At 54.4% G+C, this 110,996-nt stretch overlaps 2 protein-coding genes and 1 long non-coding RNA gene across 7 annotated transcripts; 2 read left to right on the top strand and 1 right to left on the bottom strand.

The window, feature by feature from the left end:
• Nucleotides 1-2,614: 2,614 nt before the first annotated feature.
• On the top strand, nucleotides 2,615-11,902 carry LOC113882027. 2 transcript variants are annotated; one of them, XR_003508259.1, is made up of 4 exons: nucleotides 2,615-3,593; nucleotides 3,733-5,341; nucleotides 7,415-7,604; nucleotides 11,427-11,902. It is a non-coding gene; the product is annotated as an uncharacterized LOC113882027 (long non-coding RNA). The 2 variants fall into 2 exon arrangements; XR_003508257.1 differs by having other exon boundaries at nucleotides 2,615-5,341.
• Nucleotides 11,903-25,317: 13,415 nt separating this feature from the next.
• On the top strand, nucleotides 25,318-42,695 carry SPDEF (SAM pointed domain containing ETS transcription factor). Of its 2 annotated transcripts, XM_027524974.1 has the most exons (6): nucleotides 25,318-25,754; nucleotides 35,287-35,745; nucleotides 37,992-38,189; nucleotides 39,860-39,907; nucleotides 40,023-40,169; nucleotides 42,026-42,695. In XM_027524974.1, the coding sequence occupies exons 2-6, from the start codon at nucleotides 35,310-35,312 to the stop codon at nucleotides 42,202-42,204; spliced, it is 1,008 nt and encodes a 335-aa protein (XP_027380775.1). In that variant the 5' UTR covers nucleotides 25,318-25,754; nucleotides 35,287-35,309; the 3' UTR covers nucleotides 42,205-42,695. The 2 variants fall into 2 exon arrangements, with proteins under 2 accessions (XP_027380775.1, XP_027380776.1); XM_027524975.1 differs by lacking the exon at nucleotides 39,860-39,907.
• A 2,890-nt stretch (nucleotides 42,696-45,585) lies between these two features.
• Nucleotides 45,586-110,781, bottom strand: PACSIN1 (protein kinase C and casein kinase substrate in neurons 1). 3 transcript variants are annotated; one of them, XM_027524462.1, is made up of 10 exons: nucleotides 110,526-110,781; nucleotides 54,070-54,193; nucleotides 52,988-53,144; nucleotides 51,614-51,849; nucleotides 51,061-51,216; nucleotides 50,790-50,965; nucleotides 50,332-50,452; nucleotides 50,101-50,228; nucleotides 48,804-48,991; nucleotides 45,586-48,290 (listed from the first exon to the last, which is right to left on the bottom strand). In XM_027524462.1, the coding sequence occupies exons 2-10, from the start codon at nucleotides 54,175-54,177 to the stop codon at nucleotides 48,181-48,183; spliced, it is 1,380 nt and encodes a 459-aa protein (XP_027380263.1). In that variant the 5' UTR covers nucleotides 54,178-54,193; nucleotides 110,526-110,781; the 3' UTR covers nucleotides 45,586-48,180. The 3 variants fall into 3 exon arrangements, with proteins under 3 accessions (XP_027380263.1, XP_027380265.1, XP_027380264.1); XM_027524464.1 differs by lacking the exon at nucleotides 110,526-110,781 and adding an exon at nucleotides 75,111-75,180; XM_027524463.1 differs by lacking the exon at nucleotides 110,526-110,781 and adding an exon at nucleotides 74,819-75,063.
• Nucleotides 110,782-110,996: the final 215 nt, after the last annotated feature.

Here is a 110,996-nt window from a genome sequence, read left to right as displayed (position 1 = left end):
GGAGCAGGGCCCTGTGGTGCCACCCTCACCTACCCCGGGCCCACCAGCCCCGGCCAACAGCCAAGACGCTTAAGATCCCTGAGAGGCTGGACCGTGATTGCTTGAGGCCTCTGAGCAGCCAAGGCCCCCCACACACACAGCGGTGGAGAGAGGGGACTCCGGCTGAGCTGTGTAGGGATGTCTTCCCAGCCCTGAGCTGAGAGATAGACAGAAAGGGGGAGTGTGGAGGGCGGGAGCAGCCCTCCGGGGTGCTGGGAGTGCGGCCACTTGGGAGCTGGTGCGGGTGGGCCCGTGGCCAGCAGAGGGCACCACGTGGCCGAGGCCTTGTCTGGAAAAGATAGACACCAGCCTGGCCTGGCTCCCGCGCCAATAGCTTTTCCAAATCCTCACACCTCCAGGGCAAGTGTCAGCTCTGCCCACCGAGCCTGGCTTTGAACCCGGGCTCTGCTGCTGCTCTGCTCTGTGATCGCTCAAGTGTATGTCAGCCCTCGGAACCTCCATGTCCTAACCTGTGAACGAGGACAGTTCTTTTTCTCCAGAGAGATCATGAAAATCAAAACCCTTCGTAAAAGTTTAGCATTGCATACCTGGCGCAGGTGAGTGTCCAGTATGTGGTGGCCACTGTTATTTTTGTGACCCTCCAGATGGAGGTCTAGCTCCCAAGGAGAAGGGGACTGGGACCCTGGGCATTTGGGAGGCGGAGTCCAAGAAATCCACAGCCTGCTCAGGAGTCTCTCCCAGGACCACAGCAAGTCCTTGCCCTGAGGGTATTCCTTGGTCGGGGTGGGAGTTGGGAAGCAAGAAAGGACTGTTCTGGAAGAAGGTCCAGCTCCCTCTAAGAACAGACTCGAGGGGGAGGAGGCGGTCCTCAGGGGCTCTCAGCACGCTTGTTGAGTGAGGAAACGACCGCATGTGTAGGAGACACAGCCTCGTGTGGGACTGGCCTGACTTCTGCAGGCATACACTGCTTAGTCCAGCGCAGACCTCAGACTGTGGGGGCTCCTAGAGAGGGGTCAGCGACTCACAGGTGTGCTCAAGGTTGAGAACGACAGCCCAGAAGCCTGTGGGAACTGGTTCGGCCGCTGCGGTTTACCACTTCCAAGGGCGGAGCGCTGGGGCTCACACGTTTGCTTCCAGGTGCCTGCAAGGACTGTATCAGGGCCAGGGACGCAGGCCCGGCCACAGGTGGGCACCAAGATAGACTGGCATCCCACCCTCGTGGCATTTCCTGCTTCCAAAGGCACCCGGACCCCCTGAGCATCTCCAGCTCTTGCACGCTTCTGTCTTCACTTACCTCTCTCCCCACATCCTGGCTTCCTGGCAGTTGAGCATGCTTTAACCAGGAGGGCCGGGGCAGTGGTTACCAAGATAGGTCAAGAGGGCTGTCCGTGTGTGTGCGTGTGTTGAGCCTCTGCCAGGACCCTGGATATGAGTCCTCCAGGGCTGATGAAGACACGTCCCTGAGAGGGAGACGGGCAAAGTGGGCATGGTGGGGAGTGGGGTAGGCTGAGTGTCCTGTGAGAGGAGCCCACGCAGGAGGGTCTCAGAGAGCCAGCCCTCCCTTGAGCGCCTTGGGTTGGGAACAGTGACCATTCAGTGTATCCCCAAAGGTGAGACCGGAAAGGGCCCAGCGAGAAGGGGCCTTCTCTCCCCAGGGCCCCCCGGCCAGTGTCAGCTGCACCCCAACCCGGCTGCCTCCAGGACACCTGAGCCAGTGGGGGAGCCAAGGTCCCCCAGGGAAGAGAGAGAGGTTGGGAAGCAGGAAGTGACTCTGGCTGGCTCCGATCCCCAAGCCAGGCATCCAGGCTGGGGGCATCCAGTGAGGCCAGCCGTGGTGGTGGTTGGGCCCCAGGGGAGGCAGCCTTGGCTCTGGGGATTCGTTTGCATGGACCTAAGTGGAATTTGCATCTTTGAGAAGTTCTAGCTGTGGGAAGGGAGTGGGCGCCAGGAGCTCTTAGTCAGGCCTTCCGTCTCCCGCCTCCCTCTGGATGGGGTGGGCGTGGGGGAGCAGGCCCTGTGCCAGCCAGCCACCACCTCACCCAGGGTGACGAGCTCAGCTGAGTCCCAGTGCCCTCGGCTCAGCATTCAAGCTCTGTCCTGTGTGGAATACAGGGGCTCAGAGAAGCAGAGCCGTCTGCACAGCTGCACACGCATGCCCACACTCGCAGCATGTGATCCAACATACATGTGCAGTTCTGTGCACCACTCACACGCAGGAACGTGTCTTCACACAACATCTGTGCCCTCCATGTACTGACACGCGTGCAGGGACACGACCTTAGTTCACACACAGACACGCCCTTGGGGTCACGTCCTCTCACACCAGCATGTGCCCACACCAAAGTTCACACCTGTTTCCCACATTCATCCTCAATAATAGTTGATGGTTTTTACATTTTCGCTCCGAGTCAGGCATGTTTGAAGTTCTGTTCGATCCTCACAACAAAATTCTGAAGCACGGTTTTTCCTTTGTCATTGGTGTGTACTGTACACACAGTAAAAGAACATAAAACTCGATGGATTTGGCTTGATGAACTTTTTTTTTTTCACTTTAATTTTTTGGCTGCACCAGATCTTTGTTGCTGTGCGAAGGCTTTTCTCTAGTTGCAGCGCACGGGCTTCTCCTTGCGGTGGCCTCTCGTTGCAGAGCACAGGTTTTCAGGCACTTGGGCTTCAGCAGTTCTGGCACATGGGCACAGTAGTTGCAGTTCTTGGGCTCCAAGGGCTCAGCAGTTGTGATGCACGGGCTTAGTTCCCCCAAAGCACATAGGATCTTCCCGGACCAGGGATCGTAAACCCGTGTGCCCTGTATTGAAGACGGTTCTGTACCACTGGACCACCAGGGGAAGTCCAATGAACTCTTTCTTAAGTGCACGAATCATAACTGTCATTTCACTCAAGATCTAGAACATGTCCACTCCCCCAGGAGGCTCACCTGTGTGCCTTGTCAATCAACAGCCACACAAGAGAAGCCAGTGTCCTGTTACAATAAGTATCATTATTATTCCCATTTAAGAGATGAGAAGACTGAGGCTCAGGCTCCTGGTCGCATACTCAGCAGTGGCCAGACTGGAGGCTCTGACTTCAGACCACCACACCACATAGATGGCTCTTCTTACACAGTGCCCACCTCACACTGATAGAGGGCCATGGTCATAGGGGGGTGGACGAACCTATTTTGTTTTTTCCATGAGGAAAGCAGCAGAGACAATTTAAGCTTTGTTTTCAATCTGCCCTTAAAAGGGCACAACTTGGCTCAGGAAGGATCAAAGGATCGGTGAACTCTGTGAGCTCAGGGCTGCTGCTCCTGCCCTGGGGCACCGTGTATCCATGGGGCGAGAGATGCATTTGAAAACACTTCTGCCCCAAAAGAAGCCACCTGAACACTTTCTTCGTGCCTTCCATCAAAGGAGCACTCATGGCAAAGCTTGATATGCATTCATTCATCCATTCATTCTGTGAATAGGTATGTAGTAAGTACTTACCTACCTGGTACCCAGCCCTGTCCTAGGTACTGAGGATGCAACAGTGAAACCAACACAGAATACGCCTGCATCACGGAGCTGACAGACAGTGAAATACATGGCATTTAGGTAGGAGAAAGGGAGAAGCAGGAAAGGATGGGGTGAGAGGGGGGAATACAACTTTTTTTTTTTTTTTTTTTGGCTATAACATGCAGCACACGGCATCTTAAGTTTGCTGACCAGGGATTGAACCTGTGTCCCCCTGCAGTGGAAGGGCAGCCCTAAACCACTGGACCACCAGGGAAATCCTGAAGTGCAGCTTTAAACAGGTGGTCCCCATGGAGAAGGTGAGGGTTAAGGAAGGATACGAAGCAGCTTTGCAGCTATCTGGAAGAGCATTCCAGGTAAGGAGAATGGCCAAAACAAAATAATGGCACCCTTTTAGATGCCAGTTGTGGGTCCTGTGAAGTGCAGACTGGCATCTGAACCCTTCGCCCATCGGGGCAGTGTGACTTTGGTGGGCCAACTCTTCCTCTCTGGGCTCCATCTCGTCACCCGTAGGAGGTGAGGCTTCGACAATGAGCTGCCCTGTCCACCTGCGCACTCGGTCCTCATGGACCTGCCCTAACCAGCAGAGGGGCATCTCTGCCCACCCAAGTTCTGGCCCTGGGACCTGGCCACCCGACTCCAGGGCTGGCCACATACTCCGGTCTGGGACCAGACCGCTCTAGATGCAGGGGCCAGGGTGGCAGTCGGGGAGGCGCTGGCACAGTTCCGGATATTACAGCATTTCCAAACAAAGCTGTGTGTGTTTGGGTGAATGGGGTGGAGCTACTTGGGATTTGTGTGCGCCCTGGGTGTCATGTCCCAAACATACGCTGTAGGCTTATTTGCATATTTATTGTTGAATGCAACAGTGGACAGTAGGGTCCCTCCAGACGCCACCCTCCCTGGACACTCCCAGGCCTGGCTTGTCTCTGGAGGATCTCTCTCCTAGGGACCCCCTGACCACCTCCCAAGGTTGGCTTCATGTCTTGGCCCTGTTCTCCCTTCCTTTAACACCTTTAGTTTCTCGAAGTCCTCCTTAAGGGAAATGCTTACCCAAGACCATCTAGACAAAGAAGGAAATGGCAAAGAAGGAGATACTGACAGGCCCTATTGAGTTATTTAGGAGTTGCAACTAGCTGTAAGTAACAGACGTGAACAGCAGTGGCTTGAACAAGATGGGGATTTACTTCCGTCTCCTTAAGTGGAGAAGTCTGGAGCTAACGTCAGGGCTGGCTTCTGGCCTCAAGGCCATCTTTCTGGCAGAGTGTAGCCACCACAGCTCCAGCTATCACATTCCCATTCCAGGCAGAAAGGAGGAAAGATGGACTCAGTCCCCTTTTAAAGGAACTGTCCTGGAATCCCTACCCAAGAACTTATTTATATCCCCCTGGCCAGAATTTGGTTAACTTCCTTCCGTCTCCAAGAAATGCTGGCGTGATTTCATCCAAGGTAATTGGGATTCCATTAGTAAGAAAGAAGAGAATGGATACTGGGGAGACAGTTAACACTTTCTTCTCTGTATATGCCCTGAACTTGTCCATCTCTACCTTGAAAAACCTTGTGCTGGGACTTCCCTGGTTCAGCAGCTAAGACTCCGCACTCCCAAGGCAGGGGGCCTGGGTTCAATCTCTGATCAGAGAACGACATCCCGCATGCCAACTAACAGCATCCTGCAAGTGAAGATCCTGCGTACTGCGACAATGATCGAAGCTCCCGAGTGGCGCGACTAAGACCCAGCACAGCGCACACACACGTGCACACGGACAAACTGTGCTCCTGCCTCTTCCTGCGGAGTCCTCCGCCCTCACCCCACAGTCATCTAGTCTCTGGTAAGGAGCACACGGTACATTTTCTGAACTTACTGGGGTTGCCACAACAGAATGCTCCTGGGGGTCACTCAAGTGAAAGGGGGAGGGTGGAGTTAATTCTCAGAACACAGAATACCAGCCCTGGGATCCATCAAGAGGCAGTGGTAAGGCCTCTCCACCCCCTGCTTGGCAGGGATCAGAGCAGTGGATAAGCCAGGCCAGTCCCTGCCTCCAAAGAGCTGACATTCTGAGGGAGAGAGACAGCCATCATACAGACCAAAACCTAATGAAGCTGGTTCAGGGACTTCCCTGGTGGTCCAGTGGGTAAGACTCCACGCTTCCAATGCAGGGGGCCTGGGTTCAACCCCTGATTGGGGAACTAGATCCCACATACCGCGCAGCTAAGAGTCTGCATGCCGCAACTAAGACCCAGCGCAGTCAAAATAAATCAATCAATTAAACACTTAAAAAAAAGATCAGTTCAGACTGCCCTAAGTACTGAGAAGATAAATCAGAGAAAGGGCGTAGATAGAGATTAAGCAGGTGGTCGGGGAGCACCAGGCACGCACTTACTGAGTGTGCTGAAGGGAGCCCTCAGGAAAGTGGCCCCGATTCCAAAGGCTGTAGACCCTTGAGGGGCAGGGGATGAACACGGCTCCAGATGAAAAGCCCCGGGGCAGGTGTCAGGTGCTGGGACTCTCAGCCCAGGGGGCCTGGCCCAAGCCTGGAGATGAGACCAAGAAATCTCACAGGGGAGTGTGTGTGGAGGGGAGGTGTCCTGCGCAGTACCAGAGCTGTTTAGAAAAGCTAGTGGAGGGCTTCCCTGGTGCCCAGTGATTGAGATTCCTCCTGCCAGTGCAGGGGACGCAGGTTCCATCCCTGGTCTGGGAAGTTTCTGCATGCCTGGGAGCAGCTACTGAATGAAGCCCATGAGCTCTGAGCCTGTGCTCTGCAACAAGAGAGGCCGCCACGATGAGAAGCCCTCGTGCCACAACTAGAGAAAGCCCGTGCTCAGCAACGAAGACCCAGGGCAGCCCCAAAATTAAATAAGTAAAATTAAAAAAAAAAAAGAAACGCTGCTGGGTCCAGACACCTAGTGAATGTCGAAGGCCCAAGGCTGTGGACCCCGTGGGTTCCTCTGAGTGGCCCTCCCTAGCAGACCAGGTCTTAGATGTGTGGCTGAATGGACTCCAGGAGGCCCCAGACCCTCACATACCAGGCAGACCTCCTGGCAGCCCAGTGAGCTTGGATGGAGCCAGCCTACCCCCAAACCAGCCATGTAAGAGAAGTGGCTTTCAGCACTGCAGGCAGAGATGCTGGGCCCTGAGTGCTCTTGTCCCTAGAAAGAGCGACTTCAGGGTGCTGGGGGAGGAGAGAGACCCGGCTGGCTCCCCAAGTCCCTTTCTGAAAACCCTGCTGTCCCCGACCTTGTGTCTCACATTATATCTCTGAGGCCCTTCAGATCAGATCAGATCAGTTGCTCAGTCGTGTCCGACTCTTTGCGACCCCATGAACCGCAGCACGCCAGGCCTCCCTGTCCATCACCAACTCCCGGAGTTCACTCAAACTCATGTCCATCGAGTTAGTGATGCCATCCAACCATCTCATCTTCTGTCATCCCCTTCTCCTCCTGCCCTCAGTCTTTCCCAGCATCAGGGTCTTTTCCAGTGAGTCAGCTCTTCGCATCACTTGACCAGAGTATTGGAGTTTCAGCCTCAGCATCAGTCCTTCCAATGAACACCCACGACTGGTCTCCTTTAGGATGCACTGGTTGGATCTCCTTGCAGTCCAAGGGACTCTCAAGAGTCTTCTCCAGCACCACAGTTCAAAAGCATCAGTTCTTTGGCACTCAGCTTTCTTTATAGTCCAACTCTCACATCCATACATGACCACTGGGAAAACCATAGCCTTGACTAGACAGACCTTTGTTGTCAAAGTAATGTCTCTGCTTTTTAATATGCTATCTAGGTTGGTCATAACTTCCCTTCCAAGGAGTAAGCATCTTTTAATTTCATGGCTGCAGTCACCATCTGCAGTGATTTTGGAGCCCCCAAAAATAAAGACACTATGTCTATAATGTCTTTTCTCCCACAGGGGCTCCTTGGAGCCTTCATGGACCCCCTACGAGAACGTTATCTACCCCCTCCAACTCCATCTGATGCAGGAGAAACACTGAGGCTCAGAGAGGAGATGGACTTACCCAGACTCCCCAGAGGGAAAGGGGCAAGGATGGAGGTGGAAAGGCCTGAGCTACATTCTGCTGTCAAGGGTCTTAGATGCCGAGGTAGGGCTTTACCCTGTGGGGTCAGCCACTGGAAACCCATGTTCATCCCGGGGACTGCTGTCCTCACGCACAAATACTGTCACCCGTTTCTCCCATCGATTGGCCCAGAAGGTGTATCGTATCTCCATTTGACGGTACAGGAAAGGGAACGCTGAGGAGGTGGAGATTCTGGCCCAAGGCTTCAGGGCATCTGGGCCACGTCCTCTGGTTCCAGGCCTGCCATTGGTGCCCAGCACTCCTGTGACGGTGCTGAGAGGCGGGTGGATGGGTGAGACGTGGGCTCCGCGTCACTTACACCCGGCCAGGTGTGATTTGGGGCAGTTCACTGATCCGCTGGGCCTCAGTGTCCCCCGCCCGTGAAATGCGGCTAGTTCCTGCTTCACAAGATCTTCTGCAGACAGTGCCCGGCTCATGCCACCTGAGGCCCCCACCCTCCTCGTGGGGCCAGGCAACAGCTGGGGGGCAGCTCCTCAGCGTGCCCTGGTGCCCCCTCCCCGCCCTGGCCCACGGCCAGCGAGGCCCGCCCGAGCCACATCGTCCAGATGGTACCATAAAGCCATCCCGAACCTGGGCTGCCCAGGAACAAACAGCCCTTCCCGGCCCCTCCCAAGAGGCCACACCCCACTGGAGCCTCACCAGGAAGACACCTCGTCCCTGCCTGGGGTGAGGGCAGCCACTCAGGGCCAGCTGCCCGCTGTTTTTTTTTTTTTTTTTTTTTTCCGAGAAAGGGGAGGGAAAGCCAACCTGGAAGGCTGAGGCCAGGGCAGGGAAGTGTAAGGAGGAGGACCCCTGAGCCCGCCCCCTCCCCATCTCCTCCGCACCTTCCTTCCTCCTGTTCTCAGGTCCTTCTCCCCCTTCTCAAGAGAGACCCACTTCCCCTCTGCTGTGTGACCTCGGGCACCTCACTGACACTCTCTGAGCTCTAGTTCCTCCATTGGTGAAGTGGCCCCCTCCCTGGGCAGGTTCTGGAGGCTGAAGCATGCTTCAGGAGGTCTCTAGCGAAGGGCAGCCCTGGCCCCTCGTGTTGCCCATGGCGGTTTGGAGTGGGGGAAGGGTAAGCCTTCCCTGGATCGGCAGAGACTGGAAGCTTGGAGAGCTAAAGGTCCCAGGCCAGGCAAGGAGGGCCCATGTCCCCTCCATCTGGCCCCCCAGGAACTCTTCCCTTCAGCTTGATACCCCCAGAGGGTCCTGCTGGACAGAGCTCAGGCCTCAGTTTTCCCATCTGTGCAATGGGAGGGGCAAGGTTGGTGTGGGAGTAGGGAGGTGGGCTAGGGTGGGGCCCCCGGTGTCTCAAATGGATCAGGCACCTATATGGGAAGACCAGTGTCTCAACCCCGACCCGCCCTTCCCAACCCCTTGGTCCCCAGGACTCAGGCTTTCTTCTCTGAAACCTTGATCACCTCCGTGCTCAGCTTCCCTCGGGCACAGAGAGTTTGTCCTGTACAGTGAAATCCTCAATTACGGGCCGCCTGGCCGCTATTGTTTTCCTGTTTCCTGTGTGCTGGAGGGCTGGAGCACAGTGGCTCTCGGGCCAGGATGCCAGGGTGCAGCCCCCACTCCACACTTGCTGCTCTGTTACCAGGAGGTAGCGTGGCCTCCCCTCTCTCAGTTACCTTATCTGTAGAATGGGCTTGATGGTAGAAGGCCCATTTCATAGGGTCCACGTTCAGCTTGAACATTAAACACATAAACTGCTGGGAACCTACGGGGTCTTGCCTGGTCTCAGGAGTAATATTCCCCTCCACCTGGTTGCAGAGGGCTCACTCTGATGCCTGCCACCAGCCCCTACGTGTGGAAAGGCTGAGCCATGGGAAGTCGGCCCCAGGCGTGCATGGCCAGCATGCAGGTCAGTGAAGGCCTGGTGGTCAGAGGACAAGTCAGTGGTGGACTCTGCCGGGCCAGGTGGCCACCTACTCTGGGAGGCGTGGAGATCAGGGGCCCTCATTCAACCCACTTACCTCCCCTTGGTGGGGCCTTGGCTGCCCCCTTGCCTTCTCTGGGTCTCAGACTCCTCATCTGTAAACAGGAAATAAGAACTTCCTCTCGGGGCGGGGGGACTGTATGGAGATGAAACGAGAGGGCGTGCGTGAAGTGCCTGCCGGTCACCGTGAGTGTTGCTCAGGATGCTGACGGGGAGTAAACTCAGGGACGGGGCCCGGGGGTCCCCTCCCACAATACTGGGGGATTGCGGGCAGGTACAAGGAGGACCCCCAGGTGGCTCTGGTGGTAAAGAACCCATCTGCCAAGGCAGGAGATTGTTAGAGACTTGGGTTGGATCCCTGGGTTGGGATCCCCTGGAGGAGGGCATGGCTGCCCACTCCAGTATTTTTACCTGGAGAATCCCCACGGACAGAGGAGCCTGGCGGGCTACGGTCCAAGGGGTGCCAAAGAGCCAGACACGACCGAAGCGACTTAGCACAGCACAGCGCTAAGGGCCCACAGGGACCTAGTCAGCTTTCAGAAGACCAGGCTGGGGCCCAGACAGGGAAAGGAACTTGTGGCGGTGGCACAGCAAGTCAGACAGAGGTGGGGCTACAGCCGGATCCCGAGCCCCTGCCCCAGGCCCTTGACCCGCCCACCCTGAGGAGGAGGAAGAGGGCGTCTCCAGCCTCTGCTCCCCTCGGACCCCCATGCTTCCCACCCACTCCTACCTCAAATGCTCTAAGACGCCTGGTTAGGTAAATCCTTGCTCTAAACAGCTCTGCTACTGCCCAGCTATGGGCAGGTCGTCTCTGTTTTTCTCTAAAATGGGGGTAAGACGACGACTGCGCGCAAGATAGTTGTGGGTGCCCATCAGGTGACCACCTACACACACACACACACACACACACACGCACGCACGCACACACACACACACCCTACACACACACACACGGTACACACACGGCACACACACACCCTACACACACACACACGGCACACACGCACAGAGTACACGCGCACACGCGTGCACAGTACACACATGGTACACGCACACGCACGCACGCGCGCACACACACACACACACACACACACGGTACTCGCCACCCTCCATGCGCCAGCGAGGTGGGCAGACTCGCCGGAGATCACAACGCTCGTCTGCCCTCCCGGGCACTCACGCATCTGCTCATGCAGGAGAGCCGAGCTCAGGGGCCCCTGCGCATCTGCTCATGCAGGAGAGCCGAGCTCAGGGGCCCCTGGGAAAGTTCCGCACCTTCCCCCCTCTCCTCTCCAAGTTCTCGCCTGTCCCCGCGGCCTGAGTCCCAGCCCCGTCCTCCCACCCCGGAATCCTTCCTGTCTGCCCGTCATGGCGGCCAGCCTGGGTTCCCCAAGGCCACGGCGCTCAGCTGGGCACACAGTTAGGGCTGAGTAAGAAGCGGTGAGGGAGCATGGTGGGGGGGCCGGGGGTGCGGGGAGCAAGGGGGGAGCCTGGACTCAGGGTGAAGGTTCCTGTGTGACACCTGAGATGCTGGGCGAGTCCGCTTCCTGCAGCTGCTGCCAATTGCGTCCAAGGCTGGGTGCGGGGATCCTAGCTTCCCCGACGTGACGCAGAAGCAATGTCTGGTGGCCAGAGGGGGCAAGGGTCACCGGTTGGGGGTAGGGCGGCTTCTAGGGGCCCCGAAGCTGCCAAGCCCAGCAAAGGCTGCACGTGGCAAGATGCCCACTAAGGTGGAGGGAGGGTCTGGACAGAACGCCCTCCTGGGAACTGACTGACTCTGGGACCCCTTGAATATCCCAGCCCATGTACCGGCCGGATTGGTTGGCTTTGCATGCTGGCTGTTTCTTACTAGATGCGTGTCCCTGAGTTAATTAACCTCTCTGCCTCGGCTTTCTCATCTTCAGATGGAGGTGTCATACATACCCCATCGGGTGATGATGAAAATTACATGACACTATGCAGAAAGGGCATCGGTTCCCATCGCCTGCACCACCGAAAAGCTTCTGCAAGTGCAAAAAGTCACATTATTTGTTAGTCACAGGAACAGAGACTACAAGAGACTGAACTGAAGCCACACGGCAGGCAGAGCTGAGGAGGGACCAAGACTCCCGCTTGGTAACTTTAGCAAGAGGTGGCAAAGCGCAGGGCTGTGCGCGAGGCCCTGGAGTCAGGCTAATGGCCTGCCACTCACAAGCTCGGTGACCTGAGGCAGCTTCCTAAGCTTCTCTGTGCCTCCTGTTCTCCATCTGTAAAATGAAGATTATAATAGCACACCGGTCCCCGTAGGGTTGCTGGAAGCAGTTAATTTGTGTCAAGTGCTTGGAGGAGTGCCTTCGTGGAGTACCAAGAAAACAGTTCAGATAGTGCTGTGTGACCTTCAGCAAGTCCCTTCCCTCTCTGGGCCTCTGCTTCACCCCTGGAAAACGAATCGTTAGACTAGTTCAGCCAGAGGTTCCCTCCTTCTGGCTTTGACGTCTGTCATTCTGGGGAGTGGAGGCGCGATCCCCACTGTTTCGGTCCTCACACCCCTGAGGGCAGGGTCCCTCTTCAGCCCCTGTCTACCCTTCTCCTCTCCCCTGTTCCAGGAGAGACACAGGCACCAGAGGAGGGGGTGGTGCTGGTGGTGAAGGAGCAGGGAGGCAGCCCAGGCTGGGGCAGTGGGAGGGGATAGACGCCTCCGACCAGCTCTCTTTCCGGTTCCCACTGCTCTCTGTGCCCCGGGGGTGGGCAGGCCCCTGCTCCCCTCTGACCCGGGAGGGTGCCTACCAAGGCAGGGCTGGCTTGCCCCCTCCATCAGGACGGAGGAACCCCCAGGGGAGTCCCCTCCTTGGCTCGGCAGAGTCAGGCAGACTTTGCCCAAGAATGAAGACAGCAGAGACCAGGAACCGAGCCCTGACAGCTGGGGAGCCTCAGGCCGGGGGACCCCCCATTCTCTGAGCCTGTCTTGGGGTCAGCGCAGACTAGGCCATGTCTTGGGCCCTCCTGGACCTGGTGACACAGATGTCACAACCCAGGGAGGTAAGAGCTCAAAGTTCCCGACTGGAAACCCCGGACCAGGAAGCAAATGCTACTCTCCTTCAGCCCTCCCCTGACCCTCCCCGCACCTGCGGCCATTGTTTCCAAGGAAATCAGGCCTCAACCAGGAGGAGGGAGCCTCCCTTCCACCCTCCCCACACCCTCTGCCCTCCCCAGGGACGTTCCCAGGCCTCCCTCAGCCCCACCCCATTTCCTTCCCACTCCCTGGCTGGGGCCCCCAGCTGCCCATCAGTCCATCTTTCCATCCATCCATCCATCCCTTTACTCCACGCATAGCTTTTTGCTAGACACTGCACTCGAGGCCACGGATGCCTATAAAATCTGACAAAGCTTCTGTCTCTATGGACTCCCTGCTCAGGGCAGGAGACGGAGAAGCAGAAAGACTGTTTGATAAGGTGAGATCTGTGTCCAGATCCCAGGGCCCCCGACATTGGCAGGATCGGGGAAGGCTTCTCAGGGGAGCTGATGCCCATGCTGGACTCAGTGATTAAGTATGAGGGCACATGGAGAAGTCTGGAAGCGAGTCTGTCAGTGAGGGCCTGCTGCACTCACTGTTGGTCACCAGTGTCTGGAACAGCGTAACGTGCAACTGGTGCTCAGTGTGTGTGTGTGTGTGTGTGTGTGTGCGCGCGTGCGTGCGCACTTAGTCATGTCCGACTCTGTGCGACCCCATAGACCGCAGCCCACCAGGCCCCTCCGTCCATGGGATTCTCCAGGCAAGAACACTGGAGTGGGTTGCCATTTCCTTCTCCAAAAGGAATTACAGAAAGAAAGAAACTGATGTCACTCAGTCCTGTCCTACTCCTTGCGACCCCATGGACTGTAGCCCACCAGGCCCCTCTGTCCACGGGATTCTCCAGGCAAGAGCACTGGAGTGGGCTGCCACTTCCTGCTCTGGTGCTCAGCAGGTGTTGGAACAAGTCACAGTGTTTGGGGACAACGTCCCACAGCTCTTGGAGCTGAAGCGGCCGCTGTGCCTGTGAGCTGAAGCATCGTGGGTGCTAGTGGATAGGACCACGTGGCGCCTCTGGGGCCCCAGAGACCCCACACACTTGCTCTGAGGGCAGTAGGAGGCCACGGGGGCCATAAGCGGCCCAGGGACACCCGCCTCACCCTCCGTTCCCTTCCCCGATCTAATCTTCTGATCAGCCCTGTAGCAGCTGCCCTTTCTCTCAGCGAAGTCCATATCATCTGGTGGTTTGTGGAAATAAGCACATGTTAAGCACCTACTGCATGCCAGATGTTTTGTTGGGAGATGGAAATGAATTGAACAGTCCTGCCCACACATTACCCACAGTCCAGGACTGAGACTCATTATGAGTATAGTTGATGTACAAGGTTGTGTTCAGATCAGATCAGTCACTCAGTCGTGTCCGACTCTTTGCAACCCCATGAATCGCAGCACGCTGGGCCTCCCTGTCCATCACCAACTCCTGGAGTTCACTTAGACTCACGTCCATCGAGTTAGTGATGCCATCCAGCCATCTCATCCTCTGTCGTCCCCTTCTCCTCTTGCCCCCAATCCATCCCAGCATCACAGTCTTTTCCAATGAGTCAACTCTTCGCATGAGGTGGCCAAAGTACTGGAGTTTCAGCTTTAGCATCATTCCTTCCAAAGAAATCCCAGGGCTGATCTCCTTCAGAATGGACTGGTGGGATCTCCTTGCAGTCCAAGGGACTCTCAAGAGTCTTCTCCAACACCACAGTTCCAAAGCGTCAATTCTTCGGTGCTCAGCCTTCTTCACAGTCCAACTCTCACATCCATACATGACCACTGGAAAAACCATCATAGCCTTGACTAGACGAACCTTTGTTGGCAAAGTAATGTCTCTGCTTTTGAATATGCTATCTAGGTTGGTCATAACTTTCCTTCCAAGGAGTAAGCATCTTTTAATTTCATGGCTGCAGTCACCATCTGTAGTGATTTTGGAGCCCAGAAAAATAAAGTCTGACACTGTTTCCACTGTTTCCCCATCTATTTCCCATGAAGTGATGGAACCGGATGCCATGATCTTCATTTTCTGAATGTTGAGCTTTAAGCCAACTTTTTCACTCTCCTCTTTCACGCTCATCAAGAGGCTTTTTAGTTCCTCTTCACTTTCTGCCATAAGGGTGGTGTCATCTGCATATCTGAGGTTATTGAGATTTCTCCCGGCAATCTTGATTCCAGCTTGTGCTTCTTCCAGCCCAGCGTTTCTCATGATGTACTCTGCATATAAGTTAAATAAACAGGGTGACAATATACAGCCTTGACGAACTCCTTTTCCTATTTGGAACCAGTCTGTTGTTCCATGTTCAGTTCTAACTGTTGCTTCCTGATCTGCATACAGATTTCTCAAGAGGCAGGTCAGGTGGTCTGGTATTCCCATCTCTTTCAGAATTTTCCACATTTGATTGTGATCCACACAGTCAAAGGCTTTGGCATAGTCAATAAAGCAGAAATAGATGCCTTTCTGGAAGTCTCTTGCTTTTTCCATGATCCAGCGGATGTTGGCAATTTGATCTCTGGTTCCTCTGCCTTTTCTAAAACCAGCTTGAACATCAGGAATTTCACGGTTCACATATTGCTGAAGCCTGGCTTGGAGAATTTTGAGCATTACTTTACTAGCGTGTGAGATGAGTGCCATTGTGCGGTAGTTTGAGCATTCTTTGGCATCGCCTTTCTTTGGGATTGGAATGAAAACTGACCTTTTCCAGTCCTGTGGCCACTGCTGAGTTTTCCAAATGTTGTGTTAGTTTCTGGTATATAGCAGAATGATTCAGTTTTACATATATATATATATATATATATATATTCTTTGCATATTCTTTTCCATTATGGCTTATTACAGGATCCTGGCTACAGTGCCCTGTGCTATGCAGTCGGGCCTTGCTGTGTATCTGTTTTATATGTACTAGTTTAGATCTTCTAATCCAAAACTCCTACTTTGTCCCTCCCATACCCCCTTTCCTCTTTGGTTACTGGAAATTACCATAGAACTCACAGTTCCATGTCTGTGAGGCTGCTTCTGTTCCATAAATAAGGTCATTTGTTACATATTTTAGATTCTACATACAAGTGATATTATATATTTGTCTTTCTCTTTCTGATTTACTTCACTCAGTATGATCATCTCTAGGCCCAGCCATGTTGCTGCAAATGGCATTATTTCATTCTTTCTATGGTGAGTAAATGGGAAAGAAAATGGCAACCCACTCCAGTATTCTTGCCTGGTGGATTCCACAGACAGAGGAGCCTGGCAGGCTCGATGGGTTGCAAAGAGTCAGCCATGACTGAGCTCATAGGACAGGACATGGTGAGTAATATTCCACTGTGTATACACATCTTCTTTATCCATTCATCTGTCAATGCATATTTGGGTTGCTTCCATGTCTTGGCTGCAGGTATCTTTTTGAATGAGAGTTTTCTTGGCATATATACCCAGGAGTGGGATTGTTGGGTCATATGGCAACTCTGTTCCTAGGAGGATGGGGCCTTTTAATCTGGGGTTCATGGAGGGGCTGCAGGGGGTCTGTGAGCCCCTGGAATTGTGTGTGTATTCTCAAATAGATTCTCAAGAGTGACCAGCTTCCCTCACAGGTCAAGACCCATGTGTGTATGGAAGAAGGTTGCTTCCTCAGCATTGCGTCTGGACTCGGCTGAGATAGGTCAGGCCTCAGGACCTTCCAATCGTAACCTGACTCTGACTCTGCCCAGGACCCTAGACCCTCCCAACCCTACGTCAAGGAGCTGGCCATTCCTGGCAGCAGGCAAGGGCTCCGAGCACTTCCTGCCTGGTGGTGCGGCTGCCCGGCAGGGGTGTGCCACCCACAGTCCTGGCCCCTAGAGCGGCTTCAGCTGTATCAGCTTAGGATGGTTCTGGGAACTCTGCAGCTGCCACTGTATCTGGGAAGTCACCATGGGGGAGGGGCAGGACTCAGGGTCAAGGCCTGGGCAGCAGGATCTGAGGATCAGATCCACACTTAGAGGCTCCCTGAGTGCAGCAGCTGGCAAAGGGGCATCTTTCAATGCCAAGTCCTGCCTCAGGCTCCTCCCACCCCTCCCCCTCAGCTCTTAGAAATGCTGTGTTTTTCTCTCCATATCCCTTTCCCCCTTTCAGCATCTTCATTCATTCATTCACTTGTTCATTTCCTTCATTTATTCTTGGGCGCCCAGAAGGAGGATCAGAGAATGCCTGGGGAGCACCAGGCTCTTGTGTCACCAAGCTGGGCTGGAGGGGACTCGTGGGGGGCGGGGGGCGGGGAGAGGAGGCCTGCAGAGAGCATGGGGCTCCCCCAGACGCCAGAGGTGGGGCCCTGCAGGGAGCCGGGGCCTGAGCCCATGGCTGTGACCCCCTGAGCTGAACTACAGAACGTGGCAGGGCCCCGAGCACATCGTGGGGTGTCATGTGGAGAGTCCTCATCAGGGGCTCTGGAGCCCAGAACAGGAAGTCAACTGGAAAAATGAATCTCTAGCATCAGTGGACAGGATGTACTGAATCTTCAGTTGTGCCTCAATTTCCTCAGCTGTAAAATGGGGACACGTTGGGGTCAAACATCTAGGAGAGGGACTTCCCTGGTGGTCCAGAGGTTAAGATCCACCTTCAATGCAGGGGACATGGATTCAGTCCCTGGTCTAGGAAGATCCCACATGACCTGGGGCAACTGAACTGGTGCAGCACAGCTATGGTGCCCACACTCCAGAGCCCACGAGCCACAGACACTGAAGCCCACGTGCCCCAGAGTCCACGCTCCACAAGAGAAGCCACCACAGTGAGAAGCCCGAGCGTCCCAACTGGACAATAGCCCCCGCTCACCACAGCTAGAGAAAGCCTTCACTGCGCAGCAGTGAAGACGCAGAGCAGCCAAAAATAAAATATAAAAATAAATACATAAAATTGAAAAAAAAATCAGTACAGGAGGATTAATGTGAGAAATACGTGAATAATTCAGTAGCATGGCTGGTAAAAACCTTGACCCTGGGTTAGCAGTTGGGTCCCTGTGTTCACTACATGATTAATAACCGAGAGGGTCTCTGGGTCATAAACTCAGGATTATGGTCAATCCAATTAACAAGGGTCCTAAAAACAGCCTCTGAAGTGCTTGACACCTACTCAATGCTCCCTAACCCTGGCCACCATCTAGGTGAGAGAGACTGAGGTCCCCACTGGGAGAACCACTGTCGACAGGTCCTGGCTGTGTGCCAGGCACTCGCATGTTCTCTCGCTCTCTCCTTACAACATCCCTTTGAAGAAGAAATTCTTGCTCCCCTTTCAGTAAGAAGAGAAAGCGAGGCTGGGCGGGGAAACTGACCTGCCCAAGGTCACACAGCCAGAAGCAGCAGAGCTGGGACTTGAACTTAGTCTCCAGGCTCTGCTCCTCCCAGATGCTTCTGCAGCTCCATAAAAACAGTGCCCGAGGGTCTCTGGATGCTTCCTCCACCACCCCAGGGCCCTGAGCCCCCTCAGCTCCGTTTTCTCAACTGTTTCCTTAGAGCCTGTCGGGCCTCAGCCAGGCCCCGGGGTCCGCCCCTCCTGGACTCCACGGCCACTGTGTGGGTGGTCTGCGTGCCGCCCCTTCTTCCCTCCAGGCCACTCACCCTTCACTGCAGGAGTGCGAGAGTGTGTCTGGAGGGAGTGCTGAGGCTAGAGGGGCTCCTCCTGGAAGGACTCACCCTCCAGGCTGGGCCATTGTGGACCTGGACATCCAGGGTCAGTGGAGAGCAGGGCTGGCGAGGGAGCCAGAGGACCCGGGCACTGGGTCCCCACCACGACGGCATCCACATACACCAGCAATGGGCCGAGCCCTGACCCTCAGCCTCAAACTCCACCAGCGGGCCCCTGGTCTACAAAAGGCAGAGACAGACGGCGTCGACACTGCACTTCCAGGCTCAGCCCCCCTGTCTGGCAGGGGCCTACTGTCCTGCCCAGGGCCCTGGCACGGCCCCAGGCCGGGGGCCACGGGAATTCGGAGAAAGGTGCTGGCTGGGCTCGAGCTCCGCCTGGCTCTGCTGCCATGGTGCTCTGTGACCTTCGGCATTTCATCGCCCTCTCTGAGCCTCAGTGAAAAGGGATCTCTGAGGACTGGCTGATCTTGCTCCTCCTGGCTCTGCCCTCCTGTGGGATTCTAACCCCAGGGAGAGAGTTGGAAGCCTTCTGGTCTTGACTCAAACATCACCTTCTCAGACTCTCCCCGACCTCTCACCCCCTTCACCACACACTTAAAATTGCCCAACACTCCCCATCCTACACCCTCGCTTCCTTTCTGCCCCACCGCAGGGGTCATCACCTGTGGACACACTCTCTTACCTACTTATTTGTGTTTATTTACTGTCTCCCCAGCTCCAGTGTCAGCTCCGTGGGGGAGAGAGGTTGGTGTGTTCCTTCCGCTAGCAGCAGGTGCTCAGCAAACAAACATTTGCCGAGGGTGTGATGGGGGTCGTCGTGTAACAGGCGCCCCCGGCTGGGGAGGGGGTGAGGGAGTGGGTGCTGCAGGCGTGGGGTGCGGGGTCAGGGCAGGACGGGAGGCGCCGGGGGTCTGAGTCCTTGGTGGGGGGCGGCCCTTCCCAGGGCGTGCCCCCATACCCTCCTCTGGGCAGAGCGAGCCGAGGAAGGAAGGCAGCCTCCCGGTTCCCCTCTCTGCCCCGCTCGGAAAGCGCGGCCCTGATAAGGTGGGTAAATTTCAAAGGGGCTGATAGCAGGCCCGGGGCGCTGCCAGGGCCTCCCCGACTTCCCACCCAGCCCCCAGGACGGCCTGCGAGCAAAACAGGTTCGATTGTGCTCTTATCTGGGTTTGCGGTTTGGTCTGCCTGCGGCCCGCACTAATGGGGGAAAGGCAGCGGCTCGAGGGCAAGGGAGTGACGCGGGCCGCCGCCCTCAGCCCCCACGACGGCGGGCCGGGCCGGGGCTGCCCCTGGCGCCCCCGCGGAGCGGGCCGGGAGGGGCGACCGATGCCCGGAGGTGGAGGCGGGGGTGGCCGCCGTCGCGGGGCCGGGCCTGGCTTGGGCTCCTGGCTCCCGGCCTCCGCGCCCTCCGCCTGCCTCAGTTTCCTCCCTGCGGTTTAACCTGGGCCGAGGAGGGAGACGTGATGCCTCCCAGGGCCGTGGGGACACTGCCGTGAGTTAAGCGCGCAGGGAGCCAGGGTAAGTGCTGGGCAGGAAAGCCTGGGAAGCGAGGAGCCGAGGCTCTCAGGCTGCCGCCTAGTCCCCCTGCGCCCCGGGCCTCATCCCCCTCCTGTCCCTGTCCTCTGCTCCAGCCTCACCAGCCTCCAGCTTTGCCTCCGCCTCGAATACCTCGGGGCTCAGGGCTCACATCTTCACCTCCTTCACGGTTTTGCTCAGATCTCACCTCTCCAAGGAGGCCTGCCCTGACCACCCTGTTTCACGTTGCCCCCTGCGTCCCACCCAGCACCCAGGAGAGCTGTTTTTCATGGCCCTCATCAGCCCCGAGCTGCTATGTAATTCACTCCTTTGTTACTTTTCCTGTTGACCGGCTATCTTTCTCCTCTAGAATGTAAACCAACCAAAGTTGGCTGCTGTATCCCGGGGAGCCCTGCCTGGCCCACAGTAGGCCTGCAGCCCACATGTGTGCAGTGACTAGTTTTGGATGGCCCGGGGCCAGGTTGTATCTTGGGTCGTCACCATGCTCTACCATCGCAGGGGCCTGGTAGGGGAGAAGCGGATATTTCACGTGTATATGTGTGTCTGTGTATCCTCTCTGACCCCCAGGGAGGCCTGCAAGTTTCCCCAGGGTTGGAGCCCATCTTTGGCAGGAGCCCTGTGTGACTCGGTTCCCAGAGAAGCTCTTGAGAGCTATGCAGGGTCCTGGGGTGGAGTGAGGCTTCCTCAGCTGCGTCCCAGGTGTGAATCGGCGATGGTGTGGATGGATGAGGCTGTAGACAGGAGTGTGTCGGGGGGTGAGCACCAAAGACCTTAGACACAGGGAAGACTGGTCCATCTGCTCAGCCTCCGTTCGGTGGGGAATGTCTGGGGAGGAGGAGGGATGGCATTGGTGAGGAAAAGCCTTTGGCATCTCCTGTCGGTTTTTCCCAGAGTGGAGAGCGTCACGCATACCGTAGGTGTTCATGAAACCAGTGACCATAGATGGCTAGCCTTGGGAGAGACGCTGGAGGTCACCTGGGCCCTCGGAGGCCACCAGGCCTTGAACTCCTCCAGGACAGACTGTGCCCGGCCACCCTGCCCCTCGCGCACGTACAGGGCCTGGCACAGAGTAGGTGCTCAGTGAATGCCTGCTGGCCTGCCCGGAGTACCATGTCACGGCCCGGGGGCCTTGCGTGCTCCAGGCGGTGGGAATCCTTGGATTCATGGGCCTGAGGACACGGCACCCCCGCAGCTGACCCCAGTCTGTCTCTAGTCCCCTGGCCCCCCATCCAGCTGCAGCACATGTCCTGGGAAGAGAATGCCGGCAGACGCGGCCCAAATTCTGCCTCTGCCACTTGCCAGCCTTGACTTTGGAGCTTGTGAGAAGGTCAGAGAAGCCCCCAGGTGCTTCTTGGTGAGATGAAATAGCGCATAAGCACGCTTGGGGTCTGGACTCAGATGCCGTGCTGGTATGTGTCCTTAAACCTGTTCCCTAGCCTCTCTGGTCTCGGGGGCTTCCTCTGGACAGCACAGGCTCCTGGTCTCTGGGTCCCACAGACCAGGCTTCCTGCCCTCACTGAGTGACCCCATCTGGGTGACCAACCCCAGACTCTTCAGCAAGCGAGCCCCTCCCCAAGCCATTTCCCTTCTCATAGCGGGAGCCTGGGTCAGGGCAGGGCCTGGTGTCAGCCAGGGGGGCAGGGCAAGGACCGACTGGCAACACTGTCTTTCTGTGGCTGACACGGGTCCCCGCTTTCTCCTCACTGTCACTCCCAGGCTACAGCTCCTAGGAGAGCGGGACCCAAGGACATGGGAGCAGCGGTCTATTGACCAACAGACCAACAGACAGAGACAGACCAACAGACCAACCGCCCTTTCCAAAGTATGTCCACTTCCTTTGTCAACTTTTCATCACTCGTCACAAGGCCCCGCCAGCAGGATCAGCAGGGCAGGTGTTGTTTCTATCTCACAGGGGAGGTGATGGAGGTCCAGAGGGGGCCAGGCGCTGGCAGCGCCAAGCCAAGCCCTGGCCCTGCCTCCCATCCACGCTTTTGACTCTCTGATGGGCTTGGATGCAGGCAGGAAAGCTCTGAAGCCAGCTGCTCCAGAAATCACGGTCTGTGTTGAGTCTGAGGCTGCTCGAGCTGAGCGAAGTCCCTGCCCTCAAGGAGTTAGAGTCCTGGGAAGGAAAGAAACACTGGAAAACGGAGCACAAAGAATTGGGACATGTGGGGGCTGGAGGGGACATGAGAAAACTCTCTGGAGTAGAGAGCGCTTGAGTTGGGGCTCAAAAGATGAGGGTTCTTTCAATTGAAGTAGAAGAAACTCAACTCCATTTGAACAACAGGAAAAGGACTTTTCCTGGTTCATCCGGGTGTTCAAGGGGTGATGGCTCCACCAGGCACCTTCTCTGGCTGTCAGAGCTCACAGCCCGAGGGGGTGACAGCTCCCAGTGTACACGCTGAAGCCTGAGAAACCCCAGTGGCTGCAGAGAATGTTATCTCAGTAGGTCAGAGAAAAGTTCCAGGATGGAGTGGGTGTGTGTGGACCCCAGGTCGGCAGTGGGTGGACGTGGGAAAGGCTTTGCCCGTAATGGATAAGGTGAGGGGAACAGGAGGGGGCAGATTTCACCCCCTGAGGGGCTTGCCTGAGGGGGACTGAAGGGGAGACCAGCCTTGGGGACCTGTGAGCAGGAGAAGGAAACTAGTAGACCCGGTGAGCTGTGCCAAGGACCTGGGACTTGACCCCAAGGGAATAAGGTGGCTAGTAAGAGGGACTATCAGGCATAAGGTGATCAAGGAAACTTCAGATATGAGCTTATATCTGATTCCCTTCTATGACCGTAGGCAAGGCATTTTAACATCTGGGCCTCAGTTTCTTCACCTGGAAAATGGGCACAGTAAGTTACCTGAAAGGGCTGCTATGGGGAATAAGATGACATGGCTTTATGTTGGCCATCAGCAAGGCCCTGGGACAGGGCGTTGAGGTTTGCAGAGCATTTTCACAACCTTATCTCACCCCTCACCAGAACTCTAGGCTTCTCTGTTGGCTCAGACAGTAAAGAAACCGCCTGCAGTGCAGAAGACCTCGGTTCGATTCCTGCGTTGGGAAGATTCCCTGGAGAAGGAAACTTTTAGCTTCCTTGTCCACTCTGGTTTTCTTGCCTGGAGAATTCCATGGACAAAGGAGCCTGGTGGGCTACAGTGCAAAGGGTTGCAAAGAGTTGGACACGACTGAGTGAGTAACACTAATACCACAGCTCTGAGAATTCCTCAGAGACGGGGAGGGGGAGTTCGGCAGGTTCCAGCCAAAGTTGCAAAGGTGGAAGGTGACAGAACGAGGGTGTGTATTTGGCTCAAACCCTGAGCTGGTGTCAGAACACCGTGCTGGATGGATCAAGGTGCTGGTGGGGTACGTGTTAGCCAGAGCCCCTTATTTGGCCCTCCCTCCCCCCGGAGCCCACAGGCAGGTTTGCCCCAGGTGAGCACCAAACCTGCCTTGAACCCACCACTGACATCCCCCCAAGCAGCCTCTTAGTACTGCAGTCCATGTAAACCCCAGCTGATGGATGGAGGGCCCTCTCCTTGCTACCTCTTAGGTCTTTCCAGCCTCCAAAGGCAGCTTTGTTTCCTTATTCCAGGCCTGGGTGGGTATAATTTGTCCATTCTCAGCACAGCTTAACCTGGTCCATCCACTCAGGCCCACCATTCCTGGGAACACCTATGAAATGCTCCTTTGGGCCCAAGGCAAAGCTGTATCAGCATTCAAGGAGCAGCCTTCCCAAGGTCAAGGTTTTCTATGGTATGACCAGTTCCCTTCTCAATGCCACCCAGCAGTGAAATGCCCTCTCTGGCTGCAAGAGTATTCTGTCTTCCTCTATCTACCCATCTTCTGTTCTGTCTCATATAGAATCAGGCTTGGCTTTGAGTAATAAAGATACCACTTAACAAAAACCAAAAGTCTGCTTCTCTTATAAAAGTCCTGAGGCATGCAATCCAAAGCTAGTATGAAGGTTTTATGCAGTCCTCAAAGACCTAAGCTCCTTCCAGCTCACTGCTCCACCATTTTGTTTTCATGGTCCAAAATGGCAGCCAAGATTCCAGCCATCACAGCTGCATCCCAGGCAGTAACACAGAGGAAGGATAAAGAAGAAGGAGGTAAATCATACATGTTAGTTTACTTTTTTTCTTGATAGTTTACTTTTAAGAAAGAGTCATAGCAGATGACACATGACACTGCTGCTTGGTCACACAGTCACATTTAGCTGCAAGGGAGCCTGAAGTAGTCTTAATTCCAGGTAGCCAAGTTCCCAGGTAAAGTAGGGGGTTGTTTATTGAGGAAAAGAGAATGGACATTGGGGGTAACTATCTTTGACACCCCATCCATTCAATGAGCATTTATTGGATGCTCCCTGTACTTACCCATGTTACAGTACTTATAATGTGATCAATACCTTAGCGTCTTGCGAGCAATAAACTGTGCCTGGCACTTAGTAAGTGCTCGGTGGCCATTACTATTAGTGCTGATATAAGCACAAGCTTCTGGGAGAACGGAGAGAAGGTCCCGCCTGGGAATGTTGGAGGTCTTCCTTTTTTTCTTGGTTCTGGAAGGCTGGGATGGTTGACGGTAGTCATCTTAGGAACTCGTGTTACCTCCCCGATTTCCATTCCATCCTACCTGTACCTTCTCAGGGAAATGACTCTTATAATTCCTGCTTACCAAGGCACCTGTGATAGCTAACAGCCAAGCACAGGCTCTCCAGGGTGAAAAGTACAACCATATGGAAGAGAATTTTGGCAACAGTTATGGTGAGGGGGCTAGTTCTGAAGACCTTGGAATCTTCCTGAAGCCCTAGAAAAGTCATACTGTAGATTGTCACACAATTACCTCTGAAATGGGAAAATAACAATATGTACTCTCTAAAATGCCTCCATCTGACAGCATGGGGGTTGCAGATGCCAGGTGCCCTTCCAAGGTGATTCAGAACAAGAGTCCCTGGAGGGCAGGGCAGCCCTCAACCCACCTGGCAGGTTGAGGAAGAAGCTGAGAGCTCGGCTACGTGGCCTTGCTTGGTCTCTCAGAGGTGGAGGAGCCCGGGTGGGTGCTGGGGCTGGAGATTCTGTGCTTCTCCCGACGAGGACTGTGGAGAGCAAGCTGCTGCTGGCTGACCACCACTAAGGGCCTGGGAAAGCGAGCTACCGGTCCTTCCTGAGCACCAGGGTATGACAGGCCTGCGCCAGGCCCTGTGGGGCACACAGAACTTAGGGTGGGTGGGCCTATGAGCCTTGGGTCTCTTTCCCCAAAGCTGTCTCCATTCCTGACCTGGGGAGCCAGACAGCGAGCGCCTCCTCCAGGAAGTCCTTGCTGACTTCCTTTGCCAGATGCCCACCGTCACTGTTCTCCCACGTCCCTCCACTGGGCCTTTTCCAGTGCTGCCTGCTCATCTGTTCCCTGCCCTCAGCTGACCCCTGTACCTTGCACGTAAGATGAACTAGGTAACGATATATCAACTATTGAATGAGTGAGTGAGTGAATGCATGAATGAGTGACTGAATGAGTTCCCAGGCTGCCAGGGGGTGGTTCCCCCAGCGAGGAGGGGGAGGCCTGCAAGGGTTAACCAGGAGTCCGTCTGTGGTCTGAGGTAAGCAGGGAGCGTATTTGTTCAGGTAAATACGGAAGGATTACTTATAATGGGAAATCAGGCCCCGGCCAACTCTTCATCTCATGCCGCCTAACTTCCTCCCAGCACATTCCTGCACTCCGCCCGCGTCCACACTGCCCCGCAGACCCGGTCCCCTGAGCCCACTGCAGCCTCTCTTGTAAGCCCCCCGGCTGGGTCTTGCCACAGTGCCAGCAAGTGGCCCTGAGCTGGGGGCAGGGGGGCTCCCTACGGGGTGCGCAGCCCTGAGACCTCAGAGAGCTGCCCGTCGAGGGTGGCTAGGCCCCCGGCGGCCCACCCGAGTGCCACCTTTGCCCTCAGTCCTGCCGGCCCCTGGTACCGCCGGCACCCCAGATGCCTGGCTGAGACCCAGCAGTGGTCCCAGCTGCCTGCGCCTCCCCCTGGCCCCCAAGGTTGGCGCCGCTGCGGACGACACCTTGGGCACCAGGCAGCTAACGGGTAAGTCTGGTGGGGGGCAGTGCCCGGCCATGGGGGCTTTCCCCTGCCAGCTCTGAGGAGGTGGGTGGTGGAGGGAACTTTCAACGCCGGGTTCCCAAGTGTTGATGACCCTGATCTGGGTCCTTTACCCTCAGAAGCCCCGATCCCTGTGCATGCTGCCTGCCTGGTCTGCCCCCAACCCCAGGCTGACCATAGAGCCCGGTTGAGCCCCCCGGCCTGGGGAGGGCGGCCTGTGATGCCCCACCTCTGTGATGACCCCGTCTGGGCTCCACACTGAGCCCACCCTGCGCAGCCTGAGGGGAGGCGGCTTTGCAGGTGCGGAGCCTCGGCCCCGAGACCAGGCCGGTTCTGCTTGGCTAGTGAAACACAAGCAGCCTTTCTGTGGCTGCCAGCACGGCCGCTGTGCCAGGGGCAGGGTCTCTCAGAGCCTGGTCACGAGTGGGCAGGGCCCTGCTGGAACCTGGAGGCTCTGGGTCAGGGCCAGGGTCTGGGGTTGGAGCAGGGGCTACGGTCCCAGAGCCCAGGGGCTTGGAGGGGTGGGGCGGGCGTGGTGAGCACGGGAACCAGGGGATCTGAGTGATCGCCTTGGGTCCCCGGGGAGGCACAGTGCCTCTGGGCACGTGGGGAGAACAGTGCGGGTGAGGGCAGGGGGACCTGGAGGTGCCCCTTTCTAGGACTTGCCAGGTGCCTCCTGTGGGGAGGGAAGGAACTGCGTGGTGGGGTTGACAATGTGGAGGGCTGAAGGGTTTCAGTGGCTGGAACCTCCCCTGGAGCTGGACAAGGTGTGTGTGCACGCGTGCATGCAGGGTGGGGGCAGTGACCTGAACTAGCCCGGGGCCCCTCTCTTCTGCAGCTGGGCCCACCCAGCAGCCTGCAGCCAGGCCTCAAGCCGGCTATCCCCTGCCTGACAGCCATGGCCTTTCTGCTCCTCTTTAGCCAGGGCTGGGACTTGGCCTCACTTCCTGCCCCTACCTCCCTGATAAACAGCTTCACAGCCACCCCCCAGTAAAGCAACCATCTTCCCAGCTGCTCGGCTGAGTAACAGAGCAAACAGGCGCTGGGGCTGCCCCAGGCCCCAGGTGGCAGGCAGGAGATTACCCATCAGACGGGGTGCCCAGGCCAGGGCTCAGCTCAGCCAGCCAGTCCCTTCACCCCTGATCACTGGGGAGAGGGCCAGAGCCAGGGACTCCCCCCACCCAGCTGCTCAGAGCTCCCCCAAAATTCAGAATTCAGAGTTCCCGGGAGATTGGGGTGTGGAGGAGGTGGTCTCTCATGGGGTCAGGGACCACCTGCCCCTTTGAGAGCCTAATAGGCAGCATGAGGGGCCCAGAGCTGAAAACTCAGCCCCTGCCAGACTCGGTTATTGTGTTACTGATTATAAAACACTTTGGCAGGTGCTGTGTCACTTGGTTGCCATAAGCTTCTGGATTACACAAAACTTCTCTTGTCAACCGAGCCTGAGGAAATAGGGTAGAACTCCGTAGGTGCTCAATCAATGCTCAGAAAGTGTGACCCTGGCAGTGAGTGGAAGAACCAGGAGAGCCCACTTCCTGCTACGGAGGTGGTTGCAGCCATAAAGGGAATAACCCCGGAACAAACCAGAGCACAACTGTGTGCCGACCGACTTGGTGCAGCTTGAATGGAACTGGGCTCAAGGCCCTCTGGCGGAGGGCAAGAAGGGGCCGGTCAGAACCCGCAAGGTGTGACCTCAGGCAAGCCACTCTGACTCCCTGCGCTTGCAGCAGGTTAGATAAGGTGGCCTCCTCTGTGAAAGGAAGCTTCTTGGAAGGAGCAACCTGGAGAGGGGTTTTGAAGGCTGTGTAGGAGTTGGTGGAGGCAGGCTGGCTGGCGGGATTTGCTGCTTTGTGAAGCTTGTGTGCTTTCTCAGTCTGGTCTCCTAGGCTGAGGTCAGGGGAAGTGGGGGCCTCTGGCTTGGGCTCCTCCTAGAGGCCGTGGAGAAGTGAGTGAAGCCAGCAGCTGCCCTGGACCAGGCTAGAGAGCAGGCTGACCTTGGGGCAAGCTCCAGGCCTCTCCCATCACCATTTTCAACTCTCCCCCAGACTCCACCCTTCGGGCCTGCCCCTCCGTCCAGCATCACCACCTGCTTCTTCCTTGGTTCCCCTCACTCTTCACCCTGTTACCTTTCCCTCCCTCTCCTCCAGCCCCATCCCCTCACCTGCCACCTTCCTGAAAGCTCAGCCCATTGTAATTCGCCAGGAATTTCCATCCACCGTCCCCCTCAATCTCCACAACCCCTTTAAGACCTGCTATTAACAGCCCATTCAACAGACATTCAACTGAGTTTCTTGCCCAACTGCTGGAGCTAGGGTTAGGGCTCAAAATAGTGTGGGACCCTCCCCTGCCCCCACCCTGTTCCATGCCCCACCCTGCACCCCCAGCCAAGAGAGTGGCCTGTCAGGTGGAACAACTCTTCCCAAAGCAAACTTTGCACAAGCTGAGTTGCCCTGGGCCCTTCCTGACATTTAATGCCAGGCTCCTTCCCCTGCCTCGTTTGCATGTTCCCAGTACAGGAGATGCCCCCTGCCAGATTCTCCTCTCCCGCTTTTCAGGGCCTCCAGACTCCTCCAGGTCACTCCTCCTAGGCCAGGGCCCGGAGGGGGACTCTGAGGGAGTCACATGGGCCAGAGCCCTTCCTGGGCTGTAGGAAGGGCTGATGAGGTCCTTATGGTCCCGCCAGAATCCAAGGGGCCCTTCCTTTTCGCTCCAGCTCTGGGGTTGAGGAGAGGGTCTGGGGGTGACCGCCTGGGTTAGGGTCCCAGCACCTGGACCTGGTAACAGGGTGGGGCCCAGGTCTCTGCTCTTGCAGCAGCGAGTTGGCCTGAAGGCTGCTGGGACCAGTTCTTCCTGCCTCTGATGTCCAACCCAAGACAGCCTGGCGGGCACGATGGAGGTCATGGGGGTCACAGACTCCAATCAGTGTCTGGACCAGAAGAGCTCTGGGAGCTGACTTACCTCCTGGGAGAACAGAGGAGGAGACTGAGGCCACGGAGACCAGGGGCTGCCCAGGGCCTCAGATATGGTGGAAACAGAGCAGATTATGAATCCCCGTCTCCAGATGCTGGGGCCTCAAGTTCTTTCCAGGCCTCCCACCCCTTTGGAGCAAACTCGAATACAGGGCTGAGCTTGGGGCTGAGGGGGATCCCTGTACCTGCAGGCTTCAGGCATCCATGCCACCCAGACCCCCCCCAATGCAACTTTTGTGGGGCTTGCTCCGCAGGTAGCCTGGGCAAGGCAACAGGGGTGACCCTAGAAGTTGGAAGGTGCCAAGACTTCAGCAGGAAAGAGGGCGGAGCTCAGCCTTGACTCCCAGTCCCTGCCCGGTCACCATGGACACATGCCCCCAGGCACTCACCGCCCCTGCCTGTCAGGTGGGAACAATCCTGGCTGCCCCAGGAGACCGTGGGGGAGCCCAAGCAGTTTATTTATTTGGCCTTCACCTTGTCCCTGGAAGGGCTGGAAGTGGTGTCGGTGAGGCGGGATGGGGGAGGACAGGAAGTGGATGCCTGTGATCCCCCCATGCGGGAACAAATGGGAGGTAGTGCTGGTACATACTCCCGCCTCGGGCTCCTGGCTGCCCACGGGAACGGTGGGCAACACAGAAAGCAAAGTCGCTCTGTGCGACCCCATGGACTGCAACCCACCAGGCTCCTCTCTGTCCACGGGATTCTCCAGGCAAGAACACTGGAGTGGGTGGCCATCTCCTTCTCCAGGGGACCTTCCTGACCCGGGGATTGAACCCAGGTCTCCCGCATTGCAAGCAGACACTTTTACCCTCTGAGCTGACCACAGCTCCTTGATGTCCCTTGACTCTTTTTGTTCCCCGCCCCCATCCTCCTGCTGCTTGGCCCGACCCTGCTCCCAGGCCTCCCTAGGCCTGTGGGCTGGCTCCCCAAGTTAGATCTCCCCAGGTCGACCTTTTGCTCCTGCTGGTTGTTTCCGGCTCATTCCTCTCTTTTATGTTGGCTGCGCTGTGCGGTGTGCGGTATCTTAGTTCCCTGACCAGGGATTGAACCTGTGCCCTCAGCAGTGAAAGCCTGGAACCCTAGCCACTGGATCACCAGAGAAGTCCCTGGATCTAGCTAGTTTGAAGAGCAGTCTTGGAAGGCAGGGGAGCTGCCTTTTCCTGGAAGTGTAGCAGCTGTCCCAGGAGCAGTGAGGGGGGCTGGACGGGGGCAGTGGGCAGGGCGGGAAGGGCCTGTCTAGGGCAGCAGGAAGGCCGAGGCCAGAGGCAGGGAGGCTTCAGACTGCAGCAGGCGGGCCCTGGGCACTGGCCTGGGCAGGCCCGGCTTCTCTCCAAGGTGCTGACCGACTGCCTCGGGTTGAGGGGACAGGCCCACGTGGTCCCTGCCCACTCTGCAGGGCTCCCAGGAGGCGCACTCCTGAAGCCCCCTGATTCAGACCCATTTATGTGGACCCAGAGGCTGGGATGGAGGGAGGGAAGGGCCGATAGTGGGGAAACCAGAGGCGGTCTGCCCCCAGGTGCTGGAGCAAGGAGCCTCTGGGCGGAGTGGCAGGCCTGTCACACCTTGCCCCAGCCCCTCCCCTCTCCTCCCAGGGCCTGCAATCCTGGGCCCTGGGCAGACTAAGGTTGTGTCTCAGGATTGAGGTGAGGGCTCGAGGCATATTTCTGCCCTCCCCCGAACAAGCCCACTGGGTGTAAGATCTGAGCAGGATGAGAGACAGGCTCCACCCTCATGACCTCCCGGGCCTCAGTAAAGACCTCCTGGTGACTCCCCGGGGCTGTCTGAGCATCTTTCTAATGTCCAGGTGGTCCCGAGGGGCAGGAAACAGCTGCTGTAAATCTCTGACTTTGGGTCCCCCTGCCCCCTCTCCCTTCTCTGTCTTCCTGGGGGACCACGAGGTGCGGAGAGAAGGGGCCAAGGTGGTAATCCCTCCGGCTGCAGCCACGTGAGTCTGCCCTGTCTCTGGGTCTTGGCCTCTACCAGCTGTTACCAAACTTCTTTGTCTGGAGTCAGAGCCAGTGCCTCTTGGGCAGGAGGGAACCAGGACATGCTGAGCCCTAATCCAGAAAAGATCAGCTCGAGGTTTTGGGAGCTGGAGGCATCGCTCAGGAGACGGGCAGCCCCTTGAGCCTGGGCTGTTGGGAGGGACCAGGACCTGACAGAGCCCGGATTTGTCGCAGGACCCTAGGGCACAGTGATCCAGGCTGTGCTGTGTGACTACAGATACCTCCCGGCCATTCTCCAAGCCTATTTTCCCAGTGTCCCCGTGTGGAGACCATCACCCACGAATGTACTCACGGCTGAACTGCACAGATGGGGAGAACTGAGAAGTCAGAGGAGGGAGTGGCTGGGGAGGACTTTGGGCTGAACTGTGATGAGAAGGAAGGGGCATTGTGGGCAGAGGACCAGCGAAAACAAGAGAAAATAGAGAAGAAAAGCCGAGTCAGGCCCACAGCTCAGGGTCCAAGGGAGAAACACAGTTCCCATCAGAGCCGGGATATGTGCTTTGCTCTGGACCCTGCCCCTAACCAGTGAATAAATCTGTTTCCCGCTCTGGGCTCTGAGCTCCAATGTTCAGAGGTGGGCACCAGCCCCTGGGATCAGGCAGGGCAGGCGGTGGGGAGCCATGGGAGGTTCTAGAGCCCAGGGCTGCCCAATGAAAGGATGTTGGAGGGAAGCAAGCTTGACTGTGCAGTGGAGTGAGCGGATAGGAGGTGCGAATGGACTTTGGAGGACCAAGCTGGCCAATCAGGAGGTGGGTAGGGCCCTGGGGAGATGGGACCAGCCAGAGCAGGAGACTCCGAGGGCACGTGGTACAAGAGCAGAGGCCACCCATGGCCAGCTGGGGCCCTCGGGCAAGCTGCATGGCCTCTCTGAGCTCTACTGTCCACATCCACAAAACAGGGCTCCTGAGTCCCTGTAGGTAGTAAAAGGGTAACATGTACACATGCCCTGGGCATAGGAGGTACTTGACATGCGTTCTCTGCCCTCCCGGGTTCAGCCCTAGAGCCTGGAGAAGATGCAAGAGTTGCAGGCTGGGCACACCAGCTCCCAGCTCGTTGACCAGAAAACCCAGGTCCCCTGGGCTGGGCTCAGCCTTCCATACTGCGTCCCACCTGCAGGCCATGGGCTCTTTCCTCCCGCCACACAGTTAATCATTAACTTCTTTTTCACCAGGGAGGTGTTGGAGCTGGGACCAAGCCTTGGCTGAGAGCAGGTTCCTTGGCATTTAGGGGCAAGGTGACGGGGGGCTGGAATGTGGGGTGTGGAGGAGAAGGCGGGAGGTCTCTGCTGGTGAAGGATCCTCTGGCCAGGAGCCAGAAGACCTGCCTCTGAGTGGTTCAGTTCCCCACCGCAGTGCAGGGATGAGTGCTCAGGCCCTCTCGGGAAGGGGGCGAAGGCGAGGACTTCCGAAGTTGCTTGACCAATGTGTCAGGGATGTGTCGTCATGTCTTCGCCTGGCCAATGCTGCCCCCTGCCCTAGCCATTCATCCTCACTGACCCCTCGCGCCACTGTGCCCCCGTCCTACCTGTGACCGAGGCCAAGCAAACAGGAGGGCCATGAGGGAGGCAATTTCTCCTGCCTGTTGGAAAAGATTCCGTCTCCCTGGCACACGGCCCAAGGTGTTGGCAGGGACTGTCCTAACGTGGCAGGTCAGGGAGTTCTGGGGACGTGGATGGGGCAGGAGGCAGGCAGGGGGGTGATGAGGGAAGGGTGGGGTTGAGGGGGCTCTCCAGGGGTGGGGCTCCCCGGGGGGTAGGGTGTGGGCACAGGCCGGGGTGGGGACTCAGGGCAGAGCGGGCTGTTGGCTCTGCCTGGGTAAATAATATGGGCCCACAGCACACATGTGTGTTTGCACAGAAGGACTTGAAATGATTCCAGGCCTGCCCTCTGTCCCCCGCAATCCTGGCCCCCCCAACCCTGCCCACCCCACCCCACCCCGACCTTTCCTTCCTTGTCACTTAAAGGAACTTGAAAGGGAGACTTGAAATGAAAGGGAACACCTTTCTTTCTTGCTGGCATTCTCTGTGCCACAGGAAGAGCAGAGCTGCCAAGTCAGGTTGGGCAGGTTGGGTACTGCACGAGGGTGAGGGACAAGGGGGAGCTGAGTTCCACTTGGGCTCCACTCGCCAAGCCACACTACCCAGAGAGGAAAGGGCATTATTTTCTGAGTTGCATGCAGAAGCTGCAGCCCTAGGTATAGCAGCCAGAACCTTCCAGACGGGCCTCTTTCTCTACCCCACCTGCACATTGCAGCTGAGCAGGTCTACAGAGCTTCTAGTGAAACCTCCCCTCATCCTGGCCAGGTGCCTTCAAAGCAGCGGTTCTCAAACTTGAACCCCCATCACAATCAAAGGGCCTGTTGAAACACATTGCTGGGAATTCCCTGGCAATCCAGTGATGAGGACTCTCAACTTCCACTGTAGGGAGTACAGGTTCAATCCCTGGTCAAGGAACTGAGTTTCCACAAGTGTAGAGTGTGTGAAAGCCGCTCAGTCGTGTCCGACTCTTTGCAACCCCATACACTATACAGTCCATGGAATTCTCCAGGCCAGAATATTGGCGTGGGTAGCCTTTCCCTTCTCCAGGGCATCTTCCCAACCCAGGGATTGAACCCAGGTCTCCCTCATTGCAGGAGGATTCTTTACCAGCTGAGCCACAAGGGAAGCCCAAGCTCACGCAAGCGTGAGATGTGGCCAGAAAAAAAAAAAAAGAAAAGAAATGCCTTGCTGGGCCTTCCTCCCTACCCCTGAGCTTCTGATTCAGTAGCTCTGCTGTGGGCCTGAAAATTCGAGTTCCTCATAAGCTCCTAGGTGCTGCTGCTGCTGCTGATCCAGGCACATTTTGAGAACACTGTTCAAAGTATAAATACCCCCAAGAAAGGACACATATGAACTTGCCCTTATCAGGTTTATCTGTGTTACGGGGAGCATGTATTTGTTGGTCATTTCCCACATCTGTCCTGATGTATTCTTGACTCTTAAGCCACGGAAGTATCCCAGGGACCCCCAGTTCTTTGATATACGTACACCTTGCAAGTCCCCTGCTTTACCCAAACCTCCAATATGGAGTCCCAGTGCTGTGCTCCAACGTGGGGCTAGAGAAAAGGGTCTGGGTGGAGGGCAGCAGAGCCTGGAGACCGATGGGAGGGAGGCCTCTAGTTCTTCGTGTGGAGGCCAAGCGGTGCCCCCTGGGTGGCCTTGGTGGGGCCAGGAGGAGTGGGGGTGACTTGCCGAAGGCCTCATTTGTCCCCTTGGGTCTCGGCCTTCTCTCCAGCCCCTGTAGCTGTGGGGAAAGTGGGCTGTTGTAAACTTACACGTGGGCACCTCCCAGCTGGGAGCTGCAAGTTCCTCCAAGGTGTGAGGGGAGAGGAGAGGTCCCCGGGGGCTGGGAGAGGCTGTGGCAGCACCCTTCAGGGCAGGACGAGGCGGGGCAGGTGCCGGGAGCCTGGCCCTGAGTGGGGGTGGCGCCGCGCACACACGTACCTGTGTTGCTGGGGGGCTCCCTCAGCAGCGTTGGGCTGGGAGTTTATCCATACTCCCCACGTGACCCTGTGGGGCTCCCCTGGTGGCCCAGTGGTAAAGAGTCCACCTGCAATGCAGGAGACCCGGGATCAATCTCTGGGTCAAGAATACTCCAGTATTCCTGCCTAGGGAATCCCATGGACAGAGGAGCCTGGCGGGATACAGTCCATGGGGTCACAAAGAGTCAGACACGACTGAGCAACAGAGCTCACAAAACCGGCCTGTGGGAGGGGCAGGGGGCCGCCTACCCGATCTGGGGGGGCTTCGCCCTGCCACGCCCTCACTTGCTCCTTGCTGTCTTCACCTGGCCCCCTGGGAGAGTATGGTGACCTTTTCCCTTCCCTACCCTCCTCAAGGGCAGAATAATCGGAAACAAGCTCTGCTCCAGCAGAAAAGATTAGGAATCTGCCTGCAGCGCAGGAGACCTAAGTTCTATCCCTGGGTCAGGAAGATCCCTGGAGAAGGAAATGGCAACCCACTCCAGTATTCTTGCCTGGAGAATCCCATGGACGGAGGAGCCTGGGGGGCTATAGTCCATGGGGTCACAGGAGGCAGACACGACTTAGCAATCAAACCACCACCAGCACCACAGAAGGAGCTTCCTCGACCGGACAGCAGACTGGGATCTGGGTCGGGGGCCAGCCGCCTTGTCCAGGCCTCAGTTTGCTCATCTGCCAAATGGAACTAATTGTGCCTTCCTTTGTGAGGACCGAATGAGATCAAGCACCTCAGGAGATTGTTTTAAACAGGTTACTTGCGTAAAAATACACTGCTCCCAGCACCCCGGCTTCCCTGGGGAGTGAGGGAGCCGTCTGTTTGCAGCTCTGCACCTCCCCCCGTCTCAGCCACAAGGCCCGTCTGCCCAGCCCCGTCTCAGCTGCCCAGTGACCCGGAAGCCCCGGCTTTCTCCCAGGCCCGGCCGCTGCCCACTGGGCTCCTCATCTCCATAACCAGCTTAGCGGCCCCCACAGGGACAGGGAAGCAACCGGGGCCTGACTCTTTCTCCTCTTCTGTTTCTGTAGACACAGCCGCCAGCCCGAGCAGCATGGGCAGCGCCAGCCCGGGCCTGAGCCCCGGGCCACCCGGCCGCCTCCTACTGCCCCCGGACAGTGCGCTGCGGACAGGCCTGGAGAAGGCGGCTGCGGCGGGGACGGGGCCCGAGCGGCGGGACTGGAGCCCCAGCCCGCCTGCCACCCCTGAGCAGGGCCTGCCCACCTTCTACCTCTCCTACTTTGACATGCTGTACCCCGAGGACAGCAGCTGGGTGGCCAAGGGCCCCGGGGCCAGCACGCGGGTGGAGCCGCCTGACGAGCCCGAGCAGTGCCCGGTCATCGACAGCCAAGCCCCAGGGGGCAGCCTGGACCTGGCCCCGGGCGGGCTGACCCTGGAGGAGCACTCGCTGGAGCAGGTGCAGTCCATGGTGGTGGGCGAGGTGCTCAAGGACATCGAGACGGCCTGCAAGCTGCTCAACATCACGGCAGGTGAGCCCCTCTGCCAGCGGAGGCCACTGGGAGGGGCAAGGGTGCCGCCTGGCGCACCATGGTCACCCCCAGAGATGCTGGTGCTTCTCCACGTGCAGCCAGCCCCTAACACAGCAGCGGCAAGCCTGGGAGCCCAGGTTCTCAGCCTCTCTGCGCCCCGGCCACGCCAGCCTGGTGTCCCCACGTGGCAGGCACCTGGTGAATTAATATGAGCTCTGCACCATCTGGCCTACCTCCTCTCACACATCAGTCCACAGTCCCCCGGCCTGTTCTACTTCAGACTCTCCTGCCTCTTTGCCATCCCCACAACGCTCATGCCTCAGGACCTTTGTACTCGCTAGTTCCTCAACCCAGAGTGCTCTTCCCTCAAATATCTACTTGGCTCACCCCTCACCTCCTTCAGGCCTTGATTCAAATGGCATCATCTCGATGAGGCCTTTCCTGACCCTTCTACTGAAACTGCTGCCCAGACCCCCACCTCTCAGTCCTCCAACCTGCTCTATTTCTCTCGAGGTTCCTACCGTCTGATTTGCAGCATGTTTATCTTGTTCCCCGCCTGTCTCCCTCAATGGAATGTACATGCCCCGAGGACAGGGATTTTCACTAACTCCTGCCTCCCCTGTGGCTCAGCTAAAGAATCTGCCTACCAATTCAGGAGATGCCAGTTCAATCCCTGGGTCGGGAAGATCCCCCAGAGGGCAAGGCAACCCACTCCAGTATGCTTGCTTGGAGAATCCCATCAGAGGAGCCTGGGAAGTTACAGTCCATGGGGTTACAAAGAATTGGACACGAGTGAAGCAACTGAGCACGCACACACACCCCCGGTTCCTGGGATGGTACCTTGGACTTGATAGATGCTCAACACACAATCACTTAATATGCCCTTATCCCTTATATGGGGGATTCAGTGTGGACACAGCAGAAAGGCTCCTCTGTTCATGAAGCTGACGTTACAGTGACGAAACAGATCATAGATAAATGGATCAATGTGTCTCTGGTCCAGTGGGGGTGCAGGCTTGAGGAGGTGAGGCGTGTGTGTGTGTGTGTGTGTGTGTGTGTGTGTGTGTGTCTGCAGGGTCTGGGAGGGTATGGTTGCAGAGCTGATGCTGCCGGTTGAGGGGCTGCTGGGGCCCCGTCCCGACCCGCTTTGCCTCTCCAGCTTTGGGTGTGTCTGAAGTATCTCCTTGGCCTTCGTGCCCTGGCGTCTGAGCCTCCCACACAGGAAAGGTCCTCAGGCCCGACTCCTCCTCCCCAAAGTCATCTGGGCCCAGCCCCTGCCCCACAATAGTCTCAGCAGGGGCCCCCCTTGAGGCAGCCCGTGCTCAGGGCCCCCGCCCCCAGTGGCCCAACGCCGCAGCCAGCCCCCACCTCGGAGGTTTTCCCACGGTGCCTCCGCTCCCGCCCAGGGCTGGGGAGGGCCCTGCCCTGTGAACAATAGGGACAGAAACAAATGGCTTTGACCCTGGGGAGGAAAATGGGTTTATTAGGTGGGGGCAGGTCGGTCTGCAGGTCACCCGCTCAGAGCGTGGCATTCACTTGGAGGCCCCATTGTGTCTGATCCGCAGCTGGGTCCCCGCCCAAGCGCCCTGCTGGGTTCACCCCAGGGCGGCTCCCCAGGAAGACGACTGGAGCTCAGCCAGGGACGCCCCTCTGGGCCTCGGTCCCACGAGCACCCTGCGTTCTGCCCTTCGCCCACTCGTCCGCGGCTGAGCAGCGCCCTGACAGCCAGCCCTTTGTTAGGTGCTGGACGAGGGGAGGGAGCCCCTCAGTGTCTTGGCTTCCTCCTCGTTGGAACACGGTGTGAGGCGGCGGTGGGGCCCATCCCTGGGTGGGTTTTTCTCTGGTCCTTTGAGGGTTTCGGGAGGGCAAGAGGAATCTGGGAAAGAAGCTGGGGTGTCTCTGGTATAGTGTCACTGTCCCCTCCAGGGCTGGGGCTCCCCAAAGGGCCCTTTGGAGGGACTGGGGGGGTCTGGAAGGAGCTGAGGTCCAGGTGAGATGGAGGTGCAGAAGCTCCAGCCCCCCGCCCTTGCCCTGAGCCATGTTTGCTTTTGGGGCCCTGGATCCTTCCCCTTATCCCCTCTCTTCTTGGGTACCCCCCTCCACAGAACCCCTCAAGCCTCTGTCTGGCCTGGAGGCCATTCCAGGAGAGCATAGGTTCCCACGGGGGGCTCCATCAGGGCAGAGGGGGCCCCCGGGGGCAGAGCCTTCAAGCAGACTCCGGGGCTGAAAGAGTGTCTCTTGCTCAGACCCTGTGGACTGGAGCCCTGGCAACGTGCAGAAGTGGCTGCTGTGGACGGAGCACCAGTACCGGCTGCCCCCCGTGGGCAAGGCCTTCCAGGAGCTGGGGGGCAAGGAGCTGTGTGCCATGTCCGAGGAGCAGTTCCGCCAGCGCTCGCCCCTGGGCGGGGACGTGCTGCACGCCCATCTGGACATCTGGAAATCAGGTGGGTGGAGCACCCCCCACCCCACCCCCAGGCTCCAAGCCGGGGACAACAGGGGAGAAGTTAGGCCAGGATGCCTGCCTGTGGGTTATGGGGGAAGCAGCCCCTTGTGCCAACCTGGGTTCCGTTCTGAATCCCTGGCCCCAGTGACCGCTGCCTCCCTGGACCCTGGGTGAGCCCTCCAGCCCCAACCCTCTGCCTACCCTGATCAAGGCCACAGAACCCAGGACAGAACACGCAGCAAGTTAAAAGTATAACTTAGACTGTGAGGACGCAGGACATTGGATACTCCGAAGTCCTCCTTCCCTGTCCTTGTAAAAATGTCGTGTTTGTGTTGTAGTTCATTAAAGCAGAAATAAGGCATAAATGTACAGAATTTTTTTAAAAACAGACTGTTGTGAACCACAGTATACCTTGGGGGTACCCCTCGCTCGTCCCTCCCCTGGCCCCCCCAGTCCCCCTCACTGTGGCCCGTTTCTCGGATGCCTTGCTAAGGGAAGTCTATGCGTATACAAGCAAGAGTAAGTGTGACTTCCACCCTTTCCTAACACAAATAGTGTGAGTATCACGCTGCTCTGTACTGGACAGTGTATCTTGGACCTTGTTCCCCTTCATTGTTTGTACAGCAGACCTATTTTTAATTTTTGTGTGTGTGTGTGTGTGTGTGACTACATGGCTTTCGGGATCTCAGTTCCCCAACCAGGGATTGAACCCAGGCCCTTGGCAGCAAAAGCACAGGGCTCTAACCGCTGGACTGCCAGAGAATTCCCTTTTTTTTTTATTTATTTGTTTTTATTAATTGTTGTTGTTGTTGCCCTGGGTTGTCATTGCTGCCAGTGGGCTTTCTCTAGTCGTGGCGAGTGGGGCTACTCTTCGTTGCAGGGCACGGACTTCTCACTGCTGCAGCTTTTCTTGTTGCAGAGCACGAGCTCGAAGGCACACAGGCTTAGCAGCCCTGATACATGAGCTTAGTTGCCCTGTGGCAAGTGGGAGCTTCCCAAACCAGGGATCAAACCTGTGTCCCGTGCTCCCTGAGTCACGGCCCTGCCCCTTGGGGCCCAGGATGAATGAAGGGACAGGTCCCACTCTCATGGCCCGATCAGAGACCAGTGTCCAGCCCCCAGCCCAGGCCACCTGCCAGGGGCTGGCAAGAACAGTGTGCAGTGCCAGGCTGAGAGCCAGGTGGTAGCGTGGGCAGAAGGCGGCTGCCTCCGCCTCCCACTGCCTTTTCTAGGGAGGGAGGCAGGTAAGAAGCCGGAGAGGTGGAGGGGTACAGGGAGCTGGCAGCTGGAGGGCAGGGAGTATTTTTGTTATGCTGGGTTCTGAGTGGGACACCGTGCAGACCTCATCACCACGCATCCGTGCAAGACCTGTGAGGGGGTGTCCCAGGCCCGTTTCACAGTTGACCAGCAGGGCTCAACATGCACTCTCCTCTCTGAACCAGGGGCCGCACGCAGAAGGCCCCTCTCAGCTGCCAAATCCTAAACTTTCTTCCAGGAAGCAGCTCTGTAAGCAGCTTGTCTCTCAGATTGGCAGGAGGGAGAGAGCCACCGGGCGGGGGTGGGGTGGGGTGGGGTGGGGCTTCTATAACCCCACAGTTCCACCCAAACGCCCTCCTCCTCCCTTGGGGGGGCGTCTCTCTGGGGTTCCAACTTCCCCTCCTTGCCCCGCAGCTGCCTGGATGAAAGAGAGGACGTCCCCGGGGGCAATTCACTTCTGCGGTGAGTTGGGCAGGGCAAGGAGGCAGGCGGCCAGAGCTCCAGGTCTGGGGGGCGACGGGGTGGCGGCCACTGAGGACTGGGGCTCCCCTCTCACCACCACCCCCTGACCGCCCAGCCTCGACCAGCGAGGAGAGCTGGACGGACAGCGAGGTGGACTCGTCCTGCTCCGGGCAGCCCATCCACCTCTGGCAGTTTCTCAAGGAGCTGCTGCTGAAGCCACACAGCTACGGCCGCTTCATCCGGTGGCTCAACAAGGAGAAGGGTGAGTGGTGTTGGGGGCAGGACAGGGAGGCTGTGAGATGGGGGGGAGCTGTGGTCCTGCCAGGCGCTGGGCAGGGGGCTGCAGCCGCCCCCACCTTCGCCTTGAATATCACACACGCACTCTCACTGGACCCTGAACCAGCCCAGGGTCTGTGCAATCTGTGTCCACACCTGGCCCCTGCCAGGCTCTGCCTGCTGAGGGTCCCCAGCGGCCGCATGCCCAGGACACAGCAGGGCCTACAACTCTGCTGAGCATGGGACACAGTCTCCACCCTCAAAACCTCAGAGCTGCACTGAGGAAGCTGGTGGTGTCCCGTGAGAAATACAGAGCAAACCATACAGGCAGTGTTAGATTTTCAAGTAGCCACAGTTTAAAATGCTTAAAAACAGGTACAGTTAATTTTAATAATACGTCTATCTAATCCAATATTATACATTCTTCTAATCTCAACATATAGTTGCTATAAAATTATTAATGAGATGTTTTATTAAGTCTTTCAAATCTGGTGTGTATTTCATGCTTACACTGCATCTCAATTCAGACTGGCTACTTTTCAAGGACTCACAGCCACATGTGGCTAGTGGTGACTGCTCTGGACAGCACAGGGCTGGATGGTGTGCGGGTGTGTGTTTTGGAAAAGGCCCAGAGCCGAGAAACCTGGGTTCTAGTTCCCATTCTGCCGTTAGTAGCTATGAGTACCCCGGACTCCAATCTTCGTATTTGTGAAACAGATTAGATTCAGTCATCCAACAAGCCTTCATTGAGCACTTCCTCTGGTTCCACACTTGCTCAGCCAACATTTATGGAGGATTATAGGGTCCTGGAGCTGTGGGGAGGATTCAGTGACACCCCATCCTCTAGGGACCTACAGTCTTATAGGAAAACCAGCAGTGAAATGAGCTGGTGTGCAGAACGCATCTGGCTGTGATGGGACCAGCTGTACCTGGGTTGAGGAGGACCTCAGAGAGGAGCGACCCTGGGACTGAGTGCAGAGCTCGGGAAGGGAAAGGGCTTAGGAGGGCTGGGGAAGTTCCTACACGAGGTGTGGTGATCCCGTGTGTGTATTTGAGACAGAGTGAGCCGGTCCCCCAGGGAGACCATCCCACGATAGAAGACAGGGAGATCAGGGAACGGAGGGGTGATCTGGGAAGCCTGCCTGGAGAGGGTGTGCTTACCTGGGTTTTGCCAGGTGCTTTAGATGGAGAACTGGGGATATTAGTAATAGCCCCTTCCTCCTGGCTCTGCTCCAAGGACTTTCTATAACCACTCACCAAGACAGTGGTCACCACAAACCCCTCTAACTGACTGGAAAAAGGGGGTCTCAGCTTCTAAAGCTGGAAAACGGCTGAGCCAGGATTCCAACCCAGGTGGGCTTGGTTCCCAATCCACTCTTTCAACCATCTCTTACCAATTCATCCTGCCAGAAATGGCTGTGTGGGCCGAAGCGGCTGAGAATCCCACAGAGGTCTTGCAGGCTGGGAAACTGCGCAGGTGACCTTGTGAAATGAGCCATGTCCACAGCCTGGAGCCCCACAGGGCTTCAGTGTGGGGTGTTTAGGAGCCGGCGCTGGCAAGGGCCAGGCCTTCAAGGCCCCGAGTCACCCACTGCAGGCTCACCCTGAACCCAGGAGGTCTGTGAGTCCACAGTAGCATCCCCCACTTCCAGGGCCCTGTGCTACACCTCCCCACACGTTGATTTAACCCTCAGCACACCCAGGGGAGACAGTCTGTGGCCCCACAGCCTGGCCCGGCCCCGGGGCGACCCCGGCTTCCCTGACTCTGCAAGGCTGATCTGCTGGTCTTGGTCTCTCTCCCTCTTGCTCTGCTGGCTCTCCCTGGGCCCCCCGCTACCCCAGGCATCTTCAAAATCGAGGACTCCGCGCAGGTGGCCCGGCTGTGGGGCATCCGGAAGAACCGCCCCGCCATGAACTACGACAAGCTGAGCCGCTCCATCCGCCAGTATTACAAGAAGGGCATCATCCGCAAGCCCGACATCTCCCAGCGCCTGGTCTACCAGTTCGTGCACCCCATCTGAGCGCCGGGTCCCGGGCCTGAAACATGCCCTTGCCAGACCTCCCTCCTGCCTGCCCTGCTTCGGCCAGACCCAGAGCTGGGAAAGAGGGCAGTCTGTGGCACCCAGAGTTCAAGGTCAGGGAGGGGATGCCCCACTGCTCCCAGAGATGTCAGTGAGCTCTCTGGGAAGAGAGCCCCAGGGTCGGAGGGTGCTTCCCCCTTGGGCCTGACTGCTCCACGGCCAGTCCACTGGAGGATGGAGGGAGGTAGGGCTGTCCTCGGTGTTCATGGCTCCCCAGGGAAGGGCCCCCGCTCCGTTGCAGCCTCTGACCCCAGATGTTCCGGAGCAGAGCCGACAGAATGGCAGTGACTTGGCCAAGGCCACTTGCCCTCCAGTGCCCTCTGTTGCCCGTCCAGCACTGCGCCTGGCATGGTGCCAGGAGACATCTGGACCCCCGAGTTGGGAAGCCAGGGGTGCCCTGGGGACGGATAATAAAGAACCTAGGGAACTGATGTGGTCCCAGTGTCTGCAGTGAGTGTGAAGCACAGCCCGGAGGCCATCCATACTCAAGTTGTTGTGGTCACAGGGACCTGGGGTGGTCAAGGGAGGCTTCCTGGAGGAGACGGCATTGAGCTGAGCCTAACAGGAAAGGGACAGCTGATGGGTAGAAGCAGTGGGAGAAAGGCAGTGAGTCCTCAAGGCCCACGAGGGGCTGGAGGGGCCCTCGTCTCCCCTGGCCTGGTGTGGGCTGGAAGGGGGTGCTGGAAAGGGGAGCTGGAAGCGGGGTGGGCTGGAGCTGAGGAGGGTCTCCCACAGGACTGGAGAGGTGGTGGCATCCTTCTGTCCTCATGCTCTGTCGGGGGTCAGGACTTCCCCCCGGAGGGGCTGAGGGCTGCCCTTCCTGCGAGGGGACCCACAGCCTGGCTGCTGCTGGGCCAACCTGGGGGCTCTGGGATGGGCAGCCGTGCTGTGGGAGAGCGGGGCCTTCAGCCCTCCTCTTGGGACGCCGGCCCTGCAGTGAACAGGGGAAGAGAGACTGGCTTGTGGGCAGTTCCTCTCTCGAGGCCTCAGTGGTACTGAAGCTGTGAGCCCTGTGAGTGGGGTGTCAGAGGCCAGAGCCCATGATGGGAGGGGGCGGGTCTGAGTGTTTGTTTGTGAGCTGGGGGGGAGATGGGACCCTTTCTCCTGGGCAAAGGCACTCAGCTTCCTCACACCCCGCCTCACGTTTATTCATCCAGCTCAGGTGTCCTGAGGGCTGACCAGGTGCTTCGACGGCTTTTTTGCCATTTGTTGTCATTCAGCTGCTCAGTTGTGTCTGACTCTTTGCCACCCCATGGAATGCAGCACGCCAGGCTTCTCTGACCTCCACCATCTCCCAGAATTGGTTCAAACTCATGTCCATTGAGTTGGTGATGCCATCTAGCCATCTCATCCTCTGTCATCCCCTTCTCCTCCTGCCTTCAATCTTTCCCAGCATCAGGGTCTTTTCCAATGAGTCAGCTTTTCACATCAAGTGGCCAAAGTAGTGGAGCTTCGACTTCAGCATCAGTCCTTTCAGTGAATGTTCAGGGCTGATTTCCTTTAGGATGGACTGGTTGGATCTCCTTGCAATCCAAGGGACGCTCAACAGAAACTGTGAGGTTACCCCCACCCGCAACTTTGCAGCTGAGGAACTGAGGCTCAGAGCAGTTAAGCGCTCGCTCCCAGTCACACGGCTGATCAGCGGCAGAACCCGGACCGAGCCCACAAGGACAGGGCTCTCTCCACCCCTCCTTGCCTCCCGCTCCTGCCCTCGCCTCTGTAAGGCTCAGCTTCCCGGGAGTCGGGATGGGGAGCCAGCCAGCGGCGCCTCTACCACTGAGGGTTAAACGCTGCCTGTGCTGCACCTTGTGCCCTCAGCAATTTTATTGTCTCCAGAAGAACGTTTACTCCTGGCAGTGAGCAAACAGCACCTTGGCATGTCAGCTGGGACTGCACCTGAGGAGGCGGGGTAGGGGGCCTGCCCCAGGCCGGTGCCTCGCTGGGCCCCTGCTGTCTGCCCACCCCTGGGGAGGGGGCGGGCTGGGACCCCAGCCAGAACCCAGCTCAGCTTTGCTGAACTGGTTTTGTCTCCAGCCTTCCCCCGCCCCCCACCCCCACCGGAGTCCCTCGAGCCACCTGCTCTCAGGTCCCTAGCAGGCACTGGAGCGCCTCCGATCGCAGGCTGGGGCTGGAGGGAAGGGGGGAAGGGGATCAGGGCGAGGAGTGGGGAGCTGGAGCTGCTCTAGAATGGCACCCGCGCCGCGGGGGGGCAGGGGGCCACTCCCTGCTGGGTGGATCTGCCACGAGGCACAGAGGCACACAGGTCCCTGGCGGGCACACACCCATCCGGTGACACCCCGTGTGCTGGCAGCAAACTCCAGAAGCCTCTTCCTCCTGCATGCACACTGCCCGTCAGAGCCCCATCTAGCCTAGGACCTCCTCCCTGACCTTCAGGGCAGCCCGCCTCCAGGGCTCTGTACGGAACAGCCTGTCCAGATACTTCGAGGTCAACTCGTGCCTTTATCTGAAGAGTTCTCTGTTCGACTCAGACCAGGGGCGTGTCCCTGGAGGTGGATCTGGGGATGAAGAATATGGGAGAGAAGCAGACAGTGTCCCCAGGTCAAATGAGCATGCCCTGAGGCTGGGGCAAAGCAGTGAGGGTGGGGGGTGACGGGACTCTAGTGTATTTGCCTTGAACGATGGTTTTGTGTCGGGACCCTGCCAGGCTGTCGGGGCCAGAAGGGCCTCAGAGAGACATCTAACCAACGGGGGTAAGGCCCAGGCTGGTGACTGGGACACCGTGAACCGACGGCCGGACTGGGACTAGACCTGGGACTCCTGCCTGCCCCGGAGGGGGTCTGGCTGGAGTGGGGGAGGCTGGAGCAGGAACTGGGCCTGGAGCTGAGGCTGGGATGGAGCCAGGGGCTCAGAGCCCCAGTCTGGCCCCTGGAGGGGTCCCACACAGAAACGCAGTCCGAGGTCAGGCAAAAGTGCAGCGTGACTGATATTACAGCACAGGGAGCCTGGGACTGTGGACAGCCATGAGCCACAGACCTCCGTAGTCACTTTTAGAATTTCGCTTCAAAAATTGAACCTACTTGGGAGTCAAATTCACCCTTGAACCATAAGTTTGGGACCCCAGATGCCCCAGCTCTCCTGGCCAGTGCTCATCACCAGGTGCCCAGGACCCTAAAGGCCACAGTCTTGGCGCCTCAGAGAGCATCTAGGGTGAGCTTCCCTGCATAGACAGGCCCTGGGGCCCCCCACCCTTGGTGCTCCCCCAGGATAGTACCCTGGGGCACCACCTCCCCAATGGACTCCAGCTGTAGAGAACTCACAAGAGCCTGAGACACGCAAGACTCAAAAGGACACATGTCCAGCCAGGTTGACACAGTTCTGGACTTTATCCACAGTTGTACAATCACAACTTATATATATATATATCTGTATTTATACACCTTTAAATTACACAATCGTGTACAAAACAGGTGCGTTGCTGAGACCACAGCACTTCTCGGAGTTTCACAAGTGTTGGACTAACGGAGTCAGGAAGCCTGGGGTGGCGGGCGGCGGGGCAGCCCTGGCTCCTTGCAGAGCCGGACCACAGAAATGGGGCTTCACTGGGGACAGAACACAGTACTCGCCGCTGAGCCCCGAGCCCCGCGGGGCGGTCCACGCAGCATCAAGGGGGTTGGTGGGGGGGGCGGCTACAAGAGGCGGTGGGTGTGGGCGCCCACGCTCGGTGTTGAGTGCCCGATGCCAGCACTGACAGGTGGGGCTCAGGGGGATTTCGGGTGGGAGACCCTCCTTCCCTGGGGTCCTGAGGAGCCTGGGGATGAGAGAAAGGGGTCCCCAGTGGGCCCGTGGAGGTGGTTGCTCAGAAGGAAAGGGGTTTCGAGTCCCCGCCCTGGAGCCGGCAGCTGGAGTGTGGAGGGGGATGGGCCTGGGGTCCAGCCAGGGCCACAGCCCCACCTGGGTGCCCGGAGGCCGCGGGCCAGGATAGGGGAGCCCAGGCCCCAGGGTGCAAATGGGCGGGCCTCCTGCTTTGCGAGGACAGAGGCCCCCTACCCCAATTCCTGCCTGGGGGAGAAGCTGAAGAGGCTTCAACTGGGGAGTTTGGAGGCCTGAGGGCTTCTGAAATCTTGCTTCAGGCTCTCAGGGGCCTGGGTCACAGCTCAGGCTGCAGCAGAGGCGCAGAGAGCAGACAGGGACAAGAACAGGGGTGCTGAAGTGGGGGGGTCCTCACAGCCCCAAAGTCCCCTGGCCCCGAGGGAGGCCTGCCCCAGCGCCTCTGCCAGGGTCCTCTGGGCCCACAGGACTAGGCACAGGGCCTGGAGGCTGGGGTCTGGGACCTCCTGAGTGGGCTCTGGGCAAACGCAGCAGGGAGCAAAAGAAGACCGAGGGTGGCAGAGGGGCCGGGGGTCGTGCTGTCGTTACCTGGAGACCAAGCGCCACCAGGGCAGAGTGCGTGGGGTGTCCGCAGCCCCAAGGCTCGGCGCCCTGAGCAGCGGCCTCCCCTGCTGCTGCAGGAAGTCCCAGGGCCTCAGAGATGCCGCTTCCCGTCCTTCCCCGGCCTGGGGGTCCTGGTCTGCCCGGGCGGCTCCCCACTCTATGGGCCAGGCTGGCTGCGCCCTGGTGCGAACACCTGCTAGGCCGGCACGGCCTCCGTCCACCTGCCTCAGCAGACACTGCTGCTCTCGGGAGGCCCTTGGCCCCCTCCCGCCCACGGGAGTCCTTTCCCTGAGACCCAGGCGTGCAGAGATGGGGGCCACCAGCGGGAGGGGCTGCGAGGGGCCAGGGCTGGAGTTGGCGGGGGTGGGGGACAAGAAGAAAGACCCGGTGACGGTGCTGCTCCGGAGGCCAGGGCACCTGCAGACCCAGGCCCTCCCTGCCGGCCGCAGGCGTTCCCCTGCCTGATCCTCTGCGGAGCCTCCTTGGGCAGACCAGAGCAGGGGCGTGGAGGAGGGAGGAGGGAGGCGAGGCCGGTTTAGCCTGGTGGATCTACAGTTTTCGGTGGACTTGGAGAGATGGGAGAGAGAGAGAGAGGGAGGGAGGGCGGGCAAGATGCCCTCCTCCCCAGGAAACGGGAGGAGGCTGCTACTGTTGCTGGCTTTGCCCTGGGCTTTGGGGCCCCCTCCCTGCTGCCTGAGAGCGGGATGGGGCCTCTGCTAGTGACTGGGAGGCGGTGTCTGGCTCTGGGGAAGAGACTGGGCCCAACCTGCCGACAGCTGGAAAAAAGAGCCCCAGTGGGGTCTTATCCCCTCCCCGACCCCATCCCTGTTCACCCCTCCTCCTACACCAGTGGCACTGTCTGCAACTCCAGCTAACGCCTCTGCTTGTCTTGAGGAGTCTAGGGACCCCGGAAACCTCTGTCGGAGAAGAGGGGGTGACCATCCCTCCTCCAGCCCCACCAGTCCTCAGGGACGAGGCTAGGAGAAGGGCACTCCCCCAGGCAGAGTGGAAGACTAAAGGGGTGGCCCCCTTCTCGGGGGTCTTCAGAGGAGGCCTCTAAGAGTAGGTGGTGGGAGGGGAGCAGGGTGGGGCATGAGGCAGAGGGCAAGAAAACCAGGCCTGGAGACTAGGGGCAGGCGCTGGCAGCCAGGGGTGGGGATGAGCGTGGCGGGGAGGAAAGGCTGGGGGCACCGAGGATGGAAGGGTCCAGGAGACACCCCTTCGGGTGCAGGAGACTCTTTGGTGGGATCTGAAGAGCAGATGTGATGATGTCGCTGTCGGGCTAAGTTCTAAACCCTCACCTGCCCTGGGGCCATCACCCCAAGTCCCACCACCCTGGCCTCCAGGCAGCCCTGCAAATGCTCCGTCTCTTTATATTTTTTGTTTTGTTCTGTTTTGACTTTTAAAAAAATAAAAGCTTGATCGGAAAATATGTCTGGAACTCTATGGCAGGGGGTGGGGGGGCGGGAGGCGGCAGGGAGGGGGGCGGCGGGTGAGGAGCTTGGGCTGGGGGGGGCGGGGCCGCTAGACGACCTCCACGTAGTTGGCGGGGTAGAGTCCCAGCTGCCCGCTGTCCAGCCGCCCGCGGCACCAACCCTGCTCATCCTCCTCGCCCAGCTTGGTGAGCTCGTCTCCTAGGGAGGGAAAGGACACGGAGGAGCTGACTGACCTGAGCCTGAGTGGGACCTCCACCCCAACCTTCCCCGGAAGCCCTCTGATTAGGCTGGGCCCACCCCAACACCCTCCTCCCCGCATTAGTGCCCGCCCCGGGGACCAGCTCCACCCACACCTCGACATGCAGGTGCGGCCCAGCCACCAGCTAATCTGGGTCTCAGCTCCACCTGGGAAGCCCAGGCCACACCTCCAGCTTCATTTCCCCGCTCCGATCCCTCCCCCGGCCCCCCCTTGCCTTCAGGCTCCCCCACAGTCGGCCTTCCGGCCCTCCCTCACCCTATTCTCAGGTCCAGATCCCACCCCTGGCACCCCGCTGCCATCCTTAGAGTCCGCCCCGGCTCTCCAGCCCAGGTCTTGCCCCTGGGGCATGGGTCACCCCAGGTCTTGCCCTCAGGGCACGGGTCACCCCCAGATCTTGCCCCCCGGGGCACGGGTCACATCCCTGGTCTCGCCCACCGGGCCCGCCCCCTCACCCGCCTTGAAGCTGAGCTCGTCCTGCTCTTGGCCGTCGTAGTCGTAGAGCGCCCGCACGCGCACTCCCTTGGCGTCCTCGTCAAAGGGGTTGGAGCCTCCGTTGGCCTCACTGCCCCCAAACGGATTCCCGCTCTCATCGTCCGACCACTCGGTGGCGTAAGTCTGGCCCCTGTCGTAGCTGCTAACACTGAGGCGCAGGGACAGGACCTGGCCTGAGCGGCCCCTCACCTGGTCCCTAGGGCTGCCCCCTCCCAACCAGGGTGCTGACCCCAAATCCCACAGAAGCCGGAGCAGGCCTTGTAAGAGGGAGCCCTCACTGACGGCTCTTTAAACACACGGGAAGCAGGACTATTAGCATCACTCAGCCCTGGAGTGAGTGGGTGCTGAAGGAGACCCCAGAGAACATCTGACCCCCCATCTGAGAGGGGCAGTACAACCCAGTGACTAAGAGTGAGCATTCCAGTAGGAGGAGCATCATGTTAATTAATGTGCAACACGATAAATCAACACTGCTGCGTGTTATCTATGAACATTAAGACAGTAAATCCTGAGCTCTCACCGCCAGGAAAACAACTCTTTCCTAATTCCTTAATAACCTTGAATTTATAGGAGATGATGGATGTTTTACTCAATTTATGGTGATAATCATTCCTGTCTATAAGTCATGATGTCTGTAAGTCACATCATTATTTTGTACACCTTAAACTTAGTGCTGTATGTCAATCATATCGCATTAAAACTGGAAGAAAAAAAAAGAGATGAGCCAAGCTCATTTTTAGTCACTAAGTCATGCCCAGCTCTTTTGTGACACCATGTACTATAGCCCGTCAGCTTCCTCTGTCCAGGGGATTTCCCAGGCAAGAATACTGGACTAGGATCTTCCCAACCCAGAGATTGAACCTGAGGCTCCTGCACTGGCAGGTGGACTCCTCACCACTGAGCCACCAGGGAAGCTATATATATAAGTGAGTGAGGATTCTGGGGCCAGACCTCTTGGACAACGTATCTTGGCTCTGAGGCTTACGAAACGAGCTGTGTGACCTTGGGCAAGTCACTTACCCTCTCTGGGTATCGGTTTCTCTATCTGTAAAATGGGAATATTCAACGAGATAATTTACGGAAAACAGCACAGCGCCTCGCATTTTGTAGGAGCTCTCACAGACTGGCTACCTCTGTCTCTGAGAGGAGCACAAGGTTGTCCTGATTTAAACCATTTCTTATCTTCTAAGGTAAAACTCAGTGGCCCCAGTGTGGGGGCTCCCCAGGCCCCCAGGAGGCTCCAGAGGAGGCACTCACCTGCCACGGTCCCCAGCCTGAGATGTGGACTCCACCACGCCAGCAGCATTGGTCAGCGCTGCCCCCTCTGCCTTCTTGGGCTGTTTCTCCTTCTTGGCAGCGGTGTGAGGGAGGTCTGGGTTCCACTCCTGGAGGGCACCAGGGGAGGGGAGCAGTTAGGCTGGGGGGCTGCCCCCAGAGGCTCCTTCCAGCAGTTTGGGATCCCTCTACCCCATCCCCACACATCCTCACCTCAAACTGGGGCCAGTTCATGGGCATGCCAGGGCCACTGGTGCTGCGGAACCATCTGAGGTCGTCCTGGGCATCGGCCCCCCGGATGGCCTGCTCCAGCTCCCGGTACACTTGAACGTAGCTATGCGTGGAGGGGACGGGCGGTTCAGGGCAAGATGCACCCAAGCTTCAGTGAGGGCCCGTCCAGAGGAGCAGGGTGCCGGAAGCCAGGAATCAGGTGGCTTTCTAAGTGCAATCTCTGAGTGGGCAGCTCCAGGCATGTCCTTCTCCATCCCCATTTTAGCCGCTTGCCCATCCATCCAAGCACCTTTCCTGAGGGCCTGGCTTGCCTCAGCGCTCACCCAGGCAACCACCGGCCCCTGCAGCCCTGCCCTCCCTTCCTGCTACTGGAATGAGGGCCCAGGAAACCCTGCTGCCCACCTCCCCCACCCCGCCCCTGCGCCGCCATCCCCAGCTACCTGCTGCTCTCAGCCAGGTTGAGATGACGTTTGATGTCCAGCAGCACCTCCTTGAGGAAGACCAGCCGCTTTTCCTCAAACTGCTGGCACTGCTCAAACACCTGCTCCATGCCCTCCATGTACTGGGGCGTGGTCTTGCCCACGTCGTCCAGCACCTTCTCATACTTCTCCTGCGTCTACGGGCACCAGGGCAAAGGGGAGTAAGACCCAGGCCTGCAGCTCCCAGCTGCCACCCACTCCAAGGGGCCCCAGACCCCAGCCCAGCCGGAACCTTCTGCACGTCCTGCTTGCACTTGTCCACTTTGTCCTGCAGCTTCTTCTGCTGCTCGGGTGTGACCGACTGCTCCGTCTTGCTGTTCATCTCCCGGGTCACGGCCAGCTTCTCCTCTTTGCAAGCCAGATGGTAGGCCTTCTTGGCTGCCTCTAGCTGTGGGGAGGGAGGCGAGGGGGCAGGGCGCCTACTCGTATGTAGGAGCCGAGATCACTGTCCACCCGTCCCTCCTGTCCGTTCCGCTGGGAGCTGCAAGCATACATTCTCAAAAGGAAGAAGCGGTGCAGGCCCCGGCTCCAGACATTCGGGGGCAGTGCCCACCCACCTGAGTACTGCCGGCCCCCACAGACACCCTCCTGTTAGGCCCTGCAGGGCCGGCCCTCTCTGTGGATGCTTCCTCCTGGCAGGCAGTGCTGCTCCCTGTGGGCACAATCCCAGGGGGCAGCGCACTGCCTACAGCGTCTGTAGACGCCTTTTCTTGGCTCAGTCTGTCCCCCTGAGCCCTGCCGCCTGGCCTCGCCCCTTCCGTGGCAGCCGCCCGCCCACCAGGCACCTCCTTCATCTTCTTGGCCCAGGGCTTCTGGGCCTTGCGGAAGCCGTCCTCAGCCTCCTTGGTCTCCTTGAAGCCGCCCATGATCTGCTTGTGGTAGGCGTCCTTCTGCCAGTTCTTGACCTTCTCCAGGTCCTCGTTCAGCAGGCTGTTCTTCATCTCCTGGTGCAGCTCGCTCACCTTGTCGGCCTCCGTCATTATGGCGCCCCAGGCCCGCTCCAAGCTGCCATACTGTGGGCCTGAGGAAACGGCCGGGGGGTCACCAGGTCCTTGTCACCCCCTGCCCAGAGGCCTCCTTCACGCCTCCTTTCTCTGAGGCTTTCCCCATACTTCCCATGGCAGCAGAAACGCCCTCCTCTGCTCTCCCTATAGCTTTATCCATCCTCCAGAACAGCCCAAGAATAGCCACCGCCTCCAGGAAGCCTTCTCTGAACACTCTATCCTCACAGAGCTCTGCCAGCAGCCCTCATAATTCTTCTTATATGTAGCATCTGCCTCTGGGCCTGCTCCCTGTCGCCTCCATTAGCTTGTGAGCCCCATGGGGGACAGCCTGGACCCCATGAGTTCTCACAGGCCAGCTCCTGGTGCTCCAGGAATGTTGATGTAAATGTAAAAGTGAAGAACCAACTGGTGACGACGTAACAGGAAGCCACTGGAACCAGACAACCCTCAGGATCTGCACCAGGGCAAACAATAGCTATCGTAAAATTTGCATATGGGTCACATTAAACGCCCTGAATTTGATAGCTGAACTATGATTACATAAACAAATGTCCTTCTTCTTCAGCGATTACATAAACAAATGTTCTTATTCTTCAGCAATAAGGTGAAGGATTTAGGGTGAAGGGGTGTGTCTCCAACTTAAATGGCTCAGAAAAGACATGCCTATAAATAGAGAGGGCGTGAGAAAACAAACCCGATAAAATATGAGCTGGTGAGTCTGGGTGAAAGGTAGGTAATTCTCTGTACTATTCTAGAAATTTTTCTCTAAGCTTAAATTATTTCAAAATAAAAGGTTTTATAAGTTCCCTGGTGACCTCGTGGTTAGGATTCCAGGCTTTCACTGCCCCCTGGACCTGGGGTTCAATCCCTGATCAAGGAACTGAGATCCTGCAAGCCCCATGGCACAACCAAAAAAAGTCTTTTTTCCCCTCTAAATTCAATCCAAAATTGCAGAAAGCGGAGTTGATCAGCGACAGGGAGGCCTGGGTAGTTTGGGAGGCGAAGAGTGCGTGTGAGGGGCGGGCGCTGGCAAAGGCCCAGTGATGAGAGGTTGCAGGAGCATCCAGGGACGGGGTGCTCCCGGGACTGGGCAGTGGAGGGCCGGTTAGCGCCTGGGTGTGCGCCCGGGCCGGGCACGGAGGGGAGAGGCGGCACCTTTCTCGAGGAGCTGGCGCCAGCGCTTGGCCCAGTCGGTGAGCTGCTGCGCGTAGGCCTTCTCGATCTTGGCGCGCTCCTGCACGCAGCTCATCAGGTCGTTGCACAGCCGGTGCCCGTCATCAATGCGCTTCACCGTCCGCTTGTAGTTCCCCACCTGGTGGCGGAGTAGCGAGCACGACTCCCGCGGGGCCCCCAGCGCCCCCGGCCCGGCCGCCAACCGTGGCGCCGCGTCCTGCGCAGGGGTAGGTGGGGGGCGCCCGCCAGGCCTCCCGGGCCGCCCTGCTCTAACGCCCTGGGGGTCCGAGCCCTCACTCCCCACCGTCTGGACTCTCTCCTTCGTCCCGCTTTAAATAGAATTTCCTCGCTGTCACCAAGTGCGGAAGAATATTTATAATTTGGACTTGGACTCAGATGAATTATTCATTCTGTTCTTGCCACGCAAAATCTATTATATTTATATAGAGTCATATAAGCGTTGAGTTGAGCTGCAGCTTCTTGACATAATATTATGTTTTGTAGACATCTCATTAAACACTTATTAATTTAGGTTTGGCAGTTTGTGGCGCTTTGGTTTTGGCAGTTTGTGACGCTTTGGGTTTTGGAAGCCAATGGAAAATGTCTTTCTGGGTCTCAAATACTTTGGGAGGCTCCAGTAATGCTGGCTCGTCTCCCCTCTTGGCTGTGGGGTCCCCAGAGCTCACAACATGTTGGCAGCAGTGCCCCGCCCCCTGCCCACGGCACAGGGGGTGTGCGGGTGGGGGCGGGGGTGCAGCTGTGAAACCCCAGGAAGCTGTAAAGCGCTCAGTTGTCCTTGTGAACTACTAGGAGTCTGATCCAGGGCCCCCAGGGCAGGGTCAGGAGGGCCCTGCTCCACACTGAATTCTACAGGGTCTCTGCAGGGGCAGCGGTGGTCTGTAGGGACCACTTCATGGCAACCACTGTCTGCTGAACATGGAGGGCTCCCGAGGGGCCCCAAGGGCTTGAGGGTCAAGGGCTGAGGTTGCGGGTGGCTGGAAGCCTGGGTCTCCACGCAGCTAGGCTGTCGGGTACCCGGGACCCATGGAGCACCTAAGACTCACCTCCCAGAAGCTGTCAGTGGTCTCCTCTGGAGCTAGCGAGGCCTCGTCGTAAGAGCCAGACATAGTGCGGGGTGGTGCGGTGGACAGGTGGGTGGTGGCGTTCAGCATGCGGGCTGCTCACGCGCTAGGAGGGCAGGAGAGAGTCCCCTGGAGACAAGGGAAGCATCCCAGGTGCCCCACACCAGGCCCAGGGCCCCAGCGGGCTACGGGGACTCCACAGGCATGAACCTTGAGTTGGCTGGGAGCTTCCTGTCTACAGACTGGCTCCTCGTCCCTACGGTAACCCCAGTATCCACCAGGTGGCACCCCTCATTCCCACCTCCCAGCTGGTCCCCCACGAGCCCCTCGTGCCATATCCTTCTCCTTCTCCCCTTCCCCCAAGTCCGTCCTCCAGCTCCAGTGTGGGCACCTCCTCTCAGAAGACCACCTCCTCACCAGAACCATGCTGTCCCCAAGGGTTTTGTGCTCCTGGACTCTTACAGATAAAACCTCGGGCCACATAATTGCATATTTGCTTGACATAAATCTGCGGTTTGCTTCATAGACACACACAGCCCCTCAAAGCCAGAAACCACATCTATTTTTGTGCACGTCCTGCACCCCCTCCCCAGGACTGGACACCCTGTTAGGGCCCCCTGGGGCTCAAATGAACCCCAGAAGGCTTCTCAGTCTGTCCCCTTGGCATTGCCCACCTGGCACAGCTGAATCCTTGCACTGGGCTCAACAGACCCACCTCAGCTCCCCCTCCCCGCCCTGCCTCGCCATCCCCAATCAATGCAGAACCCCTGGTCTCAGCTCCTAGAATCTCTCTGAACCCCTACCCAGCACTTGGACCCAAGCCCATCACGAAGCCTGGTAGCAGGCCACCTCCCTCCTTGGGCCCAGGCTCAGCACCTCCTCAGTTCTCTGAGCTGCGGGGCTCTTGGAAATGCCCTTCTGGCTGCCCTGGTGCCCAGTCTCAAAGCCTCCATTAGCCACTTACATGTCTCCTAAGAGTCCTAGACATGTGGCTTTGGGCCCACAGGTCAGGCCACTGCAATCTGTGCAAACACTGGGGTGGCTCTGTGTGCCCTGGATCTGTCGGCAGGCATCACGGCTCTCCAATCTAGGCCGTGTATTGCCCCCGGGTCGGGCCAGGCGCTGCCCTACTCCCACCCCTACCCAGCCCATACTGCTACCTCTAACAAGCATGGCTCAGTAGTCAGGAGACAGGACACAGAGAGCCAGGGGCCTGGTCTTCAAAGGGGCAGTGAGTCCAGGATGGGCCTGACCCTGAAATGGAGCAGGACCCTCTGATCCTTGACCCCCATGTCCCCAGCCTGCCTTCTGTCTATGGAAAAACTTCAGTCAACAAATCAGTTTAATCAGAGAAACGAGAAAATGCAGAAACAAAACTAAAAGTCTACAAGACTAAACAAGTCCAACAAGACTAACTAATAATCATTTAGTCTTTAAGCAAAGTCAAAGTCATATAGCTCCTCCTCAAGGGCTATATATAACACTCTGAGCCATATCCTGTGAGCTGTCTTACAGACACTTACTGTAGCCATGACCTGCTGCTGCTGCTAAGTCGCTTCAGTCGTGTCCAACTCTGTATGACTCCATAGACGGCAGCCCACCAAGCTCTTCTGTCCCTGGGATTCTCCAGGCAAGAATACTGGAGTGGGTTGCAATTTCTTTCTCCAATGCATGCATGCATGCTAAGTTGCTTCAGTTGCGTCCGACTCTGTGTGACCCTATGGACGGCAGCCCACCAGGCTCCTCTGTCCACGGGATTCTCTAGGCAAGAATACTGGAGTGGGTCGCCATTTCCTTCTCTAAGCCACGACCTAAGCTGCGCAATTCCAAGAGTTGGACTCAAAGAAAAGGGAATAACCTGACCCTGGAACTGAAGATTACTGCTGCTGCTGCTAAGTCGCTTCAGTCGTATCCGACTCTGTGCAACCCCATAGATGGCAGCCCACCAGGGAACTGGAAATTAGCTGTACTTAAAACAATCAAGATGACACTGATCAGACCACCACATGACCAACTTCAAGATGACTGTCAGAGCTGACTGTGTTCTTTCTGCAAGTAGCCCCCTCCTTGCACCTACAAAAGCTCTTCCCCACTGATTGTCGGGGGTGAGGAGTCAGCCTTTGGATAGAAGTCTGCCCTCCCTGCCAGTTTGCCGGCTCAGAAATACAGAAAACTTTCCTTTCCACCAGCCTTGCCTCTTTACTGTCTTTAGAGCAGCAAGCAGCCAGACCCCTACATTTGATAACAGTTTTTGGCCCCCAACGTAGGGGCCGCTGCACTCTCACAGTATATAGCTCCCTGGGGTTCTCCCATGACCACACACTGGGGTGGCTGTGAGGAACCCGCTGCTTGTGGCCAGCTGGCCCCAGGAGGTGCGTCTGGAGGGACATTCCTAGCAGCTGCCGAAACCATGTGTTCCGGGGATCTGCCCTATTTCTCCCCTGCTCAGCGCTGGCTGCCAGTGTATGTTTCTCCTGGGTGGAACGGGCATCTAGACCCGCCGACAGGCTCCAAGACTGAGAAGTCCACCAGTGTACACCCAGGCAAACTTCTCTTTTCAGCTCCAACTGCTATTTGGACATTTTGCCAATTGGTTCTGACATGTGTCTGAGGCTGAGGACAATTTGTGCTGGGAAAGTATTTATTTGGGACTCCATGTCATCCTCTTGGAAGATTTGTGACAGTTCTGTCTTCTGGTGTGTGAGTGCATATTCCATGTGTGTGAACAGAAAAGTTTTAGCAATGAGGTTACTAAAAGAAAAACATGAAGTTTTTTGTTCATTTTAATTTGTATTTTTAGGAAAAAGATAAATTTTTTGGCCACACCATGGCATATAGGATCCCAGTTCCCCAATGAGGAATCAAACCTGTGCCCCCTGGAGTGGAAGCACAGAGTCTCAACCACTGGACCACCAGTAAAGTCTCAGAATTGTTCAAGAGACAGGAATACCAGACCACCTTACCTGCCTCCTAGGAAACCTGTATGCAGGTCAAGAAGCAATAGTTAGAACCGGACATGGAACAACAGACTGGTTCCAATTTGGAAAAGGAGTATGTCAAGGCTGTATATTGTCACCCTGTTTATTTAATTTATATGCGGAGTACATCATGAGAAGTGCCAGGCTGCATGAAGCACAAGCTGGAATCAAGATTGCCGGGAGAAATATTAATAACCTCAGACACACAGATGACATCACCCTTATGGCAGAAAGTGAAGAACTAAAGAGCCTCTTGATGAAAGTGAAAGAGGAGAATGAAAAAGTTGGCTTAAAACTCAACATTCAGAAAATTTTATGAAGATCATGGCATCTGGTCCCATCACTTCATGGCAAACAGATGGGGAAACAATGGAAACAGTGGCAGACTTTATTTTCTTGGGCTCCAAAATCACTGCAGATGGTGACTGCAGCCATGAAATTAAAAGATGCTTACTCCTTGGAAGGAAAGTTATGACCAACCTAGATAGCATATTGAAAAGCAGAGATATTACCTTGCCAACAAAGGTCCGTCTAGTCAAGGCTATGGTTTTTCCAGTGGTCATGTATGGATGTGAGAGTTGGACTGTGAAGAAAGCTGAGTGCCGAAGAATTGATACTTTTGAACTGTGGTGTTGGAGAAGACTCTTGAGAGTCCCTTGGACTGCTAGGAGATCAAACCCATCATCCTAAAGGAAATCAGTCCTGAATGTTCATTGGAAGGACTGACGCTGAAGCTGAAACTCCAATACTTTGGCCACCTGATGCGAAGAACTGACTCCTTGGAAAAGACCCTGATACTGGGAAAGACTGAAGGCTGGAGGAGAAGGGGACGACAGAGGATGAGATGGTTGGATGGCATCATCCACTCAATGGACATGAGTTTGAGCAAGCTCTGGGAGTTGGTGATGGACAGGAAAGCCTGGAGTGCTGCAGTTCATGGGGTCGCAAAGAGTGAGACTGAGAGTCAGACAGAGAGACTGAACTGAACTGAGAGTCTCAAAGATAATTTTTTTAAACAACATACGACAATAGTATTCTTTAGCCTCTGGAGAAAATTGGTTGAGATGAAACTCTTTTGAAATTCCAAAAGAATTTTGAAATTATTCTTGTTCTTTTTGCATATGTAGAGTAAGCTAGCTTGATAAAATACTGTTTTCAGAATTCTGACAAAATTCTGAGAGAACAAAAATACTTCTGGGAGAAAACTTGAAGTTAACTCTCATCATGTCCTTGAAATACAAACAAAGCCCACTTTGCCTGAGACTTCAGCCTTGGGTTAATTAGCAGAACTTCAAAAGATGTTGGGTTTATTAAACATGCATCTTGTACCATATTAAAGAGAAATTAGGTTATGAGAAAAATGTAAGTTGTTAGAGGTTATGGAAAATGTTCTTAAGTTTGCCAATCAGTAAATGCTGGTGTAACAGTTCAATTACTTGTTTCTTGGCTTTGTTAAGGTTTTTATAGGTTAAAAACTGAAATATGTAATGAAAGCTACTAAAAATGAAGCATTTCAGTTTGTAAAGCAAGTAGGGTATCTGTTGTCAATGAGAAAAAGCATAAAGAATGCAGATATTTTTGTTAAAGAAAAAATTATAATAGCTTTGTCCTAGAGCTAGTTGTTTCCAGATGGAGGAAAAATAAGGGATGAATCATATGGAAACAAAAAGTGATGAAAGATTTGCAGAAAAAAGTGGAGGGGGTACTTGGAGAAAAGACTTTTGTATGCTGTCAGGAGTGATTTAAGATTAGATTGGATTTAAATGAATCTTTGTTATTAATAGTAAGCTACTATAAGACTAGAATTTGGTTTTTGTTCTCCCCAAAATTTTCCTAGAATATCGAGTTCCTTTGAATAACAGACTTCAAGCTTCTTTCTCTAGCTAACTTTGAGTATTCTAAAGGTCTCCTAGACACTCAGAAGAAATAGTGAAGTAACTAGGATTTGTCATGCTTAGTTGCTCAGTCATGTTCAATTCTTTGCAACCCCATAGACTGTAGCCCACTAGGCTCCTCTGTCCATTGGATTTTTCAGACAAGAACCCAAGAATGTCCATGGGTCGCCATTTCCTCTTCCAGGGGATCTTCCTGACCCAGGGATAGAATCCACATCTCTTGCGTCTTTTGCACTGCATGAATATTCTTTACCCGCTGAGCTGTCAGGGAAGCTCTAACTAGGATTATTTGGTTAAGTTAAATAATATGGACAACATTTAATAACTTTCAGATCATATTGCTGAACTAGGTAAGAAATTTAAAGAATTCTAATGGAAAGCTGGGATTCCCGGATGGGTCAGTGGTAAAGAATCCGCCTGCCAGTGCAGGAGACACAGGTTCAATCCCTGGGTCGGGGAGATTCCCTGGAGTAGGAAATGGCAGATCACCCCAGTATTCTTGCTGGTACAGAGACAGAGGAGCCTGGCAGGCTACAGTCTGTGGGGTTGCAGAGAGTCGGACGCTACTGAGCACGCACAATGGAAAGCTATTGTTTTGTTTCAAACCATATTTTTGACCCCAATGTTCAGGATGGAAAAAATTGTCTACTGGAGTTATCATAGAGTACAATTATTTATGATGTGTATCACTGCTGGCTTTAAGTGCAAACTACCACACAATTGCACACATTTCACATGCTAGCAAAGTAATGCTCAAAATCCTTCAAGCTGGACTTCAACAGTATGTGAACCAAGAACTTCCATATGTTCAAGCTAGATTTAGAAAAGGCAGAAGAACCAGAAATCAAATTGCCAACATCCACTGTATAATAGGAAAAGCTAGAGAATTCCATAAAAACATCTACTTCTACTTCACTGACTATGCTAAAGCCTTTGACGGTGTAGAATCGCAACAAACTGTGGAAAATTCTTAGAGATGGGAATACCAGACCACCTTTCCTGCTTCCTGTGAAACCTGTATGCAGGTCAAGAAGCAACAGTTAGAAATAGACATGGAACAATGGACTGGTTCAAAATTGGGAAAGGAGTACATCAGAGCTATATATTGTCACCCTGCTTATTTAACTTATATGCAGAGTACATGATGAGAAATGCCAGATTGGATGAAGCACAAGCTGGAATCAAGATTGCCGGGAGAAATATCAATAACCTCAGATATGCGGTTATCTGACACTACCCTTTATGGCAGAAAGTGAAGGAGAACTAAAGAGCCTCTTGACGAAAGTGAAAGTGGAGAGTGAAAAAGTTGACTTAAAATTCAACATTCAAAAAACGAAGATCATGGCTTTTGATCCCATCACTTCATGGCAAACAGATGGGGAAACAATGGAAACAGTGACAGTCTTTATTTTTTGGGGTTTTAAAATCACTGCAGATGGTGACTGCAGCCATTAAATTAAAAGACACTTGTCCCTTGGAAGAAAAGCCATCACAAACCTAGACAGTGTATTAAAAAGCAGAGATATCACTTTGCCTACGAAGGTCCATCTAATCAAAGCTATGATTTCTTCCAGTAGTCATGTACAGATGTGAGAGTTGGACAATAAAAAAGACTGAGTGCCAAAGAAGTGATGCCTTCAAACAGTGATGCAGAAGACTCTTGAGAGTCCCTTGGACAGCAAGGAGATCAAGCCAGTCAATCCTAAAAGATATCAATCCTGAATATCTACTGGAAGGGCTGATATTGAAGCTGAAGCTTTAGTACTTTGGCCACCTGATGTGAAGAGCCGACTCATTGGAAAAGACCCTGATGCTGGGAAAGATTGAAGGCAGGAGAAGGAGATGACAGAGGATGAGATGGTTGGGTGGCATTACCGACTCAATGGACATGAGTTTGAGCAAACTCCGGGAGATGGTGAGGGACGGAGGCCTGGCATGTTGCAGTTCATGGGGTTGCAAAGAGTCAGAGATGACTGAGTGACTGAACAACAACAACAAAAAGCCTATGTTCAATGCTTGTGTTACAACTGAGTGTCAGTGCTAAAATGTATAGCCTATCAAATGTTTCCCCGTCAGCACGCCTCTGTTCTTGTTTGGTGGATCTGATTAGTTTTCCCCCATCATGGATAACTAGGCCAACATATAAACAAAAAGTAGGCCTAGCCCCGAGGGACCTGGAAGGACCCAGGGCAGGCAACTGAGCCACGTCTGGCAATGCTGGAAAAATGTATTGATTATCAATGCTTTCTATGGAAAGATTTGTAATTAAAGGGGGAAACATTCACTGTATATCTTGTAAACAAACACTGTATATATGTTTGATATACAAACAAACATTGTATATCTGCTTTAACCATTAAGGGGAGAACAACACATTCAGAGAATAATACAAAGATGCATTTTGATTATCATCCTCATTGTAATACGTCTACTGATTTTCAAACGTTTGTCCAGGTATTATGACAAAATAATCAAAGAGAGAGGTAATGTTTTCACAATACAAACTGTGGATGCTAAGTTTGGAAGTTGAGATTATTTTCAACTTTGTGTCCATTCCCAAAATTATGGAGGACGATGCCCCATTTTGGGCTTCCCTGGTGGTTCAGATGGTAAAGAATCTGCCTGCAATGCAGGAGACCCTGGGTCAAAAGATCGTCTGGAGAAGGAAATGGCTACCCACTCCAGTATTCTTGCCTGGAGAATCCCACGGACGGAGGAGCCTGGTGGCTACAGCCCATGGGATCGCAGAGCCGGACATGATGCAGCGACTAATACTTTCACTTTCACACCCGCCCCACTTCAGTAGAAAGTCTCCATAGCAGTTGTCAGCCCATTCCCTCAAAGCTCTGGGGAAACTGCAACAGAAATGGAGCTAAAACAGACTTCCTTTGCCAGAGCTGTGATTAACCTCTTTGTCCAAAACTTTATTCTCTTCCTTTTTCTGTACCTGTCCCTCCTCAAGACTGAGGAGTATCAAGGAGAAGGGGGTGCTTAAATGGAGCAGAACCCTATGGTCTTTGTCCCCCATGTCCTCAGCCTGCTTTTTGTCTTCGGAAAAACTTTAACCAATGAGTAAATTTAATCAGAGAAATGAGAAAATGCAGAAACAAAGGAAAACAGTCAACAAGTTCAACAAGACTAAATAATAATGGTCAATTCATTAAACATAGTCAAGGACCATTAGTTCCTCCTCAAGGACTATAGATAATATTCTGAGCCATATCCTGTGAGCTGTCTTATAGACACTTAAAGATAAAGCCCCCACCAGGTGGAAGAAGTTAACTACATGATGACCGACTGTAGCCATGTTATAAGCTGCCAGTTTCAAGAGCTGGCCTCAACGAGAGGGGAGCAAACTGACCCTGAAGCTAAAGATGAACTGTACTTAAAACAATCAAGATGCTCTATGTCAAAAAACAAACAACCCAATTAAAATATGGGCAGAAGATTAAAACAGATATTTCTCCAAAGAAGACATACAGATGGCCAAAAAAAACACAAAAAGATGCTCTACATCACTAATTATCAGAAAAGCAAACCAAAACCACAATAAGGTATCATCTCACACTGGTCAGAATGGACATCATTAAAAAGTACAAACAATAAATGCTGGAGAGGGTGTGGATGGAGACAAGGGAACCCTCCTACACTGCTGGTGGGAATTGGTATAACCACTCTAGAGTATAGTATGGAGGGTCCTTAAAAAAGCTAAAAACAGAACTACCATATGGCCCAGCAATCCCACTCCTGGGCATATATCCAAAGAAGACCGTACTTCAAACACATCATGCACCCCAATGTTCATTGCAGCACTACCCACAATAGTCAGGACATGTGAGCAAACTAAAATGTCCATCAACAGGTGAGCAGATAAAGAAGGTGTGGTATACATATACAACGGAATACTACCCAGCCGTAAAAAGAACTAAATAATGCCATTTGCAGCCACATGGATGGACCCAGAGATTGTCTCGCTCTGTAAGTCAGAGAAAGAAAAATACGTAACTCATATGTGGGACCTAATTTTTAAAAAAATTATACAAATGAACTTATTTATAAAACAAAAGCATACTCACAGAGTTCTAAAATGAACTGAAGGTTACCGAAGGGGAAACATGAGAGGGAAGGATAAATTGGGAGCTTGCGGTTACCATACACACGCTACTATATATAAAATAGATAACCAGGTTCTGGCAGTCCAGTGCTTAAGAGCCCACTTGCCAATGCAGGGGACACGGACTGGAACCGTGGTCCGGGAAGACTCCACACGCCGTGTAGCACAGACTCCACACGTCTGTGCACCATGGCTGTGGAGCCCGTGTGCCCTAGAGCCTGAACGCCGCTGGCAGAACAGTGCCCGCTTGCCACAACTAGAGAAAAGCCTGCCTGCAGCAATGAAGACCCCGCACAGCCAACAAGTAAAACAGAATCAAATTTTAAAAAATAAAATAAAAATACATAGTTTATTTTTAAAAAAATAACAAGGACCTACCATGGAGCATAGGAAACTATACTCAATATTGTGTAATATGAGTGAAGAATCTGAAAAAGAATAAATATATGTACAACTGGATCACTGTGTTGCACACCTAAAACGCACAGCACAACAGTAAATCAATTGCACTCCAACAGAATATAAAAAAACAAGATGACGCTGATTAGACCACCAGTTTCAGGATGACCGTGAGAGCTGACCCCACTGCTTCTGCATGTAGTCCCTCCCTCCGTCTATAAAAGCTCTTGCCCCCCGATTGTCAGTGGCGGGGAGTTGGCCTATGGACAAGCGTCTGCCCTCCTACCGAGGTTGCCAGCCTCCAAAATAAAGCCAACTTTCCGCCAACCTTGCCTCTTTAGTGGCTTTAGAGCGGCAAGCAGCCGGACCCCCACTTTCAGTAACAACCCTATTAGCAGCTGTGAACCTCGAGCAGGGCACACCTCAGACACTCTGAGCCTTGGCCAGTGAGGACTGCGGGGGCAGGCTAGTCTCTACAGGCTTCAGCGCAGGGTGGCCCTCCCCTTCCGGGGCCTCAGCCTCCCCATATGTCCAGAGCCTGGTGCTCTTTTCCCAGTAACCCACCCAGTATTGCCTCTCTACTCTTCGCAGGCACTAAATATATCTTGTTCCTTTCACCTTGGCAAAGCCTCAGACACACTTTCCCACACTCATGCACAGCAGCGGTGGGTGGGCGGGAAGGCAGCTGAATTCATCAAGGGACAAAGAAATGAGTCTGATTTTTTTTTCTTCTTAATTTGGCACTTTTCACTTAGAAAGCAGTACTCGCTTCATAAAGAACATTTTGAATTTAGGTTTGGAGCAGTAAAGGGCAGGCATGTTTAATGAAAGACCCTCAACCGGGGCAGGTAAATAAGTATCCTGAGGTCAGAGCCCACCTAGAACCCTTGGAGTCACTGAGCTCTGCTCTTTGGGATCCCAGCGCGTACAACTGTCAGCAGCTGGAGGTGGGGGCAGGGACGGGGTCGGGGGTAGGGACATCCGTCCTAGGAGCGGTTGGACCCACCCCTGGTGGTGGGGAAGGGACTCAATACAACCTTGTTGGAGAGAAATGCACCGTAGGCATCTACTTTCCAGCTAGCTAGGTGAACTGAAGCCGCCCAATTTGTTTACTGCAGCACTGCTTATAAGAACCGAAGGCTGGAAACAACCCAAATGCCTGGCCACAGGGGACCGGTTAAGTAAATTACAATGCAGGCCTGCGACGGAATGCTCTGGTCTTGAATGGAAAGAACCCTCCAAGCCATGTCACTAAAGCAAAACGAGCCAGGTTTGGCACTGTGTGCCTGGATGCTTCCATTTTTATGGGGGGAATATAGGAGCAGAGAGTATTTTTGGAAAGCTGAGTAATGGTGGTTGCCTTCGGGGAACTGGGTGGCTGGGGGATGGGAGCAGGCATTTTCACCATGGGTCTTCTTGTGCCTTTTAGGTTTTGCCTTGCATAAACTGCATATTCTTTTTAAAAAGCCTCCAGCCTTGCAAGGGAGGTAGCAGACATGGAGAAGAGACTTGTGGACACCGGAGGGGAAGGAGAGGGTAGCATGGAAACATATACACTACAAATGTGAAACAGATAGCCAGTGGGAATGTGCTGTATGACTCAGGGAGCTCTGTGACAACCTAGGGGGCGCGATGGGGTGGGAGGGAGGTTCAGGAGGAAGGGGACATATATATACACCTATGACTAATTCATGTTGATGTATGGCAGAAACCAACACAATATTGTAAAGCAATTATCCTACAATTAAAAAAAAAAAGCCTCCAGGATCCAGGTGTTAGAGGAGAGCTGAGTAAGCTGGGAGCCAGGACGATGGTGTCCTTGAAGCGTGGAGGGAGGGGACAGCAGTCAAGACTTGGCAAGTCAGGCTAGGAGGGAATGCATGAGAGCAGAGGCCACTCTCCCCCTGTCCAATCCAGGGCGGGTGGAGCTGGCTGTGGTCCCACCCTGGGTACAGGCAGGGTCTCCTGGCTCCTGGCTGATGTAGAATGTGCAGTGGAAATAGTTCTAGCCTTGGGGTCCCTGCTCTGCCACCAAGTTGCTGTGTGATGCCAGGCAATTCACATGGCCTTGCTGGGCCTTGCTGGCAAATGGGAACGATGCAACCAGACTCAAGGATTAGATGAGACAGAGGAGAGAGTCCAGCCCAGTCTAACCCCGGGGCAGACCCGCAGAGGCGGCCCAGGAGGCCAGGCAGGCAGCATCAGGACGGGGAAGTGGGAGGAGGCGTGGGAGCCCCCAGCACCGCGTGGCCAGACACACCACCCCAACTCGCCCCTGCTTCCTCCAAATCGGCCTCACACCCTCACCCAGGGTGCAGGCGGGCGGCCTCACTCTGGCAAACGCCGGGGCCTCCCTGAACGGCGGTCAGGGGCTGCCGCCATGGAGCGCGGCATCTCTCAGGTCAAGAAGCCCTTGTGGCCAGAATCCGCTGCTCCCGGTGGGTGAGCCCCATCCGCGCTCAGGGCTCCTCAGCCCATCATACGGGCACAGCGCCCATCTGACCTTTCTCACTGTGGCTGTAAAGCTGTGAGGCCCAGAAAGCCCTTTATCCCTAATGACAACAGTTGGCATTTGTGGAGCAGACTTGGGGCCAAGGCCTGTTTGCACGTCTGGACGGCTCTAACCCCCACCGCAGTCCTGGAAGGCGGGGGTTGTCGTCACCCCCATGGTGCAGACGAGCGCCCAGGGGCTGAGATCTGACTCCAGGAGCCTGCCAGCTCTCACTACTGACTTGTCACCTCTGTTGCTAGAATGGGAGTGGGGGTCCCTTTTCAGGGTGGGCCCTCTCTGTCTGCAATGCAGGAGACCCAGGTTTGATCCCTGGGTCGAGAAGATCCCCTGGAGAAGGGAATGACAAACCACTCCAGGATTCTTGCCTGGAGAATCCCACGGACAGAGGAACCTGGCAGGCCGTGATCCATGGGGTCACAAAGAGTCGGACGCGACTGAGCGGCATGTCTAACACCAACACTAACCTCTCTGTGGAGCCAGGGAAGGTGCCAGGCCTTTTCCACCCACAAGGATGGTGCAGCCCTTGGCACAGGTGCGGCATCAGGCTGAGGGGCTCTGGCCCCAGCTTGACTGCTGACCAGTGAGGTCTCAGCCAGGTTGCGCCACGGGGATCCCAGTTTTCGAACTCATATGATGAGAAAACAATACTTGAGCCTTCAAAGATCAAATGATAAAAGGGCAGTAAGCTTTTTGAAAACCACAGACCCCTGTGAAAATCTGAACTTTCAATGCTGCCCTTGACCTCACCTTTAGAGAGAAAGGAGCCCCAGGGCAAAAGGTGTCCCCCCTCAGGCCCCAAGCCCACTGCTAGCTGCCTTTAAAAGACCTTGAGGGCAGAGGCTGTGGTCATGTTCCCTGAACCCCTGACTTGGAGAAGGGATAGAAGAGTTAGACATGAGCCTCGGGGGTGGAGTGGGGAGGGCAGGCCTGGTGTGGACGGCTCGGTGTGGACTTGAACGGGTTTAGCCACTAATAACCACAGCCCTCGGAGTCATCCAGCTCCGCTTTCTCCTCCCACCCTCTACCCGGCCCAGCAGCAGGTCCTGAGCTTTACTCTCAATCACCCTGGTCCCAGCGCCTCCACCTGCCTACAGTAGCCTCTTCACTGGTCCTCCTGCCTCTGACCCTGCTTGTCTCTCCCCAACCCTGGTCTGTTCCCCAGGCATCAGACAGAAGGAAACTGGTAAAAGCTAAATCTGATTCTTCCAGTGCACTACTCACGTTCCTCCCAGGGCTCCCCATTTCCGCTGAGGAGTCTAGTTCCTTGCCAGGAGGCCCTGCGTGACCTGCTGGCCCTCCCCTCGCCCCTCTGGCCTCACCTCCTACCATTCTTTATCTCCTCCAGCTCTACTGACTTCCTTGCTGTTCTAACCCCAGGGCCTTTGCACCTGCTAGGAATGGTTCCCCACCCCCACCCCCAGATTTCCAGTTCTGCTCGAATGTCCTGACCTCCCCCCATTTCAACTCTAAACTCTTTTTCCACCCCGGCTCTCCTCTTTGTTCCCTTTCCTCCTCACTTTTGCAGTCTGCATAACACTTGTTACCATGCGACAGCCTCTCATCACAGTAGTCATCGTGCTTACTGTCTTCCTCTCCCACTTAGAACATTAACTCTGTAAGCCTAGCGATTTTGTCTGACTCTCTGCTATATTTTATCAACATCCAGGGCAGTGCCTGGCACACAGTAAGTGCACAATACTTATTTACTGAATGAATGAAAAAAATGTCACCCTTTTGCAACATTTGTTCAGTAAATAGCAGAAACACTGAATTCTGTACTCAAGCATCAAACAGTCACCTGCACACAGCCGATGTCCAATAAATGATGAAGACGCAACCAGGAGCCGGCATCCTCCCACAAGAGCAGAGGTCCCAGATCCCTCCCGTCCTCTGTCTCTGGACCCCTTCCTCTCCTTCTGGTCAACCCTCCGGGTCCAGTTCCACGGTCTCTCCCTCCTTGATTCCCTGTGATGATTCTTCCCTTTGGGTGGTGCCCTCCCTCCTTAGGGGTCCGAAGTACAGTCAGAATAGGTGTCAATATTCTCAGCCGGTCACCCCCCGCTTCACTCTTCCTTCATATCAACCACAACCATTTTTGAGTGCCTACTGTGTGCCAATCTCTTCATACACTCTATTTCTAATCCTCGTAACAACCCATTAAATATATAAATGAATCATAACAACCCCAAAATGTATACAATAGAATATTACTCAGCTACAGAAAAGGATGCATTTGAGTCAGTTCTAATGAGGCAGACGAAACTGGAGCCTATTATACAAAGTGAAGTTAAGTCAGAAAGAGAAACACCAATACAGTATATTAACACACATATGTGGAATTTAGAAAGACGGTAACGACGACCCCATATGCAAGACAGGAAAAGAGACACCGTTTTAAAGAACAGACTTCTAGAGGATGTGGGAGAAGGCAAAGGTAGGACGATATGAGAGAACAGCACCGAAACATGTCTATTACCATATGTAAAGCAGATGCTCAGTGCAAGTTCCATGCACGAAGCAGGGCACTCAAAGCTGGTGCTCTGGGACAACCCAGAGGGATGGGGTGGAGAGGGAGGCGGGAGGGGGTTCAGGATGGGGGACACCTGTACACCCGTGGCTGATTCATGTCGATGGATGGCAAAACCACCTCAATACTGTAAAGTAATTAGCCTCCAATTAAAATAAATAAATTTTTTTAATTAAAAAAACACATTGAAATAGGTGGTGACTTCTCTGCCTTCTCTGAGACATGGGTAATAATTTTAATACGGGAGTGGGTAGCCTTTCCCTTCTCCAGGGGATCTTCGCCACCCAGGGACAAAACCCAAGTCTCCCACATCGCAGGCGGATTCTTTACCCTCTGAGCCACAGGGAAGCATCTCCCCGGATGCCTTCTCCTCTCCGTCTCACCTCTATGGACTAATAATAATACAAACATGTCCAAGGTCACACAGCAGGGAGAAGGCAGGGTCAGACGCAGGCCCAGGGGTGAGTCCCTCCCCTGCCCCTCCCTGCCCTGGTGCCCGGTCCAGAGTCATTCCACGGGTGTCACCCCAGCACTCCTGGCCTAAGGGACCAGCTCAGCTCAAACCTGGGCGGGGCCCCGCGAAGCCAGAGCTACATGCCCTCACCCAGGGTGGGCCTCAGCTTCCACAAACGTTCCCACAGTTCCCCAACCCTCAGCTCACCCAGACATGGACGAGTTCACTGTGCCTGGCCTGGGGCCACACAAGGACCCTCACCAGGCCCTGCTGGGGCTTCCGAGGCAGCAGGAAGGGTCCAGGTCAGCTGGAACATGCTCCCCTTCCGGCCCTCCCTGTGACACCACCCCCAAGCTGACTCCGGGTTCTGTTCGCACCTTCCCTGCTGCCTGGGGTGCACGCCGTCCTCCTTCCCACAATCGTCTCTCCCCAAAACTGTCCGGCTTGCCTTGAGGCCCACCTCATCCCACACCCTGGTGCGGCTCCTCGGCAATGCCAGCCATCAACCATGCCTCGCTGTCTCAGGAGGCAGCTTGCTCTCCCCCAGGTCAGCACCAAGAGCAGGTTGGTTACAGGCCCTGCCTCGGGGCCGGACAGGGCGAGCGGGTTCAAATCCCAGCTTTGCCACTTTACGGATGGTGTGACTTTGGCAAACGGCTTAAACGCTTTGTGCCTCAGTTTCCTCATCTGCAAAATGGAGGTGATGCTACCCCCAACCCCATGGAGTTGGTGTGAGCTCAGCGTTATTATTACTCTGGGTATTATTACCCATACTTCCCAGAGCGTCAGAGCTTTTAAAACAGGAGGCCGTCTGGGTAATCTCCCTGGTGTTAGTCCCTCAGTCGTGTCTGAGTCTTTGCGACCCCATGGACTGTAGCCCGCCAGGCTCCTCTGTCCGTGGGGATTTTCCAGGCCAGAATACAGGAGTGGGTAGCCTTTCCCTTCTCCAGGGGATCTTCGCCACCCAGGGACAAAACCCAAGTCTCCCACATCGCAGGCGGATTCTTTACCCTCTGAGCCACAGGGAAGCATCTCCCCGGATGCCTTCTCCTCTCCGTCTCACCTCTATGGACTAACATCCCCGTAGACTTCTGCTAGGGACTGAACTGTGTCCGCCTCAAAATTTATACGGTGATGCTCTGTCCCCGCGAAGTGACTGCATCTGGAGACAGGCTTTCAGGAGGTGATTAAAGTTAAATGAGTTCACGGGGGTGAGGTCCTAATCCAACAGGATCGGAGTCCAAGCTAAGAGGAGGAAGGGAGGGCCGCGCCCTCTCCCCGGGCTCCAGCAGAGCACGGGGCTGGGTGAGGACACAGCGGGAAGGCCACCATCGACAAGCCTGGAAGACAGGTCTCACCAGGGCCCCGACATCGATATCGGCCTTCCAGCCTCCAGACTGTGAGAAATCGGGGTCTGCTGTTTAAATCACCCAGTCTGTGGTGGTCTGTTACAGCAGCCCAGCTAAGATTGCTTTCCAGGAGACGACTGGGCTTCATCTAGAACCCCAGGTCTCCAGGTGGGGAAGAGAAGGTCCCAGACCTGGCTTTGTCTGGCCTTCTTTTCTTTGGATCTAAAATCCAGACTACCCAACCTCCATCTCCTATGAGGTGGGTGCCCCAGACAGTCCCCAGAGGGCCTGCCTACAGAAACTATAAACCCCAAGGTGGGGAGGCAGGAAAGGGGTGGAAGCAAATGGGGAGACTGAGGAAGGCAGACCCCCGAGAGACATGGAGCTGAAGGAAATGGGTGGGCTCACCCCAGGGGAAGGGTGGAAGGGACCCACCCCAGCTGCCCGTGCCTGGCCTCCCCTCCCTGCCGCTCCTCAGACCCCAGACTTCAGCACCTCACCCTCCCCAGCCTTTCCCCTCTTCCTCCAGCCCCACCAGGCCCCAGGCCCTCCCTTCTGCTCCGAGTGCCCAGCTCCCAGGCCAAGCGGGTGGGGCGACATCTCATTAGGCCTGCCCATCTCTAGGGAGCCTGGAAGCCCATTGTGGGTGCTGCAGGCTCGGCAGGGAAGGAGACCAGGCTTCCCGCACAGGGCCTACACTGCAGCGCAGGCAGGAGACCAAGCAGTGGATAAATATCGCTCATCAGATGATTAAGGATAACAACAGTTAAAGAAAAGCAAGTAGGAAAGAGGGAAGTTGGGGCAGCCTCAGGTAACGACCAGCTGACCTGGTAGACACACACCCCGGCTCCCTGCCTTCCTGGGGGCTCGTCTGGGGCGCGTCCTACACTGCTTCTCTGAGGGGCCCGCTGGATGGAGCTGCCGCTGCCCACAGTGGGAACCTGCTTAATCAAGAACGATTCCTGCCTCACCTCCACACACTCAGTGTTTCCAGGGACCACCTCCCAGTGACCCACTATAATCACAGCCCTGACTCAGGTTCCACAGACGGGGTGGGAGCTGGTGGGAAGACAGGGCCCCATCCTCTCTGCTGTGGGTGCCTCTCCTTGACACCACTTTTCCCACGGGCAGACGCTCTGTCCTGACAAGGTGTGTCCTGTCCCGAGCCCTCCGCATCTCCAGCCTGGAGGGGCAGGAACCAGGTCTGCCCCCTCTGGGAGTGATACTCCTGGGGCATGCACCGCAGGTTTTCCCGAAGGCACGGAACTCTGACCAGGAAGGAGGGGCCCTCCACCCTGAGCAGCACCAGGGGTGGAGGGCACACAGCTCGCTCTCTGCCCCTTCCTGGCTGAGGAGAGCTCTCCCGGCCACGGCTGGGCCAGAGAAAGGTAAGAAGCACACTCAGTCCTTGAAGGACATCTTGTCCCACTCGATGCCCTGGGGCAACTGCCCAGTCCCCGGGGGGCGGGGTGGGCAGTGGGCATTGCATCCCTTCCCTTGTGAGGCTGAAACCCACCTCCTCGTTACCCTGCAGAGGCAAGGGGGCCAGCCACTGAACCAAAGACTCATGGCTTTAATTGCAGCCCTGATCCTTTCTGTGCAGCTCTGGTGGCTCAGATGGCAAAGTGTCTGCCTACAATGCGGGAAACCTGGGTTCGAAACCTGGGTCGGGAAGGTTCCCCTGGAGAAGGAAATGGCAACCCACTTCAGTACTATTGCCTGGAAAATCCCATGGACAGAGGAGCCTGGTAGGCTATAGTCCATGGGGTCGCAAAGAATCGGACACGACTGAGCAACTTCACTTACTCACTTCCGTGCTACAGTGTGAGCAAGCTGGAAACCCCTGTGCCTCAAAGAGCTGACACTCTAAAGGGCTGGCAAGACAAGAAACTGGACGAAAAAGTAAATGATCAAGTGTGTTAGAAGGTGACCAAAGCTCTGGGGAAGAACAGGGGACAGGGAGGGATGGTGGGGGCTAAGGAGTGGTTCTGTTTTACACAGGCTGGTCAGAGAAGGCCGTTCTTAGAAGGTGGCATTTGAGCAGAGTCCTGAAGGAGGTAATGGAGGGCGCCACGCAGATATCTGGAGGAAGAGTGTTCAGGCCACGGGAACAGCCGGTGCAAAGGCCCTGGGGCGAAGCACAGCTGCCAGGGTTGAGGAACAAGGGGGCCACGTGGCTGGAGCAGAGCGAGTGAGGGGGAAGGCTGAAGTCAGGGAGGCTGACTGGGAGGTGATGCAGACACGTGGCAGCTTGTAGGTCAGAGGGGGGCCTGTGACTTCCCCCCATCGAGTGAGACAGGAACCACTGCAGGGTGTGAGAAGAGGTGAGGTGTGACCCGACTTGGGTTTCAAAAGATCCCTGGCTGCTGGGGGAGGCGAGGGGGAGCGTGTACTACAGGGGGCACCTGCTGGCAGGCAGCTGCAGCCCCCCACCACCCCAGTGATGGAAGATAGGGACTCAGAGCAAGGCAGTAATGTCGGAAGCTGTCGAGAAGTCCTTGGAATTGGGAGATACTGACTTTGGGGCCAAGAGGATTTGCTGATGGTTTGGATGTGAAAGTGAGGGGTCAAGGTGGTGCTGGGGTTTGGGCCTGAGCGCCTGGCGGGGGCAGGGCGTGCTGCTTCTTGAGATGGGGAGCACAGCGGGAGGACCAATTTAAAGAAGCCTGGAGCTCAGCTTTGGAGCCCTGAGAGCCAAGTGGAGATTCGGCTTCCTCTCCCCAGACCTCCTACACCGGGGGCACGAGGGGAGGGCCAGCCCGGGCCAAACTGTTCCAGTCCCGGGGCCTCTGATGCTCCTGCAGCCACGCTTCAGCTGCTTCCGCTGCAGGGAAGGCTGAAGGGGGGTGGGGCCCGGGGGCCCTGGGCTGTGAGCCCACTAGGTGTGATGGGATGGGGCTTCCATTCCTGTGCGATGACTGCCCCAGAGTCTGGGGGCAACAGTGTAGGAGAGACAGAGCGAGCAAACACAGAGCCCAGGACGCGTGGGACAGAGAAAATGGTGAAGGGGATTGTGGCCTAGAGAAGGCCAAACAGGAGTGGGAGTTCGGGGGAAGGGTCGGCTCTTTCCAACTTCTGCCAAAAGAGTCTGCCCACCAGGCCTCACTGGCTCCTGTCCTGATGGGGATGGGATGGAGGCTGGTCGGAAGGAGAGTGCCAGGGCTCGGAGACAAGGGGGTGCACACGAGTTACTGGGTTGCTGGCTTCTGAGCAAATCTGCACCTCCCCACCCAGTTCCTGCCACCCCCAGGCCCACCCTCTCACCTGGGCCTTTAACTCCAAAGTAGGAGACCTCTGTACCTATATTCAGCAAGTGCAACTGTGGTTTGCAGAAATGAATGAATGGAGCTTCTCAGCACGCTTCCCCTGACCCCATCACCTAGGCCCTGTCCCAGGTCCTCTCACCCCCGAGTGCCCATGGAAGGGGGAGCTCCAGTGCGGTGCCGAGACCCAGCCAAGGAGCCAGCCCAGCTCTCAGGGGCTGCTGGGGACGGAGGGCAGGCGGGAGAACAGGGCAGACCCTTCAGGTCCTAAGCCCCAGGGCAGGCTGGAGGTTGACACGCCACCCCCTGCCCCCCTTGGGCTGGGATCTCCCCCCATGCTGGTTGAGGCCCTTCAGCTGTGGCCCAGGGCTCCCCCCCCCACCCCCAGGCCGGTGCTCTGCGCCCACTGCTCTGCCGCAGGACCTCCTGCCTGCTCTGTGCCCACAGCCCGGCAGTGCCACCCAGCTCCTCCCCAGGCCCAGCCCCACCCCCTCCCAGGCAGCAGCAGAGGCTCCTCTGCAGTGCCCCAGCTCCCCCAGCAGCGTCTGAGTCCATCCCGGGAGCCACACTGCAGAGGGACAGAGAGGGGAAGGGAGGGCCTTGGGCACCCCACCCCATCGAGGCCGGCCCCTACCCAGCATGGAGACCCTGGGCCTGCTAATGGGGCAGGTGGGACAGGGCCCTTGGGGAGATCTGGGGGAACTGGGTCTACAGGGAGAGAAAGGAGGGGAAGGGCCTGAGCCTGGGGGAAAAGACAGGTCTCCTCCCTGACCCGGGGTCTAACCCAGGCCCCACGGGGCCAGCAGGGAGGCTGCTGGTGTCGGGGGTAGGAGGTGGGCCTGCTGGTTCCCTATGGCCAGGGCCTAGGACTGCCCTGAGCTGGGGTGGGGGACATCCACACCCACACCCCCACCCCGACCTCCAAGCCTCAGCCTGGGAAGCAGCAGCACCACGGGCTCCTGGAAGCTCTGGCGCCCTGGGCCCACTCTGCGAGGGAAGGGGCACTTCTCTGGTAAGGACCTGTGGCAGGACAGAAGCGCAGAGTGGGCAGTAACAGGGACAGTCCTCCTGATGGGGAGGACCCAGCTTCTGCAAAGGGCCTCTGGGGACGCAGGCTGCGCCCCTCCAGGTCCACTGGCCCCAGGGCTTGCCGCCCGGTCCTGCCGGTGGGAAGGCAGGAGCGGACGCCGGCCCCAGTCTCCGGACAGCCTCTTCCGGCTGTCCCCACCGAGATGCCTACCTGGGCCCGTCTGGGCACCAAGCCCGGAGCACGGAGGCGCGCGCGGCCCCCGCTGGGCCAGGCCGGGGCCGGAGGGGCCGGCTGCCCTCCTCCTGCTCCGTGGCGGCGGGCGGGGAGAGGGCCTGATGCCTGGGCCGGGGGCTCTGTCCTCCTGGGTTCCCTCCACCACTCACTCGCGAACGCGGCGGCTCCAGGGCTGCAGACACCGGCTCCCCGCCACCCGCCGCCTGCCGCCCGCCGCCGCCTCCTCCCCGTCCCTCCTCCCGACCCGCCTCCTTCTCCTGCCGCCCACCTCCGTCTGCTCGTTTCCATGGCAACTGGGCAATGCTGGCTCAGACAGCCTCCCTCCCGCGGACACCAGGGGACGCCCGCCTCCTGCGCTGCGCCCGCACCCCCGGGCGGGCACGCGCATGCTTCATCTTCCCGGGCTCCGGCAGCCACGCCCCGCGCCGGGGCGGGGCGAGGGGACGGGGTCCCCAAGACCCTGCCTCCCAACTTCAAGACTCTGGAAGTTGCGTCCTTTCCACATGCTCCCCTCAGGTCCTGAAAATGCTACCACGTGTCGCTCTGCAGAACATTTCTATTTGCTTAATCATTTATTCTCATTCAATCACTTCTCAATTTCAAACTTTTGAGATTTTTCTGGGTCAGGCCAAGTGTTCTTACATTCCAAGAGATTCCATGCCCATTTTACAGATTGGAAACTGAGGCCCATAGTAGTAAAACCACCCGTCTGGGCATCCAAGGCTCCCAGGCTCCTTACTGGCAGCCAGGCCTTGTGATTCTAATTCTGGCGCTGCTCCCACAGGCCAGCACTGTCCCACATGCCCCACAGCAAACATGTACTGCACATGTATGACCCATCCACACCAATACTTGTCCATGCACATGTGCATGCCAATGACACACTTACATATACAAACACTCATTATGTGTATTTGCACATGTGCATTTCCACACGTCTGTGTACTTACCTATACGTGTACAGATAACACACACACACATATACTGTAACACTACTATCAGTGTACACATATCTTTGACATGTGTACACACATCTACATGAATCCAGAACATACAATGCATAAACTCTTCCCCTACAAAATTGCAGCTGTACACACAAGCCCCCAACGCTGGCCTCATGGGAGGGGATTGGTGACACAAGTGAGTGTCCCAGCCAGGGGACTGAACAACGAGCCCCTTTCTAGGAGAGGATCTGTCTGCTCCTCTGGACACTAATCTGCCTTCGGTCTCTCGGTCTGCTGTGGGGGGCCTGGAGGGGACTGTGGGAGGGTGGGGAGACGGGTCCACCTCCCCAACTCCCTCTCTCTCATTCTGAAAAGTCCTCTGCCTGGTCCAGACTAGATCCCACCTACAGCCCCTCAGCCTAGACAGCTCACAGATTTCCCTCCATCCCCCTAGTTGTTGTCCAGTCCTGGTACCTGGAATCAAGACAGGATTGAACAAAATAGACCCCCTTCCCCCAAAAGAATTCCAGACTTCAAAGAGTCCTGCCACCGACCAGGAGGGATAGGTAACATCCAGTGGGGGCCAGGGGAGGGGGTTTTTAGGTCAAGAAGGGAAAGGGGCCCAGGACACACAGTGTTCCCCATAGGAGCGCTACCCTCAGCCCAGGACAGCCTCAGAAAGACCTCAGGCAGGGTCACTGCAGGCCCCGTGCCCCAGGGCAATACCCAGGGATCCCGCACAGCCCAGAGAGGGCACACACAATCAGAAAGTGTGTGGACCCACCAAAAATTAAGCCAAAAAGTGCCCGTTAATACAGTGACAGCTGCTTCCACAGTTCATCCCATCTAAAACCCTCTCGGTCATAAGTCTGCTGCCAATTAAACCAAGACATGCTATTAATACAGATTGTATGAAGCACCCTAATATCAGTGATGTCAAAATTGAGGGGGAAATCATCTTGGAACAGATGAAATGGGGCACTTCATTCATTCACCGGATATTGACTAGGCACCCACTATGTGCCTGGGGTTCTACATGCTGGGATGCAGGCCACCAGCAAAACAAAGTCTCTGCCCTCAGGGGTGACGGGCTAGTGGATGTTCTGGACCCTTCTTCTCTTGCAGCATCTCTGTGAGGCTCCAGGACTGAGGAGGAAAGAGGCTCTGAGTGGTTGAGCAATTTGCCCAAGAGGACAAAGGCAGAAAATGCCTGGGCTGGGATTTGAACTCCCTGCCTGCCAGGCGTATCCCTTGGGTTCCATTAGGAAAGCTCTGACTGCGAAACATGGTGACAGCCACCCATTTTCTAAGAGGATGCTTCTCATCCTTAGATCAAGGCAAGACAGGGTCATATGTACTAGAATATGTCAGAGTGGACATGGGTGAGGATCCCCCCAAACAACCTCAGAGGTGACTTCCAGCCTGGCCTCCTTGGGCCAAAAGCCTGATGCTGGGTGTCCCCAGACCTGGAGGTCCTCAATAGTCACTGAGGTCCACATCCAGGCCAAGAGTGTGGGGATGCCTGGTGCCTGAGAGGAGAGGTTCCCAGGAGAGCTAGCGGGCAGGGAGGGATTGAGTTCCCAGGCCCTGTAAGCAGAGCCCCCGGCCCGCCTGCCAGCCCCCAGCCTCGGATCATCTTTCTCCTAAACAGCCAGCTCCAACCAGGGATATCAAAGACAGCTGCCCCCCGCCCACCTCCATCAGCCTGATCCGGCCCCATCTGCTGTTGGGAGGGTCCCCAAGAGAGGTTCATGAGGGAAGAAGACAACAAGATTGGACAGACTTAATTTTTGTCAAAGTTGACATTGATAAGAGACCCCCTAAAGCAGCAAATGGAGAAGGTGATGGCACCCCATTCCAGTACTCTTGCCTGGAAAACCCCATGGATGGAGGAGCCTGGTAGGCTGCAGTCCATGCGGTTGCGAAGAATCGGACACGACTGAGCAACTTCACTTTCACTTTTCACTTTCATGCATTGGAGAAGGAAATGGCAACCCACTCTGGTGTTCTCGCCTGGAGAATCCCAGGGACGGGGGAGCCTGGTGGGCTGCCATCTCTGGGGTCGCACAGAGTCGGACACGACTGAAGCGATTTAGCAGGAGCAGCAGCAGCAAAGCAGCAAAAATACCGGTAACAGGTTACACCTGTCAGCCTGTGCCCTTTGAAACTGCCCCATCTTTATCTCCTACCTTCCTTGTCTCCTTCTTCCCACATGGACCCCCATTCAGGGGAAAATTGTCCTCTGCCAATTTTTTTTGTCTTTTGGTGTTTTTTTGGGGGGGAACCTTAGTTCCCCAACCAGGGTTCGAACCTGAACTCCCTACAGTAGAAGAACGGAGTCTTAACCACTGGACTGCTGGGGAAGTCTCTGTCGGTTCTGTGACAACTTTCCTCGGCATGTTACTTGAGCTAGAAAAACATCAAGGAGTTGTCATCTGCAGCCTCCACTACTGTACTTGTAGGCCCCAGACAGGCCCCGGGACACTCCCTAATCCACACACACACACACCCGTGTACACACACACACACAGACATACACCCTGTGCCAGACCTCCTGGACCTTAATCGTGTTCCAGTCCCACAGGTTGGATCAGTCTACAAATACGGAGAGGGCCTTGCCCAGGCCACAGGGCAGCTGCTCTCGTGGTCCCCAGAGAAGCCAATCCCTTTTGTCACCGTCTCCTTCTCCAACCCGAAAGAGCATCGTGGTCCCCACCCCCCCCAACCCCCATTCCCCGCCCCAGCCCAGCAGTAATCCTCCCTGTTCCCCAGTGCTGCGCAAACACAATCAGGGCTCATTAACTGCTGCTTTGCATCTCATTTGCATAATGCCCTCATGACTGTCAAAGTATCAGAATCCTCCCCTAGCCTCTGCCCCTGACAGGTGGGGCTGGCCAGCAACGGAGAAATAACCTGGACAAGGCTCTGCTGAGGGTTAGTGGAGGGGACCAAACAAGGTGGGGTGGGGATGACCAGAGGCAGAAAATCAACAGGCGCTTCAAGTTTCAGACCCTGAAAGCCCCCAGAGGAGGGGCAGTTGAAACTTACTGAGAGTGTGCTAAGGCCAGGCACCATGCACCGTGCTTTCCACACATCACCACTTGCTTTCCACAATGAACAGATGTGAAAACCAGTTCAGCGCAGTAACGGCCTCACTATTCAAAGCCTGGGTCTCAGACCCCACAGCCTGGGCATCCCCTGGGAGCTGGGAGGACCGCCAGCCTCTCAGGTCCCACCCCAGACCTCCAGATCAGAGTCTACATTGTCACAAGGTCCCAGGAGATTAGAGTCTTGGGGACTTGGCCTGTGAAACAGCCTGAAGATGATGCTGGTGTCAGAACAGAGGCATGTGCCCAAATCCCATGTCAGTGTCTTTAATACGTTTAACAGATGTTTCCTGAGCACCTACTACATGCAGCACAGCTCTAGGCAGTGGGACACAGAACCATGAGATGACCCCATGGATGTTTCACGCCAAAGCGGGAGACACACAATAAATACAGTAAAAGTTCAAGTGGCTCTGGGTACCATCAAGAAAAATAATGTGGGTAAAGGAATAGAGGATGAGTGGGGGCCATTTTAGAATCCTTTTTTTTTTTTTAATGCTTGACTTTTAACTTAGTTTTTTAATTTTTTATTTTTTGGCCATGCCATATGGCATATTGGATCTTCGTTCCCTGACCAGGGCTCAAACCCATGCCCCCTGCAGAGGAAGAGTGGCGTCTTAACCACTGGACCACCAGGGAAGTCCCTTGAATCCCTCTTTGAAGAGGTAACATCTGAACAAAGACCTGTATAAAAGGGAAAGGGAGGTATGTGATGATTGGGGGCAGAATGTTTCTGGCAGAGGGAACAGGTCGGTCACATTGTCCTGAAGTGGGAGCGAGCTAGGCACACTGAAGGCACCCAAAACTGAATGGATGGGGACAGGTGGGTGGCTAGGGGTAGGAACAGAGAACAGGCCGGGGCTAGGTCCTGTAGGGCCTTGTGGACCACGGTGAGGACCTGGATTTCATTCTAAGCAAGAAAGGAAGCCACTGGTATTTTTGAGCAAGGGTGGGGAAGAGATCCGGTTAATGTTTTCAGAAGGTCACTGCGGCTTTGACGTGGAAAACCGGCTAGAAGGAGGCAACAGCTGAAATGAAGAGACCAGTTGAGGGGCTTTTGCAATATTTACTCCCAACAGGAATGAGTGTGTGTGGCCACTGAAACCTATGACCAAGAGCACTTGTAGCAGCTTTGCTCATAATAGCTACAAACTGGAAGCAACCCAAATGCATATCCACAGAGGGACTGATCAATAAATCATGGGGTTATTGCATGCAGTTGCGATCACTTGCTTTTTCACTGCAGTCTAGGACTCCACAGTGCAAATTCTACTGTGTGGTTTGTTTGCACAGCTGAATACTATATAGCAGTGAAAACACCCAGCTACACACAAGTACATGGAAAACATCTCAAGACATCATGGTGAGCAAGAGAAGCCAGACTTAACAGAGCACACTAAACGGACTCTATTTATATGAAGTTCAAGAACAGGCAAATCATAGATTTCTGGTTCCTGGGCAAGATGGAGTAAATGTACTTGTCCCTCCTCCTTCTGCAAAGTCCAGCTAAAAGTCCTGGACATAAACAAATATAAGACTCTAAAAGGGGAGAAAAGAAGACAGGCTGACTAGAGACCTTGGAACCCAAAGAATGACAGGACAGTGAGTTCTCTGGGTTTTCTTTTCAGCCGATATATCACAGGTGTGCGGCTGGAGAAGTCAGCAACCCAGGAAGACCAATGAGTATGGACAATAACAGCCCTAAAAAAAGCCTCCTCTCTTCAGCCAAAGAATTAGGAGAGGTGCAGTTTAGCAAGATAAAAATCTTTAAAACAAGAAATGCTCAACTGTAGCCAAACACCATGGGAGAAAACTGCACCCCAGCCCTACCCACTCCCATGAGCAGGGGTCGAGTGGGGAGCCCTGCCTGGCAGTAACCAGCACCCCAGCCCCTGAGACAGGCTGGGACCCGGGACCCTCTGCTGCAGCGCTGCAATGCTTGCACCTGGACACACCGCTCCTTGAGCGACAAAATACAATGAAACTGTATGGGACTTGGGGCAAATTCTGGACCAAAAGATACAGAGACCAAAAAACCCACCTGTGACTTTTGAAGAGCCTGAAGCAAAAACAGGGCCTTGGGAGCAAAAGCAGTTACTATGCATGTTCCCTGCACACACCACCACCTAAGGGTGGGCAAAACACCTAAGTGACCCCTCTGGCCAGACCCCTGGACACACCCCCACCCTCACCCCATATAAGGGACAAGCTCACCGCCCTCAGGGAGCAAACAAGCAAGGGAATCTGTTGTTTTGTTCTTGCTGCCCCTCTCTGCTGCAGCAGAGGTCCCCATTAAAGCCTGTCTGAATTTCTTGTCTGGCGCTAGTCGATTTCTATTGATTGGGGAAGATCAAGAACCCTGGTCACTAACACCCCACCACGAGGGTGTGAGTTGCCTGGGTTCCACTCGGTGGTTCATTTCCATGTGCCTCAGCTGGGGCTGGAATGTCCAAAGCAGCTTCTTCATTCACAGGACTGAGATGCCAAGGTGGCCGGCAGCTGGCTGAGTACCTGTCTCTGCCCCTCGCCCCCTCCCCTCCCTGCCCTTATCCCCACGTGGTCTCTCCCGCCAAGTACCTGGCCCTACTTATATGGTAGCTCAGGGTTTCAAGAGCATATAGTCCAAACGGACAAGTTCCAACGTGTGCATGTGTCATGCTCAACTCTTTGTGACCCCGTGGACTGTAGCCCGCCAGGCTCCCCCGTCCATGGAACTTTCCAGGCAAGAATACTGGAGTGAGTTGCTGTTTCCTACTCCAGGGAATATTCCCGACCCAGGGATCAAACCCGAGTCTCTTGTATCTCCTGCACTGGCAGGCAGATTCTTTACCACTGAGCCATCTGGGAAGTCCTCCAAGGTGTGAGCGTTTAGCTCTCAAGCCTCTGCTTCCATCATGCTGGCCAACATCTCACTGGCCAAAGCAAGCCAATGGCCAAGCCCAGAGTCCGTGCAGGGAGGTTGGCGAGGGTTACACCAGGGTGTGAGTAACAAGAGCTGGGGTTTCCAGATGGGGGTGGGGAGCTCCAGGGTACCAGGATAGGTCTATGATGGGACCCAAGACTTTGCATTTTTTTTTATAACCTTCTTTCCAGGTAGCTCCCCACTATGATAGACAGCCCAGGGAGCACACCTGGAGCACTGCTCCTAGCCTGTAATGCCTGTTCCATGACACTGTGATCAAAGAGGCTTTTACATCTCCCTAATGTTTGAGCAGCAATCAAAGGGAATGCCAGTCACAGTCGCTGTTCTAGGGGGCGGACAGCCCAGGGCAGACACACACACACAGGAAGGCTGTTCAGGCACTGGCCTCTCCCATCAATCTGAAGCTCCGGCTTTTGGTCCTATCTTGGCCCCATTCCAGCCCAGAGACCTGACCTGGGTCTCCCCTCTCTCCTTCAAAGTGAGAGGGTTGGACTATTCAACCTCTGCACCACTCAGGGACCTTTTACATATTTTTTGACCAAGGAAACCCCCATTTTGAAAGATTTTAATCTATCAAACAGATTGCACATGTTTTTCAATTGGAAAACAAATTTACTTTTTACTCAATTATCAGGTCGAGCTTCTGACCGGCATGGTATAATCAACATTTCCACGCTGAACTGAGAAAATTCTCACCAAAAGCAAAGAGCTCTGAAGTACTGGATGGGCTGGGTTGCCTCAACTGGGAAATGCTCAACAAGGCGACAGGTTTTTGCAACATTCAAAACAACTGAGCCTCAGGAATTCCCTGACAGTTTAGTGGTTAGGACTCCGTGCTTTCACTGGCAAGGGCCCAGGTTCGATCCCAGGTTGAGGGAACTAAGATCCCATAAAACTCACAGCAAGGCCAAAAAACCCCCCAAAATAACCAAGCCTCAGGACTTCCCTTGTGGTCCAGCAGGTTAAGTATCTGCCTTCTAATGAAGGGGACGTGGATTCCATCCCTGGTCAGGAAAGTAGGTCCCACGTGCCGCGGGCTAACTAGGCCCACACGTGGCGACTAGAGAAAGCTTGCACGCCACCAAGAAGACCCAGCACAGCCAAGATAATAATAATTTTTTAAAAAAGAAATATGTTTTTAAAAAATAACCAAGCCTCTCTCTGGAACCTGGGGCTGGGGGGCGGAGTGCCAGCTGAGATCGGCTGGACAGGGAGCCCTCTAAGTAAGAACCCGTCCAACTCCAAGCAAGCTATGTGGTCAGTACCTCTCGGAGCTGCCACGAGGCAGCACACTGCTGAGCACCATGGGGACAGCTCAGGGCATCTAAGGTAACACAGCGCATGACAGTGGCCACTGGTGCCATTTGACTATTCAAATTTAAGTTAAATAGAATCAAATACATTTGAAAATACTATTCCTAAAACAACAACAACAAAATAATTCCTCCGCTGTACTAGCCACATCTCGTGTGTTCAACAGCTGCATGTGGCTAACAGCTACCGCCTTAGTGTCGAAACTGCTCACTTGCACCACTGCAGAAAATTCAGACAGAGCTAGGAGGTCTGCTTCATGCAAAATGGGGTGTGCCTGGCATCACACACTTGACTGGGGCCCCCCAAAACGAGTTCTCTACACATTACAGTCTAGTTGCTCCCCTGCTCCTATGACACAACGGGGCTGCATTTCTCCAACAGAAAAAAAAAAAAAAAACTGGCTCCAAAGTACTGCAAAAATCACTCAGGGATGCAGCCAACCTTTAAAATCATGTGCTACGTTTAGAGAGAGATGATTAATCTCCTGACAAAACTACATTACTAAGAATATCTGGAGTAAACCACCAAGTATGATCCCTGTCAACATCCCTCCGCCAGGATCCCCCACCTCCCCCCCAAAAAAGGAAGGGAAGGAGGGGCTGGGTGTTTGCTCACCCTGACATATGGAAACCTTTTTGACCCTGCCAGCCCCATACTTGGCATTCTGTAGTGTCTCTCTATTTCTAAAGAACAGGCTTCTCCACCAGGGGGTAGGGTGGGAAAGATGGAGGGGATGTCTGATTCACTGTGAAAGTAATTTCCAGGAGCAGACACTGTTGGTTGTCTAACCAACAGCCATTCCTCTTTGGCTCATGCTGACCAGAATCCTGATTACATAGCAAGTGACTCAGAAGAAATGATGGTCGGCCCAAGCTTGCACACCACCAAGAAGATGAGGGCCCAAGGCGGGGGCCCTCAACCTCGACACTACTGACGTTTGGGGCCATATCGTTCTTTGTTGGGGGGCTGTCCTATACACTGCAGATGCTGGGTAACATCCCTGGCTCTACCCACTAGATATCAGTAGCGTCTACACTCCCCCACCCTCCCCACTCCCCCCACCCTACCCCCAGCCATTATAACAACCAAAAACCTCTGCAGACATTGCTGAATGCCCTGTGGGAAGCAAAATCAACCCAGACTGAGAACCACTGGTCCAAGATATACACTCTAAGCCAGTGGTTCTCAGATTGAACATTCATCAGAATCACCTGGAAGACTTGTTAAAACCACATTGCTGGGCCTCACCCCGAAGTTTCTTTCTGATTCAATATGTCCATAGAGGGGCTCAAGAATGTGCCTTTCTATTGAGTGCTCAGGTGAGGCGGATGCTCCTGGTCTAGGGACCCCACTTGAAGAACCACTGGTCTGGGACCTCCCTGGTGGTCCAGTAGTCAAGACTTCGCTTTCTAATGCTGGCAGTGTGGGTTTGATCCCTGGTCAGGGAGCTAAAATCCCACCTGCCTCGTGGCCGAAAAACCAAAACATAAGACAGAAGTAATACTGTAACAGATTCCATAAAGACTTTAAAAATGGTCCACACCAAAAAAAAAAAATCTTTAAAGGAAAAATGACTCCCCACTCCCCGCCTTCCCTCCAGCCCCTGGCAACCACCATTCTACCTTCTATGCTTGTCGGTTTGCCTAGTCTGGGCACCTCATATTAAGTGGAATCTCCAACACTCGTCCGTTCGTGCCTAGTTTCTTTCACTTAGCATGATTTCAGTGTTCGTCCGTGATGCAGCACGTACGAGAATTTCATTCCTTTTGTTTGTCTGTTTGGCTGTGCTGGGTCTTTGTTGAAAGCTCAGACTTCTGTAGTTGCGGAGAGCGGGCACTATCTTCGCAGCAGTGCACGGGCCTCTCCTTGAGGTGGCTCCTCGTTTCGGAGCACAGGCTCGAGGCGCGTGGGCTTCAGTATTTGCAGCACGTGGGCTCAGTAGTTGAGGCACATGGGCTTAGTTGCCCCCCGGCATGTGGAATCTTCCCCGATCAGGGATCAAACGCACGTCCCCTTGCATTGGCAGGCAGATTCTCATCCACTGTACCGCCAAGAAAGCCCTTCACTCCTTTTTAAGGCTGAACACTTTTTTGTCACGTGGATTTACCACACTTTGTCCATTCATCCACCAATGGACACTTGGGTTGTTTTCACCTTTTGGCTATGGTTAATAATGCTGCTATGAACACTGGCGTTTCAGTATCTGTTTCAGTCCCTGCTTTCAATTCTTTTGAGTAGAGACCTAGAAGTGGGAATTTTTTTTTTATCATATTCTGTGTTTAATTTTTGATGAACCATCAAATTGTTTTCCACAGCAGCTGTACCATTTTACATTCCCATCAACAATGCAGAAGGGTTCCAATTTCTCCACATCCTCACCAACACTTGTTATTTTCTGCTTTTTTTGATAATGGCCATCCTAATGGGTATGAAGTGGTATCTCATTGTAGTTTTGATTTGCATTTCCCTAATGATTAATTGGGGAATTATTGAACATCTTTTCATGTGCTTATTAGCCATCTGTATATCTCCTTTAGAGAAATGTCTATTCAAGCCCTTTGCTTATTTTTTAAATTGGTTGTTTGGTTCTTTGTTGTTGAGTTGTAGGAGTTCTTCATACGTTCTGAACATTACTCCCTGGTCAGATACATCATTTGCAAATATTTTCTCTCATGCTGTAGACTGTCTTTTCACTCTCTTGATAGAGTTTTAAATTTTGATAAAGTCCAATTTATATATTACCGCCCTGGTAGCTTAGCTGGTAAAGAATCTGCCTGCAACGCAGGAGACCCAGCTTTGATCCCTGGATTGGAAAGAGCCTCTGGAGAAGGAAATGGGAGCCCACTTCAGTATTCTTGCCTGGAGAATCCCATGGACAGTCCATGGGGTTGCAAAGAGTTGGACTGAGCGACTAACACGTTCACTTTTTGTATTTATTTTTTCTTTGGTTGCCTGTGCCTTTGGCATCATATCCAAGCAACCACTGCCAAATCTCATGTCATGAAGACTTCCGCCTACATTTTCTTTGAAGACTTTCATCACTTTAGTTCTTACATTTATGCCTTTGATCCATTTTTGTACACGGTGTAAGGTAAGGGTCCAACTTTATTCTTTTGCACGTGGATGTCCAATTTTCTTACCTAGGACACTTTTAAAACTCAAGTCCAGCCTCAGCCTAGACTCTGTGTGGTGGGGCTCAGGCACCAGCAATCCCAAGGTCCTCAGGTGGTGCCCAAGGGCATCTCAGGCTGAGAGCCACTGCCCTGCTGCACTTCTTAGTCCTTCTTAGTCCCGGGTCATCTCGTGTTGGTCTGTCTCCCCACTTTCTAGTACAAGGCTGGGCCTGGTGTGGGAGATCAGAGCCTTGGAACTTCTCAGACATATGGGTTCCATGCCCAGGGCTGTGACAGGTACATCTGAGGAGATGAAGCAGAATCAGCCGCAGGCTCAGCCCCAGGAAGCGTGGGTGGCCTCGGGAGAGATTACAGAGTCTGATGGTAACCGCCTGCTGGAGGGTGCGGGACAGGCTGTCCGTGCTACGAAATCAGAGAAGTCTGGCTGCTGTGGGGAGGGCTCCTGGGGATAGAGCTGGGCGGGCCAAGGAGGAAAGGGTGTTCGGGGGAGGAAAAGCTTGAGCAGAGGTGCAGAGGTGAGGGCATACGGAGCAGATGGGGGAGCCTCACTGGAGAAGCCTCCCAAGGAGCATAGAAGGAGCAAACTTAGGGGAATTCCCTGGTGGTCCAGTGGTTAGGACTCCACACTTTCATTGCCAAGAGCACAGGTTCAGTCCCTGGTCGGGGAACTAAGAGTCTGCAAGCTACGTGGTGTGGCCCCCAAAATTACAAAAATAACAAAGAAAAATTTAAAAAGGAGTAAGCTTAGCAGCTGGGAAAGATTGAAGGCAGAAGGAGAAGGGGACGACAGAGGATGAGATAGTTTGATGGCATCACCAACTCAATGGACATGAGTTTGAGCAAGCTCCAGGAGTTGGTGATGGATAGGGAGGCCTAGCATGCTGCAGTCCATGGGGTCCCTAAGAATTGGACACGCCTGAACGACTGAACAACAACAAATAAAAAAGCTTAGCAGAAGCCAATGGCTATTAAAAACACGTCTGCTTTTCCATTACTTTACTCATCTTATACTGGGTCTAAGGGCAGCACCGACCTCACAGGGCAGCTGGGGGGGAAGAAAGGCCCCTGGAACCATACCTGACACAGAAGAAGCACTCAGTTATGTCAGAATCCATTGCCACAACTGTCTTTAATCTCAAAAATAACACTAAGAGACATCTACCATTATCTCCATTTTTTAAAAAAGAGGAAAACTGGGGTCAGAGAGGTGAAGTGAGCAGCCCAATGTCACACAGCAGGAATGAGCCACGATTCAAACTCTATTCTGACTCTAATGCCCATGCACAAATCTTCCATAAACCTAGGGGGCCAAAGGCTAGATTCCTGGGATCCAGATCTAAGAGGGCCTCCCAAGGCCACTGTGCCTGGCCCAACTCCTTTGTTCTGCAGCGAAAGACACCCAGAGAAGCAGGGCTGAGAGCACAAAGCCCCACAGCATGTCAGGGCAGAGGGATCTGGCTGAAGCTTCTAGATAAACCAATGGGCAGAACAGGTCGCTGAGGCCACCAGCAGTCACTGCTCAGCAGGTCAGCGAGTACCGCATGCCCTGTTCCCAGCCAGCTCAGCAGGAGAGCGCTGGGGAGCTGGAGCACCACCCGGGCTGGGGGAGGCTGCCACCTCCTGCCTCTCCCCTCGAGCTGGCAGAGATCACCCGGAGTGGCTCTCAGCCCCCATCCCTCTCAGTGAGGGCCCAGAGCCCAGAAACCCCCTGACAGGCCCCCACTGCAGCCTCGTACCCACCACAGGGAGGAAATGGGGCAATTATAGATGACCTTTGCAGGGAGCAGAGTATAAACTGGAATCCATTTGCCTGAGCAGTCTTCATCATTACAGCAGCAATTATTCACAACAAGCCATTGTGGCCAAGGCTTCAATGCAGGTGCTCTGGCCCCTGTCATCCCCCTCCCAGGCTGTCCTTTGTCCCATGGCATAATCTCCTGCATTTGCACAACCTGCTGCCTCTCCACTCGCCAGTTACAACTACAGAGTGGGCGAGCAGTCCATCATCAACCCAGGTTTGGGAAATGTTAGGGGGTACAGTAAAGAATTCCTGAATATTTCCTGTTCATTCCCTCATTGCCAACTTTTCCAATAACTCACAGCTCCTTCCCCACACCCTCCCCCCCCCCCACATCTAAATAACCTCTGGAAGAGTTAAGGGATGAGATGTGAGTCATTCACACTTTAGTATAAATAAGTTTACTCAACCAGCTTTCTGCCTGATGCCTAGCTGAGATCCTGCCCATTTTGGGGTTGGGTGGGAATTAGGAGTGTTGATAGAAGAGAAAAGAGAAGACAGCAGGAAGAGGGAGGGCGAAGAGGTGCTCCTGAGAGAGGTATTAAGAGTAAGGGACTTTGAACTAGCCAATGGCTTGAATGGTATATCTCATAATAAGAACTGGAGAGAGGCTTGAACTTGTAGTAACTAACACTCATGCCAGAATCCCGACAGTAATGAACCAGTGTTTGCCTGAGCTCCATGGGACATATCAAGTACAGCAGAGAGACCCTGCCTATACAGTGCTCAGCTGGATATCGGTCCGAATCCTCACTACTCAAAGTGTGGTCCATGGGCCAGCAGCACTGGCATTAACTGGGAGTTGATAAGAAATGCAGATTTGGGCCCATAAGGCCTCCTAACTCAGAATCTTCAAGCAAGGTCTCCAGAAGACTGCTGAGCCCATCAAGGTTGGAACAGTTAGGCCCAGAGAGTCCCTGGAATACCTGCTTCTAAGAGTACTTTGATGGGCAACAGGCTGGGGGCCGGGGTGCTGAGGTGCTGGTCCTGAGTTGCTTTCTAAAGGAAGGGAGGAGCTACAGGCCAGGGAAACTGAGCAGTAAACTGGGGGCCCTGGACTTGGAATCCACCACTGGACTCATGGTCACTTTGCACTAACTTGCTGCATGACTTTGAACAAGTGACTGGCCTTGATTTCCCCTTCTGTCCTAGGGAGCTGACACGATGTTCTCTTGCTGTCTTTGGGGGCAGCATTGAAACCCAAAGGAGTTTAGATGAGAAGCATTTTGGAAACCGTGAAACACTAGAGAGGGTGCCTCCCTGCAGCTGCTGCCAGCTATCCTCGTGAGATTCATAGAAGGTGGCCTCATGGGCAGCAAAACAAACCCATTTCCTTCCACAGCCCTTTGGAGCTGGTCTCTCAGGCTGAAAGAAAATGGCTAAATCAAGCCACACGAGGATGTTACTATCTGATGACCTTTTAATGTATCCACCAGGATTTGGTTTTGCCAAAGACCCTTGGAAATGGATATCAGGTACAGTCAAGCAGGGGCTGGTCCCAGGGCTCCCCAAATCTCACACCCACCCACATACCACGGAGCAGCAGTTTCCCACCCTGACTGCACAAAAGAATCACTGATGTTATTGGTAAAGCTATGAATTTATATTACCATAAAATACTTCCATAAAAACAACAGTATGTTCATTTAAAAAAATAAAACAACAACAAAATACTATATACCCAGGCAAGGAACGAGATTTTAAAAATAAAAGTCTGAGAAAGGAAAGAAAAAAAAAAAGAATCACTGATGCCTGGACCACCAGAATGGCTAAAATAAAACGACAGACAATATCAAGTGTTGATGAGGCTGCAGAGCAACCAGAACTCTGGCACACTGCTGGTGGGGCTATAAAACAGTGCAGCCACTTTGGACAACTATTTGGCAATACCTACTAAAGTTCACCAACCCTGCCACTCTCGAGTGGCCACCCGACAGCAAGGAGTGCTCACGGCCACCAAACGGCATGTACGTAAGGGACTTCCCTGGAGGTCCAGTGAGTAAGACTCAGTACTTCCACTGCAAGAGAGGGAGTGCCAGTTCATTAGATCCAAAAAAAATAAAAGGCGGGGAGGTATGCACATGAATGCACAAGGCGGTGGGGTTCACACCAGCCCCCACACAACCCAAATGTCCCCCAGCACCTGAGAAGCTAAATAAAGTGTGTGCTGGGCTGTGCGCTACCCGCCCCAGAAGCCCTGCCTCAGGACAAGGTGTGCCCGAGGAATATTTACTGCTGACAAGTCTGAGTCCTTCCCCAAGGACTGTCCTCCACCTCACAGCCCCCTCGCAGGGGAAGCTCACATCCAATCACTGGTTCTTACAGGCCTGGATCCCTGGATTTTTAATGCAGGACAACCCTGACGTGCCATCTCAGCCTTAGCACTCCTCAGGGGATCAAGCGAAGCCAGTGTTAAAAGTGCACTGTCAGGGACTCCCCTGGTGGTCCAGTGGTTAAGATTCCACACTTTCAATGCAGGAGGCACGGGTTCAAACCCTGGTTGGGGGAACTAAGACCCCAAGTGGTGAGACCAAAAAATAAATAAAGGAAAAACCTAGGAGCACTTAAAAAAGAAAAAGTGCACCGTCGATTCAACCCCTCCTTCTCCCTGCCCTGTTCTGCTTCCCTCACCTCATACAAGGAGAACAAGACCCTTAGACCTTCCTGAACAAAAATCACTTCAGAGCCTGTCTCCCCAGGAACCCATCCTGAATCAGCATCAGGAACAGCTCTCAGAAGCAGCCCCTGAACCCGCAGATGGAGCTGGGTTACCCACTGCGGGCCGACAGTGAGGACCACAGCTGGAGCAGCACTGGCCACGGGCTAGCACAGCAGTGAAGCTGCAAACCCTTTTCCATGTTGGACGGGAGGGGAGCACACTGCGGGGTTGGGCAGTCTCTCCAGAGTTTGAGACTGGGGCCGGTGGCTGGTGATTAATGATAAAGCCCATGGAATGGGCTGGCTGTTGCTGGGGCTCTCGTGCACTGGTGAAAGACAATTCTAAAAGGCTGAGAGTGATTAATCACTAATTTAAGGCCAAGTGTGGAAGCCAAGGGCCTCCTTAGCTGCATATAAATCCTCCTCTCCTGCAGCTGGAGGGGAGGGGAAAGCTAAGGAGCAGGCGCGGAGCTTAATTATAAGCAGAGCAGAATGTCAGGGAAGGCGGAAGTCTCAGCCCAGGATGAGTCTTCAGCACCAAGGTCAGGTCCTGCTCTTTCCTGTGTCCAAGGAAGTGTGCCCCTTGGAGTCCAGAATGCGCCCTGCTGGAAGATGACGCAGGGATCCTGCCTTAGAACTAGCTGGTTCCTCGCCTGACCACCAGAGCAATAGCTAAGGTAAGTCACACCTCAGCTGGCTGCCTGAGGGAGCCCAGTGCTGGCAGAACCAGAACACGGTAGATGCCATGGGGGACGAGCGGGGTGGGGGTGGGGGGGGGGAGGAGGGCCCAGGGGGCGGGGGGTGGGGCTGGGTCAAGGGGGCAGGGCATAGAGTCCGATAAAGGAGAGTTAATTCCACACACACACTGACAAGGACCCCGAAAGATGGTACGAGCATGGTGCTTGGAGAAAGCGGTCACAGGGGACTCCCTGGTGGTCCAGTGGTTAGTGAACCACCACTAAGGACTCGGTGCTTGCACTGCCAAGGGCCCCAGGTTCAATCTCTGGTCAGGGAACTAAGATTCCAGAAGCCCAGAAGCCGCATGGCTCAGCCAAAACAAAGTGGTATCCTGGCACAAGAGGTAGAAATGCCCGGGCTGCAGACAGTGGAAGAGAAGGCAAAAGGCTCAGAGAGGTGAGCACGTCGGGTGAATACGGCGCGTCAGGCTGGAGAACCCACCAGGCGTCCGTCTTCCGCAGGACAGCCTCATGGAATCGTTATCTGCCAAAGCCGTAGGAAAGTGTTGGCCACAAGTTGGCGGGCCGCAGCAGCCTGACAAGCTCAGGGCTGTGTCCTCTGAGGACCTGAGACCAGGAGCCACTGGGACAGAACTGGGCATCCTGACGCAATGATGGTGAGAGTGTCCCCAAGTAAGAGGCCAGGTGACAGCACTGACTGGTCAGAACAAGGTGGGCGGTGTTATCACAGCTCTTGAGCAGGTCAGAGGGCAGCTGGGAGGGCCTGACCCGCAGAGCTTTGCATACGGGAGATGGCTACCAAAACCAGGCATGTCAAGGGGCAGCCAGGACCCGGCCCACTCTCTGTAACCAAAACAAACCAAGGCCTGATGACCCCCGGGCTGCACCCCAATAAAACGTTATGATTTCTTGCCCAGTTTCCAGACTTGAGCAAGGTTTCAGGTCCAGCTGATGGAAGGAGAGGCCAGGTGCCTGGGAGCAAGTGTCCTGCGGCCCAGAACAAGTATATACGGTAATGCTCCCACCAGACCCTCCCCAGAGGGGCTGACACAGCCATTCATCAGGGAAAGGGAACTGGGCAAAGAGAAATCCACAAATACCCAGGCATCTCAAGGACTATGAGACACAGGGGCCCTAACAGTCATCACAGCCCCATTAGAATAGGACCATATGGGAACCACGAGATAAATGGATTCCTGGCCCAGGTCTGGCTCCCAGGGTGTCCCGTGGGTCCACCCCAGGTCCCTCTGTATGACGTGGGGGCAGTCACTGCCCTGTCTGGCTGGTGTGTGCCCTGCAGGTGAAAGGCTGCCCTAGGCAGGGAGGTCAGGGGAGCGGAACGTAGACACATACTGAGATCCAGGCCCTGTGAACACCCAGAGTGTCCTCGGAATCTACCAGACTCCTCTCAAAATCCCAGTCCACAAGGCCCCACCCCCGCCTGCTCCCCATCCCCAGGCTCTGCCTCCCTCCCGCCGGCACCAGCTCCCCAACTGCATCACCCCAACAACAGTTCTCTCCCTCTCCCACGTGACCCAGTTTTCCCTCCGTATGGGACCTTTCCTATATGGAGAAAGGGCAGTGTTTCTGTCACTAAAAAAAAAGTCCCATGCTGCATGCATGCTGCCCTCAGCTCCTGCCTGCTTGGCTTGCTCCTTGGCTTGTAGAGGACACCCACTCCCTCCTAAAGCCCTCCAATCCGGCTCTGGCCTCTCCTAGTCCCCGCCCTCCTCCTCCCTGTGCTCAGTCGCCACCCCATCGTCAGCCCTGACACACGTGGACCCCCGCTTCTCTAACACTGCACACACACCCCCCCCCCACTGCAGTCACTCCTTGGTCTCTCCAACCTCTGTGCCTGCACCCTCAGCCCGGCCTGGGGTCCCTCCTCTTCCCCACCTACGCCCACTCTCGAGGGGTGTTCATCCGGCCTGTGGCTTTAACACCTCACTCCAGTTTCCAGCCCCAGCCCTGCCACTGAATTCCAGCCTGTAAACCCAACCACCTCCTCAATGGCTCCCCCGTTCGGATGTTAAACAGGTAGGCAGACACGTTCCAGCAGAACTCTTGATTGCTCAGCTCTCTTCTCCACCTCAGAAAAGGACACCTCTATTCACCCACATGCTCCAACCAAAGTCCTACTTTCCTCTCCTTCCCTCACCCCCACATCCCACGATTCTCCCCTCACCAGACCCAGAATCCAGCCCCCCTGCCCCCCCTCTGGGGGCAGTGGGTCCACACCACAATCTCTTTCACCTGGAAGATGTGTCGTTTCCTAAAAGGTCTCCCTGCTTCCATCCTTGCCCCTTCAGTTCGTTTGCCTGACAGTCATCGTAAAATATAATTTTGATGTGTCCTCCCCTGCTGAAACCCCCTAGTGACTCACGTTTCACTGAGAACAAGCTGCCCGGGACCTCCAGGCCTACAGCCAACATGGCGGGTCCCACCCTGTCTGTCTTTACCTCCAGCCTCTTCACCCGCCCCTCGCTCCCCTCCTGCCAGTTCGTCCTTGCTGCGACCCTGACACAAATCAGGCCCTTGGCTGCCTCAGGGCCTTTGCATCTGCTGCTGGACAGCTCTTCCCGTGATGTCCACGGGCTTGCTTCCTGCCTTGTTTAGGTCTCAGATCAATGTCCCTGACCCCCGCCTCATCTAAAACAGCCATCACCCCCTGGTCCCTACCCCTGTTCCATTTTTCCATTGTAACACTTATCACTCCCTGATGTTACTTTTTTAAATTAATAGACTATTTTTCGGAGCAGTTTCAGGTTCAGGAAGAACTGAGCAGAAAATAGAATTCCCACACAGCAACCTTCCCCTCTGACACACACACACATATACTCCCCTACCCTCAACATCCCTCATCAGCGTGGTTCCTTTGGTGCAATCAATGAATCAACACTGACACATTATCATCAACCAAAATCCATCATTTACACTAGGGTTCACTCTTGTTGTACAGTCTATGGATTTGGGCAAATGTATAATGGCATGTAACTACCACTTTAATCTCACACAGAAGAGTTTCATTGCCCTAAAAATCCCTGTGCTCTATTTATTCGTCCTTCTCTCTCTCCAAACCCCTGGCAACCATGACCTTTTTATTGTCTCTGTAGTTTTGCCTTCTCCAGAATGTCATATAGTTGCAATCACATAAGTAGCCTGTTCAGATTAGCTTCTTTCATTTAGTAATATGTCTTTTAAGGTTCCTCCATGTCTTTCATGGTTTGACAGCTCATTTCTTTTCATCATGGAATAACATTCCATTGTCTGGGTATACCCAGTTGTTTATTCATTCACCTGTTGCAGGTCATCCTGGTTGCTTCTGGGTTTTGGCAATTAAATTCCTTAATGTTCATAATACACAGTAGCAAGCTAAAGGCACGGACGAGTCCCGCAATAAAGAAAACTCTTTCCCTTGGTTGAATTTGCTTTTTTCCAAATTGAGGCTTTCAAACTGTGGTGTTGGAGAAGACTGTTGAGAATCCCTTGGATAGCAAGGAGATCAAACCAGTCAATCCTAAAGGAAATCAATCCTCAATATGCATTGGGAGGACTGATGCTGAAGCTGAAGCTCCAATACTTTGGGCACCTGATGCGAAAAGCTGACTCATTAGAAAAGACCCTGAAGCTGGGAAAGAATGAAGGCAGGAGGAGAAGGAGATGACAGAGGACAAGATGGTTGGATGGCATTATCAACTCAATGGACATGAGTTTGAGCAAACTCCAAGAGATACAGTGTGAAGGACAGGGAAGCCTGGCGTGCTGTCCACGGGGTCCAAAGAGTTGGACACGACTGAGCGACTGAACAACAACAATCACGTGTCCAAGTGCAGCTTCCTGCCTCCTGGAGCTCACCCCAGGAGGACCCCTCTGGGCTAGGGCAGCCAGGAAGGGTTTTCCTTGAAGGAGAGGAACTGAGAGCAACAAAACAGCGGGAGGTACCCAGGTAAAGCGAACAGTGGAGTTTGGGGGCTTGGAGGATGTGGACTGGGCTGGAATGAAGACCCCAAGAGAAGCTGTGGGAACTAAACCGGGGCCCTGACTCTGGTGCTGCACAGCCGCACAGCAGCTGGTGCCCCCTGGCAGGCCGCCTCCCTCCTCTGTGTCTCAGCACCACTGTGAGACGAGGCCCTACTCCCTAGAGCTGCTGAGGCTCTAAGTGGGTCCTTAGGTTGGTTTCTAGAACTCAAACAGCCTAATGCTTCCAACACCCAGACTGAGTCTCTAAAGACCTTTCTCCAGGAAATGGGTCCACAGGGAAAAGCCAACCCCTAGAAATGGGGAAAAAACATTTGCAAATCATCTATATGATGAGGGCCCAGTATCTGAACACATAAAGAACTCTAAAAACTCAACAATAAAAAGACAATTTACCCAATTTTAAAATGGGCAAGGGTATGAAAAGACATTGCTCCAAAGAAGATACAAAAGTCCAATAAGCACAGGAAAAGATGCTCAGTATTATCAGTCATTAGAGAATGTAAATCAGGCCCACACTAAGGTGTTACTTCCCATGCACTAGGGTGGCTATGATTGGAAAAAAAAAAAAAAAAGGACAATAACAAGTGTGGTGAAAATGAAGAGTAACTGACACTTTCATATGTTGCAAGGAGGGAATGTATATGTCTAGAAACAGTCTGGCAATTCCCCAAAAAGTTAAATAGAGAGTTACCATATGATACAACAATTCCATTATAATTATATATCCAAGAAAAATGAAAACATCTCTACATAAACGCTTGTACATAAATGCTCATAGAAGCATTATTCATAATAACCAAACACTGAAAACAACTTAAACATCCATCAATGACTGAATGTATAAACAAAATATGTAATCCACACAATGGAATATTATGCAGTCACAAAAAGGATAGAGTACTGTTCAGTTCAGTCAGTCGCTCAGTCGTGTCCAACTCTTTGCGACCCCATGGACTGCAGCACACCAGGCCTCCCTGTCCATCACCAACTCCCGGAGTTTACTCAAACCCATGTCCGTTGAGTTGGTGATGCCATCCAACCATCTCATCCTCTGTCATCCCCTTCTCCCGCCTTCAATCTTTCCCAGCATCAGGGTCTTTTCCAATGAGTCAGTTCTTCGTATCAGGTGGCCAAAGTATTGGAGTTTCAGCTTCAGCATCAGTCCTTCCAATGAATATTCAGAACTGATTTCCTTTAGGATGGACTGCTTGGATCTCCTTGCAGTCCAAGGGACTCTCAAGAGTCTTCTCCAACACCACAGTTCAAAAGCATCAATTCTTCGGCGCTCAGCTTTCTTTATAGTCCAACTCTCACATCCATACATGACTACATATACTGTTACACGCTACATGGAACATGGACGAACCTTATAAACAGTGTGCTAAGTTAAAGGAGCCAGACACAAAAGGTAAAATTCACTTATATGAAATATCCAGAATAGGCAGATTGATAGACACAGAGAACAGATGGGTGGCTGCCAGTAGCTCGAGGAAGCGGGAATTGAGCAGTGACTGCTAATGGGTTTCTTTTCGGAGAGATGAAGATGTTCTGGAGTTAGATGGTGGTGGTGATTGTGATAGTAGTGATTAGAAGCAGCGATTCACAACTTTGTGAATGTGCTAAAAGCTGCTGAATTATACATTTTAAGAAGGTGAAAATTATGGTGTATGAATTATATCTCAAATTTGTAAATGTATATGTATGTATTGGGTTGGCCAAAAAGTTTGTTCAGGTTCTTCTGTAAGATGTTATGGAAAAACTTGAATAAGCTTTTTGGCCAACCCAATATAATTGTATGTATATCTCCATGTATAATGTGTTTTCCGGGCCCTCAGAAATGCCATCAGTCACTTCTCCAGATCTCTGAGCCCCTCCCATGCCTCCTTGGACCCCCTGCCTGCCCCACCCACAGGCTGGATTGCTCAGCTGAGCTGGGCAGTGACGGCTGGAGTGCTGTGGTCCACAGGGAGGCCTGTGTGCCCAGCAGCGGCCGGGAGGCAGGACAGCCCTGAGAGCCGAGGCCATCCCACCTCTGCTGCAAGTTAACGTCAGCTTTCCATCACATTTTTCTCCCCCACCAGATGGTGAGTTTTCTAATTTGATCATTTTGTTTGCCAGACTTCTATAAAGAAATTTTCCTCTTCATCTATTTTGTTATTCTGAAATCTGGCATATGTAGTAGGATAAAGGCTTGATTCCTTCTCTTGATCATTTCTCTAGAGAAATGAGTTGGTGCTGTAGCAACCTCTAAAGGTGACCAATGAGTACTTTTTCTAGTTTTAAAATATTTAAGTATATAAAATAGGTTATACATTTTAACAAGTTAATATAAAACCAACAGTTCAGTTCAGTTGCTCAGTCGTGTCTGACTCTTTGCAACCCCATGGACTGCAGCACGCCAGGCCTCCCTGTCCATGGCCAATCCCCAGAGTTTACTCAAACTCATGTCCATTGAGTCGGTGATGCCATTCAACCATATCATCCTCTGTCGTCCCTTTCTCCTCCTGCCTTCAATCTTTCCCAGCATCAGGGTCTTTTCAAATGAGTCAGTTCTTTGCATCAGGTGGCCAAAGTATTAGAGTTTCAGCTTCAGCGTCAGTCCTTCCAATGAATATTCAGGACCAATTTCCTTTAGGATGGACTGGTTAGATCTCTTGCTGTCCAAGAGTCTTCTCCAACACCACAGTACAAAAGCATCAAATTCTTTGGTGCTCAGCTTTCTTTATGGTCCAACTCTCACATACATACATGACCACTGGAAAAATCATAGCTTTGACTAGACAAGCCTTTGTTAGCAAAGTAATGTCTCTCCTTTTTAATATTCTGTCTACGTTGGTCATAACTGTATAGAAGAAAAGTTATAAAGCCAACAGCCACCATTAATATAAAATCACCACCATCTAGGTCAAAAATAGAGAACTGCCAGGGCTCCAAAAGACCCCCATGGACACTTCCCCACCACAAGCCCTTCTTGTGGGTTTGTGGGAGAGCCTGGAGGGACCAACCATTCTAAATAGCTGGGGTTATTAGCTGCTTTGTTTTGGGTTTGACCACAAAGTATGCATCCAAAACCAAATAGTTCTGTCTCTTCTTGAATTTTAATTAATGGAATGATGTATTATTTTATGCCTGTCTTTTTTGTTTTCAAAATCAACATTTTCTTTTTATCATGCAACTAGATTCTTCTTTGCAGGAGTAGTCCCTTAGTTTTTATCTTTGCACAGTGTTCTGATATGTGAATGTATCGTGATTCACTTATCCAGTTTACTGTTTGCAGACATCAATGTTGTTTTCTTGTGAAAAATGATGCTTGGAACATTCTCATCCATGTCTTTGGATAAATATATGCGTGCGTCCTGCAGGGTGTATCCCCCGGAGCGGAACTGCTGCATTGCCGGGAATGTTCACTAGCATTACTAGATAATTCAGCTCACAAGCAGTGTGTGTAGGAGCCCAGGCTCCCTGTTTTTGCAGACAGTTGGTTATTAGCAGGCTTTTCTGTCGTTCGGAGTTTGTATTTTTTTTTTTAACGTTTTGATCATCATCATGGATTTTTATAAATTTGATGAGTCCCAGTCCTTCAGTCATTCTCAGCGATGCTCAGATTGTCCTCTCTTTGGTCAGTGGGAACCTCCTGAAGTTGACTCTGGCACCATTCATACGGTTTTGGAAGTGTCCTTGCTTCCTGGAATGAAGTTTTACGGCTCCTCAGAGCTGCAATCAGTCATTTCTCCAAAGAGCTAGAGAAGCAGGGGGCAGGCAACTCCGATCTCTGGAGCTGATGCAGGCTGCGGTGCTCACCCCCAGTCTACTGTTCCAAGGCAGTCTAGAGGGGTCCCTTCCCACTCTTACCCTCCTCGGGTGGAAATGTTATAACTTGAATTCTCCCTGCTAGGCTTATCTTGGCCCTGTGTGGGGAAACGTGAGCGGGGAAGGAAGCCCGCTCTGAGCTGACCCCCACCCCTCACTCTGTCCAGGGGCACCTGAGCCAGCTTTGCAGCTTACTAGGGACAGCTGGTGTGAGGGCAGAGGGGCCCCCAATGCCCAGGCCCAGCTGGGGCTGCCAGAAGGTCCCACCCAGCCAGCTGGGGCCGGTGACAAAAGTGGTGAGAAGGGGTGCGGAGGCAGGGATCCTGGCCCCCGGAGGGTGGGGAGGCCTCCCATCAGAAGCGCCCCACCTGGGGCAGGGCCAAGTGGGGCAGGCGAGACAGCAGCCGGTCACCCAACACCCGGTGAGCAGGCGGCGGCGGCAGCCTGGCGTCCGATGGAGCTGCTGATAGAGGTGACACCAGATATCCTGCTGCGGGCGTGGGGGGAGCAGGGCAGGGGAGGCAGGAGCGGAAAGAGCCATGCTCAGGGGGCGGTTTGCATCCCAGCTCCTGGAAGGACCTGGGCTTGGAGCCTTAGGGCCCTCTGCAGCCTCAGCTTGCCCATCCAAAAATGGGGCACTGGGAAGGTGAAGCGAGTTCATCAACACAACGAGCCTGGCACGGTGCCAGCACATAGTAAGTGCTCAACAAACATCACGTGCTCTCATTACTGAAGTCGGGGCTGCTGAGGGCTCAGCAGGGGTCAGCAGGGTGGGGGATCAGCTAAATGCAGGAGGAGGCACAGAATGAAAACTCCAGGGGCCAAGGACGGGGTGGTTTCATTCACCACTGAATGGTCGGTGCCCTGTTCAATCTGGGCACACAGCGCTCAATATATGTTTGTTGAATGAATACGTGAGAGTAAAACAGGGGCCCAGTAGCCACTAAGACACTTTATCAACTAATGAGGGCATCCCAGCAAGAATCCGAAATCGAATCCCAGGTCTACTCCGCTGGCTGTGCAACCCCAGGCAAGTCATCCCCATCCCAACCTCAGCTTCCTTACTTATCAAAACAGCAGTAACGGTAACTAATAAATGCCTTCCTCATCAGCTTATGGCAGGGCTCAAAGCAGAAACTGGATGTGAGGTGAAGGTGGTGCTGTCAGAGCCCTTCATCGACGGGGCACCCACCCCTGAGCCACTGCAGGTGGCTCACAGATGCCCCCTTCTCCAGAGCGTTGTTATTTTTTATTGTAGTTGATTTACAATATTAGTTTCAGGTGTACAGCATAGGGTTTCAGTATTTACACAATTTACACTTCATTAAAAGATACATCCAGATAATGGCTGTAATTCTCTGTGCTGTATAGTATATCCCCGTTGCTTATCTATTTTACACATAGCAATCTTTGTCTCTTAACCCCGTGCCCCTCTCTTGCCCTTCCCCGTCCCACACAAACTCACACACACACATACATTCACACTAGTCTGGTAACCACTAGTTTGTCCTCTACATCTGTGAGTCTGTTTCTCTTTTCCGTACACATTGGTCTGTTCTCCACATATAAGTGATTTTATGCAGTATTTGTCTTTCTGACTTCATTTCACAAACCATAATGTTCTCTAGGTTCATCCATGTGGCTGCCAATGGCAGAATTTCATTCTCTTCTGTGGCTGAGTAATACTCCAGTGTGTCTCTGTGTGTGTGTGTGTTGACACACCACATCTTCCTTAGCCATCTGCTGATGGGCATCTGGGTGGCTTCCATATTTTGGCTATGGTAAGTAATGCTGCTACGAAAACTGGGGTGCATGTGGCTTTTTGAATTGGTGTTTGGACCGCAGCTTTAGGTGGGCAGCCTCAGCTAGGGGTGTCTTGGAGGCCACGCTCTAGTGACCTAGTCCTGAGAAGAGGCTCCAAAGGCCTGGCCCCTTGCCTCAAAGGAAGACAACCCTGCACTTACTGCTCCCACTCCAGGGCTCCCTACGGGACCGGAGCTGGACTCAGCTGAAAGCACCTTTCCCGGCTCCTTCCCGACCCCATCAGACGTCCTGCTCTCTCCCTTCTGTGTGCATGCCTGCAGGAAACCACGGTCCAGGAATCTCCTTCTTGGGTACAGCTTCTGGGGACTCTGACCTAAGACAGGAAGTATTTTATAAAATCTGAAGTGCCCCACACAAGTCCAGGGTTGTTTTGCTTTCCAGAAAATGCTGGAAGGAAATGAGCTGACAGGCAGGGAATCTAAGTGGCAAAGGAAGTCTGCTCCTTGGGCAGAGTCGTGCTGCCCTGCTCTCAGGGAACTCACAGGCAGATAGGGGAGACAGCCCAGAAACAACGAGACTCATACGAGGGATGCCTGAGTGCGATGAAGGAGAACAGAGCAAGGTCGGCGGTGGAGAAGGACAGGGGCTGTCTTAGGTGCTCTGGGAAGGCCTCTCTGAGGAGGTGACATGGGCAGAGATGTGGACCTCTGCAGCCAGGCATAGGGAAGAGCAGAGCAAAGGCCCTGAGGCAGGAGGATATCTGATATGCCCGGGAAATGGCCAGGAGCCCAGCGAAGAGGGGAAGGCATGAGATGAGGCCAGCAGGACCTGACAGCCAAATCACACAGGGCCTTGTAGGCCACTAGAGGACTTTTTACAGGACTTGAGATTTTATTCCAAGTAAGAGGGAGCCATTAAAGTTTTGAGCAGAGGAGGAAGATGATCTCATTTAGGTTTTAAAAGGATCTCTTTGGCTGCTGGGGCAAGGGGGGCACAGGGGAACCAGGGAGAGGAAGATGATCTCATTTAGGTTTTAAAAGGATCTCTTTGGCTGCTGGGGCAAGGGGGGCACAGGGGGACCAGGGAGAGGCTGCTGCAGTAATCTGGGAGAGCGATAGCAGCGGTGTAAGTGGTGAGAAGCTGTGGGACTCTGGGGATCTTGACGACAGAGCCTGGTGACTGCACGAGGAGGGCTCAGAAGATGAACTCAACTACCAAGTTACAGAGGGGACTGAGGAAGATGCTAAGCTACACCACAAGGATGCAATCCACAAAACCCACACTGCAGGAAATCCTACAAGACAAACAACCCGGCTTCTCCAACAATCAATTGCCAAGGACAAAAGGAAAAGATGGAGGGGGGAAGTATGGATTAAAAGAGACTAAGACTTATCAACCAATCACAATGTGTGTGGACCTTATTTAGATCTTGAGTCAAACTAGATGTGAAAAAAGAAAAAAAAAAAAAAAAGACATCTGACAACCAGGAATGTGAATGCTGAGTGGACATTTGACGATATAAAGAAAATGATTTCTTCTTAAGTGTGATGATGGTATAATGATTATGTTAGGAGAAATCCTTATCTTTTAGAGACACATCTTGATATATTTGTGATGAAATCATGCCTGGGATTTGCTTTGAATTATTATGGAAGGGAGGGGTACAGAACTGAAACACGAGTTTGGCCGTGAGTTGACAGCATTTGAAGCTGAATGTTAGGGACAATGATGGTTCATTATACTATTCTACTTTTGGAAATGCTTATACTTTTCCATGATAAAAAGTTTAAAAAGAAAAGGAAGGAAAATCAAGTCCAAGGGGAGGCGCTGAACAGCATAAGGCCCGTCCATACGTGTCAGGCCTGAACCTCAGCAGGGGCATCCCAAAGCCCAGCCTTTGCCCCTGCCCCACTTCGGCTGCCTTTCTGCTCTGGAGGTCAGTCAAGGCTGGACCCAGGCAGGTGAGGGATAGAATGTGTGGCCCAGAGAAAGCCCAGGTGGGACAGAGTGGGGCTGGGCCGGCTGGGCCTCTGCCAGACCCTGCAAGGAGCAGGGAGAGCCCTGGGCCACCTGTCCCAGCCAGTCCCGTGAGGCCGATCATCTAACGATCCGGCTCCTGGATCTCCTACCAGCCTCATCTCCTGCTTCTTCCTCTGGGTTCCTGAACTGATTTCCCCTCCTGCCCCTGTGCCCAGCTCTCTGAATCTACCATCCTTCCCTTCCAGGTCTGCTTCTACAGAAGACCATCCACAATCAATCACCCCCAGCCTTTGGGAGCACAACTTCAAAGGACTCTCTTCACTGGGAGGAGGGGTCATCTCCTCTGCATCCAGACTGCATAGGTGTGAATCCTGCCTCTGCCACTCACCTGCGAGTGTGACCTCAGGCAAGTCACTTGACCTCAGTTTCCACATCTGTAAAATGGGATGACCTCATAAGGTTACTGAGAAGACTAAATGAGTTAATAAATGTGGACAAACAGAACAGCGCCTGGTCTATGTCAGAGGCCCTCAGACGCCCTCAGGACCCCTGGCACTGCTCTGCAGGGCCTGCCTCACTTCTCCATGCCCTCCTGACACCACAGTTACTTCCTCTCCCATCCCAGCGTGTTTCTTTTTTAAAAATTTCCGTTTTTTATTTATTTCTGTCACACTGCATAGCATACCAGATCTTAGCTCCCTAACCAGGGATCAAACCTGTGCCCCTGCAATGAGTAGAAGCACATATTCTCAACCACTGGACAACCGGTGAGGTGCCCAGCAGGTTTTGTCCACCCCAGGATTGGGAGGAGGAAGGAGAGGAGAACACAAGCCCATGAGGAGACCGGTTAGAAACCAGTCACACATGAAAGCAACCTAGGTGTCCATTGACAGATGAGCAGGTAAAGAAGTTGTGACACATACATACCATGGAATATTACTCAGCTATAAAAGGAATGCATTTGAGTCAATTCTGATGAGGTGGATGAACCTAGAGCCTACTGCACAGTAAGTCAGAAAGAAAAGAACAAACGTCGTATATTAACACATATAGATGGAATCTAGAAAGATGACACTGAAGAACCTATTTGCAGGGCAGCAAGGGAGGCACAGACAGAGAGAGCAGGCTTGTGAACACAGTGGGGGAGGAGGGGTGGGACGAATGGAGAGAGAAGCGTGGAAACAGGCACATTACCACACGGAAAACAGAGAGCCGCTGAGAATATGCGGCATGACTCAGGGAACCCAAACGGTGCTCTACAACCTACAGGGGTGGGAAGAGGTGGGCAGCGGAAGGGAGGTTCCAGAGGGAGAGGACGTATGTATACCTGTGGCTGACTCGTGTTGATGTATGGCAGAGGCTAACACAATGTTTTAAAGCAATTATCTTTCCATTAAAAATAAATAAATAAAAAGGCAAAACCAGTTACAAATAAAAACTCTTCAAACCCAAAGTAAGCAGCATCTGACTCCAATGGCATCAAGTTCACATTGGAGGGGAGTGTAATTTAAATGCTCAATTTTTTGAGACTTCTAAGAAAAATCCCAGGTATTATGAAGTGGAGTTTATGTTTTGTAAATTATGTTTTGTAGGAGTAATGACAATTGTGATGTAAACGCAGAGCACAGGGCGCTAAAAAGCAACATTGCCCTTCCTGCCTGGTACTTGACCTCCCAGTACTCGCCCAAGAGATAAACCATCAGACGTGCAGCTCTGGGGACATCGTTATGCAAATATGCACACAAGATACATATGTATATTTTATTTTGGGCCGAGTTGCATGGCTTTTGGGATCATCTAAAGGAAATGGCAACCCACTCCAGTATTCTTGCCTGGAGAATCCCATGGACAGAGGAAGCTTGCGGGCTGCAGTCCATGGGGTCGCAAGAGTCGGACACGACTGAGTGACTTTCACTTTGCCTTGACTAAAGGTGCCCCCCAGCAGTGGAAGCGCTGAGTCCTAACCACTGGACCATCAGCAAAGTCCCCATACGCATTTTTTGAATGGATCATACTACACATGTTGTTCTACAAAGTCATTTGCTTTGACTTGCCAATATAGCCTGCCATCTTTCCACCCTACTATTAAGCTCTGCCCACTTCTTCTCTGGTCTTCAGCACCTAAAACAGCGCCGGGCACACAGGAGACATTCAGTCCACATTCACTGATCAAACAACAGAACTAACAGCTACCTAAAATCACAGCCTCTCATCAGGTCCTAATTATGTCACCAGCCCTCCTGATGGACATTTAGCTTTGCCACATGGACCATTCCACCCAGCTCTGCATGCCAAGAGGGTGCCTATAGGAGAAGCCCTGGGGCGTGGAACTGCCCCATTAAAACCTCACCCGTGTATTCTACTGTACAAACAGTTTATTGAATCACAGTATATTTCAACAACAGTTTCTAAAACATAGCAAGCTCTCAGCAAGTACTTGCTATTATTATTTATAAACATACAAATATTTCCGTATTTCCTAGTTTATACCTTCTCTTTCCTATAACTGTTTATTTGCATTTCTCTTCTTAATTTTTTTTTAAATTTGCTGCAGTGGGCCTTGGTCGTGTCACATGAGATCTCTCATTGTGATGCTCGGACTCTCTCGTGGAACATGGGCTCAGCAGTCACGGCATGCATGCTTAGATGCCCTGCTGCATGTAGGGTCTTAGTTCCCTGACCAGGGACAGAACGCAAGTTCCCTGCACTGCAAGATGGATTCCTCACCACTGGGCCAACAGGAAAGTCTCTCTCTTCTTATTTTAATGTAAAAAATTCTAGAACTATGTGTATTTGAAGGAATAAACACTGGCTTTCAAAAAAAAACTTGCAGCTATTGCCAAAAGAGGTCGAGCCAACCTCAGCTGATGGGAGAGTTCCAGTTTCCCACACCCTCTGCCACCTAAGAGCTTTCTTTTGATGAAGACTTTTATTTCTCAAATGGATTACTCTTCTTTAGTGACTCCACCTTTGATCATCAAACCTCCTGAATAAATAATAGGATGGATCATTTTATTTCTAACAGCACTAGGGAACCAAAATTCACAAATGGACAATTACTTTCTAGACAGCGAACAGAAACACATGCAAAAATTTTTTCAATGGACATCTTAATTTTTTCAAACTGTCAACTTCAAACAAGTGTCCCTCAATACAAAACAAGAGAAAACTAGGAGCGCTAAGCCCCCTCCCCGCCTCTCTCCCCTTCTCTCCCCCCACACCTCAGCCCAGTCTAGGGGACCCAGATTTACCAAATGAAAATACAGGACACTAAGTTAAATCTGACGTTCAGATAAACAACATACAAAATTTTTAGTACCAATATGTCCCATGCAATATCTGGGACATACATATACCAAAAAACAAACAAACCAAAGCCTACCAAATGTGTTGTTTCATCTGAAAGTCAGATTTGACTGGGCATCCTAGAGTTAATCTGGCAAGCAGACCACAGCCCCCACCCAGTGTCTAAAGATCAAGTGATTTTTAAATAGGAGCCAAGACCCTCTTTGCCCTCCCAGTCTTTAGTCAACCTGCTACCCCAAGCTCGAGGTCTGCACAGGCATCCAGCCCACCCTCACAGAAATGCTCCCCACCCAGAGACGCCCCACCAACTTCCCTGGGATTAGAGTCTCTGTGCCGCCAGAGCCATCTGGGGCCAGGTTCCTGCTGCTCTTCTCCCTTCAGCCTGTCTCACACCTTCCCATCCATCCTTTCTGTTGGGGGTGCTGGCAGTCCCTTCGGGATGGTGGCTGCTTTGGAGCCACCTGTCCAAGGGCATGTCCTGAGCCATACCCAGCGTCAGAGGGATGCAGAGGTCCTCAGGCTCAGCTATTCCACAGCAACTCTGAAGGGCCCCTCCAGCTCCAGAGCGCCCAAGCTGTGGGGGGCTCTCTGCTGGGCCTGCATCAGAGCTCCACTTTTAAGTCTATTTTTTATTCATTCATTGTGGCTGTGCCACACAGCATGCAGGATCCACCCTAGTTTCTGGACCAGGGATCGAACCTGTGCCCACTTCAGTGGAAGCGGGGAGACCCAACCACTGGACCACCAGAGAATTCCCAGAGTTCCGCTTCTCTCTCCACTCACTCTCCTTCCTTGCCCTGCAGTCCACAGGCCAGGGATCGTTCCCCTGCCTGCCCCACCAGACCTGTCCCCACCTCCCCTCCCGGGTCCACAGGCCCCTGACCGGAAACCGGCCACTAAGTGTCCACAGTGGGTCGGTCTGCGACTGGTTAATATTTTTTTTTTTTTTGGGCTTTCCAGTACATTCTAGATTTTTCCACACAGGTACATATTACTTTAGTAATACAATAATAAAAATAATATTAAAAGCTTTTTTCTTCTTTAGGAAAAATGTAAAACCAACCCAGCAGCCCTCCTCCTCTCTGACCTCCCACCTGCTTTCCCAGGGAGGTCTCCCGCCGAATCAGCGAACTCCCACCCCAAATGCCTCCCCAGTCCTGCCAGACCCACAGGTGGTTTCACTTCTCCACCGAAGGCTTTCTGCCACCAGCTGGTCCTTGCTGGGAGGCTATATGCAAATTCTGGAGGGGTTCTTAGTACTGGTTTGGAGCAGGAGGCTAAGTCCTGAGATTGGAGAGTAAGTGTAAGAGGGGAACCACCATTTGCTAACTCCGTGGGGTCCTCTGCACCAGGCTCTGGGGGCCATGGGAGCAGGACGCAGACGCTGCCTCCGAGGGCTCCACAGCTGGTGGGGTGGGGGCAGTGGAAAGCCAGAGAGGATACTGTGTGAGGTGAAGTGGGCCAGGTGTGGGGAGGAGGAATTCGTGGAAGCTTCTGGAAGAAGGAAAAGTCTCAGCAGATCCCTGAGGGTGAGAAGGACCGGGTAGGGAGGCGGGAGGGGGCCCGGCTCTAGTCAGGGGATCAGTCTGTGCACAGGCCTGTAGGTGAGAGGAGGATGGTTTATTTGAGGAATCGAAAGCAGTTCAGAGCAGCTGGAGGGCAGAGGAGGGAGAGGAAGCCCAGGCCCAGGGAGGGCAGCGGGGCCACGGGAGGGAGACTGCGCTCTGTCCTCAAAGAAACGGGGAGGGGAGCCGAGCCGCTGAGGAACGCAGAGCAGGGGAGGGACAGACTCAGGTGAGCGTCCCATAAACGTCTCGCCTGCCACACAGCAGGCGCTCAAAGAGTTCTCACCCTGAGCCTCTGAAACCATCACAGTCCCACTAGTCAAGCACACACTATCTGCCACGTGGAGTACCTAAAACCTGTGTCTCCATGGAAACGAGTCCCCAGCCCCGAGGTCCACAGCCCTCCTGCTCTTGCGTTAGGGAATACATTAGGGAATAACGGACTCTGGAGCCTCGGTTCAAATCCAAGCTCCTCCGGTTTCAAACCGTGTAACCTTGGACAGATGACCTCTTGGTGCCTCAGTCTCCTCATGTGTAAAATGGGGATAATAATAGTATCCAATTGGGCTGAAGTGAAGATTGAGTGACTCAATATAGAAAAAGTGGCTGCCTCCTGGCTCCTGGCAGATGCTATGCACTGTTGGTTTCTACTGTTTTTTCTGCATCCCTCCCTGGGCCAACCACTTGCAGGCACTAACCAAACCATCCTCCATATCCTCTCCCAGCCCTGAAGCATCGCACCCTTCCTTTCTCCATCACTGGGGGTGGGACAGAGCCAGACGGGATTGAGGACAACCCACTGACCTGGGCCTGGGGCCTTGCCCCCGTTCCCTCAAGTGCAGTGGACATAACACTGGACTTGGAGCCAGGAACTGTGCCCCGGGCTGGGCTCTGCTGCTGACCCTCAGACTCCCCCTCTGTGACATGAGGACAAGGACATCTTGCTGCTCTCTTATCAGCATGGCTGTCAAAGGAGCAATAAGGGCTGCAGATGCCCTGAGAATGTCCATGTCACAGGCACGGCCTTGTGGCTGGGCCAGGACTCTTGCTGGCAGCCTCCTCTTCTGGCCTACACTGGCTCCTCCACACAATCATAAGATCTGTTCAGAGCTCGCTGTGAGGACCCCAGAACCTGAGCATGGCCTGCCTCAGGCCGTCCCAGATGCCCTGATGCTGACCGGGACCCTCCTAAGGGCTGGGATAGAGACAGAGAGCCTGGTGTGGGCTCAGCACCCTGGGAGGCAAGTGCCAACCCAGAGGCTTGAGGCAAGTCAGACCTTCACCAGGGCCTTCCAGCAAGCCTGCACCAGCCAGGGACTCAAGCCTGGGGCCCAAAAAGACCCTCTAGAGCCATTCGGACCCCAGTATCTATCTCTAAATGCCATAGCTGCTCATCACCTCTAGGCCAAGGAAGGGCCTGAATGGGAGAGTCTGTTTTCAGTAGCTCTTTGGTCCTGGGGGACGGGATGAGAGCCCAAGATGGGGCTCACCCGCCTCCTTCAAGATGCCAGCTATTTCTCAGAGTTCAAGTAGATTCATTCACTCATTCCACAAACATGTACTTGGTGCCAGACCCAGGTCAGGTACTGGGCGATGACAGATGAATCACACAAACTCCTGTCTTAAAGCACTTCCAGTCTCTGGGTGACGGGAGAGGCATAAATAACCAAGGCACAAGGCAAGCTAGGCTGGAGAATGCAGGGCAGGCAGCACGGATCTCACCTGGGGTAGCAGGAAGCTACCTGGAGGAGGGCTCGTGAGTGGCTTATGGACCTGTGATGGGAAGGCCGGGTGGGTGAGGGATGAAACCTCCAAGACCATTGACAGACAGTTCCGTTTGCACCCCCGCCAGGCCAGAGCCAGGACAACGTGAGTTATTTATGGTTGTGCCCAGAGAAAAGCGGCCACATGTGTCACTGCACGTGGGGTGCAGAGCTGGGCGGTAGAGAGTGGGGGGCGGCTGGGGCTTGAAGCTGGGTCGCGGCCAAGCTCTGTGGTTTGCTACTGTGTCCCTCACACCCTGATGACCTTTTAAGCTTTTCAAGGCCTCCCATAGGCAAAACTAAGGAGGAGAGAGAATTCCAACGGGCAAAAAGTGGCCTGGGGGCTGGGGAAGGGAGAAGGGCCAGACAGACCTTGGCCTCTGCAGTCTGTGCCGGCCATTTATCCTCACCTTCTCCTTCTCTTCCCCCTCCCATCTCATCAGTGGGGAAAGGGGGCAGACAAGACAGAAAAAAATATCTTTCACTGTAAACCAGACAGGACCGAGGGCGGGCATCAGCTGCTGTATTTCTCCCCAGCCAACTCTGGTCCATAAACAGCCTACGCACCAAGCTGGCATCAGCCTACCCACCCTGTTGGGACCGGAACAAGCCAGGCCAGAGCCTTGGATGGGACCTGGGGCCTGGGTCCCACCTTCCCAAGGCACCTACTTCCTGCGTTTTTCCCCAACCCCCCGCCCCTCGGGTGAAGGCCTCCGCCAGGTCCGTCTCCCAGGGGGCCCAGCTCAGGGACATCCTGACACTGCCCCGGGTGATGCTCAACAACCCCGGCGCTTGCAAAGCACCCGCGGTCGCGCGCTCACCTCTCTGCAGGTAGCTGTCCGATCCTCCCCCCGTCCGCCTCTGCGCCCGCCGCCAGCACGCACCCCTAGACTGGAGCGCTCCCTCCCTACCCCGTATCCAAGGGCCAGACCCCTTACCTGGGGGCAGGGGCGCCCGGCACCATCGGCGGCGCCGCGGGGCCAAGCGGGGCGTCTGGGGGCCCGGCCTCAAGCCCGATCGACTTCCCGGGGGGCAAGAGAGGCTGCGCCGCCGCGTCCCTCCGGACCTCGCCCGGGGCTGCGGGAAGGAGGAAGGTCAGAGCCGCGGAGGAGGGGAGGCGGCGGGCGGAGGCGCGCAGATGGGCGCAGATTAGCGAGGCATTTTTAGCGAGCCAATGGCGGCGTGGCGCCGGGCGGAGCGGTGGCTGCGCAGGTGGAGACGCCGCGCTGCTGAGGCGGCAGCTGCCGGCTTAGGAGGTGCGGGGGGGCGGGCAGCACCCCCAGCGCCCTGGCTGGCGCCCTGCTCCTCCTCCCAGGGGGTGCTCCGTGGCGCCCGGCCGAGGGGCTCTGTCTGCGGTGGGCGGCGCCGAGAGGGTCTCCCTTGGGCCCTAGTCCTCGGCCCCCCTGCGG

Source organism: Bos indicus x Bos taurus, chromosome 23 (genome assembly GCF_003369695.1).
Source record: "Bos indicus x Bos taurus breed Angus x Brahman F1 hybrid chromosome 23, Bos_hybrid_MaternalHap_v2.0, whole genome shotgun sequence".
In the NCBI taxonomy this organism is placed as follows: Eukaryota; Metazoa; Chordata; class Mammalia; order Artiodactyla; family Bovidae; genus Bos; species Bos indicus x Bos taurus.
The sequence above is the reverse complement of the archived record's forward strand: the minus strand, read 5'-3'. Positions and strand labels throughout refer to the sequence as shown.

Excerpts from the sequence above, each read along its gene's own strand:
- PACSIN1 (XM_027524462.1), bottom strand. The coding sequence starts at position 54,177 with ATGCTGAACGCCACCACCCACCTGTCCACCGCACCACCCCGCACTATG. Across the intron at positions 50,966-51,060 it reads GCAAGCAGGACGTGCAGAAG|ACGCAGGAGAAGTATGAGAA; the intron begins GTTCCGGCTGGG and ends TGGTGCCCGTAG. Across the intron at positions 48,992-50,100 it reads CAGGCTGGGGACCGTGGCAG|TGTTAGCAGCTACGACAGGG; the intron begins GTGAGTGCCTCC and ends CCTGCGCCTCAG.
- SPDEF (XM_027524974.1), top strand. The coding sequence starts at position 35,310 with ATGGGCAGCGCCAGCCCGGGCCTGAGCCCCGGGCCACCCGGCCGCCTC. Across the intron at positions 38,190-39,859 it reads TCTGGACATCTGGAAATCAG|CTGCCTGGATGAAAGAGAGG; the intron begins GTGGGTGGAGCA and ends CTTGCCCCGCAG. Across the intron at positions 39,908-40,022 it reads GGGGGCAATTCACTTCTGCG|CCTCGACCAGCGAGGAGAGC; the intron begins GTGAGTTGGGCA and ends CTGACCGCCCAG.